Source organism: Diorhabda carinulata, chromosome 1 (genome assembly GCF_026250575.1).
Source record: "Diorhabda carinulata isolate Delta chromosome 1, icDioCari1.1, whole genome shotgun sequence".
NCBI lineage: Eukaryota > Metazoa > Arthropoda > Insecta > Coleoptera > Chrysomelidae > Diorhabda > Diorhabda carinulata.
Genome location: NC_079460.1, coordinates 35,301,849 through 35,446,027, shown reverse-complemented (window position 1 = coordinate 35,446,027; position 144,179 = coordinate 35,301,849). Strand labels below are relative to the sequence as shown.

The 144,179-nt window shown below is 30.8% G+C and overlaps 1 protein-coding gene and 1 long non-coding RNA gene across 6 annotated transcripts; both read left to right on the top strand.

The window, feature by feature from the left end:
* The first annotated feature begins 63,277 nt into the window (after positions 1-63,277).
* Positions 63,278-127,807, top strand: LOC130901408 (uncharacterized). 4 transcript variants are annotated; one of them, XR_009060281.1, is made up of 5 exons: positions 63,278-63,509; positions 69,011-69,369; positions 82,763-82,867; positions 97,621-97,681; positions 119,408-119,723. It is a non-coding gene; the product is annotated as an uncharacterized LOC130901408 (long non-coding RNA). The 4 variants fall into 4 exon arrangements; XR_009060279.1 differs by lacking the exon at positions 82,763-82,867 and having other exon boundaries at positions 119,408-127,807; XR_009060274.1 differs by lacking the exon at positions 119,408-119,723 and having other exon boundaries at positions 97,621-103,263.
* A 9,645-nt stretch (positions 127,808-137,452) lies between these two features.
* Positions 137,453-141,796, top strand: LOC130890806 (prostatic acid phosphatase-like). 2 transcript variants are annotated; one of them, XM_057795138.1, is made up of 4 exons: positions 137,453-137,742; positions 139,543-139,641; positions 140,005-140,488; positions 141,324-141,796. In XM_057795138.1, exons 1-4 carry the CDS (start codon positions 137,638-137,640, stop codon positions 141,728-141,730), a joined length of 1,095 nt encoding a protein of 364 aa, XP_057651121.1. In that variant the 5' UTR covers positions 137,453-137,637; the 3' UTR covers positions 141,731-141,796. The 2 variants fall into 2 exon arrangements, with proteins under 2 accessions (XP_057651121.1, XP_057651129.1); XM_057795146.1 differs by lacking the exon at positions 137,453-137,742 and adding an exon at positions 137,821-137,866.
* The last annotated feature ends 2,383 nt before the right edge of the window (positions 141,797-144,179 follow it).

The window sequence follows — 144,179 nt, the reverse complement described above, 5'->3', positions numbered from 1 at the left end:
CATAATTTTTATATAAAACTTTGTAAATTTTTGTTTATCAAAGTGGGCGACATATTTTTTATATGTTTGTATTAATTAAAATTTACTATTATTCTTGGTCGTAAGTCAATAATCCCCAACGCTTTTATATAAAAAAATCACCCTTTTTGTAAGAGAAACACAAACAAGAAAATACGAAATCATAACTCAACAAGAAAATTTCTCGAGTCGACTTTCTTTTAGCAAAGTTCACCCTCTTAATAAAAGGAATTTAAGGCGGAAAATCCGGCTAGTGGCTGTGCGGATGTGGATCATTTAAAGTCCTAACACATTAAACTAATATGTTGTTAGGGTAGGTTGGGGAACGCAAAGCTACCGGAGGCGGTCGCGAGGTCTCATCGCGCTCTTAAAGTAATGAGCTCGCCGTCGTTTGGACTACTATGTTAACAATTGACACTTGGTGAAGACATGAATAAATGTAATTGTAGTTATATTTTATTACATTACTATTTATTTTGAAACAGGGACTTTTCAATGTGAATAATTCAATATTATTTGCCATTCAGTCAAAACAGGAAATAAAACATTACAGATTTCTCGAGGATTTTTATGTCTTTAGTAATTACATAGGTTCATTACTTTCGGTTTTTGATTATAATTTATTAAATTATGTAAAAAAAATATGACATAAAAGTAACCCTTGTTTCTATGAAGTCAACACATATCGAAATAATAATGAAAATTATTCTAGAAATTTGTGATATTTGATATAATAATTAGTATAATATGTTAATTATAATTTGAAAACAAATATGTCGAATACAACATTTCAGCGGACGGATAATTTTCAAGAGAATTTTTTATTTATTACATCCTGCATATTTAATAGAAATACATTTTGTACCATATTTTATTAGAAACAATTTCCCACATTTCTCTATATTATCGACAATTTGAAAAAAAAGCAATTGGAACACTTTTCAAAGCACGACAATCTATTATTCTAATGAACCAAATGTGCAATCATATACTCGCAGTAATTTTAGAGTGAGGAAAAGTCTGGAATACAAATCTACTTTCGCAAGTAAAACACGCCGTCCTACGAAAGAGAAGTCAAAACTTCCAACTCCTATTTAGCTCACCTCTACACGCTTTACGACTTTAGCTTATTTATTAGGTCTTTACCTTTTGCGTCGTTTTGTGTCACGCATTGTTTTACCACTAAAATTCGGTTAGGATGTGTGGTTTTTGAATTTCAATTCGTTGATTTCAATGTGAATTTCCTTATCCGTTTATCGAATACATAAACTTCCTTTTAGGCGTGGTTATTGTATCTAAGAGAATAAAGATTTATTTATAAGTTTATCACGTTTACACTGCAGATCAATTCAAACTAGTTGAACAGAATCGTTCTAACAAAGAAGCTTTCACAATAAATATGAAAATTGGATATTTGTAAATTCACATTATTTTCTGTTTACTTATTTATTTTTCTGTTTTTATTTATTTTATAGATATAATTTTCTACAGACATAAACATTTGTTAGTTTGCTCTAACTTCATTCGTTGTATGGTAAAACGCAAATATGGAAACATAGTTTAGTTTAGTATGTCTCAAAATAATAATAAGATTTCAATTGTATGTCAATTTTTGATTGATAATTCAAGTTAATTAATAGTTTCAAATATCCGAAATGAACTTTATACATACATATTTTATTTTTCAGAGGAACATTTTTTTAATAAAAAACATAGCCACTTTGATATTTTTAATTTGTTTTTTGATTTATTTTTTTATAATATTGAAGAAATCTCGTTCTAATAATTTTGCGTTTTCTGCGAATGGTATCGAAAATGGAAATACATATATCCCAGGCTATCCCAATGAAGTGAATATATGAAAATTGGTTGAATCTTTGAGTTCGGAATATATCAGTCTGATGCTCACATTCCCCGCGAGTAGAGGCGTCGTTTCCTGTTTGGTTGGCACTCCTGTCGTCTGGGGAATAGATTCTTCTCCCGTATATCTCACAATATATGAAGGATAGAAGTCCCCCAAGACAAGAATGCGAATATCTGGATAAAAGAACAAAAATAACGAATATATACGTCGTTGCTGCTTCTACTGCCGGGTGAATATATCCAGAAATAGAAAACAAGAGCAAGGGATCTCGTGCTAGACCCGTTCGCTATATAAATGTGTTTCGGATCAAAAGGAATCTGCATGTGAAATCATCGTTTTTTTTTTCATAAACTATCTGCAATTTTTAATTCAATTTATAGAAAATGAATGAAGTGAGATAAAAATGTTCTTCTTTCTCATCAAAAAAATCAACTTTCCAAATTTTATTGAGCTTATGAACACAGCTACCTTTAAGAATTTTTCACGAACAATTCTTTCTTGAAACGCAATAGATTGATTCCGTATTCAAACCAATTTTTTTTCAAAAGATCGATTCGTTGTTTTTGTGCTACTGCTACTCTTCTGGTATTCGCTCAAAGAGTTTTATAGACAGTATTATAGACAAATGTTAATTTTAAATGATATCTATACTCTCAATCATATATTCATTTTTTTTGGCTTGCATTTGTTTATCAGTAAAGCTTTATTTTCTAGGACCAGAGTCTGTCGCATCTTCGCAGTGTTCGTACGATCATTTATAAATCGATAGAATCAGTCAATAATAGTCATGTTACTGGTGTAGGCTCAAACAATCAACAAGTCAAGATTTTATTTCAACGATGGTTTTTGCACAAAAATAATTGCTTTATCAATTCAAATTTTTTGTTATTATGATAGTTGCTTTATTAAAATAACCTTAACTTTTGGACCAAACGTCAGTTAGAAGAATTAATTATAATTTCATTTTAATAAAAACAGTAGCTTCACCTTAAGACGAATCTACTCATCTATGCTCTACTTAAATGTTGAAAATTTCAGCTAATTTATTATCAAAAAGAGTTATTCTTTTAGAAAATAAATTTACAATCTGAATACGTAAGTCGATATGGACACATAAAACATTTTGAGGGACTACAGAAAACCAACAGAGCTTCAATTCAATACCATTGTAATACTAGCTGTATCATATGTTTCAAATCAAAACTTTTCGTAGTACAATCCACGGAAACAACCCTACAATCTTCCGATCAAAGACTATGGTCAGAAAATCTAGCTGATAGGTAAAACTGCAGAGTCGTTAATTGAAAAGTCTCATAGTTACTTGTTTTTTGGCATAATCGGCAATGTATAAAATTAAGATACAGATGGATGTTCAAACGTACATTTGCTAACTGTAATATCACAATTGTTTCTGAAAGTTTGACATCCATTATAAAGAAGTTAATCCAATTCTGTCACATCAGGTTGTTTTTAGTAGACACGACTAAACAATAACTAAGATAAAAATTTTCCATTTCCATTTATGCGAAGTAACAGGATGTAACTATTAACGATAACTATCTACTATCAACAAAAAATTACACACATTATTTTATTTATGTAACCTCTTATCAAAGATATTTATAGAAAAACTCTCATTTTTCGTTTAATTTATAGCAAATAAAATAATTAATCAATCTCAAAAGTATTCTAATTTGTGAGAAATTGGATTAGAATAAAACTAGGAGAATCATTTTTTATGTAATCAATATGTCTGTTAATTGTCAAATTTTATTACTTGGTTTTGATGTTTTGGAATAATTTATTCCAGTAAATTACTCAATAAAAATAATTATAAAAATTATTATTTATGTTGCATTTGTAGCTCAAATTTGAAATTCTAAACATATTTCAGATCATGTTATTGTTAAATTTATCAGTAGCAGTTGTAATCTGCAATACAACAAATACAATTCAACAGTCAACGTGTAATTATTTCATCTCTCTTTAGAACAAAGTACTTGAATGGTTGATTTCGTGATAGTTTTATTAAATAATGAAACTATGAAAACATGTACATAAATAACTTACAGATATGTTTCGGGCAAAATCCTCCACAGCAAGTAATTTAGCGCTCTGAGTCAATTTTTGAAGAAGTCTATTTATATAGTAGCAAAATGTCTTTCGACGGAGCGGGTGCTTGCATAAAATATTCATGTTTTACCTACATGCATATAGAGTGAGAGTATGTGAATTTCTGTCGCTATACAACTACAATTTCGTTAAGTTGGTAACGCCAGTCTCTGATAGACTCTACATAGGATATATGTATGTAGATTCTTTTTGATCTTATAGCGTATCTAGAAACGATCGCTCTTCTCATACGTATGCAGAATTTGAAATTTTCACTGCAAAAATAAATATTGATGAAAATATTCTAATGTATTTATATTTCAATAACCAAGAATTATCACAATTCTGAAAAGAATAGTGCTGAAAGTTAGTGACAAATACTTTTTGAATACTAATAATAGAACAAATAAACAGTCCAAGACATGTGTTTGTGTGCTTATATCTTGATTTTTTCGGTGCCCTTCATTCCAAGTATCTGTTATTATTCCTTTCTTTGCTCCATATATTATTTTGCATTATTTTTCTGTTCAAAATTTTCACATGGCAGCTTGAATCTCCCATGTAATACTCATATATTATCTTTTTCATTTATCAGTTTAACAAGGAACTTTATTTATTATATTATATATTAATTTACTCTCGTTATTATCCGTTTCCTTTTATTCTACTGTTATTTTTCGTCACTAATTCTTCTTTATTTGGTTTTGGTTGCTGCTTGATCAAGTCTCACCTGCTCTTCTTTGCAGTATAAGCTTACCAACCAAATCTATGTATTCATCTTTTGTGTTGTTTAAATTATGTTCTACACTATTTTGTTGTATACTTGAACCGTCAACTAAATAATTATGTATATTGATAATCAGTGAACATTGATATTCTCCATTCAGGATAATTTTTAACAATGTGTTTATTTTTGTTATTTTGCTTATGGGTTGATTTCTGATTATCAAAAGTATTGAATCAATAGAAATTTCAATTAAATAGTTAGATTTCCAATGTGGTATCATGTATGATCGTATTTAAAATATAATAATTAGAATCTTCCTACGCGAATTGCTTAAGTTTAAATACACGTTTAACGTTATCGACTATATGGTAAACAACTCTTATAATACATAACTTTTATTTCTGATTCTAAATATCATTTCACATTATTCTCAGATCAGCCTAAGGGCTACATTTCAACAATCTACTTTTTTCATTTTCTTGGGTATGTGTACTTATAGCCGAGGGGATAAAACACACGTGTATCTATATGCTTATTTTCCCATAGAGGAAATATGGAGTTTTCTCTCATGCAGCTGAATTGTGAGGCGATGTTACCTGGAATAGATGGAAAACTACACTGCCAAAATTCTGTTGGTACACAAGTAATTCGGAATCTTCAGATTATCTTTATTAAAAAGTGCCTTCTTCAGGTGGTACCGTCCAAACTAATAAAAATTGCTCCATTAGAATATTTTGGCATGGTGTATGTACTCTATTTCTGATGTGAGGGTATGATACAATATGAATTCGCACTGATAACAATAATTTCTCCATAAAAGCAAGAAAACATGAAGGGTGTTTCAAACGCCCATGTTTTGGAATTGAGCTTTGTGATTGCTTTGGTTTCTTATTTTATAATTGACACCCGCAAGCCAGAGAAAAACTCAAATTTCAAGTCTAGCCCATTGTATATCATCTCGTAAAATGCTGAACAGTGTGCAATTAACAAGAGTAGTAATAAGGGAAACCCAAATCATTAACAACGTTTTTAGTAAGTGAAATTCACAAACGGAAGTAACAAAAGCACTAATGGCTAAAATTATTAAACAGAGGAATTCAAAGTCAACCTCTATGTAGTAAAATAACAGACTTTTTAATTACAACTTGCTATTAAATACATTATTTTCCTTTCGCCTAAGTATGCTACGATGAAAGAAACAGAAATAACACAAGACTGACAACAAGAAACCCAATAAAAGGTTCGAATATAGGGAACAGGCTGAGTACCAGAATATCATTTGATTAAATTAGCATAGAATGCTTGATGCTTGCAATCTTGTTAGTTAGGTATTATCGATATTAAATGTTTCCTTGTTTTCACTAACCTTATTTACGTCTGGTAAAGTAATAAAGAGAGAATTTGGTTTTTGTGAGTCAACTTTTAGTCATACACCTTTGCTAATATTCACCTCATTAAGATATAAGGTCATGTCAGTTGTCGTTTGTAAATCAAATCAAAATTTTTCTAAATCATATCTACTATTTCGAATCGATCTGTACGCGTACTTGATAGTATTGCATATGTGAGTATTCTGGTATAAGAGGAGCACAATTATTCTCTATTTTTTCAATTATGGTGAAATCCCTACCGCACCACTAACCAGATATCTATGTTCAATGGTGTTAAAGAGTCCTAAAATACGTAAACAAACAGAATCATTCTGTTTATATTCATTTTATCTGTAATACCCATATGTAGGACGCGCAATAAGCAAGACGCAATCTCCTTACCGCCATATCCTGCTACTCCTGCTACTCCTTCCCAAAGCTGGTTATAGTATGAAAGCCTGACAGGAGTATAAAATGTTGGAGTGAGTTAATGTAGGTACGAACATGACTATGGAACACGATTGTGGTGCTGTCTGTGATGATACAATATCCTTTTTTATAAATACACTAGCTTCTACTTCTATCTCTTGAAGAGCAACTCCAGCTCAAACTCTGCTGCCCGACTTCTTTTAGTCTGCGCTTTTACCTTGCAATTTAACGAGTCACATTTACAACAAATATCACTTCTATGATTATTTCATTATAAATTATAAGTGAACGACTTAAATGCTTTCTTTATGAAGTCCGATAACATTCAAATCTGGACTCATATAATCCTTTGTACTTTTAACGCGAGAATAATGAAATTACGCTTAGGATATCCTATTAATGTGCTTGCTCTATATTAAGCTTCTTATCATCCAGTGTGAATTTTTCAATGGTTGTGCTAGTCGTCATATCTTTGTAAACTACTTTGCCACTATTTTTTTGTATAATGGTCTCCAAATGTTTTTTGTAAAATGAAAAGTATTCACGAAAGTGGTTTTAAACAACCGCATTATTACCCTCTTCTTCAGGAAGGCTGTAGTGGATGATATTTTTCAGCTGACTGTTAGAAGTATCTTTTTATAAGCTATGTTTTCTGCTTCTCACGTCAGTTAACTGTATTAACCAGACCTGTGTCATTTTGTGGAAAATTGGCACTTAACCCCTTTGTTACTTTTGCTCCTTATATTTGTTTGATTGAATGCTCCCAAAATTTTAGATATAATCGTCTGATTATCGCTTGTGTTGTGAAATCAGCCACTGGGCAAAATAAAAATTTATATTTATGTTGATTTCGCCCATATTCTTCACTGAATATATAACATTTGTTTGATACGTTAATAATCGGTATTGTTCCATATAAAATGAAGATTACTACAAAGAAAATTACATCCAAATAAACATTTGTGGTAGGCTTTATTCATCGATGCAATCATTGTTTCGTAAACTACATACTTCGTATACTAAATGAATATGGGCAAAGGATTACATTCAATATCATTATAGAGACATAAGCCATATAGTGATCAATAAAAACATTTGATAAATTGATAATTTCAACTAATGGTTTGTTCCAATAAACCAAAGACGTCTGAGAACATAAAAGTGAAAAGTGCCACTGGAAATATTTTTTAACAACAACAGCATAAAATAATCTGCCCAATAAATCTAGTTTCATTGATGTTTATACCTATACGCTTAAAAATAAACAAAAACATTAAAACACATAAATACTTAAAATCGTTAAATTTAATTCCGGTAAAAACACCCTCAGGAAGCTTATGCGGGGTAAATAGAGGGTTAGCCGGTGGCATTGACATGGGGTCAGTCGACAAAAAGCGTCATTTTCAGACATCCCATCACCGGAACTAGAGTGGATCCCGTTCACCGAACCGAATTTCCAATCGATGATTGGCCGCTTTCCCCTTACGTCCACCATCCAACCCTCTGCTCATATCAAACTAGACTTTTACGGATATATGCATCGCCCCCACGCAACTATTATTCTTAAACACGAATTGTGAATTGTATCCCTCGGCCACACAACTCACGTCAATACATATACTAAGAATATTAAAGGGCGAATATATACGGAAAAGATTTCACGAACATTCAAGTGTGTGTTCTCTCCTTTGTTGCTTTCAAGTCGATAATAATTTTATGTAATAGATCGATGTACAGGTGAAAATAATACAAACATCAATACTTATAAGGTTATTGATGTTGCATAATAACAGATTTCCGCATAATTCCCTCTATTTCATATACAAAGTGCTCCATTAAGAATGTTTAATAGTTTAATGGAGAATTTTCAGCACAAAATACGAAGATTTAACTTGAAACGCTTAAATAAACCTTCATACAGAGTGTTTTATTCCTCATATTCTAAAATGATTTTATCCCATTATTTTGACAGGTTTAAATTTCTCAATCAGTCCACACATAATAGAATATAATAAGAAATGTTAAAAAAAATAATCCTCCATATATCTATTTCTCACTGACATTGAACGATAAGATAAATATATAATATTGCTCACTTTTCAAAGACCGATGAGAATGCCATAATTTCAGAAATGCCTTTCATTAAACTTGCCAGGATCACCACTTTGCATACTTGTTAAGGACCGATTACAATACGCTAATTTGATAATTGTATTTGTGTACTTTCCTTTTATATATTATATATTTTATATATATTTTTTATATTATATATTATATATTATAGTTATCAGGATTAACGGTTTTCTTCCAGAGACACAGGAATCGGACTATATTATATCGGTAGCGTAAAAATAAGTTATTTAATAAGTACTTGAATAAATATCATCATCTCATCAGTTATGTTATTCTTAATCTTAATAATTTTTAATTTGATTAACTAGAGTAGCATGTTTTTATTATTTGTTAACTCCTCCGTTTTTAAGATTAAAACAATATTAAATTGTTTTGGAAAACAGTCTTCAAGGAACAACACCTTATTTCACTAATAATTTATAAAAACCCAGTTTATTGTATTTACTTATAACTAGCTGCTATTAAATTTAAGTAGTATAATCAGTCTGTTCTACCCGAACCACTTTTCTTCAACTTTTTACAAGACTAATCTACGAAAAATTACAGGATTTCATTACATCGACCGCATACTCTCGAGACCGCCATACACGAAAGCCTACAAAAAACCGATACAGCCGGCCAATAAAAATATTTTCCAGACTTCTGTGTAGAGGACTTACTTCCGTTTATAACAGCAACTATTTGAAGGCATGCCATAATTAGTCAGTTTAAGAGCTCATCGGCAATTATCACTATATGCCGACAAGAGCCAAAGAGCTGAGATAAATACCGGAAACACTCTTGGAGTTTATATGGTGTAGAGATGGAATAGTATTCATGCTTGCTTTGAGAATGTCACAGATATTCTAGAATTGTTGAAATGATGAACAAATCAACACGTACGGAAGTTTGGGAAAAGATCCTTATAATTTATGGAGTAACCAAATAATTAAAATTACTCAATATGAAGATATTAGGTACCGATTCATTTTATTTCAAATCCATTTTGTCGACAGAAATTTCATTCCATGAAGGCTTACTTAACGAAATTTACAATAGCTCCTTACTCAGCACATCTTCCGGAAATATCTATTTAAATTTTTTTGCAAGATATTTTGATTTAGTAGTAACTGGTATCTATGCCTATTGCTGACCTAAGAAGAATGATCATTACTTGCTGAAAGCATTCTTTAATAATATAAGCTTTCATATCTTCATAGTCTTCATTCATTGTAATTAAAATACTAGTAAAAAGTAGTGAAGCTATCACACAATAAATATATTTTGTTTTAGTAATAACCTGTATCCATATCTATTATTGAGCTAAAAACATCTTTGTAAGACCGAAAAAATTATTTACGTGTAGAAAATCAAATAATTATAAATGATTCTTCTTCATTGTGGATATTATTTTGTCCCTTATGGATTATCTGCAATTTGTGGTTTATACCGAACACGCTGTTTACACTACCACTACAATAATACTCACAATTACACTGTCTGACGCGCGTTTCGGTAACTTACTGTAATGATGAATGTTGGTATAGTGGAAGTGTAAACAGTGTATCAAATATGAGTATCACCAACGGTTCCAAAAGTTCCAGCTGACGTACTTAATTCATATATTGTTACCGTCCGATTCCAGTTTCAATCTAACATATTTTAATAGTTCTCGTATCTACGATTGTTGGGTTTTGGTAGCGAACAGCAATGATGAAAATATTGAGAATAATAATTGTTCCATTATTGGGACGACAAGTTTTCTAATCCAACTAATTCAAGAATACTAGCGATTTCCAAAGATGAAATCGATCAAATTATAGAACATTTCCTGGAGAATTATAAAGTATGTTCCTTTTATGCATTCTCAAATTTTGAATTGAAGTAATGGTTTCAGTGTAGTGATACTGTTACAAAGCCAATAACACCTCTATTTCCAGCTTTACCTGATCGTAAAGATAAATTACTGTCGATGAATAGAAGTTGTTAAAGGCATTTATTCACAAAAAATGAGGGTATGATATTGCGGTTATACCCCGACATCTAATGTGGAATCACTCGCCTTTTTATTTGCGATTTGTTAACAAAAGGACTAACAGTGTAACGAATTACATTAGCAGATTAGTACGAGGCTTCACGTCCACCTGATATAACTTGTCTTTTGTCCTTTTTCCTTTTGTATGTTTGTTTATTTTTATCGTTTTGAAGAATAGGGGAAGATTAAGTGTTAGAGATAAATTTGATTAATAAGTTTGAAAGCATACAATTATTACGTTTTATGAAAGAATGTCTGCAGATAGAGAAATGCCCACAAACGTTTAGGCACACATGATAACGATACAAGAAATTTTTCAACTGATTATTTAATCTTAGAACGTATAGTATGATTTTTTCTTTAAATAATTAGATAATTAGATAATCAGATATTGTGTGTTTGCGAGATGTCACAGGATAACAATTCTCTTGAAATAGCTTTTGTATCATCGATGTTTTCTAGCATAACATACGATAATTTAAGATGTTGATGTCGAATGTACTATGGAGAAGAATATTTTTTAATGAATCAACTGAATTATATTTGAATAAATTAATAGATCTGATTTTGAAAAGAGCCCAATTTATATAATAATATAATTTTGGTGAGATGATGGCAGAGAAACCATAAAAGAATGTATAAGGGCTTAAGTTAAAGGAATAAGCATTTAAAAAAGATTTAAATATTACATGTAGATGTTTATTTTGATTTGGGAGTAACTGAGGTTATGTTTATATCAATAATCTCTTAAAATGATTTATGAACTGATCGATTTTATAACTACAATTTTGATATATATTACTTCAGTCTAAAGTTGCAATAAATGGAGAGGAGTATTCTAAAAGAAAGACCAGATAGTAGGTAAATTTAATAAAATGTTGACAAGTATAGAATCCATTTTAAATTCACTTCGAGCGTCGAGCTTCTGATATTTACTATTCAATATTCGAAACCTAATTTTTTATCTCGTTGCCAAGTGTCCCAGCTTTGGAATATAAAACCCAGCATATATGAGATATATGGGCGTCGTAAGTTTGGCATCAGTCAAGAGTTGTGCTGTCGAATCTTGATACAATCACCCAAGCAAACAGTCGAGAACATTACATTTATTCGTACACGAGACTTGTTGTGTCGAAACCTACAACACACACATGCTACTGACGTTTCTTCGTTTTATATTCTCTGTATCTACATATCCCATTTGTATTATAACCAATCCAGGAAGCAGCATTGCTCCGTCTCTTTTCAGTTATAGATTTTACAAGTTTTCTTTTTTCCTCTTTACTGGATGAAATTTTCTCTGAGTTGTTCGGATACACATATGTCTGATATTTCTGTAATAAAATGTGTTAGCGTTTTTCTTATATATGTGTACGTAGGGGAAATTTTATATTCTGAGGAGAACTCTAATCTACATGATGATATACAATTATGACAAAATTCAAATTTATTCGAATACGAAAGTACAGGAACTAAATAAAATATAATGCATATATATTTGTTTAATTTCTTATTTCTTAGACCTTTGGTATATTAATGCTTCTAAATTATAAAAAACCGGTTTTTTGGGTACGTGGCAAGGAAACACCAAAGTGGACTAACTTTAATATATTTTCCGAGCTTTCGAATACTAATGTATTCATCGTCTGGGACTGAACTTTGGTCAAATACAATATAAGAAATATGTATGTAATTAATTAAGATTTTCGGTGCCTTTTGATATAATCTACTATTACTCTTGTGAGAAGTTATCCGACTGATCAGTGACCTTTTCGACTGACCAATGTACTTTTTGTCACAATTATATCCTGATAGATGTTCATTAGCGACTCATGTCTATCATGAAGGACACAATATGAATTATGAATCTGCCAACTGAAAAAAACTACAAAAAGCGTTTATTTAGAGAAACAACATATATTGCCCAAAATGATCAATGCATTAATAAGAAAACTGATTTAAATAACCTTAGTGTAATTTATGCATATCTTTTAGATTTTGGAAAAACAAATTCTATAAAAATTCAACGCCATTAACAACCAACTAACCTCACCTAACCTATAAATTTCAACTTCACTTATAACGACCTAACCTATTCAATCTGAATATAGAATTTTGAATTCTATGAGTTTAAAATTTTTACAAGCATTAAAAATATCAAAAATCATCGAAAATCTCAATTAATTATTGTACGTAAAATTTTATTATTGTTATATATTTTTACATATTTCTTATATTGTATTTATAATATTATAATATAATGTCAGTCCCAGACGATGAATACATTCGAAAGCTTGAAAAATATATTGAAGTTAGTCCACTTTGATGTTTCCTTGCCACGTTCCCAATAAAAAACCGCTCATAATATAGCCGGATAGCCGGAAAAGACTTCTTTACAAATAAGTGTAATAAGTTGTTGATAATGTACACGTGAAGAGATACTCTCTACACATACTCTCATTTCTAGATTAATTTTATATAAATCAACAGATATACCTGTAGAACTATTCGAAATATCAGATACAAATATTGTTGTAGTCGAAATAGAATTTAACTCAAAAGCCCAAAAGCTTCGAAGCGAATTTAAAAAAAAAACAAATAAAAGAAAATGAGACATTTCAGTATGGTTATATTGATATTATACTGGAAATTGAACTGAACATCAGAATCTAGGCCCTCTTTTAGTTTCTAGAAATAATCCTAATCCAATTTACTCGATGTCATCTCTAATAGCTCGAAAAAAATCAATTATTCCCCTTTTTTTTGAGCTATTGTCAAATAAGTTCAAACAGAGATATAATGAATAATAGTGTGAATTCAAAAATGTCAATTTTGGGATATTCATATTTCAATTTTGACAGTAGTCTGTACAATAACAATCCCAAAATTAGGAATCAGATAGCATCAAGACATGAATCTGATTGCGATTAGTAATAAAATCTTAGTTTTAACATGGAAAAATAAATAAAGATACCGAGGAATAGTTACATAAATTATTATCCTGTTCTCCATCTCATAGAATTATGTGTAATTAGTTCTCATAATACCTATTCTTGAAAGAAGTCCACTCATTCCACTCAGCAATCTAATAATAAAAGCGTGAAATAATTTACGCAATATTTTGATTTTTCAAATCTTTACAAAATAATAAGTATTCTCTATGTTCCATGAATGCCTTAATTCTCTTAAATTTATATTTGTCAATGATAAAATAATTCATTGAGATTAATATTGATCCTTTAATCATTTATTTATATCGTTTTAAAAGTTGGTGAAGAAACATTATACCAAACCAATTTTTGTCAAGCAAAGGATGCTGCAGCATTCTGATTCGAAAATGTAGGTTATCCTTGTAGAAAGAAAATAGGAATATTAGAATGGCAGTTCGAAACGGAGAAGCTTCTCTTTGCTATCACGACGACAGGATGAGATCGCAGTTTCCACGGCAACCGGCTTCAGATGTTGCTTATCTAACGCGTTACCGCAAGAAACATTCGTTTCCGACATGTCACATATATATAAGTACCACGAGGCACACACACCGACACATATCGTAGATAAGATTTTCGTTGGTATGTTAGAGTCGGAGAGAAAGAGAATAAGATTCTACACGGGATGTCAACTCGCTTGGGGAATATATTCCATAGGTATATTCGAAATACTCGTGTCGTGAATATACTCGACGCATACATTTGTACGTCATTTAAATAAAACTTATGGGGTAGTCGAGCGTAAGTGAACAGCTTGAAAACCACTAAATACAATGGGTAATTTAATAAATAAATCACAGCTCATAATAGTGTGTTAACAGAATTGAAATATTCTAGTACAAAGATAGAAATAGAGATATTTACAATACAAACTCATTTTTTATGAAGAGGTAGAAACCAATACTACCCATTTTTCGAATAAATCCCTTATCTACTAAATTAACTGGTTTTTCATTCAAAAAAATTGAACTGACTACACTAGTTTCTAGGGTTGGATGTATGTAAGTATAAAACAGAGAAAAACATGTATTTACTGAAAAAAACTTCACTAAAAAATAATTAAGTTCTAAAAACCTGAACTGAACTGAACTTTTCTTAAGTGTAGTCTAGTTGTATCACAAACAACAATAGTCATACATCATATTTGTACCCTGGTGGTGCTCTTGCATACGCTCTCTCTGCTCTAGGCTCATATCTCCTAAATTTTCCGGAAACCTGTCCAAGTGACTATGAAAGAAGTGGAGTTTTATGCTAGGAGAAGATCTTCTACAAGTTGAACATAATTTTCAAACATAAAATATCTATAGTATGTATCTTATGAGCTGAAAAAGCACGAGCTACTAATGAATTCAAGACTATAATATTTTTTCTAGACTTTATATTTTTTTCAAGGGCCAGGCTCTTCTTACCTAATGCTCTGGTTTAGGTCTACTGTCTCCAAGACATATCAAATAGGAAAACTTTAGTGGAGTTATCTTAAATCATTAGTCTACCCAACACACATTGTAGATATGGCTGTTGTGTTTGAATACGATTTGAAGACACCATAAGAAATAGGAATATGTGTGGCTAGAGGTGGTTATTTCCAATATTTATTATGAATTGTATTACATTTTTCTTCTTTGCTGTTTTGCTCTTAATTTATTGAGAAAATTATAATTTTTTTTCTCTGTGCATATTAGTTTTGGGAAAAATAAATTTTTAGTTAAAATTTCATTCCATAAAAGTTTATCCCGAAAAAAAATTTTTGATATGAAATAAAGTAAGGGTTGCTAATTTCAGCCCCGTATAATGGGACAGGAATATTGGAAAAATACCCGTGGTTAGTCCTTTGTGAGTGCACGAACCTTTCAGAATTTCAAGTCACTACCTTAAAGGTGATATCTGGAAAGAGTTGAGCTAAGGAAATTTTATTATAGGAAAGACCCATCTTAATTCCATACGAGCAATCACTTTGTCGCATGAATTTAGAAACACCCTGTATTTTTAGGTATTGACAAGTCAGGTGATCATTACACTGAACGTTGCAGACAACTAGTACTTGGATACAGTAATTTAGCTCGACTTTTAGTCTTTAAATCATTTACGTTCACGCTACAAAAATTCGTGATAATTTTATGGTTCTTACCAAATGGTCGGAGTTCTAAATTTAATGGTACTTCTTCCACCACTTTTCCATGATCTTGGATATTCCACAGAAGATTTACAAGCTCAAATAGAAGCCAAAAACTTCTCATTTTTATCCAAAAGTCATAAGTGAACATTATCAACCACTTAATTCGCCGTAATATACAAGTTAATGCCTAGCTACTGTTCTGTATAATTATTCATGGAAGAATTACAGTAAAGGTCAAAAGGGTTGAATTATCGCTGAAGGTTCAAATTTGCACTTTTGTTTATGTTAAACGCCCAGTGAGTCATAAAGGACATTCGAGAGAATTGTTTATAAAATTGAACGAGAACAACACACTATTTGATGTAACTTGGAAATAACCATGATAAATTAGTTGGTTGATTATTAAAAAATCTACCAATTTAAATATTCTATTGAAATTTCAGAAGAAATATTCTCCTCTTTTATCGATATGTTTTAAGTAATATACGAAATTGAGTATCAGAGAAAAAAGCAGGATAATTTATTTTCCTTTTCAAAAAACAACAAAACCTGTTTGCTTATATAGTGGTTCTGACCTGATTGGAAACGATTGTAATATTTTCCATTTTCTTCGTATCAAACTCAAGCGTATATCTATCATCCTCTCCACATGCAAGAGACTATAATTTATCAAGGAAGTTGATACGCATTTTCAAGAAACTTTATGCATAGGAAGTAAAAGAAGTTTATCATGTAGAGAATAATAAGGTATTCTATTCAGATAAATAGTTCTGTCTATCATTGTTCAAAGTTTTCGCATTATAAATGGCGTGTGTTACTGGAGGGTGAAATTTATGAGAAATGAACCTTCAAAATCGATTTTTTTTACTTTGCAGTCCTTCGCTTCGTACTGAAGTCGCATCTTTATATATATATATATATATATACAAATGCATCTAAATGGTCTTTAAAACAGAAGAGACCTTAAATCAAGAACATTTAGATGCATGAATATATCAAAAGGTCTAAGAAATAAGAAATTAAAGAAATTTATGTATATATATATATATATATATATATATATATATACAGTTATCATTTTACCTTTTTCTAAATAATTAATGAATATTTAGAAATCCCAAAAAACTGTGGTCATGACGTTATTGGTAAAAGAAAACAGTTTTTTCTTTCTAGGGAACACATTTCTGCCTTATAATGGTATTTTGTATCGATTAAGACTTATTGACGAGAAAATTGAATTGGAATAACTTGAAAATATTCAGATAATCGTTTGAATTTTTATTGCTAGCGATTAATGATTTGCATTAAACAATCGCGGTACTCATTAAGCAGATAAATATTTAAACTTTCATACAAAATATGTCTGTCCGGTTGAAATACTTACTCTATTAGCTTTATCATTTAAATTTCTTGAGTGATATTTACCCATACTTACTCAACAACAGAAATAATACAAATGTAAAGCTCATATCTTTTTATTTCAAAATTTTATAAAACGTTTCAAACCAAATAATCCTCAAAAAACATATTTCTCAAGAACGTTTCACTGATAGACTTTAAATGCTAAATATTTAATATCACACCACAAATGATTTCATAATATCCAATTTTATGACTTGGAAATCCCCTACGGCTCATCCAAGTTCAGATATTTGCTTAGTGGATACTCATCTTAGCGTTATTACAGAAAATTTAGGATTTGTGGGGAAATTGTGGTAGTGGAAATAAGTTGCACGTCAGATGGAAATCGAAAGGAAATAGTGTTATCAGTTAATAATATCTGTCGAGAGATTATGAATTGAATTGGTGGATTAAGAAGTTAAAATGAAGTTTTATTGAGATTTGAGTCCGTTGAAAATTTCTTTAAATATATGTATCTAGGTATTTCACTCGATGTTATTTGAATACATTTTACTCAAATTATATCAACGCGTCCATCTATGAAATCGCAGGAAATAACATTGATTTCAACGATAATAAATTTCAGAATAATATTCTCTACAAAACGCTGTACACTGAGAGGAATTTTATTTATAGTGAAAACCTAGTTTTCTTTAAGTAAGTTAGCCGAGTACCAAAATATTCACTAAATTAACAACACAATGTTTGCCGGACAAGTAAAGCGCTCTACTACTGAACCTATTGTTTTATTCTTTATAAATTACGCCTCCGCAGCACTGTCTCTCTCTTAGGAAGGCACAGACCTCTTTTTGGACCTATCTGAACGAGTCTACATCTGTTTGTGTGGTTTTAAAAGGCCACCACAGAATCATACCCACTGCAAAGTACGTGCTGCTCTTCTGTACTAAAGGCTGACATTCGTCGCTAAATTAGTGGTATTTATGGTACTGTACTCCAATCAAATAATCCCTAGGCTGTAAAATGGAACAGCAGGTTATCAAGCGTAAGCAGAAAATTTTGACAACGATAAAGGGGATAGTTTGTAAAAGTGAATGCATTCCGTCGTATTCCAACAGCCTTCCTCGATTGAAGGTAAACGTTTCATGCCCTGTTACATTTACTTCGTAAAAAACTTGCAGTTTCCCTTTCTCAAGGGATTTATGGGCCATGTGGTATGTTGGTAAATTCAGTTACAGTTACATAGACTCAGCGAGTCTATGTAACTGTAAAACTCTGTTAAGGCCATATTCTCAGCTTGTATAAAATGCGACGCATCTTCATTTTCGATATCTCAAACTTAGGTGGCTTCTATTAATTTTAAATTTGAACATTTATTTGACTTTTAACTTTTTCACTTATCTACGGCTTCCTAGAATTAACTGGTAATCCTTTAGCGACACCAAGGTTTACACTTCATTCAGATCGGCTGCATATATTATACTGGCTTATTATATTGACACCATATGTGATATTTTATCTAGTTTTATGGAAATATATGAAAGTTAATAGTATTTTTCTCTGTTATTCATGGTACTTTTAACTATGATATGATAACCGGGGATATTAGGATATATTTGCGCCCATTTTTATCTGCTATCGAGAAACGCAAAATTATAAATAGAATCATAAGTTTATTTTTTCTTCACCGTGTATACAGATGTTTATCGTTAATTCCTGGTACTATTAGTTTTGATACTAAATAATGTTCGTCAACTTTTATCCACAAGTTATGAATATACCGAGTCGAAGCAATTTCGATATAGAATTGGTTATATATTTTTAAATACCCTATATAATTTAACAAAACTGCATATTGTTATAACGAGGATTATAGGAGAAATACACGTATAACGGAATATACAAGGTGCCGTATTTGAAAAAAGTATGTATGCTTTGTCACACACTTATCAGCCACATCACGACCCTAATATGGATCTACAATTTTTGTTAATAATTTTTTTGGATAATTTTCTTTATAACGGAGTTTCAACCGTTGTCACACTAAAAACTCACCATGTACAAAAATATGGCTGTAATTTTCTATATATTCAACCGACTAATTGATAAAACCCGTATATTCAAAATTTAGTTTATATCCAACACGCTGAGAACGAATTTATCGCTGAAATGAATAATACACAAAGCTGTAAGTTAATTAGAACCACCTGTTGCTTCGTGGATTCTGAATATGCTAATATTTCCTCACTGCCTCCGCGATTTTAAACTCATTTAAGATGATTTTATGGTAAAGGTTTATGTTTGCATGAAAATTAGGCAATTTAGTAAGCAGAACGATTCCTTTTCGGGTTTAATTGTTTGTTACAGTGGTTTCGGTTAAATAATTCGGAACATCTGTGTGAAAACTTCGATCTTAAAATTAATGTAATATAAACATCGATGAATACTCGTCAAAAACTAACTACAGAAATATATAACATATATCCAGACCAAATAGACATGGATACAAATGCCTTAAATTAGTTGAAAACCATTAACTATACACTGCTGCTCACTTGACTAGGTGCAAAATTTTTTTGGCATTCAAATTAATTTTTTTCTGAAAAATATGAAGTTTTAATTATTTAGATGATGTTTGAATGTTTGAATACAGCAATTGATATTTTTCTGGAAATAATATGCTTAATGATTTCGATTTACTTATATTTTAACTTCAATAATTGAAAAAAATTAGCAAAATAGTATATTACACTACAAGTGCCGAAAGTTTGACTTCGAGCTTCATGATGCACAGGACCGAGATTTTAACTTTTGGTCCGTGTCGAAAGTACGTACTTTCGTACAGGGCTGAGGTGCATTTAAGGCTTCTTGTAGCTGGTGTCAAGCATGGTTGATGAGATGTAGATCTGGTAGTGATAAATGTGGAAGAAGTCCAAAGTATCATTGACTACTTTTGTAAAATGCGGTCGAGCATTATCGTCTAATCGAGAAAGGTGGACAAATAGCAGCATAAAATGAATGTATAGCATATTTAATAGATTTTTCGCAAATATGCGCAGTCATATTTCTATCAGCACTGAGAATTCTGTACATCGATTGAAGCAAATATGCCCCCAAACACCCATCCTCTGAACGGATGGACTCCATGCCCTGCTTTTCGATTTTTGGCCACACTGACTATCAAAAAACTATCTATTGCTCGACTCAACTGTGAACAATATAATTATTCATATTAATTCAACTCTGCTCATTGTAGTCGGATCGCTCACAATTAGTGAATAATTTTGGGATATTATATATGATAAAATCCATAAAAAGTATGATATTCATCATGTGAATATTCAGACTGTCCAGCTCCTCATTAAAATAAATCTAACAAAAAGACATAAGACCACAGAGTAAAGATTCAAGGATCTCCTAATTGGTAATTTCTCCAGCTTAAGATTTATAATAAGTTTCAATATATTTGTCCATGTAAAATACTAAATACACGTTGCGTTTTATTTCTCTTTTTTTTATTCATCATCAGTCTCAAACACTCTGTATTTACACAAGATAAGAGTCATGACATCGCAACATTCTTTGCATATGACAAGGGCTTAGTGTCATCTGCTTTTCTCGTATCCTGCTCGTCCTTGCCCCGATCATCTAGGATCACATTCGGTGTAATCTGCTGTGCTGCAGGGATAATAAATCGAGGAGCACCCCGTTTCAGTCTAGCGTAGGGCTTCATCCATCAGAATACCTTACGAAATTAACCCCACATATTGTCTTTTATTATTTTGGAGATAATTACTATACTACTGTTTCTATAGTTTCAGATGATCTTGGATATTTCCGGATTTTGTGAAAGGGGTTGGAATATTGATGAACTGCGTAAACTATTTGGAAAGTTTTGATTTAATTGAAGGGATGAAGTTGTGGAATACGTAACGGGTGTAATATAAAATGTAATGACCTACATATTTTTCGAATAAACATATCATTATTATTCATTCCAGTTGAATGTTCTCCGTTAATAAACAATGTAGCGGAATTCTACAAAAAAATTATCTTGTTTAGAAAGGTCAGGTTGTATATACGTGTAGTCTAAGGTGTCGTATACACCACGAGCCGGAAGATCTATTGTGTCTTAAGATGGATACATTCGAGAATCATAAATATTTCAAAATCCTGATGTGATGTGCCTACACTTGCTGCCAAGCTTTCGTTAATCAAAAATTGGATCATATTGACTGTAGAGTAATTTATAGCAAATGTTTTTCATAGATGCGGCTTAATTTTACTAAAAATTGCTTAGAATATTTCATAATATTATTTCGTATTAGATTTGTTTGACTGTTTGGATTCTAATAAATTTCTAGTTTTTATGTAGCAGTTCTCAAATGTGAAGATTTTTTATGTGCTTTTCGCTTCTACGTATACACTGAACTCCTTTTTTTCAATAACATAAACTAGAAGTAAGCCGTTTCGTATCGACGATTCCGTGTAAGAATTTCGGTAATTCTTTCTCTCAAATGAAAAAGATAGTGGTAAAGCTTTCCAGCAATCTATACCGTCGAAGCAGTCTAAGCCTGTTAGTTCATTTAGCCAGTCACGTCTTGTTACTTACACTCACTTCACCATCAGATCACATAACTTAAGGTTTCCAACGTCGGTCTTTATGTTCTCTGATGTCTCTTCTTGTTTCTTTTCCTTTTCGATTCGAAGATTTATTTGACACGAGGAAAATTAATTTTGTTTTATTGCTGATGTAGTTATTCGAGGGTTTTGTATTTCTTAAAAAAGAGGCTAATACGTCTCTTTTAGTAAAGCAGTGGCTAATAACTGATAAACGTTTACTGATTTATATTGTGGAACTTCGAAATAATTTCACATTGGCCATGTGATGGCAAAGATAATATACCCAGAAGAATGAAAGTTTCGATATTGATGAGCGTTGTCCAAATTATTGTAGATGTGCAAAAGAATGTTATAAATGAACCTTGAATTTCTTCATGATACTATTTTGATTTTTGCGGTTCCAGCTGTACATTATGGGACTCAAAAGAGGAAATTATGGAGCGATTTTCAAAATTCCAACAGGAACTTCGCCGGAATTTTATCTGGCAATATCAAAGTTGACCATTTGGTCCCAAAATTTCCTCCTATCGGCAGTTTTTGATTTTAAGTAACTTCCTCAGGTGGTCGAGACTGCATTATGAAAATCCTGCTGTTTGTAGCCGTTCCAGAGAGTGTAACAATTTTTTTTTTCTATTTAGTTTGTTGTACATAGAAGTAAGTTTTAGTCAACTATTACCAATTAATGGTGAGTTTTTGTCAATTTATGCAGTGCTAACAGATTTTTGGTAAAAATGTTTTTTTGTCGCATAGTGATTATAAGTCAGAAAAGACAAACTTAGACTTTTTGGACCACTCTTGAAAACGTCAACGCCAAAGAGTCTCTCAACTTAGTTACTTTTTTGGGCACTCTACTGTACACATTAAAATGGAAAAAATTATTTGCAATTTTTCATTAATCAAGTAACGAACACTTCAATAAATTCCCGACTACTGAATGCAAGTCTGTACAGCTTATTGAAGCAAAACGTTTAAGAATCAGTTTTGTCAAATTCTATGTTGAAAATATAATTTATTTAACTACTAAGACTCAACGATATAATGCACAACTGATTATAATGATAATAAAACCAACAAAATTCTCGAGAATATGCCTTATTAGTGGAAAAATGACATTAACTCGACAGACATAAAGAAATCTGAAGCGAAATATAACGACACATGCATGTAAAGTTTCTTCTACAAAATAGGAATAGTTCATTTGCCTAACAACATATATACGAAGAGCAACCTATAAGCATTTCGCGGAGAATTTAAATCCACCATTAGCAGAAAAAGCAAGTAGCTATTCACAAAAGGAGAAGTAAAGGAAAAACAGAATCGAAATGACGACGCCAATAATAAACCTTTGTCAAAGCACATTGTTATTTGGATGGAAGACCTCCTATATACGTTATATTTGAAATTTTCATCATTTTAGGTAGTAAGGAATTGCCAGACATAGATTTCTCGTTATCGAAGCATATTCTTTTATTAAAAAGAGAGTGACTTGACTGTATGGTTTCTTCATCTTATTTTATATATATGCCTAAGGATGTACTTGTAATTGTTTTTATTTGAATGGATCTGGTTTCACTCCTCATTAAACGACACATGCGTAAAAACAATGAAAGAACGTAAAGTAAATGATAATGACGATGGAAGTTTGTAATTAAATATGCACTTAAACTAAGAGAACGCAAAAAAATATCTTACATTAAAATACAAAATTTATCACCATCGCATTATAGTGAATATGCTTTGTTAAAAGTAACAAAGTAGTAAGTAACAAACTAGCTACATACAATTGTATAAGCTTGTACGTTTTACAATGAAATGAAAATTAGTTTCCATTCATACGCTCGTAAAGAGTATTTTTAGGAGGCACCTAAAGACCTGTAAACTGTTTTTTTTTTGTTATTTATATAATATAAAAAGAAGAACTGAAATACTTCTTAAAAATAAATTTGTGGCATTAAAAAATAATCTAACAAATTACGTTACCTATCTTAGTAATAAATAGAGAACTCGAACTCTGTTACTGAAACTTGAAAATATCGTAGGGATTTTTCTTCTCAATCTCATATATAAATAAACGAGTTTAACAAGCGAAAACATTTTCTTGTAAACGTATGCGTATATGTGTATTGATTCGATATACTTGGGAATATGTGATTGAATGACTACTACCGCATACAAGAAAATGTATATCTCAAAACCTATTGTACGAGCATCCGCAAGACCCTTAGCAGAGGCGTGTTTATATACAACATTAAGAATTCACCCTAAATAATCTTTAATAGAACACTTCATAATCAACCTATTTTCTCAACTGTCAGCTTATGATGTATCTGGTATTGGAAAACCTATTATATGCATAATTCAAGTAAATTTTCGTACTTGGTTTAGAGAAGCGTAGATCTTTAATTTTGAGTTTTGATTGGCACTGTCAGTATTGATTTCGTTTATAGAAATTATCGTGTCCAACATAATAGCTTCCCATCCTATTGGAGCCTCATTTTTATTATTTGGATCATTTTAGTATCAATATTCTCCACCCGAAATTCCAAATAAGATAAATTGGAATATTGTATTTAATATACAGTATGGTGCAAATGAAAGGAATAAATTCGTTATTTCATAAACCAGCGACTTTAAGGAAAAATCCTGAAACCCGTCGATTTTTATTTCAAAACGGGCTATTCGTAAGGATACCTTTTTATTTTTGACGTCATCTAGGCGAGCGTGAAATTGTTCACTTTCAGCTAAAATACAATGAGAAAGACGTGCCGCGAACTCTTCTCGAACCTTCTCTGTAACTTCCGGAGTTATTTGTGCAATACGTATCCTTTCTTTGAGTTCATTGATATTTTGTGGTCTATTTTGGTACATTTTACTTTCCAAGTATCTCCATAAAAAGAAATTAAGAGGAGTCAAATCAGGTGACCTAGGCGGCCATTCTATTGTTCCTCTTCGACCTATCCACCGATTTGGACAGACGTTGTTCAAATAATTGCGCACCAATACAGAATAATGTGGATGCGTACCATCTTGCTGCAGTCATAAATAATTTCTGTTTGGAAACAGCCGGTTCAATTCAGGTAGCAAGAAGTTTTGAAGAAATTCTAAATATTGAGAAACTGTTAAGGTTTCTTCGAAAAAGTATGTCCCAATAATTCTATTATCTATTTTCCCCGCCCAAACATTAACTTTCTCTGGGTATTGAGTACGGTACTCTTGCATCCAGTGTGGATTTTCTGTAGCCCAGTACTGATAAGTTTGACGATTGACATGACCGTTTAGTAGAAATGTAGCTTCATCCGAGAAAAGAACTTTTTTTAAAAACATCGGATCTTTGTTAATTTGTTCCATCAAAATTCGTCTATAAAAATCATCTTTTAAAGGTATTTAAAAGATCTTTCAAATAATGTATTACAACACCCATATTTCCATTTAAAAATTTTAGCGATGACGTCATTACGCTCATATAGATGACGTCAAAAATAAAAAGGTATCCTTACGAATAGCCCGTTTTGAAATAAAAATCGACGGGTTTGAGGATTTTTCCTTAAAGTCGCCGGCTTACGAAATTACGAATTTATTCCTTTCATTTGCACCATACTGTATGTTAATGGTATCATACTGACTATAATTCAAGATTAACAAATTAGTTCAAATTATTGTCATTCTTACAATTTGAGCAAAAAGAATATTAGCGATAAACTTGTTAGTTATTAAGGCCATAAAAGATCAATTTCTAAAGTATATCGATTCAGATCTATCAAGCAAAAACTAAAAAATCTGTCAGAAATTCACTTCTGGCCAAAACTCGCAGCCCCGAAATAGTTTATTTATTCAAGCAGAATGCTCCCAAGAAAGCCCATATACACCCACCTTATGTGAGGCTTCTTCCAGTAGTTGATCTCACTAAACTTCTGCATCTATCTACTGTGGCTACTTTCCAGATCCGTAACCTATTCCTGCGATGGTGTTGATTTTTCTTGTGGATTCACTGTCTTCTCCACAACTTAGATTATATTTATATCTCTGCTATAAAGGAAGCTTTTCAGATGTTAAACCTCTTAAACTACCTGTTTGTGTTTATTAAATCATTGGACGATATAAAAGAATACAAAATTCAATATTCATAGATACGGATGTACCGCCACTGATCTTACAAGAGCACTCTTCAACTTTATATTAGCTAACGACGGTACAAGAAAGCCGGAAATAAAAATAGGACGTGAATAAGTTCGAAGGCAAAAATAGAATTCTAAAGCATCTTATAAGTATATATATTCAATCGCGGAAAATTTAATCTTGACAACATTTATTTCTTGTTATCGTTTGTCAATCGCTTTTTCGAAAAGGTTTAACATGATGGACAAAATGTAGCATATTATACATCATTTTATCAACTCACATCTGATGCCACATATTTTTGAAAAAAGATGTTCGATTTGAAACCAACTGATTGGAAGATATTTCAGCAATCTTTCGAGAATACAAATGAAATTGTATTATTAGTTATTACATTAACAATATTTTCTCACTCACTTAGTGCTCACTCTATTATCTTTTTTTGCTCTAAAGTTTTATTTATTAGAAAACACTGGAAAATGAATGATAACAAAACATTTTGAGATGAGAAACTTTCGTATTGACGGAGTTGTAAAGTGATTGCCGGTAGTTTTATGCGCCTTCTTCAGGAAATAGAAACGAATAAGTTCGTGCCTAAAAACCATAGTCGAGGCGCTTATCAACCAAGTTCCCGGAAACAAATAATAATCACTCCAAGGTCGGGCAGTAGATATGAGTAACCTTGAGCAAGCATTGATTATATATTATTATTGTAAGCCCATCGTAATGAAGTATTACCAATACTTTGGAACAATTTCCATAAACATGAAAAATTTGTTTATAATTAATTGTAAAGTCCGTATATTTCAGGTAATCTATTTTTGTTAATATTGAAAAATACTTGGTGTGCTCAGAAAATAATTTTTCCTAATAATACATCTTTATTTATAAATATTCATTATATTACATAATAAATGTTTCTGAATAATTAGGGAATTTTTCTTCAATTTATGATCATGGTGTAATTTGCCAAGATTTGCAAGAATTTCAAGAATCATAAGTCATTGTAGTAGAAGAAATCAATCACATTAGTACGAATTTGGCGTGCTTACTTTAGACTAGGTTCTTTTGTGCGAGTTTCAGTTTAGCTTCATACATTTTGCGTTATTAAGAAATAAACAAAACCATGAAACAGTTATTTACTAACTGCTAGAACAAACCTTCAAAATATGTAATAGAAACTTGTATGCCATCAATATAAGATGAAAATCTAATGCAAGGAAACTACGGCATTCGAAAAATCACCCTATTTTTTGAATACACTATATAATATGGCAAAGTGCAATGAACTATTTCTATTCAGTGTGTCGGAATGAAAAGGACCTTACTTCTTACAAGACTATTTGTAAAGACTAGACAAAACGTTGGTCAAAAAAACGTTACCTGTATAAAGCCCGTCGGTATATGAAAACATATATATATCCGACCCATATGGTAAGATACACAAAGAGAACTCATTACCTTAGGGACAAAAAATAAAAAGGAGGACCCATAGAAGAGGGTATAAAACACAAGACTAGTTAATAAAAGAAGGGATAATATGTATAATATCTATATGCAGATGGCCCACAAATCAAGCATTGTCTGTTTAAAAAAGGAAAAGGGTTATGGGAACCATACCTGCCTACTGGTGCATAATAAAAGGTCTATTATGGATTTACGGCGAATATGCATATTTTTTGACATGTGCGACTTTAAAAAATGCGTTTTATAGATGGTTATCGGTGATTTTATGCGAATTAATGGAGCTTGTGATGTTATTTAAAACATTCCATTTATATTGTTATCCTTTCTCTACGGCTCTTAAATCAAAAATACCCTTCGAGGATGCCTATTCAAGTTGAGGACTTGCTATTGCCCAATAAATCACTTGTTTCTTTTGTATTGTGTGAATTTTAACGTGTTCGATGTGTGTTTCGAGTTTTTTATTGCCAGTTCTAATACCGAGTGTTTGTATTCCAAATATATAATATTTATGTGATGATTTCTATAGCACTGTCTCGTATTCGGTTTGTTTGTTATCTCTTAACGTAGTTGGGTAGCAATAACAAAATGAGTAGACATTGAATTTCTTAGTAGACTGACATTATTTTAAAAAGCAAAATAAAAGTAATTTCAATTTCGATAAAGAAGAAACTACATATTCTATTTGATACTAGATATGGTTATCAACTCTAAAAGTTAAATTTTTATACTTTACTATATTTCTAATCTAGGGAGAGTGACGAATCCTTGTACTGTATTGCGGTGTCCATCCATAAATATAGTTGGTTTCATTGAACAGCTTTTGAAAAACCATGATTTCCTTTATTAAGAGTCATCATATGGATTAAAAAACATTATTTTTTATTTCATGGAAATTATCCATCAGCTGGTTTCGTAATTTTGGTCTATTGTCGATTTTATATGCTTCTACTTCACTTTTGATATCTTATACTTTGTCATTAGTTTGGTAGATACTTTATACATATATTACAATAAATCAGTACACTTTCCGAATAAAACACAGGTTTCTAGATAATAAATCATTTTTTTAACGTAATAGAATAGTCACTCAGGGCTAGTTCCGGAGATAAGTAGGATGATGATGCAATTTGTAGCCTATTTTTTTTATTTTTGGCATGGAAACCACATATATGTGTACACCTGCAATGTGCTGATAAAAAACAAGTTTTATTGACTGAATAATTATTTTTTATCCTCATTACATAGACCTAATAGGTTGACATAATATTCGCCTTTGTTTTACCTTTTTGAATCCTCGATGTGGATTCTATCGAGTGCAGCCTATAGAACGTCGTAACTTTATTGGCTAATAAATCCACTTGGGTCTTATTTGACACCAATTAACCCGATGAAACGGTGGAAAAACTCGTCGATATTGCGGTTGACCCTGAACACTTCTGGTGATTTGGCACACGATGTGTTTATGGTCGCTTATGAGCAAACCATCATTCACGTAGCCATGTGAGATACCTTCGGCTTCGTTCATCTCTATTCTGATCTCTCAGCGACTAACACTATTTCATGAATTTTTCAATTGTTTCGGACGTTGACCCATTAACAGAGCGTCTAGAACCTTCTGTTCTTGTATGATGACCACAACAAAATTCACCAAATGACGTTTTTACAATGAAATTGATGACACAGAGCACATAAATATTTATCACTTTTCTCGATTTTCTCATGAAATGACAAATGCCAGTTGACAGAAGCAGTGTGACGGAATTATTGCCTCACCTTATACTATATACAGGATTCCTCCTCTGATTTGGAATGCGAAAGGAACTGGAAGCATAAGCTAATGCTGAAATATTATAGCAATAGTATTATTAGCGAAAAGAAGTATCTGTGAAAGGTTTACCTAGATCCGGCCGTTCGCTGAATAAACGATAATATCATTTTAATATATCTCATACACATATATATCTAATCTACGATGCAGCTTGGAAAAATTGTAATAAATTTTATTCAGTAGCAATAATTCAACGGGGATGAATACGTCTAGCGAGAAGACGCGATGACAGGGTTGGATATATCATTTATCGGGATTCTTTAGAAAAGTGATATTATATAAGTTCTCGTATGAAGCAGCAGCCAAACGAGGCCATATTCGTTTTTCCACGTGTCATTTCCCGACTTTTCCAAGGAGTATGTTCTTTTGATTGAACGGCAGCATCTCACACGCCAACCGAAAATTGAAAATGCGAAATAGAAAGTTACTCTCGGCTGTACCATATTCACAAAGAAAGGCTAGTATATGAATAACGAATTCTAGAATTTGATATAGATCATTTTTTATTTCGAATAATTATAAAATCACTTCAGATGTATTAAAGAGAGAAAACAAAATATATATGGAAATGCGCTTGAGAAAGGTAATTATATAGGAGTAACCATAACATCTACAAATCTAGAAGAAAATGAGATGGATAAGAAAATTCAGAAAGGTGACATAAAAATAGGATCGCTATTGAAAATATAGTGAGCAAAAAACCTTTCAAAAACAATCAACATCAGAGCATATGAATCAATTATAAGCTAAGCAATTCTATTTGCATCAGAAACTTAGACGATGACAAAATAAGATGAGAACAAACTGGAAATATGGGAAAAAATCCTCCAAATGCTAGAAGGTATATGACGATAATATATAAGAGGCCTGAAATAACAAAAATAGTTTGATCACAAAGAGCAAGATGGTTAAGGCACATCGTCAGATTGCCACAGCAGAGAATTGTGAGCATGCTTCCAGAGAGAGATAAAGGCGGAAAAAGAAGAAGAGGTTCCCTTAAAAAATGGTCGATAGCAAAGGATCGAACGAAGGGGAGAAGATTGAAAGCCTGCAGAATTGAATTATATGAATGATATGTATAATCAAAAAGTTAGAGTTATAACTCGAAGTATGTCATAAGTAAGTTTGGTCACCTCATTACTTTTTTCAAAAATTTAATAAATTCTAATTTTTGATTTCAGAGAATATTGCGAATATGTACTTGTCAGTGTCAATAATAATAGGTATACTGGAAATACAATTTTGAAGGCAATATCAAACATTAATTTAACAAATTGCTGTCAGGTATTCAATTTTCACTTGTCAAAATTATTTGTTTTCGATAATTATTTCATATGTTTGCCTAGTTTATAATATTGATAAGGATTCTGTAAAAAAGAGATGACAAATTCAAGGCTGATAAGAGTGCCGTTTCTCCCAATACATCGTGTGTACACGTACACATGCACATTATAGATAAAATGTAATAGTAACAGATTTTATTACTAGTACTTAACGACCATCGCTTAATAAACAATTGAAAGTAAAGTGTAAAATATAATACTTTTAGAAAACACCAACTTTATTCATATTATCAACAAAGTCAGTTTGTTCTCAACACTATTATTGAGTAGTCTCTTGTATTTGAATTGGAATGCTTCCAATTTTGAATACTTTCAAACCTGGTTGCAAAGCTTCAATATGATATAAGTTAATAAAAAAGCGTGTTAAACAGGAGGTGCAATATGTGCACTAAAATGTATTTGTACATAATTTACATCACGTCGAATTATATCATATAAAAATGGTGGATATTTATTTACTATTATTTTTTATTCATTATAAACCCTATGTAAATATCTTCTCTTCTTCATACCAAACCAATTTGCTTCCTTAATTGTGTGGTATATATTCTCTTATATATTCCATATACATAAGAGATAAGAACTTTGAGTTCTCTAAATATGCAAAGAATCAATATTGCTTAGGGACCATACACCATGTGATCATAATTATTTAAATGACTAAGTACCATAATTTCAGACAGTAATATCTTTGTTTTATGTCAATGTTATATGTCAATGGCTCTAAAGAGTTCTCAAAATGGCATATGCTCTTTTCATATATTGTTAAATCATTGTCTAACTCAATGAATAGGTACTTCTACAGACTGGATAATCGAATCTTTAACTGATGATTAAATGCGTCTGATGTCTTTTTGGCATAAACACGATGTCAGAAAATTCCTCATTGGTTATAGTGGAAACATTATCATCGGTCATTGAGAAGTTTTTGCTGCAAAATATTGCATACTATACAGTAATCTGTAACCTCCAGTAGGGCAGCTCTACAGCTAAAGCCAGGTCCAAAACTGGATTGGTTGGAAGATAAAACGTCATAGCGAATGGTTTTCTCTAAAACTTTCGATAGAATTGGTAAGATAGAAATAAGATCACTGAAAATATGTATATTGGCCTTTCGAATTTACGGAATTGTTGACAGATTAATGCTAGAATTAATGATATGTTAAAACTTCTGTAGCATCCATATCAACAACCTTAGGTTTAATTTCATATTAATCTTCAAGAATGATGTGTTGAGTTATAGACTTAACTTGTAACAATTCCTTATATTTCAGAGTTTCATGAAAAAATAACGAGGTCTTCATAAGGCTATGACAATTTATTTTTTAGAAGTTATTCACTACTTCTATCAATATATCTAAATACTTATATATGCAATACTTAACATACCCTGGTTCCTGATTTTAAATATTAACAGTGGTGTAATTTGATATCTTAATAAAGCTCACAGTAAGCTGGGCTCTAAGTTTTCCTACTTCATCAACTCAATATTGTCTTTAATCATAGTTCAACTAGATTTATTTATTATAGTATTCTAATAAAATTGTTATAGTACTTAGTCTATTTAAAGTATGTTATTTTGAGATCCATGAGAAAATCTCCTTCGATAAGTCGGAAGATAAAATACATTTTTTGTTATAGGACTATCAGCCAATACTACTACAAACAAGCAGCTATTTCAGGTAAATGAACCATTTCACTTTTTCTTTCACTACAAAAATGTTTGTCATCTTATAACTAGGTTAGTGTGACGCCGCGTTGTCCCATAAGAAACTGAATGTTTAGTATCATCCAATTTTAATCCAACAAAAATTTTTTTAAAAGGGTAAGCCCGATGAAGGGTTGTGTCGTCGACAGGTAACAGATGTTTGATGTTAACTTTTTTTTATATTCTTATTTCCTTCTGCGACGAGTGGAACTTCTGCATAAAAAATTAATGAATAGAGTTTTATCGTTCATTTTATCATTATACACCTTAACAGGATATTGAAGAAATGCATGTCAGTGCCTTTTTTGTCAAGAATTTGGTATTTGGTGACTAGAACGTAGCTACAGGAAATAATATAAGGGCCCTAGTTATGTTATAATATTTATTTAATTTTACTATTTTAATGATTATAAACCTCCATTAATAAACTTCAAAAGACAGAAAAAAATGAAAATTTTACGTGAAATTTTGAATAAATTTACAAAATTCTTCGGCAATTAAGTCAATAAAAAAGTCGGTTTTAAGGAAAAAGAGATTAACATCATATAAGATAAGTAAAAAAGTAATTACACGAAATCCAGAGCGATTTTAACAAATACCAATGAAGAGAAAACTTTCCGTACCAACTTAACTTAACTTAGTCAATAAAAAACAACATTAGTACTATGATTTATGGAACAATAGCATTTGAATATTATTTGAAAATATTTCTTAACTTAGAATTCAAATTAATATTCAATTACTATATTGATGAAAAAGTGATAATTTTGCTGTTATTATTAATGACTTTATTGAACAAACAATTGAGCCTAATAGACTGTGAACCAATGTTTTTCTAAATAAAAGAAAATTTATACAATGAATATTAATAATTATGTCTTGTTTATAGGAAACTTCCCTTGATAATGTTCTCATTAAAATATACATTATTGATAGGTATTGAATCATATTCGTCTAATGAAATTAAAGCCAACAATCTAATCAATATCAAAAAATTATAATAAAAAACAAAAAATAATTGAAACAATAACTGTTGTTCTCTATCAGGGATGACAGAACTAGTATTGTTCTAAAAATACTAATCGAAATGACATGCTAGTATAACACGTCAGGAATACGAGGGCTGCTACTTTTTGTCAGATATAAAAACAAAATGTGTATGCACAAGATGACACTTGTGCATACACAAGCAATTGTCGAAGCATATTTTCCATTCCATTTGAGGTACCTCCTTCAGGTGTAGAAAAACATTGACTTGGCCCTTTATTTTTATCTAAGAAATCATTGGGTGCCAAACAAGGACTGTACGGTGGATGACGCAGCAATGACGATATGTGAGAACTCGCATTTTCGTTGTAGAGAATGAATCTTCTTCTGCGATGGGTTTCCCTGATTTTTTTCACAAACACACAAACAAATGCTGGTGTACTATTCAGAATTAACCGTTCCACGTTACTCTAATGGAACGTTGGCGACATGTCTAGTTATTCCGAAAAAAAATTTGACCATTTGCTTCGAAGTGGTTCGTACGCGAACAACTTTTGGATTTGACTCGTCTTGAAAGATCCATACAGTCGATTGTTGGTTCTGGTTCATATGTAAAGATTCATGATTCGTTGTCTATCGTGATAGATATAGACGTGTTTCGAAGCACCGCGATAAAATTTTTTCAGTATTTCTGTGCACCAATCGACAAAAGCTTTTTTTTGAGCGATTGTATTGACAGCCAATACACTATTTGATTTAGCGAATTGAACTAATGCTCAAGTATATCTCAACGTCACATTACGATCTTGCAATATCAGTTTACACACAGTATCGATGATGTTTTCTGGAAAACAGCCGATTTTGGACAAACTTCACGAAATTCAGCCTGTAGCCAAGTGCGATTACGATTGATTTCGGAAAACCAGAAAAAAACGGTGGCTTCATCACCATAATTCTAAATGAGTTGATCAGCACATTGCTGTTGGTTTAATTCACGTCGAAGCGCTGTAATTCCAATTTTTAACCAATATTAATGATTCTATTGGCAAAAATGCTTCTCATTTTACCATAAGCTGCATCCAGATTTGCATATAGAGTTTAGGAAAAACTTTGTTCTTGTAAAAGATATTGAATTCTTCTGGTCTGTTCGTTTACTACCACTTCACTAATACTTCGATCCCTGAAGACACTAACTTGAAAAGAGAATAGAGTGCTCAATAAGAATCATCAACGGATCCAGAAACTCCAACTCAGTTGTTGACATGTTAACGATAATTAGGATAATTCTTATCACTTTCTTACAACTAGTTGCTTCAATGGAAAATACGAAAATATCATAATTGAGTTTACATGAATTCATATATTTTTCCTCTAACTTGTGATTTTTGTTTAATGTTTCATTGTCAACACTCAAATAAAACGTTAAGGTACGTTCATGGTCAAAGTATAGTGTTGAATTTATGCAGTTTTAATGACTATCGCCTTAAAGAGTTATAACTCATTTTTATTAACTACCCAACAAAGTAGAAGCAGCAGTATATTGGACTGTTTTATAAGGCTATCATAAATTCGTTATCAATTTATACAAAAAATAGAGAGCGCAGCTGCGTCCAACTAATGCCCGACAAAGAGAGTATAATGATAAATTAAATTTTATGTTTCACCATCAAACTATATCTTAAGAAGAGGTGAGAGTGGCAGGACGAAAGAAATGGAAAAGGGAAAATATTGAAATTAGTATAGAAATAAAACATGCATAATCCGTAAATATCATAAATTTGTAAATTTGATATCCAAAATAAAATAGTTATTGGACACCTTTTGACAGTTATTGAACTATATTGATTCATTTACTGAACAGTACCATTGTTTCGTTTATTTTGTTCATATCATATTCCACACAACACTGATTTTTTTTTGTTTTCTCTCTCTTTTCTTTTCCAATTACTAGAGCACACTTTGTTTCAAATATCTTCTGGTTACAGTATATGGTGTTTGGCATTAATTTCTACTTTTGGAGGAATGTAGCCACATCAGGAATGGTTAAAATGAAGTAGTAGCCTTTTTATCCTGATATACAAAAGCATTGTTAAACTGTTCGATGGTAGTATTTATCACCAAATCAGACGGAGTAGTGGATGCAACAGGTTTACTACTAGAATAATTTTTTTTTGTGCTATTCCAATTCTTTATTTAATATACTCTCGTTTGATACTGTAGTTCTCGTATAAGATCTGACCAATATTTGTCTGAAATCGAAAATGCGAGAAATCGATTATTGGACAATTGAAAATTATTAATTTGTGAGTTCAGTTGTTGGACACTAATTAATTCAACTCCACAAGGAAAAAACAAACCTAACCAAGCACATATATGAATTTTCAAAATTCAATATCCTTAAAAACAAGATACAAGATTCAAGAAAATATTATATTCTTAACTTAAAATTTCATGTTTTTTCACAAAATCTCAGCTGAGAAACTGAATCAAAACTGCAGCAGCAATTCACAGCAATTTTTTGTAATTAGCTGGATCTCTTGCACAAACGTATTTGACAGGGATAACATCTAATAACAAGAGCTGGAAAAATGATTATGATTAGATAGTTCCATTGAATAATTTTTTAAAAATGTGTCGAAAATGAAGTGGAAAGATGCGGTTATCAGTCACTTCCTAATAGGATTAATATTTAAGAATATCCAAACCAGTACCTACCTACATTTCATATTTGTTGAGACCAACAAGCTCCCTAGTTGATCACTGATAATTTTCATAATTTATCTGTTAAATTAACGAATTTATTTTTTGCTATCTCCTTCCATATTGTATTCACAACTGAAATAAGTTTTCCTTTATTCATTATTGAGCACAAAAAATAGAATAACGCCTATGGAAACTCCAAAATAAATCAAAGGAAACTGCATATATCCTTTTCAGTTAAACTAATAAACGTGTCCAAATATATTGCGTAGTAACACGAATTTACTACAATAATTGGTCTATGCAGGTATTGGAGTACATACATTAGGACGGACTAGCATCAAGCATAGATATTGTGGATCAGAATTGTATCTCCACCGACAAGATTTGCTCTAAAGGTCGGTGCATATTATAATACACAAATCGCTTATGACACGTAGCATTCCGTAAAGGAAAAATATTATTTAATTATTTTAAATTGAACTAATTCATACTGGAGTATAATACGATACGTTCTGAGCAGTTTGAATTGATTCATATTAAAATAAATAGATTTGACGGAAACGGAACACTACGTGCTGGAAGCGATATGTGTATGATAATATGGACCGATCTCAACAATTTTTGCTGGTGACGGTAAGTGCTGATGCTAATCTGATTTGCGTTCACTGGTAGATAGGTAGATAGAAGTCCTGTCGTATCAATTATCGATGCGAATAAAATTAATTGTTTTTAATTTCAAACAATGAATAATACAGTTGGTCAATTAATGGAAAGTAATAATCAGTTTGAAGTATCCTTACAAAGTCAAGAGGCGTCAAATTTGGACCACGAGGTGGCCTGGGCAAGTTGCTTGAGAGCATCTCTTGTACAACCACTATGGAGCCATTTAACGTGTGACTAGTAGCTCGGTCATGTTGAAACCAAGTCCTATAATTTACTATTCCTGTCGTTACAATTCACCTTTAAACATCGCAACATAGCGTTTAGTATTAATAGTGACGTTTTGCTCCCGCGCATTTTCAAAGAGATTGATGCCAATGCTGTCACTGCACTATGTAGTTATTTTTGAGTTTGGGATTGTCACTATTCCAGTAACGATAATTTTAACGGTTCACAAACTTATTGATATGAAAATGAGCCTCATCAGAGAAAATGAGATTGGCAAAATTGGCAAATCGATTAAGCATTTCATTAACAAATCTGAGCCTTTCGACGACATTTCTCGTAAGATACGCGTACGTATGAAGCGCACCGCTTGCCGTCGAAGTGACTAAAACACCATGAGCGGTAGTAAGCTCCCCCGCCCACGCGCTTTCTATCACACAAGAACAAATGGTGCAATATGCACATTCTATTTCGCCTTCTCGAATTTGGATATATTAATTCAAGTTATCCGAATATTATCTACTTCAGTCTGCACGTGCTTTTCTATTTGCTGGTAAAATTTATAAGCACAATCATTTTTTTATTTAATTTGAGATTGTCTATTCTAAGATCCATAAAAAAATTGTAGCCAGCAATTCATTAATTATTCATAGGTTTTGTTCACAAATAGCATAATCAGTGAACGTATTCTGAAGATCACAAAAAAATCCTTGCTGCACTCTCCCATTGATTTTGAGATCTTCTGTCTCATCTAAATATAGCCTTTTGAAATTATTGATTCCCCTTAAATGGGCAGCGTCATTGAGAGGTTAATGAGGTTTGCTGTTTTTAATGGTATCAAATGTTAGTGCAAAATCCGTGTGAGTGAGTAAATCGTTAAAAACTGCTCAATGACAATTATTATGCATCTGGAATGAACACATTACATTACGAAAAGTAATAAAAAACAAAAGTTCTTCTAAATTTGAAATTTCCGCCAAAATGTAACGCGACGTTACAAAAATGTGACCAAAATCTTATTCTCGATTAGTATCCGCTGATAGGATCATAGTTAGCGAAAGGCCATTATTTTTTCCTTGGTCTACTTCTTTGTATAGCTTTTTGATTAAGAATTGAGAAATAAATATATCATTTGAGAAGCTCATGCAGTAAACGACTTTGGTTTATTTACGATGCAGCAGAGTTTTCGTAGTGGGATTGTAGCAAAATTAAACACCAAAGTGTACTAACTAACTAATATATTCCGAGCTTTCGAATACTTATATATTCTTCAACTTCACTATAATTTCAGTCCCAGAAATATTCAGGGAAAACAACATAAAAAGGTCTAAGGAGTAAAAATTTAAGACGTTTATATGTATATTTATACAAGGATGCTAAAGGATCAACAAAGATACACAAGGTCAGTCAGAACAACCCTTTTGTGAAGTAATAAATATTCTTATATATTGCTCGCAAAGAAGTTTATGATATTCAAATAATAACTCAAATTTGTAGGTTCCTCCTGTACATATAAAGAATGCGAAGTATCGATAAAATTTCCTTTTCATTGCCTGTTTTATCAAGTGAAAATGTTTAATCAATAATCTTCGATAATAAGTATATTTCATATTTATGTTTAATAGTTTTTGATTGAGCCAGCTCATCCAATAAATACATTCCTTCATAGTAAGCATCTAACATAAACACCGGGGTAGTCAATTTGAAAACCAGCATAGTCAATTTGTGCGTGCATAATACCTGTTATAAAACCACTAAAGCTCGATTCATCAGATATTTTATTTATTATTCCTTAAAATAGTCTAACGTGCGTGTTTTTCCAAATACAGAGTCGTATTGAGGAGCTATAACACCAGTTAATCGAAGTATGACCACTTATTATCCAAAAATGTTTTTGCAATAAATGCGTGAAACTAATATATCATCATTATTGTTATTAAGACTTATTTAATCCAATATTTGGATTTCTTATAGAGCGTAGAATTGCTTTTACCGATCATGTAACCGGGAGTAGAGTACTACAAGTAGTAAAAATAAAGTTGATAGTTCCATGATTATTATGGGAAGTGATAAACACCCGTAAAGACAACTAATTAAAAGACATTTATTGCTTTTAATGGCATCGGCGAAGAGTATTTTGTTAAATTTATGACAGTATAGCAAACGATGAAACTCTCTTAAGAAAATTGTGATAACAATATCACAATTGTTGTGATATCAAATTATGATATAATGGGGGTTCTATAAACTAGTTCTAAATAAAAAAAAAGTTACGTCTTGATATTTCTAGGCCATAAATGATTTTCGAAGGTTAGGAGATAAAGAGAAGGTTTGTTAGAATTAATCAGTTATGAGAGTATAGCGACACAAAAGGTACTTAATACACGTATAGTGATATTAGTGTAATTAATATTGTAGTTAGTTTAAAAATGATGATAACGTAGTGAATCATAGATGAGAAGAAAACACAACGCCACATCATATTATTTGAAAAATGAGTACTAAGAATTGGAAACAATACTTAACTTTCTCTCCACTATTCATTTATCACTACACAACAAATAGATTTATTATCAAAAGTATGACTACAGAACATGAGTGATTTGAACAATATAGTAGGTGAAGCAATAAAGAAACCTTGAGGCAAAATATAACACTAGAAAAAAAACAAAAAAAAGTTATTACTAGACTTTGAGAGCATGACAAAATCTAAAAACAAATATATATATTAACGGGACCAGGAAAGGTAATGTCTTTTTCGCATGTGTCGATATTTGATTGTCATTTTTCAGCTCGTATTTTTTTGACTTGGTCACTACTGAATAATTGAATATTAGACTTTTTTGGGGTAGAATGGCCAGCCAAAGTTTCTCAAAGATAATAACACAGTTTAAACCAACAACATTTGAGATAATTATCCAAGTGTATTGGACATCCGTAAATGCCAAAGATGGCTCTCGTTCAAATGCGGTAATTTTCTGATCAACATTAGACAACGACATGCTAGGGCAGAAGTCATAGAATCGAATAACTATCAAACACCATTAACCAACCTTAGACAACCATCCAAAAATATTTGCAGGAGATTAAAAGAATAAGCAGAATAGCAGTTTGTGTCTCCCATAATCGCCACAAAACTCATTTTGTCTACAAGTTAACTCTTGGGAATTGCTCCATTAGAACAAAATCGGATACAAAAGAATAAAAATTATTGAAAACGTTCTGTAAACATATATAAAAAGCAATTCCTGATAAACAGCAACGATTCAAACAAATATCAAATTCAAATCCTTTTAATAGTTTTTAATTGCTTAAACTATTTATTGAACTTTTCAAATATTAAAATTTATTCACGATTTTTAAAATATGATCATGTTATACATATATAATATTTATGTAATGCAAAATATATTATCAATGTGTACAACCATAATAGAATAGTCTAGAACGAGAAAATTTATTTGCTGAAAATGAATAAGCACTTTTAAATTCTAGCAAAATTTTGAATTTTGTAAACAAAATAAATGGGTAATATCTTGGGATAAATATAAAAGTTACTCACTAAAAAACAAAAAATTGTTTTTTCCTATATTTTAAACTTGACTGAGTATAATACGATGCGGACCTGTTCCAAGAAATTGTTAACAGAAGGGAAGCGCGAAGCTTTGAGCCGGACATCCGTAGACACTTCTATAAACAATGTAATCCTTCAACAAACAGGAATATGTAATATGGTAACTATAGAGGAAGAGCATATCAATCGGTCGTCCATCTTCTGCCTTTCGAATTCAGCGTACACAGCACTGACACACAAAACCATAATACGTATTGTGTAACACGTTAAAGTAATGAGCATTAGTGGAAATATGCATGTACAACCAATGTTATTTTGGTTAATGGGATGGGATGTTCGAATGACAATGGGGGTTTTAGGATAATTAAATTACATAGCTCACATGTGGGTTGGAAAAATAATAGAGCATTATTTTCATTAAATGGATTGTGATCAAAAATTATAAAAGATGCATCATTTTACTGAAAACCAAGTAACATAGAATTTATATTATTATTCCATTTACTGCCTTTGGTTATTATTGCACTTTGAAATGGAGCATTCATTCTTTCAGAATGACTTCCATCTGCTTTATCTCAATTCCGGGAATACTATCAAAAAAATTTTATGTTATCGGGGACGAAGACAGTCAGATTCAGATATGTATATTTTTTCGAACATCAATGCGGATAAATTCCAATATCCATTATGAAATTTAGAGTGTGAATTTGTTTCCCTTAGACTGAAATCCGGATCTGTATGAAGACGATCTTTCATGAAAATTTAAGCACGATTTTCTTTTTATTTGTCAGTCAAGAGTCCTGAAACATTTTTGTCACTTCTCGTCTTATTTGAAAATCATTTGCAAAAATGTTCGACACAGACAGTCTCTCGTTCTTAACTTACTCCACTTTTAAATCGCTCATACCAATTAAGGCAGTCTTCAAATTAATCACAATAGACAATTTTCAACATATTAATAGTATCTGTAGCAATTTTTTAGCTTGAGTAAAATTTAATATTAATTTTTCTACAATATTCATGTTTCTCAACAAACAGGATCTGACTAAAGTGATCATAGTAACAGAATGACAAACCGGGACATACTCCAAGTTATCACACACGTGAGGGATTGAGACATACTAGTTGAAATGGAAAAATTCCTTTTTTACGACACCTCGTGTATGAAAATTAGATAGGGATCGATTGTATAAATGGATAAATATTATAAGTAGAGAATTTGAATCAACAACAACTGTTTTACTTTATTTAAAAATTGGTTATTTCATAATGTACAAAATAAAAGTGATTAGAAAGTTGAGGAATATTAATTTTTCATCCAAATTCATTGTTTTCCCTTCTGAGATACTTTAAACATATCTCAGGGCTTTGTCCACCCTCGAGGCACTAATGATATACATTTTATTTGACATTAAAATTTTGTGTCGTTGTGTTTATTCTCTCAATGTTATTGAAAAGCTACAATTTCATGGGTTTTCTTAATTTAAAAAACAGGATTCATTATTCTCTTTTCATTTCATTTCATGGGAAACATTTTATGAAATGTAATACAAATAAAAGGGAAGTAAGCGAAAATGCGATACAAATATGTAAGTATAATTCGCAATAAGGATGGAGATAAATGGAGAATACAAGGAATATAAAGAAATAAAGAAAATTCGTGCAACAGGATATTATTCCTAACATGGTACAGAGAAGACAACAGGAACAAAAAATATAACAGGACGCTTAAGGGAAAATTTCTTGACTGAATAAAAAAATTTTGTAATTCAGGATGATTTTGTACATTACATTCTAAATTTAGCAGGATTAAAAATTAAAATTATTTAATAGATTGATAGATAAAGAGTTACGTGGGCATTAGTTAACCAAGCCTCAGCAACCAAACATAAATTTTTCTGTAGTTTTGGTATGGTCACTATTAACTAAAGTATTAATCAACCAAGTAAGGTACATTTCTATATTCCAAAAAATTTTTTTTCAGCCTAGTAATTTGAATATTTTAAAATAATAAATTTTCATTGCTGTTCTTTGATATAGCTTAACATTGTGTGAATTATTTGATCAAATTCATCACTCTTATTTATAAAAAAATATCGTAGTACAAATAAAACGAATCAATAATACACCTACAGCAATCACTAAAAAAGACTAGTATAAAGAAAAAAAAATATTTACCCTACAAGAACTCACTACCACATAGAAACCGTATACTTCAATATAAAAAACGGTGGCAACTACTAAAAAAACAACCATTGAGGGTATGAGATAAAAACTGCCCCAACCCTTTTGGAAGTAACCTTTTAAAAGTGTGTCAATTCAGTAAAATGTAATCGTTAAAAATAATGGCTGCCACTATGTACCGCCTAAACAATTGTTTTATGCCCTTCCACGACCTACCTTAATACATACAGGGCCGGTCCCATACCCTTTGTTATACATGCTAGTACCCAATGAGTAGGAAGGGTGTATACCGGACGTCTATGAGAAGGTTGGCATGACAACCGCGCCCCTTTTTCCTTCTTTGAACATATGCATAATTTTCTACAGAGCATTTTTGGTTTTAAATTGGGGTTGGGATAAGTTTTATTTGCGTGTGCATTTAGGAGAGATAATTGCAATTTCTGTGATACCTGAATATTATCGATTAAAATATATGTTTGTTTGCAAATTTTGTGATTTAATGAATAAATTAAAATAATATTTTCCTATTATTTATGTCCCGATGTTTCCAAACATTCTAAAAGTACACAAAAACCATAAAAATATAGAAAAAACTGGAAAAGAAAAAAAATATTCACACATTATGCTTTGACCCAATTTTATTCGTATTTTTAGCTCATTTAATTTATATATAAAGAAATTATTCCATTAACACACTTACATAATAATTGGCATATTGAAATGAAACTTATTAAAATTCCTTTTTACAAAACCATCCATAGGTCTCAAAGGCTTAGAAATTTATAATATATATCAAAAATATTTTGATAAAGACTGAAGTCGAAACGTCAGTTTTTTACCAATCTTTCATAAGAAACTAAATTTAAAACAGAAGAGACCTAAAATCAAGAACATTCATTAAGAATGTCCAATCTCTGAACTGTAGATTCTAGACCTCAAAGTATGATGATTCTGCTCAACATGCCTTTTGCAAATATTGCTAGTTTCCGAGATACAGGTTGTTCAAAGTTTAAATTTTGTTTTTCGCAATAATTTTTTATGTTTTCACAATTTCTCTTTGAACATTGGCAATTTAACGTTTTTTTGGCATGAGGAATCATAATTTGAACTCTAATTTAACATTGCTAATAGATGGCGTAGTTACACTTGTTTGTGTTAATTAAATCGAAGTTAACTTTTTTTGAGCTAAACTCACAACTAAAATAATAAAAAAATATTAAAAAGCGTTAAATTCTACAAAAAAAGTTACTCTTCTTTGATTCGTGTAACTCAATCGGTTATCGAGTTATTTGCTTCCAAAAAGTACAATAAATTTTAATTTTTTCATAAAAAAAATTTTATTATTCCTTAAATATGTAACAATAACAAATTTGTAAACAAAAAGAAAAAACTTTAAAGCAAATGTCCACCATTTACTTCAATACACTTTATGATCTGCTTTCGTAAAGATCTCTTAATATCAAATAATCCTTGTCTATTATTTTTAATTACATCCGCGGCTTCTTCTATTTTCTGTCGCAGTTGTGCAAGAGAAGTAATTTTTTCTTTATAAACTAATGCCTTCATTTGCGACCAAATTGAAAAATCCAAAGGATTTAAATCAGGGCCTCTTGATGGGCAAGCAAACTCACTTCCACGACCAATCCATCGATGCGGAAACTGTTCGTTTAAGTATTGACGAACTCGTAAAGAATAATGTGGTGGTGCTCCGTCGTGCAAAAACCACATATTTTGTCTTAAAGCGAGAGGTATATCCTCTAGTAATTCGTGTAAAAGTTCTTGAAGAAAATCTAGATAAAGAGGTCCATTTAAATTGGTTGGCAGTTCAAAAGGACCTATTAAATACCCACATATTACACCACACCAAATGTTAACCTTAAACTCGTGTTGAAAATGTGTTTCCTTCATAGCATGTGGATTTTCAGAATCCCACAAATGATTATTTTTATAATTAAATATTCCTCGTCTGGTAAATGTTGCTCATCAGTAAAAAGAATTGTATCCAGAAAATCGGGGTTAACATTTTGTTTATCTTGCAAAAAATGGGCAAATTGTAGACACTTAGGTAAATCTTGAGGTAATAAATTCTGATCAGGACTGTAATGATATGGATGCAATTTTTGCCGCTTCAGTATTCTAAAAATAGATAATTGGCTTATACCTGTTTGTAGACTTAATCGGCGAGTACAGATATCGGGATTCTCTGTAACACAAATTAAAATTTCATCTTCTTCATCGGCAGTGATTTTTTTTGTAGTACCGTGCTCAGTTTGAAAGAAACTAGCAATATTTGCATAAGACATGTTGAGCAGAATCATCATATTTTGAGGTCTAGAATCTACAGTTCAGAGATTGGACATTCTTAATGAGTCACCCTGTATATGAACAAAAGAACTAGGTTTACGGGTTGAACCGCGTGGGAATTTCGAAAATTCTCGACGTGTCGGTTCCTACTTTCGAGACATTATCAAGGGTGGGGGTAGGGATAGGTTGGTCATTCGTTCATTAGTAAGAATTGATCCGATTTCGTGGTCTCAATCTGCCTCCTCCACGCAACGAATCACTCCTTTTTTTCGGTTGTTTCCAAGGCCTCAATCTGCCTACTCCATTTCACCGAGGAAATGGAAAGCATCAAGACAGTAACACACCCACTACTGGTCTAGAGCTAACTGGGGAACTTGTCGCCTGGTCCTTGTAATTATAGGGGACCTGTTGGCGGGTTTTGGGGTTTTGGCGCGCGTGGGAAGTATATTCTTGGAAGGAAGGGTAATAAATTTGCGGAGATCGGCTTCTCGGGGGGCTTTAGAGGAAATGTTATTGTTGGTCGGAGTGGCATTGGAACGAAGTGGATGAAGCAGGTGTTTCCAAGATGCCGACAATCGTTGCGTGGAATTTTGAAAACTCTCGGCGTTTCGGCTCCCACACAAGACGGATTCTGTGGTCTCAAATGTAGAAAAGCAGTAGAAAGTCTCGTTTAGCATTGAAAGTCTCATTTTGTATCATACATTGCAAAAATCTCACAAATTTTTCCATCAGATACATGAAATACAAAAAATAAGTTTCAATGAACAAAACCAAATATCGAGAAAGAAAAAAGTCTATTATGGTATCATAAATTATAACTTCCCCATAAATCAGTTATTAATAATACGATTCGTTTACCAAACTCTAATATTGTAAAAATTATTGTTTGTTCGGAAATGGGAAATTTAATAAATTTTTCTATCATTGCGTAACGAACTAGGGAGTATGAATGGTATAGATTTTTTTCCTACAAAAGTGACTGAGGTATTTGAGTGGATTAATGAAAAGTGTATTGATCTAACTTATTGAATGATGTTTTTATTTTCAACCTAATAATTTAAACAAAAGCATCTAGCTGATATATTATTCAGCCGACTCCGATCAAAAAGAACAGGAAACCCCCCAATTTTTTTGTTAGTCCGAGGCAATGATTATTCTTATAAAAAGTGGAAATATCTAGGAGAGCTCAAAAAACGTACGAGATTTTTGTCTCTAGTTTTGTCTCGCAAAATGTAAAGTATCGTCTCGGTTCTCGAAGGCGAGACAGGTGGAGACGCTCACAAACGAGAATATCGTGGGCATCTCTAGTTAGAAATTATAATAGGGTACTTTTTATTTTCTTTCTGCCCAATCCCTTGATTTGGAATAGAGAATGTAAGAAATACTTTTTTTATCCAATTTACACTGTATATAAATGTTTCATACATATAACAAAGATAAAGTGTTTATGTATTTCCTGAAAAACTGCAATATAGGAGTGTGAAATGTTTTCTGTAGCCCACTCCGTATATATTAAAGATTAACATTTCTTTTTCCATATATTTTATTTGTTTCTATCCGGACTCAATTGCTTTATAAAGGAACATATACCAAATAATTTTCAAATCGAGTATTTCGGAGACCTTTCATTATCTATCCATCCCCATTTAAGTAAATGCCCACTTGACAAATTAATGTTACGAAATGTTTCGACTAACCTATCATTTTGTGTATGTATAATATTGGTGTGGTATTCTTTCAGTAACAAAAATTTCTGCCCATTATTTAATTAACTTATATTAGTTGAAATAGATAGAAAAAAAAGTCACGCAAAGGTTCAGTACCGGGTTGGCTAGTGAGAAATATCATCAGTATTGTTTTTGTATGCCTACGTCTGGGGTAAAAGGCCTTGAACTTAGTTTACTAGCAACAGAATCTGAAATTATTTTTTCACTTTATCTAGAATCCTACCTTCAGAAAATTCTAAACCGATGACAATGGGGGCAAAAACATGTATATTCGATTGTGTCAAAAGTTGTGAGAAATGATGGTGGTATTACAGTGATTTATTTTAGGGAATTCGTGATATATGGATGATTCGATTTTCACTCAAATCTGCTTATCAACTTCAATAATAATGTTCTCAAGTACAACGATTACTTGATCAGGTTAGCTAAATCGCAATCGGGTGACCAATATCTTCCTGTCTTATCTCATTCCGTGCCACCACATTCTGGTGCCGAAGATCCGAAGGTGAGAGTAGTAGAAGTAGTCTAAAGTTTGTCTGGCTCTATGTAATATAGCTAGAAAATTTGGTTCAAATATGTATACTGATATTGGAATCAGATAATATACATAATCTGAAAAGGTCGCAGTGGAAATCAGGTTAGGTTATAATATTTATTGAATATATCGATGTGTAGGGAAGAATGCCGCTCCATACCATAACTCAAACAGTCCTCTCAACAAAACATTAATCATTTTTACAACTAGGCAGAGCCGTAATCCATTACTGAATAATGTTTTATATCTGAGTCTTCGCTATTCGTAATTAACACCACTGGAGACAATTTCTTCGATATTTCTCGACATAAGGTTATACTAACTGACGTCGATATAAAATAATCCTAGCCTTCTTTTATTCGTCTATAAACGCTTCACATTCCAAGTTTGCTTCTATATTGTGCTAACAACTAAGTTGCTATTGACCTTGTTGATCAGAAAAGAGCTAATGCTTCTGCAACGATCTTGGTTCTCTGTTGTCCTACTCACTGGCCCTGTGCATATGGTCTTCTTGGTGTCATGTCTGATAACTTCTGACAAAAGTGTCCATACCTCTGTTTATTTGTAATAATTTCTCGATAGCCTAGCTTCCTGAAGATTGAAAATTCGACCTACCTCTCTGGAACACAGCTAGCTACATTTAACATTTCCTCGCAATCTAAGGATAGTAACCGCTTTAGTATTCTTGTAAGTCACTGTACTCTACTAAATTCTATAATCTGGTATTCGAAGTCCGAAAATGTATAGAGTTTGGAATAAATGACAGAAGAATGTTACCAGCAATGAATGGATAAGAATTATAGATATCAGAAAAATCGGGATGTACATCAATTTTCAGTAGAGGATGGAAAATAATTCGCAAATTATGTTGGTTCATTCAATTCATAACAAAAATATAAAGGTATATTTTATTATAAGATATACAAAATATATGTTTCTAAGTTGTTCATTCATTATTAATCCTCTCTATTACGTTAGAAAGAATATGATTTTTCATCAAATCTCACATCTCAATTTGTTTATCAGAATGAAGACCCTTGTTACTTCGGGAAATTAAATGTGTTATCACTTTAACAATAAAAGTAGCTGACACATTCAATAATGAAAGGCGTGATGTATTATTAACATGTCAACAGTGTTTCTTCTATTAATAAATAATAAGCACTTCACTTCGTCCTTTAGATAGATTAGATATACCGCTTTTGTTGACTATCTTCAAGTTGTTACGGTTTGATGTATGAAAGACTTCCATTTCATTGGGATTTCAAAGCTGAAGTGAACAGAATAACAATATCTTTCTAATGTCCATCACAATACAATCTGGAAGTTTGATTTTTTCCAATTACCAATTGTTAGTAATAGTATTTGAGTATTATCTTTTTAAGGTAAAAACGGATGAAAACATTTGAAAAAATTTTCTGGCCGAAAAATTAACTATTCATTTAAATACAAGGAATGTAAAAAGCTAAGAAATTTGAGAATGTTATAATGATGACTTCTAATGAAGCTGTTAGTTGTTAAAGAAAAATAAAAATAAATTAAACAGTGGGTTATTAATTGCTTCGTTATGCCTTGTGTGAATTTACAGAGGGTGTCTCATAAGTAATGTCGATTTTCTATTTCTATGAAGAGTATAATTACTTTACTTTTTTTCAAAAATTCTCTCTTTGTCTATTGACAAGGCAGTAAATTTTTATAATAAATAGTATGGAGTGCGATAAATATGAAATTCGTGTATTGCTTAGACATTATTGAAAACAGAAGCTTAAAGAAGCCGTGACAACAAAAAAAATATGTGAAATTGAAGTGGAAGGCGAAGTTAATAAGCGAACAACACCGCGTTGGTTTACTGGTTTTAATAGTGGAAATTTGACAGTTCACGATTGTTCGCACTCAGATTGTCCACCTGCATAGGATATTGAGGTTACAAGAGAAGGAACAGAAAACCAACTTAGTACCTACACTCGACGATTAACGGACTCCAATAGACTTTCTGGAGATACTATACATCGCCATTTAAAATCAATGGGAAAGATTTATGAAAATTGTCGAATAGTGCCACACGAATTAACCGAGATTCAAACAAAATGTCGAATAGATATATGTAAACCGAAAGATAATCGCTTTATCAGACGTATTTTTACTTACGATAAGAAATAGATTTATCTAAAGAACCCGAACAAGGAAAATCAGTGGTTAGACAAAAGACAGTTATCAGAAGACGTTGCATAGAAAGGTCGATTGAAGCGAAAGTCTATCAATGCCAAGGTTTATAGTGGACAACTAATGCGAATGTATGAGGTTTAACCGAAAGCCGGTTCTCTTATAACAGGACAATGCTAAAGCACATACTGAGAATGTTACGCAGGATAAGATCGGTATCAAATTCATACCACATCCAGCATTTAGTCCGGACCTTGCACCGTCAGATGACTATTCAGATCCATGGCGAAATTGTTGCGTGAGAAAAATTTTTAATCCAAAGAAGATATTGAAAATGCGGTGCGACAATTTTTTGCATCTAAACCCAAAGAATGGTTTGACCAAGGTCTCAAATAGCCTGCTGAACGTTGGGTTACAACTGTAGAATACAATTCTTCGAATATCAAGTCTTTCTTTTCATACAATTATTTACTTTTTTTAACTATTGTATTACAGTACTGATCAATACTATTATATAATGTAGTTTCCGGTAACCGAGATACTTCTCTAAATACTTATTGGCCTAACAGAATATTTCTTCAAGCGGTAATGTCTCATTAACATTGCTTTATGGGAAAAGGGACCACAATGGAAAGCTACTTTCGACTAATTTTTAACATTTATTGAGATTACGAAGGTTCAACACCCTCAACTACTATCAAATTGAATTAAGAAAAGAGTTTTTACTCAAACTTATTCTTGAAATGATTATGTTTGACTAAATTTAATTCATAAAAACTTGAGTTTCAACCAACTTAAACTTTCATAAAATAATCTTAGAGCCCATTTTTATTTTAACTTGAAAGGGCAATTTTTGACCAAATTAAATTGATTGTTTATCAAAATGAGCTTGAAAATTCACCAAATTAAATTCATAAGAACCACATTTTGATCAAATTGAATTCATAAAAAGGAATTTTTAGCCGAACTGAAGTTGGACGAGTCCGTCTTTGTCCGAATATTAATTCAACACAAATTATAGGAAGAAATAATTACATAATTCCGTGTTGGTGACACTGCCTTGTATAGAATATCGAAAGTGAGAGTGGGTTAACAGAGGATGTTAAAGGGCGAACACCTGCTTGGTCCAGGTATACCGCGGATGGCATGTTGACAGGAGGCGGATGCAGATGCGCTGTGGTCGTCTTGATAAAAAGTACAAGCGACCTTCTTGACAATATAAGAATATTTCTTTTTCAAACACAATTGTATTAAAAATAAGTGTAATTTAATTTACCGTAACTGGAAATTTTCATACAATCTGATCACTATATATAAAAACCATCTGATTACTGAAAAACCAGTTACTCATACAGAGAGTAATACAATCAGTACAACGCTTTTCTAATTATTGAATACCATTTTTATAGATTGCCTCAAAATATTTCTTTATTAGCGGATACTAATTTCACCTATGTAAACAGCCAGTTGCCGCTTGGGGTCAAATCTAAACAATATGGTGGATGTGGAATTGATTGAATTTCACCATCGACTACAGATTTGTGATACGTTTTATTGTCTTATTGAAAGAAAATGTTTTTCTTTCGCATATGGGGTCATTTATTTAGGGTTTCTCTCTCCCAATCGGTTCAATAATTTAATTCTTATTTATTTTTCCCGTTTTCAAATGGAGTATATCTCAAAATACAGCTTTTGCTCGTTTTGAAAAGCTTTTCCCAGGCTCCATTCAATCAAGTGACTATTGTTTTGATTCAGATGTATAATGGTGAATCTAGTTTTTATCTCAGTCTCAGATCGATGCAAAAATCATAAATCCGTTGTTGTTTTGGTTCCATTGGTAGGAAAATTATCACCCATTTGGCTTTTGTTAAATGGTGTTTACACTTTCGTGTCATATCTTTATGACACGTATCACCGTTTTCTACCAGGACCTAAAGATCCTTACGATATTGTATCTCCAGTTATAATCGGCTCTTTTGAACGTCCTGATCGTTGAGTACCATCGGTGTTTGCACGACCACTTTATACTCTCCACACCAGTTAATTATGGTTGGTTTACTTATATTTTTTGGTAAAATTCAATTCACCGAATGGTATAGGATGGCCGGTGGATTAAGTTTAGAGAGTGCCATGTTGGCACATTTTGGATCAAAAGCGCATTTATATGCATTTCCCAGGCCTTATCGAAGAGTTTGAGCAAAATGAGTTGAATTTTTTCGTCGATTCACAACTGTAGATAAGACCTAGCTCGACCACTCTTGCTTGATAAGGTGAAGGAAGAATTGGCAAAAAAGTGACCGCATTTGAAAAAACAATAGTGCTTTTCCATAAGAACAACGCACCTTCTCACACTTTGGTGATTGCACTGGCTAAAATTCGTGGATGGCACCTCAAATCAGTTAACCATCAACTATATTCACCAAATATGGCCTCCAGCGAGTTTTTTGTTTCCTAACCTTACAAGAGACGTAATCGTGTACGTAAACTCTTATTTTGAAGAGAAAGACTGCAATTATTATTTAGAAGAGTGAGAGTATCGCTGGACTGATTGCATAGAATAAGAAGGAATGAAAATGAATATAGAAAATAAAATGTCTTGTTTCTTTGTTAGGTAGAGAACATTTCAAATAACCGTCGTAAATATAGACTTAATATACAGAAATTATTATAAAACAATCTGGGGTATTCATCATAAGAGACACAGCTCCTATAAAAATAACTTGTCGAATCTTCATTGATACCTATTAGAGAAACATCTGATATGCCGTAAAACATTTCACCTCAAAAATGTTTAAAAATCGTTTTAATAAATTTCGGGACAGAATATCTATTTCACGCCAATCTAATCTATTTTATGTGGGAAAATGTCAAATTTATTACAGTATATCATCATTTCCAGTCATATATCGGCTCACACACACACTCTTCCTCTCAAGGTGAAACGGCTTATAAAAGCCGAAATGCATATCTACACAACACGGCATCGTATTTTCGAATAGATCGGTGGATCCAAGGTAGCTTTATCGCTTGCTAGCAGGTTTCCGAATTATAAAATGATTTATTTCAAGAAATAGGCGGTACATTATATATGGATGTGTTCTGGTTCTGCCCAAGAGAATAAAACATGGAAATTTATTTTATTTCGAGAAATTTTCGCAAATAAATTTCCTATTTCTTCGTAGCTTTTTTTAAATTGGCGAAGGTGCCTGAATCAATAAAAAACTCAATTCAATAAGATTAATTTTGACGTATCTATGTTGGTTCTATAGATAGTTGTTTGATACATGTAGTGGACACCTCATTATACAGGAAAATGACAAAACTTGCAATATATTATAATAACTCACCAAATATGTTAATTTTCGCCTATCAGAGAATCGAAAAAGTACACTTATGCCCAGATCAAAGAAGGAAATGGGGAGAACATTGAATAAACTAGAAGAGGCTACAAAAATTATGGACTAAGAATAAAACAAGAGAAAACAACGTATGATGCGCTAAGAAAGAATGTAGTTGGTATAAAGGAGTACATAAAGAAAGGTAGTAAAGTCGCCGGAATATTAAGTAAATTAATAAGATCTCAGGAGTAAACTAGAGTAGTGTAAATTAGAATATATCGAACAATAATACCACTTACAGTTACATACGGAAGTGAAACAGGGCTTTTAAAAGATACAGAAGGAACAGAACTTGTTATAACAGAACTTGTTATATGAGAGCGAAAGGTATTGAGAACAATTTTTAGGGAAATGAAAATTGAGGGCTTGGAAGGAAAAGAATATCCAAGAACTGAAGCATTTGTATATCTATCAGCAACATGATACTCAACAGATCAAAGAGTAAGAAAGTAAGGATGCCGGAAAGTAGATCTGCAGAAAGGGAAAGCAAGTACAAGAAAAAGAGTGAGGCCAGAGAATAAATGGTTGGAATAGCGTTGGAAGATATTAGAGAGGTAGAATCGAATTGCAAAAGTACACAATCGCTAATTGTGTTGAAGAATTGTGAAATCAATCAAAAGACAAATAAAAAAAATAAGTCATGGACCTTAAAGTCCTGTACCTAGTCTGGTGAATATACTCGTAAATACAGAAATAATTTATGACTCATAAATTATTCCATTAATCGCACTCGATTATTTGAATTCTTCATCGAAAACTAATATTTGTTGGAATGTAGTGAAAAAATATAGAATTTTAATTCTCTTGTTAGGACTTAAAATAAAAACATTGCTTGACTGAATGATGATCTTTTAGAAGCTGTAGTTGAATTAATACAGAATTAATCATCGATTATAGATATATACTACATATAATTGCACCCATATACCGATGAAAAATTCTGAAAATCGATCTATATATACACCGTGTTAAAAGTGTTAGCGAGGTTGATTCACTCATATATACACTTGTATATTATTAGCCTAATTGTAATTTTCATGAAGACTGTTTTGATAAAAATAGTGACTTGGAAAAGCAGTTGATTATTTCTTGAACGTAATATATTACAAATTAGCTGAATTTGACCTCAAAGTCTTAAAGTATACTGTAAACTTCATTGAACTTATTACGATACGTACGTGTTTCTATATAAAAAATATACAGAAACAAGTTATTTTTTATCAAATTAATTCCAAATAAAGAAAAAATTGTCACAATATTAAATTTTAGAAGATATATAACATCACTACACTTTTTAATTTTGCCAGAAATGCCGCTTAATATCCAAATTAAAAATGAAAATAAACACAAGATGTCCCTAACCAAGACGTCATGTATACTTTGACAAAATAATTACAAACTTTCTTACATCAATAACCCCATGAGAACACACAAAATTACATTTAATTTAATTCTTACGTTATACTTACCGAATTCATAATCTGTATCCCAAGGGCTTGGACGATGGTCACTAGCAGCTGCCAGATATCAGAACCGGTCTTAAGTACGCTAATTTTATAGATTTTTTGAATATTGGTTTTTTAATACTTTTTTAGAAATATTTTGACAAACAAAATAGAAAATAAAATAAGATCCAAAAATTCAGAATGAAATCATAAAATTATAAAATTACCGCTGTACACAATCACAAATACAATAAAAAAATTTTTAATGTAATGATTTAATAATTTCTTATTTATTTAAAGTATTTCTAACAGTAGGGTGAATTTATACACACTGTCTTACTTACTCAATTTATTCACACACTTACAATAGACACTATTTATAATAATTAACTGTTAACTACTTAAATAATGTATTTAAATTCACCGGTTGGTATTTACTATGGCATTCATTTATATACTAACAAGTATGCATTTATACCAGAAAGGAATTTCTTGGATAATTCTAGAAAGTGAGCAAACAAATGAACAACAAGGCGTTCCTAAAAATTGGTTCTAAAAAACATTCCTCTTACAACAAATGTTGTAAAAGAGGAAAAAGTTATACATGGAGCCTTATCTAGTGAATACGGTGGCAAATCGATAACTCTCGTTTCATGGTAGGTTGATTGTGACGGCCCATTCTCGTGATATAAAACAGTACTCTCTATTGATCGTTTGGCACTATTCATGGTACTTCACCACGTGCATCGGAGAAACGATTAGCATTATCTTGAATTTCGACCGACTTTGACCTTTACTCGATGTTGGTATGTACTAGTTTAGTATTGACACGCTTTATAGCCAAAACGTTAAGATGTTGTGAGCCTCTGCTATCTTTCGAATGTCGACAGAACGATTTTCCAGTATTATTTTCTCAACTGTTATCGTCGTGGATGGAAGACTCACATGAGGCATGTTTTCTACGACTTCACGACCTTCACTGAATGCTTTGTGCCATTCAAATACTTCAATTTGCGATAAAGTGGACTCCCCAACCCCTTGGCATCATTTTCAATTATTATTTAGTCGTGAGTTCACTAGAAATAGTGAAAGCAAACTCGTTACTAAACTTTATTTTCATAGTCAATATCGCTAGACAATATTTTCGCATCGTAAACAAACATCAAAAAAGGTTTTTACAATTTAGGAAAAACATGTTACCTATTCGATTTACACGCGCAGCTTAAATACACGAGTGTGGGTCGACATTTTTCACACCTTGTATATTGAAATCAATAAATTTTCCTGTCATGAAGCTAAACATATTGCGTAACATTATAATTCCATATTGCATAGACACCTACGTTTTTTACAAATAATAACTGTCCATTTCTCCTATCAACGTTTTTAATATTCCCAATCATTATCAACAAGCTGCATACTTGAAAACTTCATGAATGGGAATATTAATAATTCATAGGATATTGCTATCGAGTGTAATGAATATGAACGTTGTTGTGTAAATTAGTATAAATTACGTGGATAAAATGCATACACAGAGCAGTGATTGTACAATAATTGTTTTCTGCAATAGAGACACGATTATTATTACAATTATGTTCATATAATGATAACTATTGCTCAATTTGTCAAATCAATACTTGAAGTTTCTTGAAATGGATTTGCTTAAATGAATATGGTCACAACATATTGAGCAGATATTCGTGTGAGTTACATGATTTATTGGTTAATTGTAAAATAGAAAAACACAAATTTTTAGCTATACATCCAGTGTCTTATCAACAAAAACAGTATTCTGAATCCACAATCTAAATGAAAGACAAATTTCTTTATGCTTATCAGGAAATTTTAATACATGGAGAAGTATATCAATATTATTACTTATATTTAAAATTGTAATAAACTAGTTTAACCCAGCTTTGACTATTTCAAGAGAGCTTGAAATGAATTGGAAACGATATACTTCGTTTCTAGGATATGGAACAGCTACAGTAATAAAACATTAAAAAAATAAAAAAAATTCATCGAGCAACATATAGAGTATAAAAATATAGAGTATAAAGTAGTTAGATTAGGATACAAAATCCATAGTACCTTTTCTTCTCATCCACATTTTCGAATATTTTATGTCAAATCATAATATCATAATAACTGGGATTATCAGGTTTGCGGTGAAAGCTTCACTTATTCTCGTTAAAATATTATCTTCACTATACAAAAAAAGGTGATCCCGTTTCTAGTATAGGCAGAAAATTGAAAAAATATTTAAGGTTTGAAGAACGATCACGATTTTGCGCGTAATTACTGGCAACATTGTATTGAAATTGATACATCCAATGAGTTTGTTTTTATGTCTAACACTCATAGAGGGGGTTAGTTACACGGTTCGTACCAAGTAGTATTGAACATAACTTTTTCAATATTAGATTTATTAAGCGAAAGTGAACTTGAACATCATTTAATTTTACATCCAAAAGGTATTCTTGATAAAACTCGATACTGTGTACCTTATTCGGAATATTTTGATTTGATAATTATGAAGTAGTAACCGATGCTGGTATGAAGCAATGATAAATATATTAATTAAACAAGAAATCAAAAGATGGAAATGTAAAAAAAGGCTAATAACATAAAATAGAATTCAAATAGAGTAGCTGTTCAAAATGTCCTCCATTTTTAAGTCTATCCTATTTTCTAAAGAATCCATTAATCTTCTAAACGGTTGGGAGTCAGCCATAAGATCATTAAAGTGACGTTAAATTCTGTATTTTAATTCTTGAGGTAAATTTACCTCTGTAGCATAAACTTTTTTTTAAGATACGACCGAACTGTGATATCCAATGGAAAATCACATGACCGAATAGGCCAATGAATCTGAGTTTCTGCAACTCTACCAATCCATCGATTCAAGCCCAGCTGACCAAACATTAACTTTAAATGAGTGTAATGTGATACCCTTTTGTCATGTGAATGAATGTAGCTGTTGCTCTTCAAGTATCCTCCAAGAAGATATATTTGTTTGTTTTGCCATATTCCTTACGTTAACTGTTGGATTTTGATCAACTAAATTTGAAATCATATTTTCTTTATTGATGGTTCTTGTTGCTTTTGGCCTACCAGAATTTATTTTTTTAGGTCTCACATTCCCATTTTCTCGAGAACGTCATCCAATGGCTCTAAATGTATTTTTTTGGAAAGTTTCTTCGAGCTGCAATAGAGTTTCCTAAACACTCGCATAAGGTTGATAACAAGTCAGTGTATTCAAAATTTGTGTACATTTCATCTCTATATAAACTCAGTCGATCTATGGAAAACGAACTTCAATGGAAACGACTCAAAGATCCAATACAAAATGTTCCTTCATATATTCCTTTATATATCCACTGGCCTGTTTGGATGCGTGCGAGAAGTGTGGCGTGTGCTACAGAAAACACAATTGTTTAAACAATTTCAAGTAAAGTTAATTTTATAGGTACATTCATGTACCTATACTTCTTTTGATTATGATTTTCTCATAGTCTCAAAAAAAATTCCAATTAACTCACTGCTTATTTTTAAAATTGAATATCTTTCCCTACAGACGGTTAAAACAGCAACAAAAACATCTCTGTGCTGTCCGCTCATCATTAACTGTCCCCGTCAATTTCACATACTTTCCTTACTGTTATTGCATGTCTTTTTGATGTGGCGTTACATACAAGTAATCTGTATCCTCTTCGGCTGCTAGATTTTATTAAATAATATTCAGTGTTTATAGTATTTCTCATTTTTTACTAGATTTGATTGTTAAACGTAGTCTTATCTTACTTATTTACATTAGTCTTAACCTGAATACTCCTTCTTGACAATTTTTGGATTTCAGAACATTTTTGTCCTCAATATAGAAATGTTGTACGATCGTATGTACAAAAACTGCCAAGATTTTTTTTCCAGTTATTAACATTTGAAATATCTATTTATGTAAAGTGAACAGCCGGACCTGTAGACGTAAACAGGAAATTGTTTCATTTTATGGTTAACACATAAAACGTCAACGCACCACTCATATGCCATGTATATCCTATAAATTGTCCTTCGAATAATTGATATTCTGTATAGAGGTAGCCGTTCTTCCTGTACAAGTACTTCGGTAACGGTGAAATATTTGTTCATGAATTACAATCGACAATAAAGTGGATTGTCATCGAATATCGATGACTTAAGTGCATTCCGTTGGATATTTCTTAAGGAATACCGATGTTCTTTTCTTTGCAAAGGAGCGTATGTTTTGTAGAAAGAGTACATATGTCATAAGAGAACCAAATTGTATTTTTTGTCATCCTTCTGGTAACCTCCATATATGTTTAAATGTTGTAGACTCTTAATGATAATATTAATAATGTTATTGTTGTTTCAGGATTGATATTACCTTTATAGACGAATACGATAATAAGATAAGTAAGTACTAAAAATATCCTATTTTTATATTCATATTAATATCTAAGCCAAATTTCAATGAAAACTACAGACATCACATAATTAAAAGGTTTATATCGAGCCATTTACTATTTATCTATGGAAAATAGATATGTTTCTTTCAATGGTCAATTTCTTAAATGTTCAGTATGTTTTCATTCCTTATAAATCACCCTATGGTGGAAAAGTGAGGGATTTTCTTAGTATTCGTGTCAGTTTTTAACTTTAACAGCTGTTCTTTTAACGTGAGTCCTGGTTTCTACTACATGTTTAATTGGACTATGATCCATACCATTGAGTTGCTCTTTTCTTATGTATCCCAATGATTACTGATTAATTATTTTCAGGATATATTCATTTGATTAGACAAGACTTGTTAATGTTAAGTACGCTTAGGTCTATCACCATTCTCGTGGGGTTTTATCTAGAGGAAATACTTATCACATTTCTCATATTTTCAACTCCACGACCTTTTTTTAAAATGAATTGAAATTATCAGAATAAGTACAATTTTATCGATAACTCGCAGATGATTTCATCTGCTTTTACATTTAGTGAAGCTGGATTTCGGTGTTATTAAATTTTTGTGATAAAAAAACATTTGCAGTAAATTATTTATTAACGATCTTATTTAACGACTTCATCCTTCCGGTAAATTGTATCATCTATCATACTTATCAGAAATGTACAAGCAATGTGAATAGAACATCTGATGACCACCTACTGAGATGGTACTACTTGCCACCTGACTGAACTCTTTGTAGTACTCAGCATATTCAAAATGTTTCACTTGACAATTAAAAAAAGTTAATTTCGTTTCTACATTTGAACAAAAGGGTTAAGGAAAATCGTTTATTTAATTCTGTCATTTTGTGGACGATACGGATATGTTTTTTGTTTAATAAATGAATGTGTAACATATGTTAGGGTTTTCTACAATTCAATGGAGATTAAAAATTATTCAATTTTTTAACCGATTAGTGTATTCCGAATGGGTTAAACATATGGTTCACATGTGGTGTTTAAATTATAATAAAAGTTAAAACCGGAACCTGGCGATGATTTATTTACTTCATATAGGTTCTGAAGAGACCTTTCTTATTTCGTGAGCATAGAAATGAATTTCAAATTCATTCAGTTCAGTGAAAAATCTTATACAAAACTGATTATTGAACTGATTTTCATTTGTTCGCAAAATCGTGTATTTTTGTACAAATTTTGTGTCAGTTACAGACTTTTTTTGCAGTATAGGTTATAGATAATTGACTCGTTTATATTAGATATATCATTTAAAATATTGTGAATTAATCGGAATTCCATTCAGTATTAACGATTTTATTTAGTTCTTAAGAAATTCTCCGCATGTCTTACAAGTAATGTACATATGTACTATCATTGCAATCCAAAATCTCTAGTTACAAGTTGAAATATTTCTGTTTTGGCATACTATCAGTGGCATAAATATGATTAAATTTTTGAGATGTTCAATCTGCTTTTCGTTTTATTCTAATACGAATCTGAAGTAAAACAACTGGTTAAATCAAATTATATAATAACTGATTGATGCTTTGTCTTATGGATATCTCGTTTCCAAGGGTCAACAGTAGTATGAATCGAAAATGAGGGGATTCATGAAAATTGGAGGTCATTAAGTGTACTAAAATTCTTTTCACGAAGCAATTTACATCGTTTTTATTGTTTAATACTATTTATCAGAAAGTTTTCATAACTGTGAGACTTTTATCGACTTTCGAATTAGTGGATCAACAAATATTTTAGATTTATCTTAAACTTACAGATTCTGTGGAGCTTTTTTTGGATGGAAAGACCATGTTGGTTATTATGTTGATAAAATATATCATTGAACCGTGTAATAACGACTTTTTACCATCAATGATCGATGAATTCTTGATATTAATTTGTTATGGCAACAAATAGCAACAAATATGTTCTGGAGGGCAAGCTTGGTTATAGATATAGTTTAGTCCATTTCTTCTATCTCTATCAAGCAGAAATTATCCGTATTTGATATATTAATTAAACACACACAATTTCCAAGCCCCAAAAACATGCCAATAGTGCTCTTCACATCTGTTGGTTTCATATACTTGTTTGTTTCTCTTACATAATATTATACATGTACTAATGGTACAAAGGGAAATTGGTTTCCATTATAAAGAAGTAAGAATTTTTAAGACAATCGTGAAAAATTAATGAATAGGCCTGTATCCAATTTTAAGAATATTCACCATATTCTCGACGAGATGAGAATCCCCTATCTATCTCTTCTATTATACAGACACATTTCAGTTCCTTCAGTACGATTCGAAACTTTAATTTTGGAATCTCCTACCTGCTCTTTGCTTTGATGAATAAAATAATTGAGATCCTCAGAAACTGCAGTCACCGATAAGATCATTATCATTTTCGATAATAATTACTTGTCAAATCAAAAGTTTTTGGTACAAGAAGTTCTACACTTTGATGGATAAGTATTACACTCAAAGACAGGTTTGGGTTGATGGTATATTTTGCTGTTATACAGGCAGTTCTGGGTTAGTAGAAGACTGTCAGATATTCTTTAGTGTCATTTCAATTCTTCAGATTCTTTCCTGCTAGATTAGCAAAAGGTATATATATACACACTTTATATTTCAATTGCAAACTATATAACTTGATTTGCTTATTTCATACTTGTGGTTTGGTAGTAGTATGCTATACAACAGCACACATCAATTAATTTGAAATAAAATCTCAAACAATATTTAGTAAATATACTACCACTTTCTCAATTAAACTGCACAAAAATCAAACAAGAAAGGATGATCTGTCATGGGCGATTTAAATTCTCCAAAAATAGAAGTGCTTCTTCTTCTCTTTCCTTTATACCTTTTCTGATGTATGATGAGCGTTCTGGTCCAATTTATTACACTGTTTTCAACCTTTTCCATATTTTAGAAGTCTTTCTTTTGTTTCTCATCTTTTGCTCTTTGTGGTATCCTCTTCTGTATTTTTTTATATTGAATTTTCAATGTGTATATTTTTGTCTCATTTTTCTTTCTTATTGTCCAAATTTTGCTTGATATGTTATGTTTGGTACTGCTGTTGTTTAAATCATTCCATTTCCTTCTTCAGTAGGTATTCTTTTATTTATAGCATAGTAGCGTTTATCGCTTAGCAGGAGATATATTGTTCTCTTGAACTCATTCAGTATTAGATACTGAATTGATTCTATTTGTTCTTTATAATGGAAAGTATACATTAGTTTGAAATTCCTAGGGTCGAATTTGGTTTATTTTTATAATTTTCTTTATCAGGTGGGTAAGATGGAAAGTCATTACTTCAGTCCAATAGGCCCGCTTAGGTTCGATGTTACAATCAACGTTAAAACAGACTTTGATGCAATCTTTTTACATCAGCTCTTGGTTCTCTCCCAAACACCATCAACGAATCTTTGAAAAACAAGTTTCTCCCACCTGCCTAAGAGAACCATTATAAATAAATCTCTAAACGTACTTCACCAAAAAATATAAAACTTTCAGCTTATTTTGGAGGAAGCTCTATCATGTTGTGATGTGGATTATCTTCGAGGATCATTAACTGCTCATAGGTACATTACAGAGATTTTGGAGCCACATGTGGTTCTTTATGCCCCTTTTATAGGTAATGAGTTTGTGTTAATGCATGATAACGGACGTCTCCATCAGAATAGTACACTAGTATATTGAAAAGGTGAATATATTTGAAGTGGTGAAGATTGAGTGGGAAAATTTGGACTTGGCGGACTTGATTATACGTATGCCATAGCGTCGTCGTGATATGATTAGAACTCAAGGAAGCAACACACGTTACTAAATTTATTTAATTACAAAAGATTTATTTTGTACTTTATATATTTTACTGAGCTTCTTTAAGTAACATGTATATAATATATTACTTCTGTCTGGTATTAATTTAAATACGAAAACAATTAAGATTATCTTAGAAGATTCATATAAATAATTAATTCATTGCAATGATTAGAAATCATAGAGATGCGATACTTTTTGATGGAGTGTATAATCTAAAGCAATCCAAATATCGAAATCCACTTGATGACAAACGTCAGCTACAATTTGTTTCTATGCTCGTATATGATAGACTTAATCTTAAATTAGTCACATATCTCAAAATTTTCAATAAATTGTATGCAACAGCACGATACTCTGGAAATTATTTTCTTCCTCAAAAATATATAGTCGAATTTCAAATTTTTAACTCATAATTATAAGCAGTGAACATTTTAACTACAATGTTTTCTTTTTTTTTTAATTTTTATGTTTATGCACTTTTCCAATCTCCAAATTTTAAATTGTTTCTAAACATATATAAATGGATTTCAGGTGGGTCACCCCGTATGAGTGGCAATCTTCAAAGTTTCCAGTTTTACACTTCCGATGGCGCCACAAGACGGTAAAACAAGTTTCCAGAAACATGGCGCTACTTAGGCAAGATACAAACCTTTTCTGTAATAAAATAGCACGTTATAGTTTGACTATAGTCTCCTAGATGTCGTGAGCGGTATTTCAACCACCTTGCACGCATCAGAAACCACCCCACTTTTTTTCTATCTTCCCCTCTGCAAAGGGGATTATAGGCGTGGTCGTAAAATGATTGTTATTTTTTTCCTGGCATAGGGATCTCCTGCAATGAGGCGGAGTTTTAAAAATATGGTGGCAGTTCGTGTTTTTGCGGGGCGGGGTCCCATACCGGAAATCGCCGATAACGCTCTGACGCGATACGACGCGCGCCGTAGTTATGTAGTTACTCTCTAGCTACCGCGAAATATGCATTACCTTGTCTTTTGACTGCAAAGCCGAGTCTTAGAAATAATAGAACAAGTGAAATGGTGTGCAGGTGTACCATTGTCGAGTAATTAGTCGAGAGAAAGAGGTAAATACCAGTTGTAGCAATTTTTTTTATTATCAAATGCTTACCGCTAAAAAATTCCCCCACTTCTTGGAATAACGATTATATTCCTTTTACACGCGTAAATAAATTGGACTTTATTGAATTAAACTTTTTCTCACATGTCCCGTATATTCTCAAAATTTTAATAACCATTTTCACACATAACTCAGTGTCTAACAAAGAATTTTTTACCTTTATAATTGCAGGTGTAAATTACTCTTACAATGTGCTTGTTTTACTATAACTGTTAACGGATTTTTAGTAATTTGATATAAGGTTAGTCGAGGTATATGTAGATGTCAATAATTGGCGTTGGTAGAAGTCGACACGGAATTCAATTTAGATGTGCTAAGAGAATTTTATAAAAAATCACTTTGATACATGGACGTCGATCAATTTCAATATTAACCAATTGCGAACTTCCTTAATTCACCGTGTATCATTTATAATTATTATCCAATATTTTTGTCATATAATACACTGCATAAAGTTGAAGACTTAGTACAAAATTCTTAAAATGATACATTCTCAAACTTTCGATTTTGTTTGGTTTAAAGTTCAGAAATTCTACGAAAAAAGTGAATTATATAATATACTCTAGCACGTCAATTGATATTATTGAAATGATTCAAGTGTTCAGAGATATGAAAACTGCGACTGAAACTTGGCAATTAAATTTACTATTTCTCTTACAACACCCATAAGTAGTTTGAACATATGTTGCAATTATCACACTATCTTTGAAGGTTCCAATGTTCAATGCAATAAAGAAGAATTGGACCTGGAAATGTGTCCAGGTTACTCTCCATTATCATTGTGGAATATATATATATATATATATATATATATATATATATACAAAAACACTTGATTAATTAAAATAAATGACATAAAATCCAGAACATTGTGTGCCACATGGTATCGTCTAAAGGATACTGAGAACAGTTTGATTCCTAGGAAACGTTAGTACCTAATAACTTCCTTGGGGGCTAGATTTTTATCGCAACAGGCTTTTGATCATCAAGATTATTGCAATTAATATTTTCGTTTTGTCAATTTTGTCCAAGCAACTTCTATAGGAAAATATTTCGTTTGATGTATCACTCAAATGGATCCAACAAGAATATTTTATTTTTTCGGTTGATTTTCTGAGATTATCTGGGTCGAAATGAGCCATTTAGTGAATAAAAATCACAAAAATGGTTTGTTTCTCGGTCAACATTATATTATGTTTTTTTCTTGTAAATTATGTCGAAATAAAAATGCTTGATTCGGACTGATTCCAAAGTTTATGTAGATACTAATAATTGATCATTATAGCTCATACCCGACCAGCAATTTAATAATTGTTTATATATCCAGTCAATTAACATTTTTTTTTCATATCACTAACATTTATTGACTATTTAAAAAAATTGCCCGATTATCATATAGAAACATTCATTTATTAATATTGATTATAATCATTAGTTCATTGTATAAATGGCAACAATATTACGGAGCTCATCAAATCCCTCCAGGGTATCAACCAATACAACCTTATCACCCGCGTCACGAATTTCATTCAGTCCTTCACAATTTTCGCCTCTCTTTTATGTGCTCCAAATAATGGAGAAAAAATACAACACTCTCTTATGTTTTTTTGCTTCTAACTTGAACGACCGCCAATTGTGTCCAAGGTTGATAACTATCATAATGTTGAAGTCAACAATGTTAAGAATCATTTTCTCATGTTATAATCCTTTTGGTGCCGTTACAAAGCTACTTAAATGAACCTCATGCACCGCATTTATGAAATCAAACTTTGTCAGTTGCATTTGCTCTCTAGTATAGACTCTAGACAAAATATCTACAAATTCTAAATGAGGAGGGTGGAATTCTAAACTCCAAATGTAGTAAAATAGGACATAAACGTACATTTTTGTATTCTAATAGTTTTTTTAGTCTTGGTATTTTCATTTAGAATATTGTCAGTATCTATTGTGATGAGGAACTTTCTAATTGGAATATTTTAGTGCTCTTTTCTAGCGACGAAGAATTTTTATGATAAAAATGAGTCAACACACAGTTTTATGTTGAAGAATATTCATCTAGATATACACGGTGATATAATCGAATATTTTTAACCCAATAGATCAACCCAATCTAGCTCTTTATTAATAATATGTCCTTATGATTAAATTTTCCTCAATAAAACGTAAACAATTTATCAAAAAATTAATGATCTCAACAGCAATTATTAAGTAATTCTATTCATGAACTTCAAAATTTTGCAATTATAATTCGATAATTTACCGGAACACCGCAAAAATTGTTAAGATTTACTTAATTACTTTCAACATTTGATATGAAGGGGACCTAAAAATAGAGTTTTAGAAGTTAGCTTTCTCAATAGGTCATTTCCTGTATTTGAAACTCATTATTCTCACATACAAAAAAAATGTGTTCGAATTTCACGTTTTGGACAATATTGAATCAAAGTGGGAAAAGTGCCTCAATATCTGTTTCAAACGCATCTAATTTATTCTAAGTAGTCTCCATGGAAATTCTTTTGGAAAACTATTTTCACCAATCAATATAAATAATAACGTTCCTAGCAAATTTTCCTGCTGAAATAAAAAAATACACAGTTTTTTTGTGCCTCTTTTATCCGATTATATTTTTGTTTTCTCTTCAAGATTCTTTTTAAATTCTTACGCCTCTTTTATCCGGTTATATTTTTGTTTTCTCCTCAAGATTTTTATCAGATATTTTATCGTAAATTGCAAACAGTAAAGTAATCGGTAATAATGGACAATTAGATATTTAGGAGAATTTCCAAATAAAAATTTAAAAAAAATAAAAATTGAAGTGAGTGTTTAGTATTACTATATAAAAATTATTCAAAATATAGCTTTTTTAAGTACTACTGATTATTGGTAAGTACTCGATGTTTATTGGGAGTTGATTCGAAATATCTGGGAACGAATTACACAAATACATATCAGAACATTATTACAATTTAAACAGAAAAAAAAAACTGGCGCTTCTGTATCGATCTAACAATTTTTCCCAAAATTATACCTTATTCCTTTACATGATCTGTTTTATCTATACCATTCAACTTATTCTGTTCCATCAGTACGTGAAACGCACTAAATATTCTTTCCGTTCTTATAACAGGGAAGTTGTTGAATCCTTTTCCTTGACCAAACAAAAAACAATAAAATTATTATTTTGCCCAACTTTTAATTAACTCAGTTTGTTTTTTTGTATTGATGGTATAGACAGCTCTGATTAATGGATGTGGTTTTGACGGATAACCATTAGATGAATGATGGATGATTAGCTGTAATATACATAAAGTGGGAGGAAAGTACAGTTACCTACATCCTTGGTAAATCTGTAAAGTTTCGAAACTAATTTGTATTCTCAACATTTACTTATAACATTAGTTTGACCCTATCTTCGCTTCACATTGCACTATGTAAACATATACCATGCTAGACATTCGTTTCCAGTGAGGATATTATTACCGATCCTTCTTGTGCATGTCGATTATCATTAGTCACTTATATTTAAAAGCTTCTTATTTACTCCAAAGTTATGATAAAGATATTTAAGAGCAACTTGTTAACTAATAGATGTTTTTGAATTACTAATGCGGAAGAGCAAGATAAATATGAAAAGTGCTACATACATATTTAGTATGGTGTCTCACTGAATGCTTTTCTAAGCAAATTTGACATTGAGGCAAATTCTTGTTTTTAAATATTACAAAATATTTAATGATAACCAAACTTTTTTATCATCCATAATCAATATGTTGGTTTCTTTTTCTTATTGTCTGTGTTGATCCTTGCAACTACTTACTAATGAGTATCAATGAAGATTTGTCAAAATTAGAATATTGAAATCAGTTATCCAGAAATCGTGAATTGCAACTGCATTAAAAATATTCATTTATTTTTTAAATTTGACACAATTTTCAAAAATTCTATTTTGTACACCCCATCTGTTGGGTTCTAATTAATAGTGACGTCGGAAAATTTCCGATAACACAGCAAGCCAGACAAAATAATAGTCACAAATTTCCAAGTTTGTTGTATTAAAATATCAGAATTTTGATTTTTTTGATGCTTGTGATGTCATTACAGTTATTCATTCAGTATCACCTTTTGGCAATAAATTTATTTTTTAAGCTACAGGAAAAATAAGAAAAACTGTATTTAATAGATTTTGCGTTCAATTGAAATTCACCTTAATTTTTCATACACACACTGTCAACTCAGTTATTACACGTGGCACTTTTTCGTTTATGGCTAAATAGGATTGAAACGATAAAAGTTGCATAGATATAGGTTAGGTTAACAGAGTGAATGATCAAAAACTGCAATCTTACTAAACTTATTATATGGAATATGATCAGCAGGTCTTTTCAATCAGATTTAGAATGAAATAAACTGTCAGTATAGAGTCGCGTCATTTGTTATGTTTAATCAGAAGAATTTCAATTTCAATTTTCAATCCTTGATTTCAGTTCATACTAGGTCTAGTTCAAGAGCAATAATAATTCCCTCTAACTTAGAAAGTTATTGTTAAAAAAAATTGACATTGAAATTTAGCAAATTTCCACCACGTTGTAAGTCTTGTTCTATTTGTGTTTTATACGTCACAACATTATTTCAATTTAAAATATTCAAAAAAACTCTTTTTATTACAAATGATTCTTTTGGTACAAAAAATCGTATCGAACTGATTTACTCCCAAATAATTTTGTTTCGATGATCATGTCTTTTAAAGACATCCACATGTTACGCACATGTATACAATTGAAAAAGAATCATAAACAATTGATAAAATCAAAAAGTTTGCAAAAATAAATTTGTATAAACATGATGTATGACATTCATTGTGCGAGTTATGTTATTTTTAGGTCCTAGATACGATTTCGCTGATTTAAGCGGAATTTGAAACATAAAACCCGATAATTTTATAAAAATTACCTAGGAAAACAGTAAATGTAAGAAATTTATTTTTATATTATGCAAATTGCAAAATACATGTATATTTCCGTAACCTCTGTATTCTGTAAGGTTTTAGTGCGGACATTAAATAATCCATTTCTGTGGAATTGTTACCAATAAAGGATTATTCATTTGTATTAATGTACTGTTTTCGGCGGGTTTTGATCTTCAATCTATACAATATATTTGGATAGACAATTTCTTACTGTTTTTGACGTAGTATACGAATAAAATCTTGTTTGTCATGTTAAAACAATAGATGGAGATTCTTATCGTTAATATTTACATTAACAGTGAAAAATTACCTGGTATTGTAGAAACGAAATACTTATGAAGATAAAACAGACAGTGTTAGAGTCGTTTAACAGAAAATTAGAAGAAAAAAAAAACATTATTATCACGAACGTTAAAACCTTACAGCGTGTATTTTATAACAGTTTTATTGTAATTTTTCCTAACTCACAATTTTCTTTCCAGTCAACTGCAACTGCTAAAACGCAAGACGATGTTTTTCTCATCCCCACCAGATCTGTTAGCGTTCGGTCACAGCACGCAATCGCCTGTTACAAGCAGTGAGGAAAAGTGGAGGGACATATTTCTCGTGTTGAACCCACACCAACGGCGAAACATTGCATTGCCAACGCAGAATTTGAGTGGTGACCAACACCCGAATCAGCCTGAAAACTCTGACCACGATACTTTAAAAATGGACTTCTCTAACTTTACAAAAATACCTATTATAATTGTGGTTCAAACGAAGTGAAGTGAAGTGAACTCTATTTGTGATAGGACATACATCTGCTGAACTTTGCTGTTTGTTTTTCTCAACATATTTGGTAAGTACATTAAAATTTTTATTAAAATGTTTTCTTGTTAATGTGAACAATGTTTAGAAAAAATTTATTGGAAAATGTCAATAATTAATATGTTGGTTTAAGCTTTTCACTTTTTTTAAATTTAATTTGAAAGCGAATGTATCCATGCAAGCCTATCCTTACTCGCATTTATTCCTTTTGGTACTTTTTGAATTTTTTATCGCTTGCTCTTGGTGAGTACTATGCAGATTTCGGATGAACGTTTTAAAAATATCATCCTCATCTGTACTCTCATCACATATATTATATAAAAGTTGGCATAACTCGTTTCCCTATAGATATTTTTAATATAATTGGGTTTTAGAGGAGTTTGAATTGTAGAAATAACAACATAAATAGGCAACCAACATTATAACACTGATATTGTTTATTGCAAAAAAATAAATTTTAATGCAATATTTCTTTCCTCTCTCCATTTCCAACAGTGACACCATTGTATAAAATATTTTTATGAGCAGGTTTTATATTAAAAAATATCAACTTAGTCTGGTCAAATTTTAGAAAATTCTCGTGTTTCAATGGAAACCAATCTATAATTTTTTTCTACAATATAATATTGGCCATTCGGAGAAAGAAACTGAATTATTAATTTTTTTTTATTTATTGAGATTGATATTATAAATGTAAATATTTATAATAAAAAATATTTATTCAATAACATGCAGGATTATAATGTGTAGTGAATATCCGCCAAAATATTTATATTACATTATTTCATTATATATGTTAAAAGTTCGACATAGAACGTGAAAAATATTTTATTATTCATAATTACGTAGTTTAGTCAAAATTGATACATTTTCAAAGCTACCATTATTTGTCTACTTTTTGTTGGCTAATACAATTGAGCGGTTTTGAAAAAACTAACATTAAGACAATCATTTTTTGTTAGTTCTCCTCAATTTTCCCCATACATCTTTTTTAAGAATTAAAGATGATTATACTCTGTACTTTCAATTGTCAGTTGTGAAATTTTCATGTTGCTCTGATATTTAATTAAAAAGTATGAGTGGTTACAGTGGAACCAGTTTTTCATTTTATAAATAATAATGAAATGTTTGGTGAAGTAACAAGAGATAAATGACCTCTTAGATATTAAAAAACAAACATATAGGTTTTATATTGATGAATTTTTGACAATGAGCTGTGGTGCTAACTATAGTAACATTAGACAACACATGTTGATTTTAGAGTGGAGTTTAGAGGGACAAACCGGTACACAAGACAGTAGTGATCGCTACAAACCCATCTTAATCTTTCCAACCAGGAAATTGTGAATAGCTGTTCTATATGCGAATCACGATAGTGATATTTGATCAATACCTTCCACATCCACCTTCATTTAAAGATTTGACTCCCAGCAACTTTTACGCCTTTTTATATTGAACAGTAATATAAGAGGTTTACTACACGAAAAGGCGTAAAGATATAATTGTGTCAAAATAATATTAAGAGGACATTTCTTAAATAATGAATTCTCAGTTTCAAATTCTGTTTTTTATTTACCCGAAAGTTTCGATTGAGCAATAAAAGAACAATAACAAAAATTTCAATCGTCAAATTAAAGGTTAAATTGATAAGCGAGGACATCAGTTGAAACGAATCTGTCAATAAGCGTCAACAAATATCAGATGGTCGGAAATATTAAGAAGAGAAATATCATTTTTAAGGATACCTCATCCAATTATACCTAACTTCAAATCAACTGACTTATGGTAAATAATAGTTGGTAATAACTTGATATTTATAATTTGTGGAGAACCGACAGACAATGTACTAATTTTCCTACCCAGACTATACAATCATATAATTATATAATGAGACTAATCACTAAACAGAGAAAAACAAAAGACAAACACGCCTCTTGAAACATGACTTGAGATATTGCAATAGAGAAAGATGTCGCCGGTCTTCAACTTTCAGACTACATATTTTCGAACATTCAACGTAGACACAGCTGCTAATTCTACTATAAATTACCCCCATAAATTAGAGCAGCTCAACAATTTTCATCATATTATGCACTAGACTTTTTAACGATTAAAAAAATGTATATATTATCTTGTCGTACACTAAGTTTAATTCACGGCATCAAACTATAATTAATTTAATTGAACCATTAGAGCAGTCGTTATATGCCCAAATTAAAAAAATAACTGATTGACTGTTAACGGTTCTACATAAGATGATTAAGCATAGAAAACCGGGAAGGTATCCAGAGATTATATCTACTTCTACCAATCCCATGTACTGGTACTTAAAAAATATTTATAAATATACATTTACAAAAACAACAATGACAACTTCTAATGTAACCCCTTCATTTTAATCTAAAAGTAGTGCAAGCTTGCAATAGCAATCGAAAAAATTTACACAGTTCGATTAATATGGCATTAGGTTATCAATATTATACCAATTAAATAATATTTTGGAATTTGCTACTGGAATATACAAGAAAATCATTTTTATCTTGTATTTTGAAAAAATATATCAAAATTTGCACTAATGTATAACGAATTATTGTAAACAAAAACTTACCGATCAGAATTCATAGAATTGAATCTGAATTGGATAATAATTAAGTAGTAGCCCATCAGATTCTTTTTCAACTTATATGGGACAATTATTCTCAAATTTTCCTTTTTTTTTTATTTCATTCGAACAATAAGTGATGAAATGGCGTTCTAAACATTAAAACTAATTGCATTCAAGATTTTAATCATGTTTTTATATCAATTAAAATCATTTTTTTGCACACAATATATACAATGTCATAATTAATTCATTCATAGTTATCAATCGATTAAATTCATATTAATTGGCATCTATTATCAACTGGAATTGTGGAATTGAACGAGAGTTTTAATTGATATGAAAGGCATAAATACACGTTTTATGTCTTTATTTGTTGTCACGGAATTAATTGTCTGTAATCCAATGATAAAATTCCAAGTCTATTCTTTAACAATTCAAATTATACATTAATTCAACAGTACCAAAAAACCAATGTCAATGAGTTTTATTTATTTTATTTGGTCATTTATTTCCTTCATTCAAATGGATTTCAATATTCCTTATTTTCGATATATGATTTTTCTAACTATTTATTTCAAAAAGGTACGACGTCCAGTCGATAAACTACCAACATAAAATATCATAGAAACAAATAGTCATTGGCGGGAACTCGATTGGCGGTAAAATCTCGAAAACCATCCACATGAGTTAAACATTCGAAAACACCATCCACGTTGGGCTTCTGTTTACATGATTAATTATTTGGTGCTTTGAATCGGTATGATTCAACCCTCTGAAATGAAAATCTATATAAATTGTGCTATCTATATTCGAAGTAAATGTGACGGTCCATATCTAAATCTCACTCTGTATACAACAGCAGATAAAGGTTTATACCAAAGAACCACACCCAGTTATTCAGCAATATAATTATCAATTACCTGTGAGCCTCTAGTACTTTTCTATTAGTACGTTCATCTATAACGTATAATACATGAAACAGGAATGAATCGGTTATTTCAGTACTCGTAATTCATAATAGCAAATGCATTAATGTACAGTTTGTAATTGATTTTTTTTACCTTAATGCCACCTCTAAGAAATAAAGTCAGGATTATTAAAAACTGAACATCTTTGTTTATTACACACGCGAACGTTACGTAATGCTAACTTTCAAAAGTAAACTGATCATTATACCTGTTGGAATTTTATGGACTATTAAATTAATTCCTTGTAATGAAATAAGTAGTCATTAAAATTGAAGTGATTTTATATGCGATTTATTGAGAATTGAGAACACTTACTGTACAGTCTATGAAAAAACTAGTACACACGTCCGTCTCACATAAAATAGTGGTGTTTATCGCTATTTACATGCCTACATTTTTGCTAGTATTAATTAAGGAATTATATAGAAACCGTACAACTATTTTTGTCATGTCACGCAATATGGTACGAGGATTGCTTAAAAAGAGGGCTCTTTCAATGGAAGATACAGACTGCAAATGGGAACAAAAATGTCATAAGCTGCGTCATTCAGTTTGTGTTTGACAACCAAATTAACTAAATTTCGTGGCCGTAGAAGCACGGAAGTATCCGAAGGTTCAATTGCATAATATAATAAATATTCACGATTTTCGCTGCTGGGAGATCTTTTTTGTCTCCAACAATAATCTGTTAGCATTCCTGCACTCCGTTTCCATTGATATCGCTTCCTCGTTAAGGAAATGTCCTCTCGCCTTGTTCGTCACTGGCAGCACCAAAATTTCCCGGAAAATATCCTGATAGGAGTCAAGCATATGTATGAACATATTACATCCCAAAGCCTTATATGACATTATAAGTTCATTTGTAGTTGTAATTTTCCGATTTATTATCGCCTAGAAAATTTTGAACGTTCTTCGTGATCATTCATTTGTTCTTATTTTTCATCAGTTGCTTTATTTATGGACCGACAAATATTCCCTCTTTAATTTATGAGCTGTATGTAGAACGGTGGTAAGCGAATGTTTCAGGTTTCACTAGAGGATTATTTTTAACATTTTTTGTCCTGGAATGAGTGATTTAACGCTTGGGCCACACTTTCTTTGTATAGTGATTTTTCCTTTCTCATTCGCAAATGAAACATTTTATGTAACCATGTTGTGTTTACTATATTCAGTTTTTATTAAAAATAAATCTCATATTTTCGTAAGCCTCTTTAATATTAGAACCATAACCAACCGACAACGAAGGAAATTTATTTCAATTATGCAGCAACACTGCTTCAAAACTAGTTTTTGAGAAGTCATATTCAAACTTTTATAAAATCATCAAAACAGGAACGCTTTAACAATAGACTGAATCACCTACTTTAAAAAGTAGAGGAATAAACAATAATAAATTTTCGTATCAGGAGAAAGTAAATTCCAGTCGTTTTATCTGGACCCCAACAGCTCAGCCTGCTTTTTAGACAGATGCAAATTACGTACTAAATCGTTTAAATTACTTTAAATCAATAAAAGCGGTTCTTTCTAAGTTGACGGGTCATAACTTGGGTTATTAACTTCAAATATCTTGTCGTGCTAAGTTGCTTCGGAGTAGAATCCTGAATGCAATTCGGCACTGTGTAGGATGGGTCTGTATGCCGAAAATAATTTTGGATTGTATTTGCATTTGGTTGTTATGCCTGTTGTGTGAGTCAAACAAAAATAACTTACATGATCCTTTGGTTTAGTACAAATAATTGGTATAGCAACAGGCATATGTTTGGGTTCTTGTTAAGCCCGACCTAATAGCAGTCTCACACACTTTACACAACATTTATGTGGAACCTAGTATTTATCTTGATTTCTCAAAGGAAATCCAAAATATTGTATTCAATTAATTATGTGAAATTTCGACGCAGAGATGTAAATGAAGAGAAATGAGGTTTCGGTTTCTTCGAAAAAGTATGGCCCAATAATCCTATTATCTATTATTCCCGCTCAAACATTCCCGCTCAAACATTAACTTTCTCCGGGTACTCTTGCATCCAGTGTGGATTTTCTGTATCCCAGTACCGATAAGTTTGATGATTGACATGACCGTTTAGAAGAAATGTAGCCTCATCCAAGAAAAGAACGTTTTTTAAAAACATCGGATCTCTGTTAATTTGTTTTATCAAAATTCATCTATCAAAATCATCTTCCATAAGCTCTTGTACTAAACTTACTTTGTAGGGATACCACTTTTCCCTCTTTAGCTTTCTAAGAACTGTTGAATGGTCCATGTCATTATCTAATGCTACTTGCCGTGAACTGGTATGGGGATTATCTTGAAAGGCTAACAGAACATCTAGTTGTTTGTTTTCTGATATTGGTTTTCTACTGTCTTTAGAGAGGTCTTTGACATGACCCATTTCTCTGAATTTCTTCTCAATTTTGCTTATTGTGGATTGTGATTGTGGAATTGGTTCTCGGTTGGGGTATTTATTATCAAATAACGTACATACTTCCTTTCTGCGTACTTGCTTTATCTCCACAACCAATCATTATTAGAATTTCAATTCTTTGCGTTTCAGTCAGCTTCATGTTGATAGATACAAAGACTTTTTGAATTCGTCTAATACAATAATACTATTAATCATTTTACAAAAAGTTCATTATGTCCAAGTGTTAATGTTGATGTTGATAAGGTAACTAGATTTTTAAAAAAGGTAAAAAGTAGGTAGATAACACATTTCATTACCAGTGACGGCCTTTACAAAATTTATTTTTGTGTGTCTAATTACATCACATACATACATTTTATTAGGAAATCTGTTGAAATTTCATAAATAATATTTGTGACAATACGCAAATCAATTACTGTACATATTGATATGGTTGAATAGGTATTTAAAAGATCTTTCAAATAATGTATTACAACACCTATATTTCCATTTAAAAATTTTAGCGATGACGTCATTGCGCTCATACAGATGACGTCAAAAATAAAAAGGTATTCTTATAGCTTGTTAAATATAGCCTGTTAAAACAAATTGACGGGTTTCGGGATTTTTCCTCAAAGTCGCCGGCTTACGAAATAACGAATTTATTCCTTTCATTTGCATCATACTGTATGTTAATGATGTACCCTCTACCTAACCAATATGTTAAAAAATCATCACAAAGTTCATGTGACAAAAGTAGTGTTATCGCTTCAAAAAACGTAAGACTCAACATGAGTCTGGAGAGATTCGAACTAATGACTTGTTTTATACTCAGTAATTCAATTGTTTGAGCTTGAGCTCGTTTTAACCATAATCTGAAACTTAGGAGGTGTTCTTTTATTCTCTCTGTACAATAGGAAAAGTGTGGCACAAGCAAATGGTTAATGTCACATGAGAAGTAGCGCGGTTTCGTATTATCTACACAGATATACATGAGAGCGGCAAACATGTAAGTTGCTAGGTTGTGACACTTTTTAACACGATTTTCGTTTATGTAAAGACAGTCGGCATGAATACACACGTTCTATCGTGAGATTCGTTATAAATATCTTGTGAAACATTCAGTAACAAATACACGTTCACAATTTTTGTTTAAAAAGCGACTTTTTTACGCTAAACAATATAGAAAATACTACACAAACGTCAAAGTACGGCAACAAAAGAATCATATATTTGAAATTGAGAAAAAAATCATTATTTCAAACAGTCTAGATAATATAAATATGATATTTAAAAGTAAAATATTAAAACTATATCTGATGAATGTTGCTTTCCTATTGAAATATCTAAAATATGACAGTAGTAGGCTTAATCAAAATACCTGCACCAGGTAAATATAATATGAATATTCATTCTACTGATAATTACCTTTATTCATATCAAAACTATGCTAACATTTTTCTCTAACGAGACTAAAATCAGTGATAGAAGATAAGTATTAATACTTGGATTCAATTTAAGTCACGAGAAAGTATTAAAGGAATAATTTTATTCTACAATCTCCGCTGGTAAAGCACAAGCTTTTGAAAATATATTTCCAAACTAAACATTATCCATATTTGTTTATGATACACATATCTATGAGCTAAACAATTGGAAAAGAACAGAAAACTGCCACGTAACACATCAATTAAAAAATACCGGATCTGATGAAAAAAGGTCGACATGAAATATATTTTCTCATCTTTCAAACAATATTTGTGAAATTTTGAGTTAATTCACTTCAATAGTTTGTTTTTGTTAAGTGAACAACCGAGTTTTTCTAAACAATAAAAAGTTTGAGTCGAATGCTTCTTTTGAACCATCATTAACTGGTATGCTGAGTTTAAATATGTCTGTACAAGCACCGATAATGCTCAAAAGCAGGATGTCAAATAGAGGCGGTTATATAAACATAAAAAAGTCCCGTATGTGGTGAGAAAAACTGAGGTAGATAGTAGACATCACCATTATTATATATTATAGAAGTCCTAATGCGAATTTACATGAGACATTTAACTATGAAAAGGCTTCTTCTCCAATGGATACCCTGTTTTGCCGTAATGTAACCAACAAATAAATCAACAAACAACGGATAAGTCAAAGCGCCGTTTGAAGCTTTTTACGCAAAGTCAAAATGATTATGCAGCTAGTATCAGCACTATATATACACCAAAGTCGTCTGAGCATACTGAACTGATATTCATTGCATAATGTTCATCGACTATTTGGAAAAGGAAAAAACCATTCACAACGAATTTTATTGTAAATTATTGGATCTATTGAAGATAGAATAACAATGGTCAATGAAATGGACTTCGGATTGCTTTTACCATATTTTCGAGATCTGGCCCCCTACTGGATGATTTCTGATTTGCTAAAACACAAGCTTATTTTGAGACCAAAGATCTAAAAATGAAGAGAAATGTTGAATAAGTGTTGGACTGTATCATTATCTAAGGAATAAGACAACGCTACAACCTTTACAGACAAGATACTTGGTTGATATTACAATAGGTGGAAATGTAGGTTCCGAAGATATTTTACGTGGAATATTACCTGAATCATCTGCATGTTTTTGTCACATTAGTACGTAATTTTCATATTGTAGTGTTTATATTTTCATACTTTTATTAGCTTTCTGTATAGATAACTAAGATTTTTCATACTTGTTTATATTTAGTAATTTCAATTTCTCACCTCCGATTTTTTATATTATACATATATCTAGCATAGTTTCAGTTAGATGTTGTGGTACTTCTACATTACTGTTTTTCAATATTAAAATACCTCGATAGAGAAAATGTTAATAGTGGGTATTATCGTCAGACTGCATTTCAATATAAGTCCATATATATTCATAATAAACAAAATTTACTTCTTTTTCCATTCCTTAATCTCGTTTAGATAACACTGAGGCTCGAGAATATTCTCATCGAACAACATTCTTCTTTTCATCTAAAAATTTATGATATAGTTTGTCTAAAGATTCTGAAAGCGAGATAGGAACATACGAACTTGATTGGTCTTTCGAATTACCTACTCAGAAACGATTAAGATTTAATGTCACGCCGGGATGCTCAGGACTGGACTGTGATAAGAGAAGAATGTTTAGGACCATTAAAACTTGAAAGTTATTTACAATATAATATAACATTAGAATTAATTTCAGAACATTAAATCTATTAAAATTTGACACATAAAGCTTATATATAATGAACATTTTTTCCATTAATTTTTAAAGTGTGCTTTTAGAAGACTTAAGAATTGACACCAAACCTCTATTAGGGTTTTTAATATCATGAATGTCTGAAAGACAACTTGAAATAAGCAGTCATCTTTCACTCGTTTAATAATCAGAAAGAACAAAGGATGCTGTATCTTACAAAGTCTTACCGAGTGAATTAGCTTTGTATTTCTTCCATTATAATAGCCTGTAATAAACTAGATATGCTTTGGATAGATTATGAGGAAGATTACCCATTTCAACACGATATGTTACTTTTATTTTATGAATAACTGACTAAAAAAATATTAATGATATTGAAGATAATCACATTTCCATTACGTAGATAGTAACGATTTATTAGTTACGTTAATTTTACTTGTTTATAATTTAGATTACATGACACAACTTCTTTATCACTACTAAATAATCGTTACATACATTACAAATTACATTATACCACGAGTGATTTGCATTGCTGAAATATATTTAACCTTATTGAAACACACTGTTTACTACCACTAGACCAACACTCACATTTACACTGTCTGACGCACGATTCGATAGCCAAGTTATCTCGATTGAAGGTAAACCGGTTAACTAAATCGGTCTCTGAAGATGATAAGGTGGTTATCGATCTCGCGACAGGAAGCGTAATTGTGGGTGTTGATGTAATGGTAGTCAACAATGTATTCAGTTTGCATATCGCCAACTGTTCCAGAAAGACAATCTTATTATAGTTAAAGAAAATGAATGAAATTCGTGCCTAGTTGTTGTTCCTATAAAATTCTTAATTCTTGGGGTAGGTGAAAATTGATAACATAATATAAACATGTAAAAACTCAAAATACACATTTCTTAATTACCGAGAGCATTAATTTTCTGTCAAACTCGATAAAGTACACTTATGTCTTTTAGATCTATCATTAGGTCATAGTTTTGGTTCATTTTCATATTTTTTTCTTAAATAACGACATTTCACTGATATGCGAAATGAGAGTATTATGTGCAACTACTCTATTCCAATAACAAACTGATAACTTTGCACACTTTTGATTGTTTTTTTTTTCAAAACTTCACTGAATCATAGAAAAACTTTATGCATGATCACTTTGATATTCTCATCATCGTCCTACGTTCATACATGATTGCTAGTTACATTAATATCTACAGAAAGTAATAGATAAGTCTTGTATCTAATGACTTACTATGTTTTGAATTCGCTACAATACCGGAAACATTGATCGAATATCATCGAGTACCCGATTAAAAAAAAAACAGTAAATTTCTCAACATTTTTAGTTTTATACTTTTTTCGCAGCGAATTTCAATACATTCGGTACCTTTACATCATAATCTAAGGGAGCCAAATATGGCGGATATTGTGTACAATTCTAACTTTAATTCATGAATTTTAGCCATTGCAATAATGGATAATTGATCTATTTCTATATTAAACCTTCGCAGCTGATTTTTTTCATATTTCATATTAAGAAAATTCGCTACGTGCATCCCACAAAAGTCAACCGTTTTTGCTGAAGCTGCTCACAGCTTTCTTGTGTCCAAACACATAACTACAACATTTTCGAATCATTGTTTTTACTCGAGTATGAACAAATGCGGTGCTATGCTGCTCGCAGCTTTCAAATAATATGCTATGTATCACACTTTTTGAGATGCCTACCATGTCTGCTAGCTCGTACACTTTCAGTCAAAGATTATCCACTACCGGTTGCAGATTTTCTTCATCATTTCTTCATCATTAACCTCATTTGGTTAACTATTACGTTGCTAGTCTTGGCAGTTCATTTAAACTCTGCTACCCAATATTTATCGAATAAGCAGAGTCATTCAGAGTGGAATCTTCTATATTGGTTGGCCTGAAATCAAACAAATACCAAACAAAGTGGCATCTTTCAATTTGAAACATGTTTCATAGTCATAGATCATCAAATTTCCAAAAAAATAGGGTTGAAACAGTCGAAGATACCCAAGGTTCAGGAAACGTCTAAAACAAGAGTCGTTTTTTTCTCGTCTCTTAAAGGAACGGGGTGATTGGGGGGTGGATAGTTGTAACTTTATTTTTGTTAACAAAAGTAATCACCTCACAATACTTGTATTCTGATACTTCAGAGTAAAACCCATAGTTTAATATTTTATTTATTTGTGCGGGATGATGTGCACACAGATGTAGAATACATGGGCAAATGATTAAATTGAGAAATATTCATTTGCATGTCAGAAAATAAATTGGATATATATTTCATATCGACATTGGAAAATTTCTTATTGTCATGGTAACGTGAAAACATTATTTCCATTTTTATGAAACTGATAATTAGTAAACAATCTAGAAAACAATTAACACTTATCATGGTCAGTACCGAGAAATATCCCTGTTATGCTGACAGCTAGAAAAAAAAAGCATTTGTTAGTGACTTCTTGTGACCCCTACGTTGATGACAATATTCTCATAACATAACAAATTGTTAATAACATCCTGAAAATGGCAGCGTTATTTATGACTTCAGACCAACCTTTGTCCAGTGCAATGTTTAAACATTGTTAACGTCTAAAATGAAGGATATATGACGGAAAAGTAATTAAAATACTGCATATATACTATACACGTTTTATTTTTCTTGTATACTTATTAGCAGACATACTTTATTATCATTTAATTTAATTTCTGTCGCAGGTTCAGTTACCATTGCTTCGTTGCTTTTGATAAATTGATTAATTATAATGAAACAGTAGGTAGTAATTTGATGAATTTTTTATACACGAATATAATACGGTATATTACTAAAAAATAAGGAAGCTTTTTTCGATAAAATCACTTTCATTTTTTTAATTACAACAATTAACAGCAGTTTATTATCGACCGACGTATAGAACTTTTAACATTTTGTTGTTAGAAAATAGGCAATAAATAACTAGCAGATATTATTGAATTAACAAACCTTTTTGTTTAACAGTTAAACTAAGATGAATGGAAGAGATGTCAAATTGTCAAAAAAATACATTGTGGCTATTGATATATTGTACTGAAATGATAGATTTCAACGTTGATCATCTGACACAAACTCCGATGTTTATGTTAGATATACTCATATGTTGGTTAATAATGTTAAATATACATTGCGTTAGCTAACGGATATTTTACAAAATATATTATAACTAACCATAATATAAAAAACCGAAAATGAAATTGGTTGTTTTTTGTGTTATGCACCACTATTTTATTTTAGTTTTTAGACTGCTGAAAGTAAATATACGTTCGCTCCGGAAACAATGATTTTCTTTTTATTACAACATATTGCAGAACAGACTAAAAGCACAGTTCAAAGCGATCTGCGTTCATGTTCACGTGACAGTTTTTTATGCACAAATATTATTATATATGTATATGTATAAATCAACTCTCACTTTGATTGATATCACTATCCTTCCCAACCAATAGCTTGTAACCATGGTTCAATTAAATAGTGGATTTTGTTTGCGAAAGGTAGCTCCGGCACCACATGTTTATTTCCAATCTTCGATCAATGCTGATTTCATGTTATGCTTAGTCGCCACTCTGTGCTTCTGCCTAAGAAAATGTCTTTCTCAAACACGTTACACAATATTTATTTGTATTGAAAACTATTCTCACTGCTCATAGTGCTAATTGTACTTATTCCTTCAATATTCGAACAAAACTTAAAACAGTTGGAGTCACACAAATACCAATAAATCACTAACCTATCTTTTGTAATTTAACACACACTATTAGATGGGATACGCTTAAATTCGAATGTTTATGTATACCGATATGTAACTTATTTATTTCATTTTTAGTTTGTTATACTATATAAAAAATTACCACTGAGTACTCCAAAAATAGATTTAAACACGTTAAACATTGTGGGGGACTATTCGGCAGTCAATATGGAAGTTCAATTTATACTAAATATAGATATAATATAGTCGAAATATCATCTAAGATAGAAATTCATTTTCGAGAACTTTGTATTTCTAGATAATTATATCACCCACTAAGAAAGACATGAAAAACTTGAAACAGTTTGTGGTAAACATTACTAATTTTAACTATTTATTCGTAACGAAATGAATAATGCTATTTAATGAGAACTTGAAATCTATCTTAGATTTTATAGATTAGAGAATTTTTTTCATTCTAGCGAACTAAAATGAAGAAATTTAGATCCATTGACCGTTCAAGAAATTGAATAAAGAAACTGCAGCGGCATATTGGGTCTCGTTTGCTTTAGATGTAAAGGGTCGATGTGAGTATCAAATCAAAGATTTTGTTCTTCTAGCACTGCTATCTTATTTATAGCTCTCTATTATATAGGTGGCAGGTTGGGATATTTTTCTCCACAATAGAAGCGCAACTTCCATTCTTGTTCATATAAGATTAATAAACCATATGAAGAACTGACTTCACTAATAATCCATATTATTAACCAAAGTGATAGATACCCCCTTTTCGTTCAATATATAGATTTACTCATATCATAACATCTTCCAATTTGATTTTCCTGGAATTAGCAAGGAATACACACCCTAGGAAAATGACTGCTACTTAACAAAACAGTAATTTGTATAAATCGGAACCCCGTGTAACATTATTGTGCTGAGTGTAATATACCAATTGGAAATACTAATCAGTTTGAACATTTTTAAAAAATTAGCATTTAATATTTAATTTTTTCCAAATTACAGACTAATATATGGATGCTCGCTTATAAAAGAATTAGTGCAATGATTTTCTATGCCGAAACGATACGAGCGTTGTATGATAATATTCATCAACCTAAAGACTTTGTGAAAAGTGTTTTTTTATATAGCATGTTTTAAACGATCATCGTGAAAAACCGAAGAACCTTGCGTCAATTAATTGCATCAAATCTAATAAAATTCACTATTCGATTTGATTTAATTCAATTTAATTAATCACCGTTACTTTGCAGTTTTTCTATTATTGTTCTATTGTATCAGTTATTCATCAAGCTCTATTTACTTTTTGTGATATAAATAACTTTTTTCCGAATTAATAGAACGAAAAGTTCAATTTTCTATTGTATATATCCCCGAAAATATTTGAGCAATAATCACTAACATTCTTTTCAAATGATGAAATACCTGAAATGGGTCACAAGTGTACTCCTGCTTTTATTGTTACCACTATACCTAACTGTATCTATTGTACTCATTATTTCTCTATTATGAAAATCGAGAGTTTGGCTAACAAGACCGCAATTTTGTCTGAAAATTGAATGAGAATGGTTAAAGTGACTAATCTTATTGAAATATACAAAGGCTTTTGTGCAATTTTTTGGTAAGTTATTTGAGTACCTGCGGATGCGATTTCCTCCATTCAACAGCGCTGGTTTTTGAATGTTGGAAAATGATTATTCTGAAATTTATTTTCTCTATTATGGGACCAAAAAATGATAATCTAGTGACAAACTATAAACTAATTTTGGTAGTCGAATATTTCATCTACGCGTCTTATTCAGACTAATTAATACGAAACAAATTTCGCGGAAAGAAAATGGATTTTGGCCGACCTTCTCAACATTCATCACTGACGGACGCACGACCATTGCTTTATTTTTATAATTGATGAATGAACATGTGAATCAATATGAGCGAATAATGTTTCATGCCAATTCAGCACTATCTATACGATCGCTCATAATCGACTGGAGTTCTATTACTAAAAACCTCCAAGACCAAAATTTTCTATAATTGAGTCTCTTACCTCCTAAACCAAAGTTTTGATGACTAAATATTTGAGTATTTACGTCTAAATACCTGCAACTAAGCATAGGAGAGATATATATTATTAACGCTTGTTAGTGTATGAAAATACACGCAATGTATACACTATCGAATATTCGCACTCTTTTTAACACATTTTGATTAGATGGATTTGAAATTCCTCACATTTATCAAGAAACGAAGGGAATAACAATAATTCCATAATTCTCTACAATTTCCTTCCAGGGATCATCAGACTAGCATGTAACGGAATCCTTGGACATGTTAAAGACCAATGAAAATACATTAATTCAATAATTTGGTCCCATAATCTTCATCAGGTTAACGATTTTCTTCCGCGGACGCGGCCTGAGAGTCAGAGACCAGTAAATCGGTGGAGTGAGTAAGGAAAAAAGAAAAAAAAAACAGCATGATGGCACCTTCTAGGCCAAAATATTCCGGAGTTGAAATAGAATCCCATTCGGATCTCCGCGTGGAAGCTGGTCTGGAGGATCTATCAGGCAAAAATACCTTTAAGGTAGATTTATGGACTATATGAGGTCTTAACACCTAACCTAACCATACCAACATCGGAACTCGAAGAAACCTCATATTCTGGCCGTAGCAGAAATAAAAGTGAACTCAAAAACATCCAAGGTTTACCTTGTATATCCGGGTTACGACTTACACACCCCATTCAGGTATAATTTTCGACACGTCGTCTTTGTTAGGGACGACATATATTTCTAGCTGGAATAGAATCTTGAGCCTTCAAAATTTGATGTTATGTGGTTTAAAAAAATAACTCAAAGAACAACAAAACTCTTTTGCTTCCTATACAGACTTCTTAGCGATTCCCGTTACGGGCAGTTATTCTCAAACCTTGCCTATAAAATCGATTACCTGCAAACAAACCATCCAAACACAGATATTGTTATCGTTGGTGACTTCAATGTTCATCACGTCAGCTGGTTTAATTTTTCCAAAAGAACTGACGATGAGGGTTGAAAAGCTGAAGATTTAGCCAACAGCAACGTGTAAACTCGAAATCCAAACTCAGGATCCACCTAGACCACGCAAAGTTTGGCATTATGGATCGACAAGCATCTAAAAGATTTCCTTTTTATGCTTCTTTGAAATGATTTTTGCTTCAATTCCTATGACCCTTTAGTATGTGCAAACGAGATTTCGGAATTAATTTTCGTAGGTATGGAAGCCTATATTCCTTATTCCTTTAAGATCTTTACAGAAAACAATCCATGGTTTGATAAAAACTATACTAAAGCAGTCAAAACAAAAATGCTGCTTATCGCAAATGACGCACAAATCATAGTACCGAAAATCATATAAACTTTTTTTGAGTTGAATGCAGCAAAGACCCAGAATGCCATTTTTACAAAGAAGGCTGGCACTGCAGCTCAGAATTTGCTCCTCTCTGTACATAAAATACCACCATCACCGTAAATTCACTTGTTGGTGTTAAGGATGGGAGCAATGAGTCCTAGCATAGACAGATGGCCAAATTAGCTAAAGCAATTTGACACAAACATAGAGCCCTCTTCAAGACCAAAAAGCTATATACACCGCAACAGCTTCTAATCCTCTACAATACCCAGATTCGTTATTATTTCGAGTATTGTTTGGCGCGCAAGTATACCCTGAGGATGTTCGACTCAATTCAGTAGAAAGCAATTCCCCTTATAGGTAACCCAGAGGTAAACAGAAACTTGTGCAGCTAGAGCATAGAAGAGAGGTCGCTGATCTGACTTTATTTCACGGACACTACCACGGCAGATGCTCTTCCGAGCTGTCGAACATAATTCCACCTAGAGCAGCATTTTCAAGACTTACTCGACAGACAGACGTGGCTCACGAACACTGAGTTCGCCTGCAGACGCTCAAAACCAGAACCAAAACAATTTATCGAGACTTGTTTCTTTGGAAAAGTGTAAGCCCGTGAAATCAGCTTCAACCTACTGAAGTTCAAAAAGTTCACAACTCGAACTACTTGAGTGTAAAAGGGTTTATTTTGCGAAATGATTCACAAGACGACCTGATATTCATATATGGTTCAACAAACAAATTACAGTTAGAAACAGGATGCTATATTAAATAAAACTAAGAAGTAAACAAGAAATCTCAATATTAGGATAAAATGACGGACTAGAAAATTACTATCACTGTTCGAAATGAGTGGGAGCTCTATAAATATCATTATAATTTCTTACTAGTTTCAATCCGAAATGCATTATTAGTTTTAGAAGAAAAATTATTGAGAATTATTTTACTCTGATTAACTATAAAAATATTTTTTGAAATTTTAATTTTAAAAGATAATTCCTTTTTCTACTTTTTATGTTAAATTCATGATGATACTAAATACATTTGGTCATTGCGACATTAGATAAAATTTATGGGAGATGTACTATGTATACCAAAAATAAAGCTTCCCCAATATATTAAATCTTACTTGCACTTTTCTTCTTTTTTAACAACAAATATAAATCTTTCTTTAAGGGATAGATCGAAATGTTAGAAAAGTACTGGAATGATTATACCCATGTTTTCTCCGTGAGACCAGAACCTCGTCAGTCAATTCATAAGTTTGAGAGAAATGCTTAGAAAAATTAAAAAAAAAATTGAACAAAAAAGTTTATCAAAGTAAGATAGTGATTAGAAATATAATAGTAGAATATTGCTTTTCACTTTTCAATTTTGTTGGGTAAATATCAAAGGAATATTTACTTTTTAACATTTTCGAACATATTATGAAAACGCTTTAGCTCTCCAACGAAAATTTGCAACACCTGGAGTTAATATCAGGCGGCGGTGGTTCATGAATTGCAAATCGAACCCTTTATTCAAATCGCCCTGGCAATGGAGTAAACAAAAATGTATAGTTAATATCACCTTCGGCATCTTCGGCAAGCTTTTATACCTTTACCCTTCTATATTTATGTAATGGGATACTAAAAGAACATTTTCTCACGTAGAATGATTACACGCGGCCAACTTCGAAGACAAATTAAATATTTATGAATATGATAAAGATGTTAATATATACCTGAATAAAAAAAGGTTTATATAAAGGCTGCATATAACAAACGGTAGCTATTCGTCCAGTGTTCTGTCCACTTTATCTTTGTCTGGGTTAGTTGAGGTTTATAAAGGGTGTCTCCAAATAAATCCAGGGACTACATTAAATAAAATGGTAAATTGTAAATTTATTTGAGCAGCTTTCTCAATAAGATATATTCTAAAAACAAATAAAGCAGAATGAAGTTTTTCCGCTACGAATTATGAAAATATTGAATTCACTAGAATAGTATTTGAAAAATTAAGAACAAAATATCTTTTTGCTCACAGGTATGTTTGGAAACGTCTACAGCATATTTTTAGATATTTCCCTGTTTAACCTGATTGCCAGTTTTGCCTTATTTTTTATTTGATTTGTTTTCTCTTTAGATAAAATTAGTTTTCGTAATAAAATTATGTTTTTATTTACTAGGCAAAACTGAAAGCTTTTACTTCATCTGTTTTTTTACACCGCCAAGTTCAAAAATTTCAAAAAGACTAGAATAAAAAAAATTTACCGCGGTTTATCACGGTCTTGTAATAGTTTTATATTTTTTCTCTTATCATCTGATGATTTTTTATATTACTTAGATAACTTTTGATTGAATTTTTGAATTTTATCGAGTAATCTAAGTACAATACACTTCTGCAAGCAGTCCAAACATTGAAATAAACTTAAAATGTAAATGAGAAACTGTATCTAGTTAAGAGTGTCTATCAGTGATATATCAACTAATTATAAATCATAATAGCTTGCTAACAAAAAAATAGAATCGAACTTATCCCCGTTACAGTATTTAATGCGTAAAACTCTCCCTTTTTAAATCAAGAATAATTAGCATACGAGTCACAATTCCCAGCAAGAGGTTCCGTAATTTTTTTCACTCGTCGTTCATTGTCTACGCGTTTCAACCGATGGTATCCATCGTTAGGAAACAAAATCTTTTTTTGGTCCCTGCTTTTCATGATGTGCAATATGCAAAGTAGGGTACATAGCGGTTCAAAAAGGTAAAAACCTAGAACAGAACAGCCCTTATCTATATGCATCGGAACGCAAATGTTTAGTTGAATCAGGGTAGGACAGTAAAATAGTCAATTGAGAACAGTTGTTCGTCATAGAAGTTTTGTTATATTCACTAAACTAATTTGAAAATAACATACGAGGATATATTGATATCTAGTTAGCCTAGACCAGTTCCATGCAAAAACAAAATATTACGTTACCATAGCAACGAACAATAACTTATTAGAAGTGTCAGTGTAAAGTTTCACGTCAAAAAAGCAAAAAAGTAAACCAGAGTTACGCAATAAATTAAAAGAAAAAAGATGTCCACAGGAATTGTGAAAATCGAAAAATTGGAGTATCGAGTCATCATCAAGTACCTGTATTTAAAAGGGTTAAGAGGTAAGCAGATTCACGAAGATATGCTTAATACCCTTGGTGATCAATGTCCTTCGTATGCGACCGGGAAAAATTGGACTGCAAGCTTCAAAAGAGGTAAATTTTCCATTGAAGATGATGACCGATCGGGAAGGCCAGTATCTGTGCCAATCCCCGAAAATATCGATACAGTTCATGACATGATTGTATCAGACCGTCGAGTTGGGCTAAAACGGATATCTGAAGCACTGAATATTTCATACGAACGCATTCATCATATAGGTCACGTCAATTTGGACATGAGAAAAATTGAATTGTTCAATTGAATCAGTTCAATTCAATGTATAATAATATCCGATTCATTTACACGTGAAAATATTTATGTTAACTTGTAGGAAATTATCGAAATGTTATGGAATATTATTAACTATCTTCTAGCATTTTTCTTGTTTGTGGCCTCCCCGCCGCATTGGTCAAATTCGACTTTTATGACGATTCAACTTGTATAGTTGTTATTTTCTTGTCGATTCTATGTTAATCTTACTTTGAATGCTTAACTTCAATATATCCTGTACACGTTCACATAAGATATGGGTAGCAATTAAACTCCATTTTGAAAAGTATAGATCCTATCTATCACTACCAGGAACTAAGGCTTTGGAAAGTACTCAATACAAAGTTATTGTTAAAATATACCATTCTTACAACATGATAATTGACAAATAAAACTTTGTAGTAATTTGAAGTGGATAAATCGATGGTTAATTAACTATAATTAACAATAATCCATTTCAAATTGTGTCTAAACATCATAATAATTTTGTAAATTGTTATTAACAATTCGTTCTTTACATTCTTATAATTTTGTTGAAACCGGTCCTGGTAGTGTGAAATTGCATTTTTCAACCCTTCCACATCTGCATACTGTTTCATGGCAGATAGGAATAACTAATGTTTTATCGCTACGCCTATAAATCTTCGAGTCATTCTTTGAAGTAAGAATGTGACATAGATATTTTACTTTCTGGTTTATTTTCATTTTTTTTCTCGTTGCTCTTGTTAGTGTTTACAGTATTTTAAAGTACGTTCAAGCAAGTGGATGTCATATGAAAGAAACGCTTTATGTGTGTTCATTAATCAAATGATTCTGCATTCATTGAATGCAGAATCTTGGAATTATTCTAATCCATAAAAATTAGGAATCCTCATAAATATTTGATTATTGTAACAAATTAATAAATAATTTATTAATATCTGTAGTCTCTACTACATGTTTGATGTTTACTTAATTTTTGAGTTTTCAAATTGATAAGTTTTCATGTTTCAGGCGAGTAGTTTTTTCTTGTATTTTCAAGAATTTTTTTAACGGTTATTGGTTACACTTTATTCAGTTAAGCTTAGTTTAGAGTTCAGTTTTTTGAACTCTTTGCGGATGTGGCTGGAGCAGTCTACATAGAGAACTTTTCCAACTCGTTTCTAGATATTGAATTACTGCAAAAGTGGAAGAAAAAAAATTGGAAGTGAATGTTACCACCCCCACATTTTCAGCCTATGTCTATTCGTGGAGAACCTCTAAATACTTGTTGAATCATGCTTTTCTGAATGCTTCTTGCGTTTCAGTTTCAATTGAAATAATACGTCAAAAGCAACATGCGTTGTTGTCTAATTTTTTTAAATAAATATGTGTTGAAGTATACCGTCTTTCGAAAACAACTAGTTTCAACTAGTTTCAAGTAGCATGCAGCATTAATTGTGCTTTTTTGTATCGATAGTTCGATCATCGAAAAATATTATCTTTATTCTTGCAGATAGTTCAATAAAATGAGGAATCAAATTATTATCCCAAAGATAAGCTTTCATTTTTAATATAATTTGATTTTTCTACATTTTTAAATGTTATATATGTAAAAAATGTTGTATTAAATTCGAGGGGATGAAAACAATTAAAAACCACATTAAAAATGATGATAAATTGAAAATACATAAAAATATGAAAAAAAAAAATACCAACACGAATGCAGGGATTGAAATTTTCAATAAAATCGTCTTGAATAATTTTGAAGTATGTTTAATAATAACCGAGATATTTGCAATAAACTACGTAGTAGAATTTTCAGCTAACGTATTAAGATAATTATAGAAAATCGAAAAATGTGATTTCTATTCCACTTTCTGTTTTGCCTAGTAGTCAAATAGAACCTCAAAGGCTTCGTGTCAATTGTGCATGTTATCCAAAGTATTATTTTCGACAATTGCAATTACTTGCGAACGTGATACACGAATATCCAAACTGACATACGAAAAGATGATATTTTGTGCCAACTGGTGTTGGATTTAATAATGGACAAAAGGATCTTAATTACAAAACATAAGAAGATACTTTGAAGGGGTTTCACTGTCAATCTTCCACACAATATTAACACCTTTCTAAGTTATTAGAAAGTTGATAATAGATAAAACATATGTTTATATACCCTTATATAGGTCGAACAGGTAGAGGCCTCAAAATAAATTATAAGTTCACTAAGTTATTGGTAGAAGGATATATGTTAAATTGTAGAAATTACCTCCTTTTATATCAATTTTTAGAAGCATTCAAGATAAGAGAACAGGTATAATTGAAATAAACATGAAAAAAACAACAAAAGTATTGAGATATTCGAAAATTGAAACAATAAATTCTATTTTATACTGTATCCTGTACGCTAAATACAAAAATAGAAATTTTATCACTGATAAAAAGTAAAAAAAATCCGCGATAGCGTATATATATTATATATAAATTTCTTAGACCTTTTGATATATTAATGCATTTAATAATCAAATTGACGTTGATAGACATATTTCTGAATTCCATGAGTTTAAAAATTTTTACAAACTTTAATAATATCAAAAATCACCGGCAATCTTAATTAATTATTTCCCAGACGATACATAAGTATTCGAAAGCTTGGAAAATATGTTGAAGTTAATCCACTTTGGTGTTTCCATTTTTTTCTAAAATATTATTATTTGCGAAGGTAACTCTATAATCACGATACTATCCTTAGCGAAATACGTTGTTCATTTATTTAGTATCGAATAAAATACCTCTTAGAATCAAAATGAATTCTTTGTATGCTCTCCAGTAAATAATATTCTGTAGCTGTCTATTTTTGGAAATAAGTTGATGATAAATATGTAGTGAATTATTTTTTATCAGTTAATGTCGTGATAGTGATTCAATAACTAATTAATTTTATTTTTTTGTTATTTTCCTCCAACAAATTTTGCAATTTCTTATCTTGAAACAAATGAACATACACTAACACTCATTTTTATGCGCAGGGAAAAAGTATTTTATAAAAGAAATATTTCTATAATTTCAATTTCTTATTTTAGCAATTCTTCAAATATAATAACAATAGTGACTTTAAATTTTAGACTTTGTGCCAACTGTGCTTTTACCGACAGCTTCCCAATGCTTTTGTACCCAAGCGCCTAATTTTTTCAATGTTGCTTTTCCAGCAGTTGGTCAATTTTTGTGATCCTAATCCAATTCAGTCTCTTCTATTGCTTAATTGGTATCACAGGACTTTTCGGAAACTATAACTCGGATTCAAGTAGATCACATATCAGCAGATTAGACATTCTAACCCAAAACACGATATAGATCACAGTGTCCGACGTCGCGCTCAATTTTCAAATTTGATCTACAAGAACTTTCGATTTTTATTACTTTTTTGAGCGTTAATTCTTCCATGATATTTATTTAGTTGTACAACATATTCTTGATGATTAATAATTGTTACTCCCTTACACGGATTTTGCACTAAAGTTCAATACTAAGAAGCTATTTTTATGAAGAAATGCCGAAAATTATGAAAACCGTGAACCTCACTAACCTATCAATGATGCTGTTCATGAGACTTAATAGTAGACTGCTATTGAAGGGAAATATCTGTATACACAATTTAAGAGATAAAATATATGAAAACATTCTTCTACGCCTAAAAAGACGCTTTATATTGAGCATTATAATAATTAATTTTCTTAAACCAATTATTACACAGCCCCGTATTATGCAAATTATAGTTATGCATTGTTTATTTTTCCTTCGGCGTTATCAATGCTGTGTTGTCAGTTACATGACTTCTAAAGTTTTAAACAAGCATCGACAAGTTACTGACTGATATTTTTTATTATGTATGTATGATATTCTCAAGGTTATATCCAGTAGAAATTAGCTGGTTTGAATATACATTGAAATTTCGAGAATTATCGTACATGCAATTCAAACGGAATTTTTGTTGTACTCAACTGCAATTCTAGAATCAAAATATTGATTAATCATGTATATTTTGTTACCATTAATCTGTATATTTAAGGACTTATGCATACTATCAAACATCGTGGCTCAATTATTTATTTCACAATCCATAAATCAAAATTTTGAACTTTATATTTGAAATTATGAATACTTCTGTAAAATTTATTTATGTTCATGGACAAACCATGTCTATAGGAGTTTTTTGGAACAGTTTCAGAATATTCGTGCTCATACAGGCAAAGATAAAGTTACAGTGGAAAGAAGAATAACATATCTTTACTTTTTTTTCAATTTAGTAGAAGTGGCATAATTTTATATCTGCTTATGCTCGAAAATAATTCCCAAAATCGGTTTTCTTTTTTATTTCTACAAAAGTTTTAAGTTGAGATTATCTTAACTGACTACATCAGTTGAAACGTTCCCTCCTGCTCATCACATAGAACAGCGTTGCAAAAGTAGTTCTCAAAATTTCATTGTGATGTCAAATTTCTTTCAGAATTTGCTGTGATATAAAAAATGACCGATATGGATCCAACATGTAATGGAAAGCAAGTATCTCCCGACCCAAAATCCAGTGCTCTATCCATTGATTCCAGTTGGATCAATTTCATGAGAAAATGAAATTTTGTAAATGTTATAACTTGAAATAGATATTAAATATAGAAATGATATTGTAATAAATACTATTAAAATAAATACTTGAATAAACATTCTATATAACCCACCTGCTGGACCTTTTTTTGAACTACCAAAAAATCAGATTTTATAAGCATACAAGGTCATTTTTGACATTTATTGCGTTCTTCAAGTGTTTATGGTCCGTTTTCAAATGCGCAATCTTTTACTTCAAGATAAAAACTTGGCGGTATCATCACATAATATATTACTCATAATGCGTAGTCACAATTCAATCAATAATGTAGCAATTCATGTTAAGCCGACTGATTTATGGTTGCTCTAGTTAAAAGTTGCTCTAATTGAGTTCAAAGCTTTGAAATGTTTTTGCTACTAATTATTTAAAAAGTACCGCGAATAAAACTACTGCCATGTATAGTCATTGAGAATAGCCATAATTGCAATTATTATGGTGCCATTAACAAATAACTTTAATTTGGTTCGCATAATCTTAACATGGACTTACTGTCAGTTAAATGTATTGGAATTGTTGATGATATTCTGATATCAAATATACTTTCTGACTCGATAACTTATGCCTGAATAGGGTTAATATTAATAAAAATATAAAACACATCTGAGGAATATCTGATCGTGTAGTATACCTCATAAATATTGTTTCCATAACCAAATAAGATCATCGATAATTTAATAATAAGCGAGGTTGGCCCTTGTAATAAGAGATTTGAACGGAAAGTTAAGGAAAAGGCTACATAACGACGAAAACCGATTAGTACAAATATGGTCAAAACACATCTGACATCAAATTGGCAAGTAAAACATAATTTTCTTTGACTTTTTACTTCTCATACCTTGATTTTAGGTCTTTTTATGAAATCAGTTCAAAATAAGAGGTAACAATTTGACGTATCGTCTTATTTTTTTATCAAAAGATTTTTATAGAGACCGAAACAAAGTCTGGAAATATAACTAAAACCAAGAAATTTATAGAACAAATAACTATTATAACAAAATCAGAAAATAATAATAATAAAATTATGAAATTATTAAATGATAAGACAACTTACAGAAAAATTAAACGGGACCCTACGAATTTATATAAAAAACAAAATAAAGATCTAATTCGATCTTGAAAAAATTATTTCTTTTTTCACCAACAGATGCGAAAAAATTGGAAATTCATATTGCCATAACCACTAAAATAAATTTGGTCTACCAAAACTGTACAAACCTGACACACCTCTGCGACCAATTGTATCAAGTATTCAAACTCCTCTCACCCCATTTATATTTTCCGAGCTTTCGAATACTTATATATTCATTGTCTGGGAAATAATTAATTAATTAAGATTTCCGGTGATTTTTGATATTGTTAATGCTTGTAAAAATTTTAAACTCATAAAATTCTACATTCCCAATAAAAAACCGCTCATAATATGTGCACCATTTCTAAAAATTCTCTTTTTCGCGCATTTTAAGAATTTTTGAATATTTATAATTGAATTTATGTTTTTTTGATACTTCATGGTCCGTTACTGCAGTTCTATCATATTCTATTTTTATCGTATTGATGACCTCTTAGTCTATTTTCTAAATACTGAGATGTTTGCCCTATGTAGACAGCGTCACAATTAGTACAAGGCACTTGATATATAATATTACTTCTTTTGTTTTTTGGTGGTTTTACTTATGTTTTCAATTTGATTCTTTGCTACAGCAGTAATGCAATCATCTACATATCGGAAGAAGAATGGAATATTTATATCAAGTTTGCTTAGAACCGTTTCCTCAAGATCTTCCATTCGCTATAGAACTCACACTTACAACAACATATTTCAAATATGAAAATGAAATATACAAACAAATTGATGGTTGTGCTATAGGAGGATCCATTTCAAGTGTTATAGCTATAAAAGATAAAACAAATCTAAATAATTTAAGTAAAATTTATAGCTCTATTTTGTAAATTCTAATAAATTTAATATATTTGAGATGTGGAAACCAAGGAAAAATTAATTTTTCTTATTGGAACAAAGTTCTAAGTTGATTTTATCCTTATTTTGATATTCATGACGAAGGTGATCTATAGATCAATATAAATAAGCAAATTGTCAGTGTCGATATCATATTTTGACTTAAAGAAACGTCGAAATGTTCACAAGAAAATACAAGTTGACGGCACCAAAATGGAATCGACAAGAACTTTGCCTATCAAAGCAAGATAAATACTTAGGAATCATAATAGACTCCAAACTTCCATGGAAAAGGAATGTGAAGGAAATATCTATAAAAAATATACATATATAAAGAAGTTATGTATATATCTTTTTTGCAATGTCGCTATATTGTTGTACTTTTATTATATGTACGTTAAAGAAGCTCCATTCATCAAAAACATATACTTTTCCGTATACTTCTTAAGAAAGATGGGGAAAGTACCTACACAAAATTAAATTATTTTATATATCTACATATGTTTTTCGTGACCTCCTACTGAAGGATAAAAAGCATAAGTAATTCGCGTTCACAAGAAAGTTTCGCTTGACAATAGCATAACGAGTAAATTATATAAATTCATGAGTACCATTAAAAACATGTTATTGATCTTGAGTAGGTATGGTGAATGGTGTTGATAAAGGTTAGTCATGAAATTAGAATGGTTTACTGCACTTTTATTTCCTATTTGTCACAGATTTTTTATCAAATTGTAGTGATTATATATTTTCCTCTTTCCTTGATATTAGATGTTTTATCTGTACCTGAATATCGGTTACTTTATGCACTTAATAATTTCATCGATTGTAAAAACTAGATCGGAAATCATTAAACAAAAAATACGGTGAACGATTATCAGCATTTTCGATCATTCGAGATTCGCAATTGACTCAAAGGTACCACATTTAACGAATTATTGGCTAAATTTGATAACTAATTACCGAAAGGGCGTTGGGTAGAAAATTTCTCCGTTGTTATAGCTAAATATATTACATGTATAATTAATATGCTAATTACTCATTATAAAATAAATGAAATAAACATTTAAATATGGAATTGTAAAATTAAAAAGCAATAGTATTGAATTTTTATTACATACAGAAATATATATTAACATTTATTCCATAATTATTTAATTATCACTGTATTTAGGTTAATAACCAAGTGGTTAATAGCAACATTTGCATTTAGGTAGGAACCTTCAATTTTAATTACATGATTGATTGATTTTTCTCAGTTTTCCAATGAAATATTATCTATCGTGCTCTACTTACCTAAAATATTTTCAGATCTTATTCTGGATTTGAACACATGTGTTTAATTGGGTTGGATTATACATTAGTATGGAGGCAATCGATGTAATGTGTTAAATTGCACGAAGACTTTTTAATTTAATTTTGAATATCCGGTGCCATCGTAACTGCTGATTGTGTCTGTATTACAATCAAAAACTTAGTATGTGTATATAAATATTCCAAGAATTCATTATCCAGTAACCAATGTATGAGAGATACCTAGAATTTGAATAAAATATGCTGATGACCAGCTACTCTGAGAAGTCGTTATAACATTCCAATCCTAAATAAAAAACGAGGAGGGAATTATTTTTAATATATATATATATATATATATATATATATATATATATATATAGGGTGTAGTACATGATGATTTATAAAGAATATCAAATATCTAAACCTTAGACTCTAGACTCCATATGGTGATGATTCAATATATTTCATGGAGATGTTTGGAATTTGAATTTATCATACTTTTACTTCAACTTTGAAAATATAAAGAATCGATTAAAAATATTTAATACGTTCATTTTGACTCTCTATTATCTATAACAAATGTTCAATCATATGTTTTTCCAGGTTTGACTGTTCAGAACACTAAGAACTCATAACAAGAATTGAGTAGATCAGGAAGCTACATGTAAGTTGAACATACTTTTAATGTTTTTTAGTAAAGACTAAAGAGTTTACTGTTTAGAAGACTTTGTTAGTAGCAATAGTTTATTGTCTTACCGTCCTGGTATATATTCGGTATAGCATCAGTCGGTAATTGTCGGTTGTATTATAATGGCGTAGATCGTGTTTGTATTTTTGAAGCTAGTCCACTATAACAATGGAGACATTATTTTTATAGACTAGATGAGATCAAAACATACAGTGGATTATTTTATTAGAAACAGTGCCTTTGGCTAGCGATGCACTTCACCCAACGGTGAAGTCATTTATGAAACGGGGTATTCTTAATGTCAAAAATGGTTTCTAAACCTTTCCCTTTTAGCAATTATCAAAAATCGGAACTTACAGTTGTTCGAACGCACTCTGCTCGTACTAGGCACTCACAATCGAAAACAAGGATAACAATTACTTTGTTGTTTTGCTTGATTAACGTGCCTTCCTAGTGCTAGATGTGTCAGTGTTTTTCCATTGAAAATCTTTGTGTCAGAATTGTAACCATAGAACTTTCATTCATAGTAATTGTGACAAGTTTGTCCACTTTTTACAAATGTTCACTTCCTTTTGAGGCCGATTGACGTCCCAAGCGTTTCTCGTCGTGAATAATTTACACTTTTAAAGGTTCACACAAGCCTTCTAAGCTCCTACAAATTTGCCAGTTTTCTATAAACTACAAACATAATGAGATCCATGTTTTACGCGACACACTGGAAACACGATAGTCTTCTCAACAAATTTCACTTTTGAAATCGTTATTTTTCAGAAAATATTAATATTTTGGATTTCCATAGTACAGACATCTGACACATCACATTAATCTTTTTCACTTTTACATCTACAATATAATAATCCAATAAAGATCAAACTTGTTGAATATCTTATCTATATTAAATTGATTCCGTTTTCAATAGTTAGGTGCATTTCGATTTTTTTCTTTTGTACTATTTATATGAAAAATTCAGTGTTAACTAAAGAGTTAGTAATTCACAAAACTTCTTATTAAATGTTTAGAGGAAACGTTCTGGTTGTTTCCAGTATAAAGTAGAAAAAGTCAGATTGCTTTTGTTCTATTCATAATTTCAGCGATGCAATCAGTTATTTTTTTTATAGAAGTATGATTTTGAGTTGATGAATTACGTTGACAGACCTATTCTAACAAAATTCATGTATGATTTCTAGTTTTCAATTAACGTTGAACGCTTCGTGATGGTTTTCATTAGAACTTTAAAATTTGTTTACTACTTGTTTCAAATATTGCCCGAAGATGTTTTTTCCTTTTAACACTCGATCAGTTCGTTATGTTTATTTGTATTCAAGAATGTAATGAACTCAAGATTACTTAAACATTCCAAGAAACCATACCGATACTTTCTAGATAGGCATGTTATTTCCAACAAACAAGATTATCCAATCTTCTAAATTTCTAAATTCCTTTTGTGCCATAAGTATGTGCCGATTGTACGTATATGCAAGTTAACTAGTTTTCTTACTTAAGATTATAGAATGCCTAAAAAATAAACGGATTCTATTTGGAAAAAAAAAGGTGAGAACAATGTGTGAAATTCTGAAATCTTACGACATAAAAGTAGGACGACATACTTAACTAAGTACTTTGAAGTTGTGTATATTTACTTTGTAATTTAACGGAAATGGTATATTTGGAGACACTTCACAGATTTACAAGTACGGTTAAAGGCATAACACAGCCGACAATAAGATTAGTAATAAGATAAGACATGAAAATACTTTCATAATCAACTATATTCTGATAATAATTGATGATCCAAACTGCGTATGAGGTATTCCAATGCAAAAATTTATCTAAAATGAAAATAGCGGTCTACTAAAAATGTCCTTATATAAACAGAATGCGTATAAACAATAAATTACATGGAAGACAAGTTTATTTATTATTTTTTGACAAAAAAGTGTACCGCCTCAAAGAACAGGTCTTCGTTATGCTCAAATACAGATACTACAACAAGTAAAAAAAAATTTTTTAAATTTTTGTTACTCAATAGATTGATTAAAAGTTAGTGAAAGTTTTTTGAAGAAACTTTATATAAACAAACAAGCTAACCGAGTAAGTTCGATAGAATGTGGTGAAAATGCAAAACCAAGTTTAGATTGAACTTGATAATGCTCCAAGTACTTAGATTATAAATAGAAGTTTAAAATAAATACTTAATCCATAATTATTCAAGATCGGAAATGAATTACAAAGAATCCTTCACCTTTACCACAAATAAGCAAACAACTCAAAATGACATTTTATGTCAACCAAACGAACCGCAGTCAAAAACGTAACTTTATTTGTAGTTTTGTTATAAATATTTAAAATGTATACTTACTCGGATATAACCAGGATATAACTACTACACGAATGTATGCAAATATCGTCATCATGTATTTTTTAATGGTACAAAGGTCTTTGAATTTAGAAAACTAAAAAACACTTATTGGATTTTGAACCCGACAACGTTCAACCAATTTGTAAGATAATTTACCTCGTATAACCAGTTTGACTCGTCATGTTTGTCTTGTCTAGCTGGCCCTCGTGTACAGGTAGAGAAATGAATAATCTCGCTTGAAAATTACCCTAAAATATGCGACGGGGAAGATTTGGCCTCACGATAGACGAATTTAAGGTCCAGATACTACAGTTCCGTATTATTCTGAGGTAAAATTCTTCACCTTTGCCGCCACATTCTTGAAGAAGGGTGAATCATGCACCTGGTTTCATCTCGTTTTATTAGGTCAAGTCACGTAGACGTAGGTCTAAAAATTTTTTTTCTTTTAATAATTATTAACAATTGTTTTTTGGTAATTATAGGACACATTGCCACATCAACATAACATTAGAAATAGCTCAACACAAATCCTAGAGAATCGATTATCTTATTTGATAGTAATTGGTTTGTTCGCCACATTTGATTGAGTTCCGAAACATTGTTTTTCTTATAGATGTAGAATAAAAAAGACGTTCTAATGTGTTATTTTGGTTTCTTTGATACATGTCATAATCATATGGTCATTGAATAACAAATTACAATCAAGTTGAGACTGTAATATTACAGTTTCATATACTTTATTGGTTGGAAAATCAACAAAAAGGAAGAGAGTGGATTTTTAACAGTTGTTTTAATGAGTAAACTCATTAAACAGACAATTTCATCCCCAGTACTCTTTAACTTTAATTTAGGTTGCCCTTATTTTTCCCCGAAAGTACCGTACTGATTTTAAACGATTCGATACCCAGTCTTTTTAATTTGTGTTCCACGGAACCAGTCAGTTTTCTAATAACACGGGGCGTTGTTAATTATAATCATTAATTTCGAATGAAATTTTTGGCAGAAGATGAAGATTACGAGTTACACCTTAAACGCATTATAATTATAAAGAACCAAAAGAAGTGAGACTATAATTTGTAACGGCAAATAAAAAGGATATGTTATGATTACGAGATTTTTTTTGTTAAGCTTTTCGTGTGTACCATTGGTTCCTTTGTTTCTTCATGGGAGAACTCATAAAAATATGTTTTCCAAATATCAAATAGTCTATCAAAAACAAAAATTATTATCAGAATGTTAGAAAATTCTATCCAAATTACAAGAATACGAGAGTTGATATTTACATATTTGCCCTACTCTGACCGTTTCTTGTTATTATTGAAATTTTCCGTGTAAACTGTTCATTATTGAACATAACCTCAACCAAAACATTTTCTCTTATGAGTGCGATCAACGATGTTTTCGGTTTATTGGAGAGTGCAGTCTTTTCTGCAATTATTTTCCATCACTACATATATTGCCACGGCAAAACTGGATCAATGAGCTTGATATGATTAAGTCACATTCTCTAACACTGTCAAAAACTGGTGTTATTAAAATGTGGTCTATATTTTTTCCTACATGAAATGCATAAAAGCCGTAGAAAAACGTATCAAACACACGTCGATTGAATAAAATCGTCATGCGAGATACGTTGTGGTTAGGTTAGGTTAGGATTGTGGATTGGGAATTAGTATGAGAGAATTGAGAGTGCGGGTCTTGGTCTTCCAAAATCCAATAAAAGTTGTCCGCAGCATATTGTGGCTTGTTTCTTTAACGTTACTTTGATAACAGCTAAGAAATCCTTGTATTTATGGTGACTATTCGTGTTTCATATTTTGATGTAAATATATTTTGTTTGTTAATTGATTATAATATTCGTTTATTCTCTTACAAATGTTATATCATTTTTTCGAAATATTGTAGTTTCTGCTTCATCAATGGCTGTTCATGTGAATTTAGCTTCTGATAGTTGGATACCTTCCACATTCTACCTAATTATCACTGATCTTTACATTAATAATATCTTGAGAACAAAATGGGTTTTGTATACCATTCTGTTTTTATGTTACTGTTGATTTTATTTGTGATTTGATAATGAATGATGAATTCATTACTTCATATAGGTACAGCAGTTTTTAGCCATATTGTAAATAAAGTGCGTTCACAAAAATCTTAATGCAAGCATCAATAACAAGTCTCAACAAGCTTTTCACAAAGTTTCAACTTGCTGCTTGGATCAATTTTTGTTATAGTATAGTTCCAAGAACAATCTAGTCAAGTTGTCTTGAAAAATGTCTGAAATTGAGTTTTGCTCAATTTTTTACTGAAGAAGGATTAACACCAACCAAATAAAAAACAGAATGGAGGCTGTTTACGGTGACTTATATGTATCATTTTCAACAATTCATAATTGGTCTAAATTGTTTCTCTGGAAACGAGAATCATTAGAAGACGACACACGTGCACATCCTGTGACGATGACTACTGCAGAAAACATTAAATTGATAGAAGAAATTTTTCTATGTGACCGGCGGCGGCGCCTGGAAACAAACAAAATTGCAGCACAGACCGGCATTACCAAAACAGTGTAGTAAGGATTTCATATGAGCATTTAAATCTGACAGAAATTTGTGCAACGTGGAATTCTCAGCACTGTGCAAAATCAGTGTCGAATAGAATATTCCGTGCGATTTTTAGAGCTTTGCCGTGAGGACCAAGAAAGTGTAATCCGATCAATTGTAACCGGTTATGAAACTATGGTATTTTAGTACGATCCGACATTGAAAAGGTAATGAAAATGCCAAAAAGGTAACGAAAAGCACCAAAAAATTGATGACTACAATGTTTTGGGACTGCGAGGGTATCTTTTTGATTGACTCAAAGGAATCAAATACAATCGTAAGCTTGGCATATTACTCTGCCATATTACTAAGGCAGTTGCGTCATAAAGTTATCGAAAGGAGGCGCGGAAAAGTGAGCCGAGGTGTGCACTTGCTTCATGTGGCTTCACAAAGATTGGACACCCACCATATAGCCCTGATCTGGCTCGTTCAGCCAATTCTTGTTTGCAAAGGTGAAGGCCAAGTTAAGGGGTGAAAGATTAACAGCAACGATGAAATTAAACAGGCGGTATATATAACATTTTAACTCTAAAGATGCGTCATCTTTTTTTACTGGAATAGAAGCCTTAGTTAGAGGTTTTGAAAAGTGTGTGGAACTAAGGGGAGAATATAATGGAAATTGGTCACATTTTTTTAATTCATAATATTTCTTTCTACATTCTGCTAAGAACTCAAGGACCGCATCACGTATGAGAGTTGTAAAAGTCAAGTTATATTTTGTTAAACACTGAATATTGGGCCGAAATTTAAGCAATTTTATATATAAAAATTCTTTTATTACGAGGGCAATGATCTAATCAATATTGTCACGTATAATATACAATACGTCTCATATGAATAATGTAGAGTTGAATGTTCACGAGTTTTCAAACCAATAGAAATTTTGATGGTAGTGCCTTTGTTAGAAGCAACGTTTTTTCGTGATACCCTAGAAATGGTATTTTATATTTATATTTAATTCAGTGTGTTCGGCCTACCTATATTGTTACTTTCGATCCTTTTTACATTTTATATTGTTGGAATATCAATAATGGATATCAATTTTGAAGTATAGAATTGTGTGAAGATTCGATACATTATACAAAATTATTAAACAGTTTGAGGACAGTTATAGGATCAATTAATTATTATTTTATTAATATTACAGGCGGTTATTTGCGTCAATGTGACAAAACAAGCTTTTACATGAGAAAGGTTAAAAATAATTGAGTTTTTATGCATATCATAAACAAAACTAAATTTCCATCCAATTAATTATTCATAAAATGGACTCATGGTACGACTAATTAGCGAACTAGTTATAAATTATCAATCAAGTGATGATTAAAAAATGAAACATACAAAAACTGATCATTACTGAAATTATAGTAATATATAATTCTTCAAACGATATTGTTATCCTTGCAAAGTAGGTACAAATATGCGAGGCAGTAATTATACCAACTTGGACCTTTAGGTCCGATACTTTTCCAAATATTCCTGTGAAAAAGAATTTCAACTATATTTACTCTTTATATGTAATTGCATATTTTAATTTTGTTCCTTTCAACCTGCTCCTACTCCTTTTTATATAGCACTGCCTTATTGGTAGTACAATTGGCAACGATGTATAAAAACTTTAACTTTCTATCAATCCCTTATCTCAACAATCGGCTCTTTGATATATGAGAGATAGTAACGTGTTGTTCACACTTGCGAGGATTTAAAAATTTAGAAAAAAACAAGACAATGGGTACTTTGAATAGTTGATGTTCAGAAATATTGCTGGCTGAATGCGGCTTATATAATAAAATATCTTTTATTTTGTTACATTGCATAAAGACTTTTTAATTAATAAAAAAGCACCCAGTAAATGATTATCTTTAAATACTCACATTTATTGTATTCTACCTTAAATCGTTCAGTTTGCCTGAAAATAATATTTATATACAAGAAAATCTTTTATAATTTGATATTGATATATTGAGCACATTTAACAAGAAAGGCATATATAAATGAATTTGTGATTATTATTTTCTTTCATTACGTCAGTTAAATAAATAATTTAATTCTAAACATATGATATATATTGAATGTTTTCTATATTTAAATTAATAATAGACGGTGATATGGAAGTGATATCTTATATGCATGTTAGTAAAAGGAATTAAAAATCGAATATTTCAGTACAAAATAGTTCTTATAAAATTAATTGTGTCAGCTACTGTGGCTCCAATTCCAGCATTTCTTAAAACATTCTTAAAGTTTTGTGAAGTGACTCACTGTTACATTCCAAGCTTCAGCTAATTCTTGTTGAAGTTATCCTGCCGTCTTCTTCGTGAAGTCTGCAGTCTCAAAATTTTTTTGCAGATGTAGTTACCGACGGCCGACCCTGTACTGGCCTTCTATATATCCTCCGTTCTCTCGATTATCTCGCAACTACCCGGTACACAGTTGACTGAATAATTTCCAGTTTATTGGCAACGTACCTTTCTCAGCGCCCGTCTTTAATATGAGAAATTATTCTGATAATTTGCTTTCTTATTAAATTTAAATTTCTGTTACGCTTTTCCATAGTCAATATTCCCTATAAAACACTAACTGTGCCGAACAAAAACTAATAAGAAGCAAAATCCAATTAACTAGTGTTCTAATTTTTTTCCTGAAAATTAAACTAACCAATATTTCCCTTGCCTCATTTTTGTATTTTTTTAGTGTCTAGTATTGTATCAATAATAAAATTCCACTAACGTTGATGCGCTACTTTTTGGCGGAGTGTATAAGAACAATGTGAAAATGTTGAGAACGGAAATAATAAAATATATTCAACATTATCGGAATTCAATGAAAAATCAAATCGTCCCATAAGAGCCAAATGAACGTATCACCAAAATATCGAATTGATTTTGTGGTCCTACACCATCTGCCAATACTTTCCGAGTTCAGTTGTAACATATCATAAAAACTAATGTTTTCTTTATAACCATAACAACTTAACTTTCGATTGGTTAATGTCTGTGTGATCGGTTTCATTTTTAGTTTGTTCCAGAAGAACGTATTTGTTTATATTGTTATTTCGATACTTAGATGTTCCCTAATTGACAATTTCTAGCCAACCATAGAAACATAACAACTTTATATAGTTCTAAACAATAAGCGAGTTAGATGTTTTAATTAAGAGCCATAAGAACTTATTTTGAATAGCATATATCTTACTTAACTGAATGCCAATACCACGTTAAACCAATTACGTTACTTTGGCAGTAACATTTACGTATAATACTCATTTCTTAGGAAGAATTTGATTGAAATTACGTTTTAATGGCTCTTAAAAGTTAAGGTACCCTCGATACTAACTTGAAGTTAACAGTGCGGGGAGCCCCGAAATTCAGTGTTTAAGGAGAGTTATTGATTTTTTTTAAACATGAAAAGAAATAGTCGCACATGGAAGATTCTGGAATCTTTGAACTCACCTGGATCGCAAAATTATACAAATGTATTGGAGCAGGTGAGTTTATTTTATAACTTTTGGTTAACAAAAGAAATCACAGTTATTAAATTCAAATTTGTAACTACTGTATTAATGATTTCAGATTTTTTAATTTAAAACTGTTATAATTATTACCTTTTCACATGTAAATCAGAAACATCGATTTCAAATATCTACTTGTTACATATCTATCGACGAATTTATGTAATAAGTTTAGTATTTGAGATAAACTAAAACATTTGTTTAAATCCCCCCTAAATTATGTTATATCTATATATTAACTTTTTAACGCAGGAACTTGTATTGACTTTCGCACGTTCAGACAAAATGTCAAGCCTTTGACTAAATGACACTCTCATTCATCTGTTTGTTCTAAACTAAAAACAAAGCGTTAAATCATATATATATATAACCATTTTTATTGATATACACATAGCTACCTAGCTTGGGTTTTTGTTCACGGTAAATTGAATAATATTTTTGTAAAATTTATTAGTGTGTTTTTGTTTTCAGGGTGAAATAAATTTAACTGATGCGAACTCAAATGCTAATGAGATCTGCAACGTTGCAATTCCTGATCTGCAACTATGTACAGCTGAACATATTATAGATAGCCTAGAAGCAGCATTTACATTCCAAGACTGTATTTATCTCCCAAATTATTCAGTATTGACATCATTACAGAACGTTTCGCTTGTCGATCTGTTGAATGAAGATTTGCATCTATCAGATGAATGTATTATATCTTCTGAATCTTCTTTGATGAAAGCGTACAGATCAATACTACTGATAACACTGAGGTTAGATCTATTATTCCTGGGCACCAAAAACGTAAACGCAAACGCTGATCCTAGTGAATGTAAAAAAAAATATAAGGAAATATAATCATTATTGGAAAGTAAATGTATGGGAACGTGTAAACTAAAATGTACTGATAATTTTAGCTAGAATGAAAGGCTAGACATTTTTTCCTCTTTTTGGAACATTAATAGCAGTGACCAGAAGAGACAATACATTGTAAGCCTAATAGATCGAATACCAACAATTAGAACACTGAATGGAAAGGAAAGCAGAAGGAATATGACAAACAATTATTTTTTGAAAAAACTGAATTATCAGAAAAGTTAAAGGTATGCCAAAAATTTTTTTATCAACGTTGAATGTTTCGGAAACATACATCACAAATTGTTTAAAGAAATGCAGTGAAACTGTTGTCGTAGAAACTGACCAGCGAGGCCATCACACACCACATAATAAAAAATCAGAGGAAATAAAACAATTCATACGAGACCATGATAATTCTTTTCCGCGAACACCGGCCCACTACGTGAGACAAAAGTCTAAGAAAGAATACCTAGACTAAGACTTGAACGTGACCAAAATGTACGAACTTTACAAAAGTAAATGCGAAGACGAGAATAGAGAGCCAGTGGACATATCATACTATCATAAGATTATTAACACAGAATTACGCAAAGATGTATGTGACAAGTGTTTCATTTTTAATAATTTAAGTGAAGAAGATAAAGATAAAGAAAAAACAGAATACGAAGAGTATATAAAAATAAAAGTCACTGCCCGAAAACACCGTGATGAAGGGAAAATGTTGGCTGAGTCTGGAGAAATACACTTCGTTGAATATGACTTGGAGGCAATATGTAACTGTCCATCTTCATCGTCAAAATTGATTTATTATAAACGCAGAATTCCAGTTTATAATTTTACTATGTTAGACTTTGACAAGGAAAAGCGCAGAGTCTACTGTTACTGTTGGCATGAAGGTATTGGACGAAAAGGAGCCATTGAGATTGGAACATGCCTAAGCTTACGATATTTCAGAGATCAATCAAAAATATTTTGAGCCTGGGCATAGCCAAATGGAGGCAGATAATATACATGCCACAATCGAACAGGCTAAAAAAATATTCCAATCTTTCACCCTTCCGGATTTTATACTGTTATAAGGAAAGCTTCCCGAAAATCTCCATATGAAGTCTTCGAAATGGAAAGGGAAGATTTTATTGAGATTAAAGATCTTAAAAATACCTTAATCAAGAATGCCAAAATAGATTGTGAAAGAAACCCTGTAAACCGGCTTACAATTAAGTGGTTGCAGTATTTATTCCAAATATGACTACGACGACTCTGATTTTAAGAAAATAAAAGTATTAAGAAAAGGCAAGAGAGTGGCTTTAGACAAAATTGTACTGGAAAAGGCGTATAGTGGATCATTACCTATTTCAGCAGAAAAGTATGTTGACCTGCAAGATTTATGTTTTAAAGTTGGTTCGACGGATGATGAAAATGCGTAGGCGCCACTTTAAAACTACTTTCACAAACTTTTTAACATTATTACTGTGCCATTTTTAATTTAATAAAGATTTTTAAATGTATTCATTTATTTTATTTTATCTTCCCAAATAACGTATTAAATAGCTCAAGTTATTCTTTTTGAAAATAATAAGAGCCAGAAAAACGTAAGCCTGGCACTTTGTAGAAAACGATAAATATTTCATATAATTATATTATATAATTATATTATATATATATATATATATATATATATTTATATACAAGATTATTAAAAGTTTTTTTGCTGTTTTAACTTTCTAATTACTGGTCCATACCAAGGATTTTTTCTTTTCTCGATTAGCTGTTATATAATGTATAATAAAGTACTTCAAAGTTCAAAATAGTGATATCTGCATAGTTTTTTATCTCTCCTGTAAAGTTGTCAAAATGTCAATACGTTCGTTTGGCTTTTATGGTACGAAATATTTCTTTGGTTTTTCTGTTTAAAATATCTAGTGTAATGCCTTTTCTGGTAATGATTAAGAACTCGAATTTCTACCTGTCTTCTATATTTAATTTTACAAATAACTATATTGGACATGAATATAATCAAATAATTTTTAAATTGGAATTAAATCGATCGCCAGTAGCGACAGTAAGGGAGTTGTTATATTTCTTGTAATCTCACGATTTAGTTTCGTGACACGCCTCCTATGCATGCCAGTGGTCGATTTTATTAAAGAATAAAAATAACAGGTAACCAACTAAGTGTAAAACCGTTAATATTTAATACATTAAAGTTATATTATGTACGGCACAGATGCTTATCTCATTTCAACTGAGTTAGACAAACATCCTCTTCTTATAGTAATCGGAGCATTCGATCTTTAATATTTGGACAAGTAACCCACAAATATACTGACAAATTACCTCGTTATCAATTATGTACATGTGAACTGGAGAAAGAATGTAGAAAATTATTTTAATTTAACTCATTTATATTCTTGGAAACTACCTTTTACGTACACACCTTGAAAACACATATTAATATGTATTAATTTTATACCTTAGAAAAAAGCCGGTTGTGTTATTGCATTTTATTGAAACAAGAACTTAACTTGAATTTATACAATTGTTACTATGTGGTACTTATTTATTGTACAGGGTTATACACACAAAAACTGTTGGAAAAGAGTTTTAAGCTATTTTGTTCTATTTGACAAATATAAAAGACAATATGGAGATATAAAAAGACGTATCCGTTCTTTTTATATTTACATATTCCCATTATAGTAGATTAGTATTTAGTTATACGAAAATATCATATTTATATAATTATATTAAAAATAGAAGGAATATTTTTATTCGATTGGTGGTATTATGACTTCTCCGTTAAAAAGTGAGTAATACTTTTTTTAGTATTTCATGATTTTAAATCATTGAATTAAGTCAATTCGGTAGGGATTAATAATCTAGATAGTTTTCTAACAATTATGGAGAGCAATCACGGAGATAATTTTATCACAGTATTTAATTATTCTAAGGAAAAAAGTATTACTTATTTTGGATTAAAATTATACTATCTTTATTATAAATTTTTATCGACTAATAGAATTTATTGTTGATTAACACTTTTCCATATGTACTGCGATCGATGTCCCAAATATAACCACCGCTCAAGAAATTTCAAAACCATCGTGTATTGAAATCATTTGAGGAACATGTAATTTATGAAAATCATAATAATCGCATAAAACGGTATATAATATAATGTATTCAAATGACGTCCTTAATTAAAATATAACTGCCGTTGTCTTTTATCACCCAACATTTTCTGGGAGCCCCGCACTTCTATTGTTACTTTTCGATTATAATGATAAACTTATGAACAATGATTCGATTTAAAGGGGTAAAAAGAACTATCTTAGCTGGAAACAATTATAAATAATAAAGATATGTACTACAATTTGGTGTTTGCTTTCCTTTTATACCCTGAGATACAGCTGTCCGTCCCAAAAACCAATAGTACATACTCGCATTCCACTTCCTTGAAAATATCTTCTCCATCTTAGCAATTACTTGATAGAACCATTTCCTGTATTCATCGGAGACTGCTCCTAAATTTTCAGGGAAGCGATGTAAGCGACATTATCATCACTTTTATGGTTACATAAAGGAAGCAGCAATATTTTGTAATTCCTGACTGGCGGCCCGCGACTAGAGCAACAATTTTTAAGCCAGCGCAAGGTTTCCATTTATAATAATGATAACTAATTTTATGGTGGAAGTCGCGATGCAAGATATCGAGATTTAGTCTTTGGTAGCTCCAAATTCCTGACGAAATCATCTGAGGTTGCTGGACACTGAACTTGTATTTTATTATAGTTTCCATATACTTTCATATAGAATCAATATTTCCATACACATACATTTCCATAAATTTTAATTCGAATTAATTTCGAATGTTTAACGGCTAGAAGTTGAAATATGTAATAAATAAATAAAAAATAAGTTGGGGATGCCCCCCACAAACGGAGGGAGATGGTGAAAAATTGAGGTCATATTTGGACTCAGGAGGTCATTTTACATAGGATTAGTCAAGAATGGTGTCAGGGTCGATTTTCATGCAGACCAGTGTAATTTTATTAAACATTGAAATTTTGTGGTAATTTCATTCCAAGTACCATTGGCACGCAATACAACGTTGAGTATCTATGAGTAGTAGCATTTCTGAAAGGTTTCTTTCAACTCTATTCGGATGTAGAACGACTGTGGCACAACTCATTGCCATGATGGAAAACAAAGTTATTAGCCCATTTTTCAGGTCTCTTACCTCCCACCTTTCGTAAACGTTTCCTATCAGAGCTTTTCACTAAGTTCTTGAATAGTTAATCGCCTGTTTAAACATGTCCCGAACCTACGGACTCACTTTCATTGCTCATACTAATATAATATTTTAAAGTCGATTAGATAATTCGAGTATATTGTGTTTTATTCTATCACCCTCATATTAAAATCTTATTTACGCCATGTGGAAAAGTTTGAACATTTTCGAAGCAAATAGACAGTCGAAGTTCACCATTTTTCATTGTTTTCTCAAATTATAAACAACAAAACGTTTCTTGAAATACCTAACAATATTTTGTTATAACCGATAAATTAATGAATTGAATTGATATTGTCTTCAGAGCGGATAAAAATATAAAAAATATATAATAGCTGAAACTAACAAAATGAGTAGAATATTAGAAAATTGTGGTAATTGAGAATGGAAAGTAAACTTTTTTATTATAATAATTCATATTACACCCCAAATGAAAAACATATTGGGGAAAAAGTTTAAACAGTTTAAAATATATAACCATTTAGTTGATATGATTATTCCTTTTGCTTTGTTTTTTATATTTGTTTCAGACCTAAATGTTTTTGTGTTTTAGATCATACAATATTTATTTAGACAAAATATACACAACGTGTAAACGTCAGAAAATTCGATGTTTAATAATATTTGGCACTACGTAGGTTTACATCAGAGTCAACTTTGAAACAGGTGGAAATCACGAATTTGACTGAACGAAAATAGTTCAGAAGCCATCTGTTCATGTATTCTGAATTTTAAAGTGAAATGTGTCTCACATCCAAAAGATAAATATAACTGTCGACATACCGTGGAACTCTTTCTCACCAGGTCATGATGAAGTATTAAATTGCGTAACTCAAAAGAGTCCTGGTTTACATACAAACCCTTTCTCTCAATATATTTATCATAAAAACTAAATATATTATCTCTAATCCATTATAAAAAATCAAGGCACCGATAATATATTAATAAATCACCCAAGATACCTTAAAGAAAAAAGATATTCGGGTTCCCCGTATGCATATTAACCCATGCGTGTTTACATATTTAGATTTTAGTAATAAAAGGGTTGAGAGAGTGCTAGTGTGAGAAAAGAAAACAGGTAAAAACAGGTAATAGTTTGGTTACATAAAGAAATAACAACCTGACCTGGTTCGCCTTTTCTATGTTTAGATTCTTTTGACTCTTACTTTGTTGTCGGACAGCTGGTGTATACAATATTTCTTTGTGTTATATTTATATGTTGTAAAGTTTTGGTTTTATTATATTATACTACGTTAGAGAGTTTAAAATAGTAGAGAAATCATCCAATAAGAATTATCGCGCTTGTTTGTATATACTAAAAAACAAAGTACATAATATCATTTGTTTTGGGATAATGAGAAATATTACCTTTTTGTTTACCAGTACTATCCTAAATTTGGTTGAACATAATTATAAGTAAAGGAAAATGATACTGTCAGCTTAGAAGTATACAAAAGAGATATCATGAATGTATTATATTACAAAATAAATGAGATATAATCATCTAAAAAGTATTTTCTAATTCTTAATACTTAATACTTAATACATTTTTTTTATTGTTTCGATGTTTTTCAAACACATGATTATATTCGATTGAAACCAAAGATAGTGAGACAGAGTAATATCTGAGTTATACGGCAGGTCCATAAAAATTTAAAAACTAAGCTCAATCAATTTTTGGAGAGATAGCATGACGTAGTCGTGAAGAAGCATAACACCCGGTCTAATAATCAATTCCAGGCGCTTCTGTCATCCAATCAATTGTTGACGATATAGTACTAATTGACTATTTAACCAGGTTTCAGAATTTCATAGTATATACTTCCCTTCATCCCATGATCTCCTTATGGGCCGGAAATACGGAATGTGCAATCTTTGTGTCATTTCACCAAACTTCCACGATCGTTTGCGTTTAATATTCTCATATTTTATATATTATCCGTCTCCTTTTATTAATCTCTTAAGAAAAGTTATTTTGCGTTTTAAATACGTATCGCAGATTTCGAAACAGTTGATCAAATTTCGAGCAGTCACGAAAACATCGAGTTTTTCTGTGCATCAATCCTTTTTCAAATGATTCCAAACTGTTAGGTTGTTCATACACACAGCGATGCCACGAAAACTTACATGTCCATTTGTTTCGATAATTTGCAAAAATGAAAATATAACCTCAAGTTCCACATGTGAAAAGTGAATCAAGTTTACTTAATCGGACTAGTGATTTTCGATATAATGCTATCTGTATCAACTACTGTAAATATCTGATGATATTTTTTGAGAAAACTTAATTCCCAGTAAATTGACTTAGATAATATCATACTCTCGTATTCTACCACGCAGGTAACTGAGTTTTATGACAGTTTGATATTTGATTGGAACGTTCGGGAGCTTTAGTATTCAATAAAACAATTTTTTTTCATTTTAAAAAATATCATTCATTAGTCCTTCTCTATAACTCTTCGTTAAAATAGTTCCTAAAATAGTTGTAAGCTTTTTCCAATAAAAAAAGGATGGACTATAAATCCTAAAATTAGTCAAATCAGGCTACAATAATTAATTAGGTTTTCTTTCGCTATTAAACCTGTCACATTTTTTTACTGACTTTCAATTTATTGGGATCTTATCTTCCAAATTGTTGGTTCCTTACTACTACTACTGGTATGTATGTAGCCTTATAACCTAAAAATTTTTTGTTATTTGTACTAAAGTTTCTCAGTTTAATTACCAGTTTTTCACTATATACAAAAAATATTTTGACTGACAGTTGACGTGACATAAAAGAACACATCCAGTGTTGATTATAGTTAACTGTTTACTATTCATAATTTGCAACTGGTTTATGTTATTATAATATCATAAGATATTATTAAATATTTTAAATTGCTGGAGGTGCACTTAACGAATCTTGATTATTTAGATTGAATCTCAAGATATCTATATTAAGTGCCCATCAAAGGCGTGATTTTCATTGAGATAATTCAGTTTACGTAAAGTTATATTAGTTAAATAGGCAATTAGAGATAATCTGTATTATTAAGATGTTGTGATATTTCAAATTATTTTTGGAGAAGATTTGGTAACAGAATATATATATATATATATATATATATATATTCATACTATGAGTTCTCCAATGATACCGATGAATGACTGCAATAGTAGTAATTAAAGCCCGCCATAAACTACGGTTCAGGTAAGCATTTTAAACAGATAATCCTTTAACTAACATATGCGGTAATCAACGGTTTAATTGGCCTGTTGAAACGTTTTAAGCTCACGCAGATAGAAGAAAAAAGCATTTTTTTGTTTCTGAAAGTAAATTAAAACTTATGTATTTGAAATTATTTAGCCTAACCATTTTCAAGACTTTTAGTTCAGTCTAGAGTAATTTGTTTCATTGAAAAGTGAACCATAGTTGTGGTTTTGGTGATACAGCTATCGAGAATTTTATACATTAGTAACAGAAACGGCGACAAAGACAGAAACAAGTATTTATAAATTATTTTTGTTATATGAAAATAAAGTGGTTAATGAAATCGAGGTTCTGACAGAACATTTGCGAATTCAATGTAGAATCAATGAATAGGACAATTATATCAAAGATTTATAATTTTGCGGCAGCTGTGAAAGAACTGAAATAGTCAACTTACGTTAACTCGTTGTTTCAAGAGATGTTTTTGATAAAAAAACCAAATGCTGTAGAAAGCAAAAATACAAATATTTTCAAACGACATAAACATCAACCATACTTACCGTATTTCTTGAACAAATTGCATATAAGGTATATTATAAAGGATCATTTCAATTTGCTCTCTTATTTTTGGGTTAGAAAAAGCTTCGTTTTTTAGATACGTTCCTCACAATATTTTCTAATGCTGAAAGATGGGCTCGAGTAACAGGAAAGTTTTGTATTATTAATCGAAAACGTCCTGTTCAAATGAAAATGAACGACATCATATTTTGAATAATATTGACGATCAAAAGCATAATACGTCAAGACTTGGTTTAGAGAATGAATTTCTGTCGATTTATTCTACGTCTGATATTCACTTTTACAAGAAAATTCTTTTTACTAATGAGGATTGCTTTACACTCGTAGGTGTATTACAAATATGCGTAGTCAGATGAAAACTTCTCGAGATTTTGAACATGAGTTTAAGATTAATGGTTGGGTCAACCTTCTTATCGTTATTTGATTGGACCAGTAACTGGCGAAAGATTGAGATTGGAACATTGCTTTATGGATTATGAAGGGCCACCTCATTTTAGTATCAATGTACTTTTTAAACCACCAACATCCAAATAAATGGATTGGACGAGTCATTAATTGTCCTCACTATTGACCTCCCTGCTCACCGGACCTCATTATATGTGATTCATCACTGCGAGGGGCGTTAATAGGGTCTGTTTATTCTTCTCCAGTTGATTCCAGAAAAAAATTGCAATGCAATGAAAAGTTATTATCAGCTACTGGCTTAGTCGATTTCAATTTTCGGTGAACAATAAATTTTCTTTAAGAGAAAATGATGAACAATTTCAAGTTGTTTCTACAATATTATTTATTTGTTTTCTTATTAAATTGTTCTTATTGTATGTATCAATTTGTTAAATCTGAAATAAAATGTGCGAAATTGAATTAAATTATCTGTGGTATGGAAATAATTTTTTTATCAAATTTTAAGCTTATATAACCCCTAATTAACCAACCAGAACGGTTCGATCGCCTTCAACTTATATATGCACCGTACTAAATTCGATATTTTTAACTTAAAGGGTTGCTAAGAAATTCATTATTTTCGTAATTTTGTGCATTAGTTGCAAGGTCTATAACTCCTCAGGTATGCAACTTGATATAGAGATAAATTGCTTCCAACCGTTATATTTTGGGCTCTCCTATACGCCTCTTCTCTGTGTCGTTTCGTATGAGGGACACCCTGTATTTATGTATGTATAAGATAATATCTGTAGATGTATGTCTATAATTATTTTTGTTGATTGTTCCATTTTTTATGTATTTTACACGTATCATATTGCGAAATTGTTAGCAAATATAGACAGACGGAAAGTTTATCTTATTTTTGCGAAATAAAAGAAAATTGTTAAAGAGGTACTGAAATTTATAAAATTAAATATAATTCTACATTGATTCATATGTTGATAACTCTTTATTTTTGCATGTAATCATCAATTTTTCTTTTATAAATTTTTTATATTTTTTTAGTGGAATTAATATTTTCATATAAATTTAACCAATTTAAAAATATCTGCTTGTAGTAAGTTGGGTTTCCGATTAATTTGAATTGTTCATCCAGAATATCTGGTTTGTGAAAATAATAATAGGAAAGCAAATCAGTTCCGATATTACGTTTTTAGAAAATCATCAATACAATAGATCGAATTCCTGTGTAAGTATCTATGTGAGTACAAACACGTCTGTCACTAGTTTTATCCGTTCAGCTAATGAATTTTCTCCACTAATACATACAAATGACACCTATTAAAAACCATCGGACATACCTTGGTGTGTCATCGGACATATTTATGACCAGAGAATCACGACAACGTGACTGCAACTACTGTTTCGAAAGTAATCGCTAATTAATTGTCCGTTTCGGGATCTATTTTCAGAGATGGACTTGAAAATAAATACACTCCACCAAAAATGTATCGCATTACTATTATTTCTGAGCAATGAAATTATATAAAATAACTATCGTCATTTATATGAATGTATTGAAATAGTATTAACTGTTTTTAGTATATAAATTAATAAAGATACAAAAATAAATTCAAAATCAAACTTGTTTGTCATCTCTTGTTATCGCAATAGTAAATGTTACTTACTCTCTTATAGTATAAATAACTATTTTATTTTTAAATCATAGTGTCTATTTTATTTTTATGGATAAAACGAACTCTTTGTGTCAGAATATTAATAATCAAAATACACTCATTTTACGTTTGAAGAGAATATGAGGTGTTCGAGTACCTCAAAATTCAAATCAAAATTGTATTGCCGATTCACCAAAAAACTAATAAAATAGAGTGAAGAAGGAAATGAAATATAAAGTATATAAAATCTTCTATATACACTCCGCCAAAAAAGTATAATATCATTATGATTTCTGATCATTGAAATGAGATAAAATAACTATTGTTGTTTTTATTAATGTTTTCGAAAATTTCAATAAAAATTAATTATTTTAAAGTTGATTAAATTAAAATAGTTAAGTGTGTTGTCTTCTCGAGCTCTAATCACATCAAGACAACACCGTGGCATATTTCTAATCAAGACGGCTGACTCAGCACTAGCCTTCTATCATATAACTACCCGGGATACAGTTGACTGAATAAGTTCCAGTATATTGGCAACGCACCTCTAACTGTGCTCGTCTTCAATAAGAGAAACTATTCTAAAAGTTTGCTAACTTGTTAAATTTTAAATTTCTGTTTACATTGTCTTCTGTAATCGATATTAATTTAAAAATGCATAATTAAACAAATTTTTCACTCTCGATCTATGCGGAACAAAATACTTTCAACCATCTCAAATAAGTATCATGATTTTTTCAATGTTTACACAATACATTGGGTGTACTCGTATTTTAGGAAATTAGAGACGCACTATTGATTACATAAATTGTTAGGCTTTGTATGTGTATTCAAACGATTTTTGTAACTAAAAACAGCAAAATGAACTGATGGAGTTTTGACGTGTCTCATTTATAAGGTGTGATCAAAAAATATGATGAATTTTTATATTAAAAACCACAAAGATGTCAAGAATTATTTTAGAACGTTTCTCTTGTTTCACATTTTATTTGGGTAGGACAAAAAGTCCCATGGTCCTAATTCTGGTGATTAGAGTGAATATGGATAGACTTCTAGCGGCCAAACACTCGTGAGTCAAAAAGCAGCTTGAGGTAAAACGCGTTGCCATTATCGAATAATCTGTTACCTAATATGCTTGTCTCCTTTTTGTATATTTTCATCTGTTTTTGAGGTCGTAAGATGTCCTAAACGGACTCATTCAAACTTTCAAATCACATCACTTAAAACACCATACAGATATTTCAACATTACGTAGGTTTGTTTGGCCTTTTTTGCAACTTTTGCAACTTAACACTGCAAACACCGGAGTCTGTTTATATTAGACATTTTCATGATACAGAATTCACTAATATTTTAGTTATTTTCGACGACAAAAATTAAATTCTTTACTTAGAAAGAAAACAATGCAAATATATCTCGTCGCCTTCAACATCAATTATTCGAGAACATTTTAGAAATTAGAAACTCACAAATATGATGGCTATAATGATATGAGATTCCTTAATGTGAATTTTATGACGAGTAACTGATTATTATGGATTCCAACAAATCTCAATTACAATTAAATCTCGAGTAATTCAATAACGATTGCTCCTTAGAGAACTATTTCCAGATTCTTGGAGTGATGGTATGCATGCAAACACGCAATGATTTAAAAAAAAAAACAAAATAAACATATATGGAGTGTTGTCACACCTCATTGGGTAAGATATCTGTACCATTTTAATTTACTTCTAGCTTCGCACAATTTGCTCGTAAAATTATTCTCATGTACCTCACATGGATATAGCAGGTAGTGAAATGCCGCCGTTGTATTAGAAACATCACAAGTATTTCAAATATGTTTTCAGTAGTTGATTTTGTTAGCTTGCAGTAATTTATGAGATCTTGAATGAAATAAGTTAGTATTTACAGGCATTATGGCATAAAACAACCATTACAGATATTAACACATTAGTAAACATCAAAAAACGTTTACACACTCTTTTTTATTTGCATTTTTCGTATAAAAAGAAGTTCCTCATATAAAGTTGTTGCAACAAATAATTCAAATCTATCAGCAGATATCGAATAAGATATGAATATGAATTTTTCCAATAAAGCATAACATTTCCTAACAAATATACTAAAATTAATTAAAATAAGCAGTAATTACTGAACGTTATTAATTTTTAATGATAAACAGCAAAATATATTTCCGAATTATTCATTTCAGATATAAAGTAATTATAGAAATCTCTAATAACATTTTTTTCTGTTTCAGATCTATGGGTCGATATGCGTCTATAAATCATTATGTGTGAGTTATTTTATATGTTGCCAACACTTTCCTTAACCGTTATTAATATGATGAAGGGCTAAAGAGAACTGTTTAGTCGCTCTTAAAAATGTAAAAATGTAAAATTAGTTCAGAGAATTTACTTAGTTCTCCTACTTCCCTTAATATCTCGGAAAACTATATAAGACAAACGTAAGTTTGGGAATGTTTCAACTCATTTTGTTTCTAATTATCTTAATGCCTCCTTCTTTGTGTCATTGTTATTTTTATAGAGCTTTGGTTTATCTTTGTTTACTGATACATTCATTCTGAACCTTCAATCTTTGAAGATAACTTGGTTATGGAAACGCGCATCAAACAGTTTATTTTCTTATGTTGGATGATATGTACGTTACAAAGGTCATAATTCTCTCATTCTGGTTTGGATATAAGTTCCAAGCTGTGAAATTTTGGTATGATCATCAATTCTAAATATTAATAGATTAAATTTTTACTGGATTTATCCGAATAAGCAAAAAATGACATTATAGTAAACACAACTAATTCATCTGTTTCAGTTGAACAATAACCAAATCAATTATAAAGAGAAAGTATCCTCTAAGCTAGAATGCTAGAAATGTTGTATAATTTGGAAATACATGTGGTGTTCTGAACCATTTAGTCGCACCATGTTAAAAAATAACTATTATTGAAAGCGTTTTTAAAAAAAAATTGTGCAGACCAACCGTCTTGTCGGAAAACAATCACTCGTAGTTGAAAGAAAGTGATTTTTATCACTAAATTTCACTTGCTAGATTTTCTCCTGAGAAAATATTTCTTTAGTTGTTTTCACTTTACCTTGTTCAGCAATGTTTTTGAATGAACAAGTATTACTAGTTCAAGCAGCAGAAAAACAATTTTCTTGATTTGATATTGAATCTGGTAGATCGCATTTTTTTGGATTTCCGAAATTCTGGATATAACCATACTTCTCAAACTCATCTGATTATAGTGGATTTTATAGGAATTTGCCTCCCGCATAAGGACAAATAAATAAATTAATGAATTGTTGATTTATGTGACCTCCAAAACGCAATTTAATTAAAAATCTGTACTATTTCGTCTTCCGTGTATATTTTATAAAATTATAATAATATCAGCTTAAGGCGCAAATGCAAATGAATCCAGTTTACCAACTTTATTATAATTTAATGCAACGTTCTCTTGAAATTTACACTGAATAGAAGTAAATTGGTTGAAAAATTTACATTAAAATTCTTATGTTCTGTAAAAAAACAAGAATTTTTTCTATAACCTTCATGATCTATAACATCATGATCATTTTTTAAACAGTAGGATCTTTGGCACAGTAGTACAATCTGATAAAATAAATTAAATACTAAGGGAAGTTACCTTTTTCAAAAGTTTTATTCTACCATACGAAATTAAAAGTTGGAATAAATATTATGAAGACGTATAATACAATAACAAGCAAATTTTAATTCCTACTTGTAAATTAGTAATTGGTAGGTCTTGTCTATCTAGTTGCTGAGTAATCAATACCAAACACTCGAAGGGTTAATAATTCTTTCATAATTAACTCATAGTTAACTGTTATTAGGGGTTAACATAATTGGCTAGAAGTTGATTAGTTCTCACCCTTTTTTCATCGATTATAAACTCGTGATTGGAGGTTTCGTTCGTTAAAAAAATTCATATTATCTCCATGAGGTTGTCTCCCTAATCACTAAAAACATAATAATTATGACCTTACAAATAAAACTCGACATTTCAAGAGAATTTTCTCATGCAATGGCGTTTGATTAGGGAAGTTCTGCTGCACGAATATATTAAATGACACTACAGATGAATAATTTAAATATAAACATACAATAGCACATCTATAACATGCCATGACGGCACAACGTAAATATTTGAATAATTAGTTCTGTTAATAGAATCAATCAATCAAATTAATTTACTCATATTTTTGAAATTTCGAATCGCAATATGTGTGCACATATTAGTATGTCTTATCGTGCAAATTTTCCCCAAACTGTTTATCTAAATAATATTTAATTCGTGGACTACTAATCGGCAATGTCTGAATATCGATGTGTGGCTTAGATGTTAGGGGCCATGATGGATGGCTGACGTCATCCCAAATCCAGTAAGCCGTATCGAGGGGGATATGTTGTCAATTAGGTGCAACTCTGTTCCCCTCTTCATCACATGCATGTTCCTCCCACGCGCGACATTGCTACACTGCGACTGGCTTCCATTTTGATTGCAATTTTAACCCTCTAGTATTCGATTTCATCCCCCTAGGTTATAGAACAAGGTATTATCAAGAAAATTACCTCCTATTTGGGAACAACTAAACGTTTAATCGTGGTGTAATTGAAAATTAAATTACATTTTTTTCTAAGGTTGATGTTGATACCCTTTTTTAGATCAAAAGGGAAGAAATTAGAAGTAGTGATTTAATTAGAAAGATTAAACACACGGTACATTTTATTTTTTCTTTTAGAATTTTATATATATAAACTATAAAGTTTTATAGTCTTCCTTCTAATTAAACGCTTCTAAGTTAAATGTTATGTTTTCGTTTAATATTTTTTACTCTATCTCCTGCTTTCTTTCTCTTATTGGAGTGTTTATAACACTGAGGTGTGTGAACTCTTCTCTTGATTCTATTTTGATCTTTTCAGCCATGTTTTTATTTTCTAATCTTGATATTTTTGTTTTTCCTACATTTATTCTTTCCCATCTTTCTATCTTGTTCTATAACTTCCGTCAGCATATCTTCCATTACTTTATTTGTCTTGGTAATGACGACGCTACAAGTTTCTCTGTTCATAGAATCAAAAGACTGCTGAGGATTAACTCTAGCAACATTTTTTGTTTTTTATGTTGATTTTTTTATTATTTATCACATTGTATGTATCGCATCTATAGGAAACGTTAGGAATAGATGTTTTTCCATTTATTTGATAACAAATAATACAACTTTCTCGTTCCAATTTGATACTATACATCATAGTCTCCCTCAAGATACCCTTACGTTTATTCAGCGAGAACATTTTTGTCTATGAACAAACAAAACACACTTGTACTCAATCTAGGATTTGGTGTAAGCCAAACCTAATTTGAAAAGTAGAATTGCTAGCAAACACTCGCGATATAGTACTTTTCTTTCCTTGTAATACAATTTCTATTCATTAAATATTGTTTTTATATTATTTCAAGTAGACGTTGATCAAAATACAGATACCATAACTCTACCATTATCTAAGGATCTAAAAGGTATACTCATAAACTTCACTTAGTTGAAAATTGCGGTGTGATAAATTGATTCCAATTCGATGAATACATGAGTATTCGAAAGCTCGGAAACGATTCAAAATTTATTTCGTAATTATAAGTTCAGTAAGTTAATGGATATAAAGCTCTTTTGATTTCACAACCAGAACACTTAGATGCCAATTAACCTTTATACATATAGTCTACAGTCTTCACTAATTTCGAATTATTAGTGCTAGTTACAACTAGACGAAATTGTCAATTCGATAACGACGTTAATAATGTTGATAATACTACTGGTTTAATTAACACGACAATACGTTTTCTTCAAAGAATAGCGCCAATATTCTTACACGAACATTTTGAGTTTTACAATAAAACGTAACCTTTGGATGCGAGATTAAACATGTCTGTTATCCTTTTACTTTATCTACAATCTATACTCATTAATTCGTTGACATGTTAGCATAAAGCGTGTTGTCGACAAAATTCATACATCGTTTACTTTTGGCCCCCCTAATAGCACTCGTAGCGACAGAGACGGATTAAAAGAAACTGTTTGGAATGTGTATACCATGATCTTGGTATTTGAATAAATAACCTATTTTATGTCGACGATAAAATCTGTTCCAACCATACGGAAAAGATGCAATTGACCATTCAAATTCTTTAAACTCAAATTAAGATGTTGAAAAATAATTGAAAATGTTATCTAAATTTTTCTTACATCAAACTCAAATGAAAAGTGTTCAGTCTTCTAGACAATATCGCATTAAATCAAAAAAAATAGCGATTTTTCGACTTCCTCAATCTAATCTCCTGATTTAATATCTTCCAACTTTTTTCTGTCCTTTTCTTATTTGTAAATCTTCATAACATGAATAAATTTTAGTTTCTCATTCCTTTTTCCTTTCCACAAGATCACAAAATGTAATAAATAACTTGCTCATTATCAACAAATACTTCTCTCCTTACCTTTTAGAGATATCCATAATATTTCCAAATCTTTATTAAATGAACATTATAATATTATATTTATTGTTTATTCCGTGGAACTATAATTAAGTTACTACCGATACGGTCCTGATAGCACCCCGCTGGATGTCGATGAAGCGCCGTGCATACATTACAAGAGTCCCCCGAAGAGTACTAATCCTTGGTAAATTGTGTTTTAGTCTTCGCAGGGAGATTGATTGTTTGAAAGGCAGCAACGTTGTAAGACATGAGATGGACGTAACTAAGTATAATGGAATTAATATTTTATAACGAACGACACCTTAATTTCTTATATACTTATCTATTCCAATTAAGAATCTGTCTAGTTAGTATGAGATTTTTTACACTGATAATAAGAATGAGTCCTTACTATTTATTTTACGAGGAATAACAGAAAAAATATTTTGATAAAGACTGAAATAGGTTGAAACGTCAATTTCTTACATGTTTTAAATTCTAATTTTCAATCGAAAGAAACTCAAAATCAAAACAATGTTAGTATCAAAAACATGAAAAAGAAAAATGAAAATGATTTATAGAAAAATATTTATATCAAATAGTTGATACTTTGTACATTTAGTATGTTCACATATTCTCTATTTTCCTCTTTCCGTTCTCTGAGTAGTTAGTTTTTTATTCATTACTATTACTTATTTCAGTAGGAAAGTGTCAGGTATTAAAGGCGAAATTGAAGAAAAAAATAGAATAAAATTGGATTTTTCTATATTAATAATCACAACAAACAAGTTTTCGGTATAAATTTTTGTTCTTTACTAAATAGTTAATCATGGAAGTTTAAAAAGAAGGCGATGAGTTATGAAGAATTTTTAAAAGATCAGACGAAAAATTAAGTCGTCAGAATTCTACCCATTCAAATTTTCAGTTCCTTAAATTGTGGATTCATTCGAAAACAAAGATTGCAAATATTCGTATCATCAATTTCTCATGAAAAAAGTAATGTTAGTGAACAGATTATGCCAAAATGGGAATATTTTTGGAAAACATACGTGGAATATTCCTTCATATTCAAATTCTAAACAAGAAATTTTTGTAAAAATGAATCTATACTTGAAACCAAATTAACGGGTAATTAATTTGTTCATACAGGAATCTGTTCCATCCTCTTAACACCACTTTGGTTATTGTTTAGAATAATAAGGGCAGCTCAGTCCATTGATTTATGTTGACAGATAATAAATTTAATGATTATATATTATAATTGTATTATATCAAGGTCCTCTTGAATATAGTTGCTCCGGTGTCGCCTTGTTTGATTCACATATTCGAGAACTTATGACTTATGAAGACTATTGGGTTTCATACTTATAGAAAATGTTCAGAATAGAATTTAAGTTAATGTTGAAATGTTTTTCATTATTTGTTGATCCCAATGTCTGGATGAATATTTCTGATACTGATTTGGAAACTAGTATCATCGGCTACAATGGAAATGCGGGAAATTGAAAAGAATAATATTAAATATTTCTTAACCTAACTCAATGATGTAGCTTATTTAAATATAAATCCAAAATTACTTTTTTCAATATTTATAACGGTTAATTAATTGATAATCTATAATAAAATCAGATTAAATCAAAGGCTGCATTTAATTGAGTGAAAAATTGAACGTATATGAAACTCGTCAGCAGTAATTTCGGCATAAGAAAAAATAATATGAATTACCTATAAATGTTTTCATATCCTGTTAAAAATTAGTAGTAATTAAGAAACAACCCTTTGAAAACATCTGCCAATGTTTGACTAAGCTTTAAAAAACGCATTCAACTTACATATTACGCCTATGTATAGTAATTATATTACAGGTAAATTTGTAACCAAAGGGATTGGAGAGAAAGGTGCACTGTTTTTTATGTTATTTAATTTACTATCCTTACGAAGCAGTTTATTCGTAAACTTAATTGAAAATATGCTTTACTTTACTCCTTAATTGCAAGAGGGGGGCTGTTTTTACGATACGTACATTGTTCAAAATTTCGTTGGTCGAATTCTATTTCATATTGTGCCACCTTTGGTAAATAATGGTTCTTCTTCGACTCAAAATTTTTCAAAGAATCATTGCTTCAGATTTACGACGCTGGTGGCTAAATATGGAAGATAGGGGGGCTGTGGCAGCAATTCGAAGTGTACTTCGCTCAATTTTGTCATCGTACATCGGAATATTTGTGATAAATCTCCTTATTTCCTCATTTGGAGCCGTATTTCTTTATTTTTGTTAAGTTCGATGATAAACAAAACATCCATCCTTATGGTTGGTTTCGTCGTCTGTTTACTGAGTATGGCGTGTAACGGTGGATACAAATTTTATTTAATTTTACGTATCGATGATTTTTACCATTTTTCAAAAACAACTACAAATTGCGTTATTCACTTTGATATACTTACGGTTACAGCAATTATATTGTCTGTTAAATATTTTCGCCAAAACATACTATTGACAAAGTTCTCGAGTTTTATTTATAGTAAAGTTTGGTGTTCTAATTATTGGTTTATATCTTTCGTTACAAAAAATATGGTGCTGACTAATCATTACTTATTTGACTTAAAAGACACCTTCATTAATTATTATTACATTCCCGCAAAGCTGTGAAATAGTTGATAAATATATAGAGTGTCCCATAAATGATGTCTGAAATGGTTACTCTATTTATAAAGTAATCATACAAAAAGAAAGCATTGATAATCGAAATATAACCGCAAAGTATTTTATGGTTTTAACAAGCTCTTTGCCTTGGTAAAATCATTATTTGTATCTCACCCTTCAATTTCACCTATTTTCTTTGCTGTCACGAGTGCTTTAAACTTCTGAAACTAGTCAAAAGTACTGTAATGATGTTTCCATTGTCAATATAAGGTTCATATTCATATTCAGTGCATACACACTATATATGTACGTATATAGGAAGTTTGGTACGCTTTCAATTTAAGGACGCGATAGTCATTTCCTTTAACTGTTTTTTACCGACCATCATCAAGTCGTTAATATCGTTCCAAAATAACACGCTTAGCAAATATAACGTTCCTCCCTCTACCAAAAGACATATTTATCATTTTCTTACAAAGTACAACATGTTGGAGTATGTTTATGTAAGCTAGTAAGTGTAGTATTTAGTTTCCAGTAGTTTAGTCTGTTTTTATATGGATTCTATCAACTGAAATTTGTAATTCGTGATTTTGAAGTGTTTGTTATTTTTTTATGTTAATCATATTGGGATTATTGTAAGTACCACATTGTAATTAATAGTATTATTCCTGAAATTGATGCGATACATTCCGAAATTTTAAAATAAAATTATATAGTATTGATAACTAGAAAAATATTATTATTATCAGAAAAGCATACTCTTCAGCTTATATTTTGACTTCACAATAACTGATACGTTCTTATATGGTTTATTTAATGCCCCTATGCTTTAACAGTAAATTATATTTAAGAGATAAATGGATTTTATTGACTTTGCCCATTTTATCTTTATAGATGTGTACGTATTTTTTAAATAAATAAAACTAAACCATAATATATGTTGGACAAACATTCTTTGATACCTCATGAAGGTTGGTATTTAGTGGCCTCCTTTGTTTGTTAAACCAGGAACTTATCAGCAGCGTTGTGATATCTGCGTATCATATTCCCTCTAAAAAAACTTTCCTATTGGATGAATGAGGGATGAGTAACAGCATCATACCTTATATTAAGTGGTTCTAAATTATATGCAGAGCACTACGCTCAGCTTTAAATATGAATTACCTAAGTAAATCAGTTTTTTAAAGATTTGTTGTTGCTGCGAGTTGGCAAAGAATACAAGATTTCTTATACTCGAACACAATTTTCATGTTCCTTATTAAAAATGATTTGTTTAGACGGACCATCCAGGCTTGCACTACGGCTAGGCGAATAAGAAATTTTGATTTGCTTATCATCCGTTTGGATGTAACAAGTATACCTTCTAGCGTACGACAGCCAAAATTTTCTTGTGATGAGACAGGACAAACAAAAAATTTCTTGATGTAATAATGCATAAACAAAAATATAAACTGCAAAAATGTACTTCTTTTTATACAGAAACCATAAAATGATTGTTATGAGACCATTGGAAAAAAACTATAATCTGAAAAAAAAATCAATGACAAAGAATTGCCCTTACCAAAAGAATCATTTAACACACTTTTCGTTAACGCACTTCAACTTATATAGCATAGCAATATAAATTATTGACAACTATTTGGTTTCATTTAGTCCTAAGAACCTGCAATTAGCCTATGTCTCAATGGTTATAAATAAACTATACTTAATTTAGAATTGAAATAAAAAGAGAGTTACGAGGCCAAGTTATCAAGACAGCTGCAGTAATATGAGACCCATTCTGGGAAATATAATTACCTCGAAACCATTGCTAATAGATTTATTACATAAAATTCATTTCCATAGGAAATCATTGTTAAGAATCTTTTAGTAATAGATATGTCATATCAAATATATTTTTCAGAGATACCTAAACTTCAGTTTTATAAGTTTTCAATTGGAATATTTTATATATTAATCATTGCGGAGATGAATCACTTCTATTGCAATGATAATTTGTAATAATTATTTATTCATTGCCGCAATGCTCAAGCTCAACAAACGTTTATAAAATATGACACATGAAATGTTCAAATATATGACTGTCCTGACAAAATGTATGCAGCAATAAACGAGTAATGGAAGGTGACTAAGTGTATTATCGACAAAGTTTTTTTTTCTCTAAATCGCACAAAACACCGCAAATTACCTTGAAGTTTCTAAAAATAGAATGTTGAAGTATCAACAATGAATACATTGTTTATATAAAATTAAATAAGTCATCCGTATAACTAATTTCCCGATACATAAAATTAATTTTATAAAGTTGTTGGGTCGATTGAATGAAACCGTTAAACGCTGGAAGACATTTTGGACAAGTGACTAATAGATCGTTAACTTTTAATTTCAGTTACAGTGTACACATAAAGTACCTTTTAACTTTTCATTTGCCTCATGTAATAATCAGAACATAAAATATAAATTAGATCACTTCCAGAACTGTTGAGATACAGAGATGTGGTGAGTAACGTAAGTTATGAGGGAATATTAGCCGAAGTATTCCGAATTTTTCCTATAGGTTTAAATAATAAAAACAGAACCATTTCCAAAATAATACATTAACACTTGTTTTTAGTAATAAAGGGCTTGGAATCGGACGGCTTACCCTTGATAAAAATGGAGAGTTCAAAATGAACAGCTACAAATTCCTATTAATATCCTCCCGCATTTCATTTTATTTTCTATCATATCAGTGTATTATCTTCTTGGTGTTTCCCTGTTTCTTCCTCCATTATTCTAATTATACGTATATAGCAACTGTGTGTTTGTTGTTTATCGGTTGAGTTTGTTAATTTTAGTTGAATTTTCCGTTTTCACTAATAATTGTGCCTAGATATTCATATGCCGATACTCTTTAACCAAGGAAACTAAGCAATTGCAAAATTTACGACTTCACTATTCTTTATTAAAGATACTTGTACAGTAAATACAATATTTAAGTCATATGCACAAGTTGTACAAAATGCTTTTCCATAAAGGTTGAATAGGTTTGTGGTAGTTATTTTACAAATACTGTTGGACGACTCTCAGGCACTGGAACTGAGTTTTCTCTAAAATATATCCATTTCAATCACGGATTAAGCGCTGCCAAGTTAGTAGACATTTTCTTTTGCTCTCCCGTGGCTCGATGAACGCTTTTTGAAATAAGAAAATATATTTTTGTTTGTGTAAATTTTCTTAACATGCCATAAAATACACAAATCCGTCATCTACTTGTTTTTCTTGAAGCAGACATTCCAGAACGCTTTTAGAATCTATCCCTGGCTCTTCTTCTAGCTGATCTTCATCTTCTCTACTCTCGTTACAACTTTTGTTACTATAATCGTTAGATTTACTATGCTTAGTCTTCTAACGAAGTAAATATAGTGATACACTGGTTTCAATTCTATATCTATATATTGTCGTGAATTTACTGTTGATGCAGCTCATCTGTATAATCCATATATTTTACATCAAAAGAAAACCAAAAACAGGAGTGAACATAAGAGTAACCTACGAATAAATTGCTACTTTGCACAATATTACTATTCTTTCTATTTTAATTTATAATAACATTCTCCCCATTAATCATATTTAAATTTTAGTATTGAATCGACAAACTAAAACTGGATAATTGATTTCTAGATTGATTACGTGTAAAATTACAGCTCCTAGTTTTCTTGAGTATGATAAAATGCTATATTACATTTTGGTAATTAGAATGGGGTGAAACTTTTTAATAATCTTACACAGGAAAAATGGTTATTATGTACATTTAAAATGCTAGTTCTCAAAGACCTTAACAACAATTCTTATTTCATAATAACAGTGATTTGTGAAATACTAACAGGACATGAATATTACGTGTCCTTAATTGATATAGTCGCAATTAGTAATTATAGATGATTTATCAAAAGTATCAAAGTATGGGCGAGTTATCCCGTGTAGGAGCTCCAACAACAATTTATCACTGAAGATATTATGAAATAGAAAATGATGGGAACAATAATAATGCAACAATCATTAGGTTAACGTGGGTGTAAAATTGCGGCATTTCGTATTTATCTAACATACAAGGTGAAGCAAAAGTAGGAGTATACAAAGAAATAAAACTATTAGATTATAACCTTCAAAGTAATTAGTATTGGTTCTATTTGTTGTACGACTTGTGAGTAAGTATTAATTTTACATACTTTATAATTTTAAGCATTTTCTCATTTTGTGATCATGATTGGAACACTTGAATTTCTCACTTTAAATTTCTACGATTTTTCCTGAAAATAATTTTATATTCTATAACTGAATAGTTGCCCTCGTCTATAGCATAGCACTCACAGGGGTTTCACAAGGCCTTTTTGAACGCGATGCCTTCATACTTTACCACAAATACTAATTGATTTGATGACTTTAGTGTCCGAAAAAAAATGTCACATATTTAAAAATGTATTTGTGGTATCACAGAAAGCTTCTCTTAATTAGTCGCCGCAGTCGCGGTCTTAGGATCCGAAGAAAATGAGTCTCGATGATGCGATTTCGCCCATGTTTACATTAGTTTATACTATGCTTCTGCTTGTTGATAGAGCTTCCTCTTTTCCTTTTCTCCTCCATTCAGTATCATCTTTTACAGTCCTTCAAATCTTTTGATAATGTAGATTCCGTCACTGGTATTTCTTCGTTTCCCAATTCACTATTTGTGATTTGGGTACAGGTTTTTTCAACATATAGGTCTTCGATGTAATCACGTTTTATTTTTCGGAGTATTTTGACAACACCCGGGCTTCTACACTTAATGCAGAATATCACCTGGCTGCTTCTCTAATCGATCTTTAATTTTCTATGATTGTCTTTTTAGCTTGGAAATTCCGCCTTTCTTTTTTGTTCTCAAGTTTGTTTATTATTCTAATTTCTTGTGTACTGTTTTTTAATAATTGAATTTATTCCTTAGAGCAGTATGTACTAGTACTATGTACTCGATGAAATCTAAGAGTTAGCCTAAATTTGCGACGTATTGAATGAAATTCAAATACTGAAATGTTGCATAGAATCATTAGAATATGAAGAACTAAGTAAAGAATAACTTGCGCTGATTGCGTTCTGGATGCAATTATGTTATATATACCTATCTCCCTATTTCCATAAAACACACAATTCTGTAAATTAAGAATTTGAAGATAACTAACTAACATTCATTTCGAACGTTATTTTCATAAACAGCTGTAACGTATTAAGTAGTAATAGCAATATGAAGTCGTCAATCCCTACGTTATTATTTATGACATGTTCTCAATTTTCGTGCTTTTTGATTTTCTCAGTATATATTTCGAACGAAAGAATTATTGTTCTTATCAATAAACATGTATTAAATAGCATCAATAATTTATAAATCGATTCAATCGATACAAGGCAATGCCGTAACAAACACGATGTACCGGTATTTTTAGTCTTTTGAAAAAAGCTTTCTTCTATTTAACAGACAATCCACGTCTTTTCGAACCATTTAAGAAATGATATCGCGACCCTCTTTGGAAGTTGATATTCAGTGAGAATATTAATACTAAAGACTTGACTTGTCCTAACAAGTAAATTTATTGAAAGTTAAGTTACATCCTTGATGTTGCAATATAATTATAGTAGAAAAAAAATAATATCAATACAGTCAATATACTTTCAAAATTGTATATTTCCATACTATGTATCCTACAACCAGACACATTTAAAGATACTTTTATTTCCTGTGAAATATTTTATTTTAATTAAAAATCTTACAATAGAAATATAATTTTCAAAAAATAGATAATTAATTTTATTATTTTACCGCTAATCGAAATCAATTCACAACAAATTATTGATTGTAAATATATATATTCCTATTGGCAAGATTTTCTGATATCGGATAAGAAAAAGAGGAGAGAAACAGTGATAAATCTTGAATACCTTCAGTAAACAACTAATTGCTTATCTTTTGAAATTACAGCGATCGTTTATTTCTGATAAACCATACAAATTATTAATAACTTTTAACTTTCCGTTGCATCGAAATTTATATAGCAGGCTCGTCTTTTTCTTCATTGTCTACATAGGCGATTAAACTGGTTAATTACGTTAAGTATAAGAGTTGATGAAATGGGAGTGCGGGTTATAAAATAAATTATATAATTATAGTATAGAAACGCGAGCATTGTTAGAAACTTGATCTTCTGTAGCTTTCAAATTACTAGAAAAAAAATAGTAACGAGAATTTTGATGTTTATCTAGCGTGCAATAATGATATCCAATTATTATTAAATATGTGAGTTTTGATATCTGTTTTAATTTTCTTAAAAATGCAAACCGTATTTCAGAATAAATTAGAAATTCCATGTTTTTATAGTCAAAACTATATTTTATATAAAACTAAATTTGTCTATTGTATTCAACAATTTTTTATAATTATTTTATTATAGAGAAATGTTTTTAATGAATAGTGACAATTTAGCCCTAAGTACTTGGAAATCAGGAACAAGAATTATCCTTTGCACAAAACAACCACTGCACCGATTTCTAGAAATTAGTACTAGGAAATACTTTTTCGTAGGTTTATTGGTAGTGGTTCAAAGACAACAATAATTATTCTACTTGGATTTAGATTGAATAATTCACAATATTCTACTTTATAGAAAGATCTGATAATGTGAGATTTCGTCGACCATAGTATTGGTATGACATTTGAGATATCATAATTGATAATATTGCCATCTATCGGCAGCTTGAGTAAAAAAGGACAGAATAATTTTATACTTAATGAGGGAACTTTAGGAACGGCAGGTTTTTCCGTAAAAATTTAAAATTTACTTATGACGAAACGACGTTAACCTACAAGATGTGGCTCTAGAATAACGAGACTGGTGCTGTAACTGAAGAAGCACGCATGCGCTACTCGCACGCGACCGATAGCTGTTAGTCCTTTTCGAATTCAGTATTTCTCGCTCCTGTGAGGTGGTCGGTTGAGCTGAGGTTTTCCGTTCATTCGTATTTTTTTTGTTTAAGCCGAAAAGTGTGTTGTGAGCTACGAATTGTTTTAACTTTCACAAAGAACTTAGATGAGATACTGAAAAATGTGGATAATCTGGTTCCATCTGACCGTAAGTTAAATATTCGCGCAAGTGATAACTTCAATTGTAGATTCACATTGTCGATCAAAAAGCTCTAATCTTGATAATTTCGAGCTTTATTATGTTCCTTAATTGTAATCTCTATAAAACCGAAGAAGCTCACACAATAATTTCCTGGACTCTTCTGAGCAACGGAAGATTTAGTTTCATAGTGATAAAAAAGAACTAACTATTGGAAGTGATAAGTATGTATGGAATACTTATATATAAAAAGGTAAGTGATACTAACGATAATTGGTATTGAATTCTTGAAACATGAGTTTTCAGAAACCCCGATTTGCTATTCTAATAGTCAGTTTTTACGTATTAAAAATAATTGTAATAATTGTAAAACGAATTATTAACTAATATTATATCAACCAATAAATTGCTTTTCTAATTTAGAACTATGGAAAAAAATATTTCTAGCAAATCTTTTTGTCGATTGTCCTGCTCTGAACAATATAGTTTAGAAATAAATCACAACTAATCATTCGATTCATTCATTGCAGGTATTTGTGCTCTTTCAGATCATCAGGAACCTTACTGGATATTTTACTTGGTAGACCACTAGCGAGGTATAGAGTTCCTACGTGATTTTATATCGTAGGAACTTCATACCGTGCTCTTGGATGTACCTTTTTCACAACACGCTATAATTCCTCTAACAAAGATGTTGAAGAATGGATAATTATAATTATTGAGAACATTTTTGATTTGACATTTTGTGCTTCTAATGTTTATTAAATCAAATAATTTATTTACATTTGTGTGCTCTACTGTATTAAACAAAGAAAGAGAAGATTTCCTCTTTTGTTACTAAAGTTGGAAATAATATGGAAATATATTATTTGCTATTAATTATTCTTTATTAGAAGTTCCGAAAATTGGAATACCAGTATTTTTTATAAAATTTTTTCAGCTATTCACAGAAGGACGTCAAGTTTATCTTTATCTGTGCTAGTATATGCGGCAAAAAGTTTTGAGAAAATAGAAACACCGATAATATACGTACTTTAAATGTTAAAAATATGACATAACAATCTTCTCATTAATTAATATTTAATGACAAAAAATAGTGACTTTTAAATTTAACTCATTGGATAGAGAATTGCGAATATTATTTACGAAGCGAAGAGTGTGATTTTTCATTCATTCATATAATTTAATTGAAGAATTGCAAACAATAATCTTCAATATAGGAAAGCTAAAAGGAGTTGCCTCATCTACTAATAATGATAAATTTCAATCCTAATTTCTAATTCTCATTCCAAACCTCGTCAAACAGGAAGGTCACATGGCATTTCTAAACTTTTATGCTAAAAATTCCAAAATGAATGAATTCCAAAAGTCTGCAATATATGTCATCGTATTTTAGGGCTTGGAATCTATTACTTCTTTACCTCATGTGTCCGTTTTTATATTTTCACCAGAACCGAAGACCAACCTTCAAATGTACAGTTCTCAGTTTTGTCTCTCATTTAATTTCTTAGGAAACCTGTTTTTTTTCTTGAAATATGTGTACGTTATTTAAATACAGAGTAATAAATATTTATTTTTTATTTGTTCGGAGCCTGATCAAACTGTTTTTATATAGAGACAAATAGCACTAGTATTCCAACTATAGACTATAGAATGTCCATAAACATTTCTAGGCCTTTATAGAAAATCTTTTTAAATAGATAAACAGTGATTTCAGATATTGACATGGGGCCAAGTTAGTTTTACTCTATAAGTTAATGAAAAGATTGTTTTATTTATTCTTTTTCATGAATAATTTGATTTTTCCATTTATTCCAAATTGTAATTACTTATTATAAGGCCGAAGTAGTAATTTTCGGTACTGCAACAAACCTACATTAATGATGCAACAAAATTATCAAATTGGAGGAGATTTGAGTATATTTTAAATACTTTCAATTACATTTTATTGAATGGCATGTGCCACTATATAAATTAAACAACCAACATTATTCTTTCAATAATCGTCGAAACTATTGTGTAGTGTTTTATTCAATTGTTTTTTTAGTTCCTCTCATATAAATTTTGAACTGAATAATAAATTTCCAAACGCAGTCGGATATTTTTAATAAGTTCTCTTGGTTGACGTTTACAATATTATCAAAATAACTGTGAAAATGATAAACAATTCTCTAATTTTATTACCATCCGAATGAAAATGTAATAAACCTTGACTGTTATTTAATTTTTAATTGAGAACGTTTTTGAAAGGTTTTTGAGAGTTAAATTTTCCTCAACTATGGAAAAAACTACTCATTAATATGCCGATATTTAAGAAATATTAATAAGAATATGTTTATTTTTTCAACGGTAGACCTTATCATAAATTGGTATACTGTTTTTTATATACTTAAATATTAAACTGTTAATTTCGATATTAGCCATATAGCCTCTGCCTTTAATTAGAATTTTCGACAGGAAAATCTTTTCGTATGAATGAAACAACAATCAAAACTATTAAAAACTCTCGAATTGTTGTAATGTATGTCTAGGTACATATGGATAATCTTTGTTTTTTCTAAGACTCCAGTATGTTATAGTGGTCAAGTTATTGACCGTGTCCATGTACGCAACGCAACTCTATGATGAAATATGACCAATGTTTCCTAACAAATACAAGAACTCTACTGGGTAAGTACTCCATAAATAATTCAACTGAATATTTTGTTAGGATTCAAAGCAATACGAGGTGTGAAAAATACGGTAAATTATTTTATTGAAAACAAGAGAAGGTACCATGAAATTTGTATTAATCTCCTTCAAAGTACTGCACGTGGCTAGCAATGTAACAATCCACATTATGACTTTAAGGCCTCTTTCAAATTGGTTTTCTTGTGTTCCGTGGTGGTCTCTTTATTGTCAAGAATGTATTGCTTTCAGCATTTTTGTTATTGAAAAACAGCAGAAGTCACTTGTTGATAAATTTGATTAGTAAGGCAGATATGTATGGAAGTAAATAGCGCATCGTGGCATCAAAATTATGGAAAAGGAAGTCGTTAATCTGTTTATTAGCACATAGTACACACTCTTATTAGGTTTCAAGTTCTTTACTATGCTCTAGAATGGTCAATCAAATGTTTTAACGAACGTGTTAGTTTTTTTCATATTTCCTTTCGTTCCGACTATTCCTTATCCGGAACTATCTCAATTACACTTTTAAATCGTTCATATCCGTTGGTAAGCATCTTAGAAGTTACCACATTATCACCATTAACAGTTTAGTATTTAGTAAGCTATCTGAATACATGAGGGTATGAGATATACTAGTTGAAATAGATGTGTTTCCATGACACTTCGTATTTTATCCTTACGGTTTTTGGCAGGAATAAACAATATATGTTCTTAGTAATTTTGGTAAGTAATAGTGGCCGATAGCGATTGTTACTAATGGATTGTGATAGTAGTAGTCTTTACAATGCTATGTTTAGATTTTGTATCAAGCTATAAGCACAATGAAACTCATTGCTTATTGGCTAAGATTTTTTAGCAATATTTATAAAAACTGAAGATTATTATGGACAAACAATGCAAATTTTTCCATTTTAATAAGTTCACGATTCTTAATCAGATAACGAGAGCCAGCCTTTACACCCAGTGAATAATTAATGGAGCAGGTGGAATTGGTATTTAGATAAGTCGACATTTGGTATTCAGTTTTATCCCCTAAAATCCTATTTATTTGTTCTAGAAGAAATATTAAGCTGTATTAGTAAGTTGATGGACCTCCACCATTTAGATGTAGTTAATAAACGAACTTTCAAATCATTCAATCCTAGATTTATGTCCAGTGTCATCAAAGTATTTATTATGTTACCAATCATGAAATACCATTATAAGCTTTGTCACGATAAAAAATGAAAAATTGTTATCGTATAATAAATATTTCCGTAAATATTCAAATAACAAGTCGCAACATATTCTAATTCACCGTTATCAGATACACAAATGAGATTTATTCACTTTGTTGAATCGCTGACGTATGTAAAACTACGTTGTTAACGCTGTAAATTTTATGAAAAATAAATTAATATAAAAAGTTATGTGATTAGTAATCACCTAATTGTGAATGTTTTTGTTCTGCCGGTGATTTGTTGGTAAAAACTATTTTGATCTTTGGCACGTTGACAACAAACGTGACAAGTAATTCTAGTTTAGTAACACGAAATATGGGAGCTGTATTAATAATTTTCTTGGTGATTTGTTCCAATAGTTACAGCTATGCATCGAAAGACAATATTAATAACAAAGAAGAGCTAATAGCAGTAGTTGTGGTAAGTCTGATAAGACTATTATAATTTAACCAGTCTATTGAGATTAGGCGTACTGTGAAACATGTATATATACATACAAAACGAATAAAAGCGCATTTTGTAGCAGCGCAGACTAAATGAATATGTGAGTGTTTGAAATATTACTAGAATCCAAATAAACAACACTTGTATTCATAATTTTTTAACACTTATTAACTTTAAACAGTTCATTATAGAAATATGCTATTTTTAGGTGAATGTTTCATTCTAGTAAGCGAAATGCGAAGTAGATAACAAAACAAAACATTTAAGTTTTCAAACAAAATAGTGCGAAAGTCAACTCGTTGAATTTTTAATGTGCCCTCTTACTGGTTGAAGAATACACTTTTTACTGTAAAGGTGTTTAGAAAGTGTAAAAAATGAAGTCATCACTTTATGTTGCTTTTCTAAACAATTTTTATTAAACTTCTTGATATAATTTATGGATTTTCTAGTGTTTATACTGCAAAAAATTTTATTTCTGCTAGCTTTATCTTACATTTGTCTTCGGAAATTTCATTGGAAGAGAACTAACAAAAAAAACATACATAAGAGATAACAAGTAAAAAATTAAAGTTGAATAGTATAAGTAATTGATGGTATGTTTAAAAGAAATGTAAATAAAATGTAAATAATGTAATATGTAAAAAGGATACGAGAAAAGTGACCAAATAACTCTAGAATTTCATAATGAATGAGAAACTTATAAAATGTGGCAACTCAGGCAGTAAATATTCTTGGAAGATCTAGCAATTGTGGATGTGGATTGCCTATGGAAAAAACTGGCTTGCAAAGGAACTCTTAGGATAGAAGAAGTTATAAAAATTCTCTTTAATGCGATTTTAAGGAACAGAAATATTCTGCCATTTCTTGTTTAGTACAAAACATCAATAGTGCCACAAGTTACCAATATTTTTGTTACATCATGTATGTCCCAATCCATTAGGCAATGTATCAATTTTACTATTACGTAGCGTCAGCAATTGGTTATTATGATTAGGATATTTGACTTGGGTATGCTGTTTTGGTGGTCAAAAGTATGGGCAGTACGCTAATAAATTATTTTGTTACAGGACCGTATTTTCACAAATACATGAGTACTATGTAGCTGCTGATCACACACACACATTTTACTAATAGAAATGTGAAATTTTTGTATGTTTACATGTTTTTTACTCAAATACGGAACAAATGAAACTTCTAGAAATTATTCATGATATGAAAATGAGAAGTCTATGTTTGGTGATAGTGAATTATTTTTAATACTGTATAGTGAATGTATTTCCATAAATTTCAACCATTTCTTTCTTTGTAGAGTATGTTTGTTTAAGTTTCCTCTGAATTGCGAACTATTTACGTTAGACTGGTTTTATTATGTAACATATAAAGTTCTAGAATTTTTAAATCATTCTCCATATCGCTAAAATTGTCTTCTACCACTTCATTTGTGCAGTGCAGTATATTTCAGTTTCATTTCTTATACTTTGTATATATATATATATATATATATATATATATATATATATATCCTCTTTCTATAATTTCTTGGGTTCGTAGGTTGTTTGGATAGAATAATGAAAGTTCGATAAAATATCACATAAGTATTCGAAAGCTCGGAAAATATATTGAAGTTAGTCCACTTTGGCGTTTCCAAAATGTTTTAAAAGGTATCATTTACCATAAAGAGCAAAACATTAGCAGATTTTACCACAGTTAATATCAAATTTGAATACAAAGATATAGTACTAGCTGACAAATAATTCTTCCTTTTTATCTTTATAGATTTATAGGCATGGAGATCGAGCACCTCTCACATCATTTCCAAATGATCACTATTACAATTTGACTTATTGGCCAATGGGTTTTGGAGAGTTGACAAAGGTGAGAAAAACTTTCATAATGAATATGCGAAAAATTATAGAAAAAATCATGAAAAAACTTCAAACAGTAATTTTTTCGATTCGAATAGTGTTTGGTTGCTGCATATTGAGTGATTAATGTCTCGGATCTAGTCAAAGATATATCCTGAAAAAGCCACTTACAATAACAAATGAAACATCTCCAACTCAAAGTTTCTTAAGTTGCGTATAGATTACAAAAATTTAATAAAAACCAAAGCATTCCGTTTAAAATAATGTAGTTTGGGTCCACTTCCGGTATAACCGGAATTTGATGAAAAATTATTTATCGACATAGACATACTTTTATATTTATTGTATTGTAATTTTGTCACATATTTTTCAGCAAGGAATTCAACGCCAATATAAGCTAGGTCAATGGTTTCGCCAGAGATATAACAACTTTTTGCAAAAAATATATAGTCCGCGAGAAATTATCGTAGAGTCTACAGAAAAAGATAGAGCGTTAATGTCAGCTTCAGCAACATTAGCTGGATTGTACCCGCCAATAGACTTCCAACTATGGAATACTCAACTTAAGTGGCAACCAATTCCAATTCATATCGGATACGAAACAAAAATAATGGACTTACCTTGTGCTAAATATGACAAATTGAATAAAGAAATTATAGAACTTATTGATAAAGATATGAAAAAAAAATATTCTAATATATATAGGTATATTGAAGATAATTCTGGATGGACTAATATGTCTGTCAAAACTGTGTCTACTTTAAGAAGTGTCATGTATGCTTATAAGAACTACAATTTATCATTTATTCCTGAATGGGTGTTGAAAATTAACCATTCAGCTCTTGACGAAATTGCAGGTAAGTTTTATCAAAGTAAAATTTTGTATATTTGTTTTTTCAAGTATACTGTATCAAAAAATCATCGAGAATCAGCCAATAGCTTTGTATTTGTTTTTCTCAATTCATTGTATTGCCTTCACAGAGGCCCATTTTCAAAATGACATATTTGGTTGGTTATCATCCAGCCTTTCAACCCTTTTGGTCTCAGTGTTGTAACATTTGTTATGTACATTATTCCTAGCTTTTTACTTATAAGTATTCTACTTCTGCTTTAATATCCAGTCGTGTGGGAGTTTTTGAAACTATTTCTTCTTTATGTTCTTGTATGTGTTACTCACTGTGCTATTATCAAACCTGTATTAATTATCATTATCTTCCTCCTACGTATCGTCTCTAAATTTTGCAAATAAAACTTCTTGAATACACAAGAAAAACATTTTCCGCATAACTTCAGTATAAATTTTTGGTGTCGCGAATCATGTGAATTTATAATGAATTAGTAGATGTACTTTTTTTTCTCAGGGAAAAATATGTGTTCTTGGAACAAAGGAACTATTAATGTGGATAATTTTCTGATTGTGACTAGCAGACAACTCGTGAATCGATTTGTTGCATAAATCAAACAATATGCACTTCTCTATGAACAACTAAACAAACATTATTTCTATTTTTGCAATTCCTCTTGAATTTAAAAATGGAATTGAAATTGGTAGTCATCAATACAATAATCTGCTACATCAGTAGAATCGAACTTATGTTAATCATTAGTAAATTTAATGGTAACAGTACTTTACAATATTTTTTTTCATACCTACACTTATTATTAGAATGTTAGAAATAGCTTTATTTTCAGGAATAAAATATTCGATTGCAACAGCAACACCGACGACTGCGAGGTTGAAAGTTGGAACATTTTATGATCATATTTTCAATTATTTAGACAAATTTACTAACCCAACGTTAGCGAAAACAACGCCAAAATTCTTAATGATGGCATCCCATGATACTACCATCGCTTCTATATTGAATGGTATGGAGCTTTATGAAAAGCGACCTGTTGGATTTGGGGATACATTTATTATGGAACTTAAAAAGAAGAGAGAAGTTTTCTTTTTAAATTTGTTTTATAAATCGGAATATGATCTAGAAAAACTGATTTTCAGAGATTGTGAGTTTAACTGCCTGTATAGTACGTTGAAAATTAAATTGAAAGATGTCACTATAGACAAAAACGCAAGAGAAAAAGAATGTTGTTTGTGAGTTAATTAGTTTTGTTATTTTCATCCCCTCATTATAGTTGTAGTATTAATAATAATGAAAAAATAATATGTCTTGCTTGATTTTGTTCCATAAAGATTCTATACTCAGTTTTCTATTGGAAGTGGATGATGATAATTAGGGAACTATAAATTCCATGAGACTCATAAAAAAATACGATTTTAGCCTTTTTCATATACGAGTAGTAAAAAGGTCCAAGTTGTGTACTCTTAATAAGTTAGTTTAGTTGCAACTTATAAGATGCAGTGCGCAGTCTATTGTGAATTCTACTTTGATTATGGAAAAATTGGGAGTACCGTGAAAAATCGGTCCTTTAACAATTAATAGAAAAACTTCGAAGGAAAATAATGCGATCTAATAAGACCTAACCTACCTAATAAGTTCTTGTCACGGTTCGAGATAATAATGGATTACAAATGCTTCATCAATTTATTACTCTTTCAATAATAAAAATAAACTACACCAAGCGGTTTGTGTTGTGTAAAATTTGTTCATTTGATTGTTATGAATCGAATTTTTATTCTTCAATCTGATAAAAGACGTAAAATTGTATAAAATATAATTAAAACACAAAATCGATTAATAAGCCTCCAAATGTTCCATATAAACTTAATTTTTGTATGTGATTTTATTACCATTTTAATGGCACAGTCAACATTTATTGGTAATTTCAAGCAAGTTTTAGTTTCAATCATTAATTGATAATTTTTTCGCGGGTTTGAAGAAATTAAATCCATTGTAAATATGAGAGTTATACCGAAAATTTTAGATATTCAAACACTACAAGATTTCACCAAATCTTCTCATTACACAATCTTTTAAATTAAATCATTTGTCAAAAACTCCTTGACCAGCATTTTTTTGAACGTAAGTCGTATTAGTCGCTGTTGATTCGTCGACCACGTAGCTTTTCCTTAATGGCTGGATATAAAAAAGCAACTTATGAGGATCCTCTAGTTTCTCGGTTGTTTTCAAGTCTTTTTTATTAATTTTTTCCATTGAAATAAGCAATCTGATTGTTTTTGTATAATCTCTATTAACATTTAAATAAGCTTTAGAAATTTTTTGAAGTTAAAATATATAATAGAATAAAAGTTAAAGTGGCCGTCAGGAAGACATCAAGTAAAAGAAGTGCTTGGCGGTGACCAAAATTGCGGCTGTTCTGCTTATTTGAAATAAAAAAACAAACAGTATTTCAATCTTCATATTTAAGACCAGCGATTGAATGAGAATAAATTCTAAATTACAAAAGTTGACTTTTTTATACACTTTTGAAAATTACATTCTATTTTTTATACAATTTTACTTAAGTTTTTCGGTCGTATACAAAAATTCTCGAAGCAATCATGATTATCCCAGTTCAATCGATGGTTTATAACATACGGGGTGGCCCATTAGTGTGTGGAAGTGCAATAGCTAACTAAAGATAAAATATACAAAAAAAAATTGAATAAAAGCTGTTACATTTGCACAGATACACATTTCTAAAATATTTTGAGGTATATATAAAATTGACTGTTTTTAAGAAAATTGTATTTTTAGTCTATGATTTAAAAATATTCACCTTTTTAACAAGTAAACACTAAATGTGAAGTTTAAAATACTTCTAGTTTTTGTGACAAAATCAAACAAGTAATTTTATACCTTTAAAAACCGTAATAAAATAAATAGGGTATCAACAAAACTCAAAATAAAAAAATTAAACTAAAATAACTAACAACAAATAAAAAAACTAAAAACTTTAGATAACTATTTTATTGCATGTTCAAAATGACTACCATTTACTTCCATACAATAATGTATGCCATCTTCAAAAGTTCTACTAGCACGATGTAACATATTGACATCAGCAGTTCGAAAAATCTCCTTAATTCTATTTTTCATATCTTTCTTAGTAGTCGCGGGTGTTTTGTACACTTGTTCTTTAACGTAACCCCACAAAAAAATCCATTTTTGTAATTCCAGTGAACGAGGTGGCCATTTATAGGGTCCTCCTCTACTTATCCATCGTCCGGGAAATTCATAATTTAATTGTGTATTGATCGGTGGGTATGGTGAACTGGTGCACCATCATGTAGGTACCACATTCGCCGCCTATCATGAGCAGATAAGTGCTGAAGTAGTTTGGGTAATTCGTTTTGTACGGAATTTAAATAAGCTTGCCCATTAACAGTTCCGTCAAAGAAATATGGGCCCATGACATGATTCCCAATTAATCTTGTTTAAGGCTTTTTCTAAAATTCATTTTAGCACAAAATTTCATAAACTCTATTTTCAGCTCTGCGCCCAATCATTCCGCAAGACATTGTTTTAGACGGCTGTCTTGCTGCGTATCTAAAAATTTCTAGCATGATCATCGTACGTTCAATAGTAAAAAATACATTAAGAATATAGAATATTGGAGAAACAGATAAGAAGTATAATATTTTTT

Excerpts from the sequence above, each read along its gene's own strand:
- LOC130890806 (XM_057795138.1), top strand. The coding sequence starts at position 137,638 with ATGGGAGCTGTATTAATAATTTTCTTGGTGATTTGTTCCAATAGTTAC. Across the intron at positions 137,743-139,542 it reads AGCTAATAGCAGTAGTTGTG|ATTTATAGGCATGGAGATCG; the intron begins GTAAGTCTGATA and ends TTATCTTTATAG. Across the intron at positions 140,489-141,323 it reads AGCTCTTGACGAAATTGCAG|GAATAAAATATTCGATTGCA; the intron begins GTAAGTTTTATC and ends CTTTATTTTCAG.